The sequence below is a fragment of the Fringilla coelebs genome (assembly GCF_963513975.1).
Source record: "Fringilla coelebs genome assembly, chromosome: 13".
In the NCBI taxonomy this organism is placed as follows: domain Eukaryota; kingdom Metazoa; phylum Chordata; class Aves; order Passeriformes; family Fringillidae; genus Fringilla; species Fringilla coelebs.
Window position 1 is genome coordinate 15,770,107 of NC_140039.1, and position 144,179 is coordinate 15,914,285.

Sequence of the window (144,179 nt, forward strand, 5' to 3'; positions counted from 1 at the left end):
CTGCCCAGTGACCCTCAGGGGTGCACCCACATCACTTGGGGGTGCCTGGGTGGTGTCAGTGTATTCCTGCCTCAATATGGGTGCAAACTTCAGTGTCATTGTGGGGACAGCTGCCCAGCAGCTTTACATGAGAAAAAATACACCTCTCACTTAGCTGAAAAGACAAAATCCCTCAGGTGTTGCTGCAGTATGATCATCCACCTGTGAAAGATTTCAGGACAGATGCACGTCGGTCGGGGATTTGAGGTGCTCTTGGGGGCAGAACTGAGCCTTTGATGCAGGATTCAAGTCAGGACTCTTTTGTGTCTTACAATGAGTATGATTTTAGTGTTTTTACTGCAAAAACTCTCCAGCCGGGTTTCAGACACTTCTCCCCCTGGCATGCTGAAGCTGAAAGGCACACCAGGGTAACGATTTTGGATCTCCATGCTTGCACTTGGCATCTGTCATGTTCTGATGGTGAAACCTCCTCCTGGTACAGTAACCCCATTTGAGTATGGCACATCCCACTCAGTCCCTGTCCTGGGGATGGTTTATTATCCCAAACCATTTTGGGGGTTTTTGATCTATTTTGTTTTGTTTGTGCCCAGGGTGGCTGCTCTCCCTGCCCCAGCCCCCATCCTGCCTGGCTCTGGGGCTGTTGCAATAAATGGGAGCTGAGCTGGGGTTCCTGGAGGGAGTGGGGTGTGGGTGAGAGGCAGCCCTTCCTTTGAGCACATTCTGTTCCCCTGGACACAAACGGCCTCTGACCAGGGATCCTGCTGTTTCTGTGGGCTTTGCCTGCTTCTTTTTCGTGTTTTTTATTTCTTTTTTTTCCTTCAGCACTGTGACTGAGCTTGCCAGCTTGGCTGCTTTTGCTGCTGTGCTGTTGGGAAGCCCAGAGCCAGTGCGTGTCCTGCCAGGACTCTGGAACATCCTTGTTTGCCCACCGGGAGCTGCCCTCACCCTCTGCACAGCCTGGATCCAGGGATCAGCCAGGGAGAAATCCCAAGGACTCTCTCTCTGCCATGTCTGGGAGCTGGGGCTGGGCTGGGGCTGGGGGCGAGGTCCCGCAGTCTCATAGCGAGCACTCATTCAATTTTTTATTGTTAATAAACAGTTGGTTTTCTTCACTTTCACCCCCTGTTATCCATTTCTCTCATTGGCAGAAGAAAAGAGAGATTTTGAAGCCCTTTCTCCTTAGAGGAGAATGCTCATTCCAGGGCATTTCCTCCTGAAATTTGTTGTGAAACTGAGACAGTCCCTTCTGCCCCCTCCATGGATGTGCACAGGGCAGCAGTGAGCAGCAGCAGCAGAACAAAAGCTGAGAGGCACAAGAAATATTGTGCATTTTAAGGAACAGACTAATTGTAATCCAGAGGAATTGTTGAGGCAATTACACTGTTCAAAGTGCTTTCAGTGCCTCTTAATAATTTCTTCTGCATTATCCTCTTGCTCCCTTGGAGATGACCAGGACAGAAGTTGATTGCAACTGCTGCTTGTGAGAGTGCAGCGGTTCCTTGGGAGCCATTAGGGATACAGCATCTGCTGGAGTTGCCATGGAGATGCCAAGACTGATTGTAAGCCAGGTGAAGTGCTCCTCCTGCTGCTGGCTCATCCCTCCTGGGGGACACGGCCACACAGCCTGACACTGGGGTGGGAGGAACAGCAGCCTCAGCCTGGGCACTTGTGCTGCAGGGAGGGACCAAAGCCAGGTGCTGGTGGCTGGAGCAGGACCCACCACCAGAGTGGTGAAGCTGTTGGGAGCAATACAGACATGTTTGAGATGTACATTTGCAAAAGGAGATCGGCCAGAGGAGGGGTTTGCTACCCCAGATCTCTGTCCCAAATATGCTGGGTCCAGCCTTTTGCAGGTTCTCCCTGGTTGGTCTCACTGACCTGGGCAGGAGTTGCTCCAAGGGAGCTGTGGCTGTCACTGGGTGTTTATACCCAGAGGAGGAGGAGGAGGAAACTCCTTTTGGGGTTGTGTTGTAGCAGTGAGAAATCTGGTCTTTCAAAATCTGGCAAGCCCAGTGTAACTCAAAGTACAGTCTGAGCATAAATTAGCTGTGAACACATTTGTCTGTGGCAGAGGAAAGGTGGCTCTTTGGCAGCAGGTGGCTTGGCTTGCTTTTATGCAACAGATATTCTGTCTTCACTTAATAAACAGATAAAAGGGTGATGCAGTTGACATCAGGCTCATCTATTCTGAGATCTGGCATTTGGGAACATGGTTTCACTGCCTGGATTTGCCTGGAAGCTTGTACCATTTCACAGGCAGGAAGGTCCTTCACTGTTAATAAATTCTGACTGAGATTTAATTGCAAGATAAGCAGGTGCCCTCTATGCCTCAGCTTTTCACTGCAGCCACTGCCTGCATTTGTGGTTTGCCAAAAAAATCAGACTTGCACCCAGTACTGCCCTCTCCTTCCTATCTATCTATCTATCTATCTATCTATCTATCTATCTATCTATCTATCTATCTATCTATCTATCTATCTCTATCTTTCTCTCTCTCTCTCTCTCTATATATATATATAAAGTATATATATATATACACACACTTTATAAATATCCTGCCCTGACACAATGATCACGTCCTTTGAAAGTTAAAACAGCTCTTACATATTTCAGTCGTCAGAATGAAGGTCAAGAATCCTTTTTTCTTGTCTTCTTTTGAGAATGGTAATGGAAAGAAAATATTACTAGATATGAAAACAGGGTCAAAAAGTTGCAGATAAATGGGACAGAGCATCAAGTGAAGTGACAGGAGACCTAATTATGGGATTGAAGCTGTGGCATGAAATAGGTTAAAATCTCACAGGAATTTGTATCTTCTCCTTTCCTTTTTTTTTTTTTTTCCCCAGAGAACTTTAAATGCTCTTTTCTTTTCTCACCTGAGCCTTTTAGAAATCAGTATATTTTTAGCTCAAAGTTGGAGACAAGGACCAAATGGCCTTGGCATTAAACGTTTCAGTTTTCCAGAAACAGTTGGAAAGGTGTTCACATTTTCCTCCTGGTATTCAGGACTGGGTGACCGACCTTGGAAATGTGGGGGAAGTCGAGAAAAGCCATTGGGCTTTTTTCCTCCCATTTTAAATTGGAGTTTATAATCACCACCACCACACATCCAGCTGTACTTTATACCAGCTACTCACTTCATGTGCTTAATTTAGAAGGGCAAAATTCTGTGGCACCCAAATATTATGCCATGATTGCAGCTGTCAGTTCCTCCTTGCTGTGTGTGGGTGGGATGGGCCATGTGGACCTCTGGTGGGATGTGCTCCATGGCAGGGGAAGTGGAACTGGATCATCTTCGAGTCCTTTACAGCCCAAACCATTCTAAGATTCTGTGTTTGCAGAGTCATGTTTGCACACCCAGGAGGGACCGTCCACATTCATGCTCAAGTGCTTGCCCATCCAAAGGTTCAAACTTGCAGGTGCAAGTGGCATTTGATAGGAGAGCTAGAGAGATAGAGAGATAGAGAGATAAATAGAGAGATAGAGACATAGATAGATTAGATAGATAGATAGATAGATAGATAGATAGATAGATAGATAGATAGATAGATAGATAGACAGATAGATGGGTCAGCTAGCCACAAACCTCAGAAATTCAGGCTTCTGAAATACAGAGACACACAGACTGAAGGAGGAAATTAGCAGTCAGGTTAAGCTGAGAAAATGTCTCTTGTGCCTTGTGCTGTGAGAAGAATAAAAAGTGTGTGCTCTGCAGGTGGGCAGAGGCCTGGGAAGATGCTGGTGGGCAATCCATTTGCACAGTCCTGTGCTGGGAAAGTGATGGTAATGCATCAGGGAGAGGGAAATATTGCTTTGTGGGTATGTAGTGTCCCCCACTGCTCCCGAGGCTCCTCATTTCCCAAGGCTCTATGAATAAATAATGTAGTATGAGAACACAGGCAAGGTGTTTATCAGGGCTGTTCCATGGAAGCACATCTGGAGCTGATTTGGAACTGGCTGTTCTTCCTATAGGTTAATGTAGTGGCTTTTGGGAACATCACTTCTCTGGGAAAATGTGCATGCTGGTGGGGAGAGGGTATCATGCTGGTCCCAGAACATGCTTATCTTTAGGAAAGAGTACTGGGAAATCTTTCTTCACTTTGGTGAAATGATTACTGCCTTATCATTCAGAGCTCAAGGGATATATCCATGCTGTTATTAAAACATGTTATTTCTTCACAGTTCCTCATATAAATGGTGGAGGCTGTGATGTCTGTGTGTGTATGTGCAGGAGAGAGAGAGCCTTGTGCCTCTGTAAATGAAAATCCATCTGTTTTCTCTGCTGGAGGTGGATGCTCAGTGCCAGGCAGAGGCTGCTTGCTCAGGTGGTCACAGTGGTCAGTGGAAGGTGTAAAGCTGCAGGCACCAGGAGGGTGTACCTGTCTGAGGACAGAGATGTGGCTCCTCTGGCAACCTCCCAGATCCTAAAGCTGCCCAAAGAGGCAGCTCGGGGTACCTGGGAGGGTCCCTGTTCCTGCAGCAGAGCTCGTTACTGGCTCTGTGGGGAGAGAATGCAGATGGAAACAGGCCAGGGCCGTGCTGGGGTGGTTACACCACTGCTCCAGTCCCCAGAACAGGACCTTGGGCAGCCTCCTCCCACTGCCTGCTGGAGAAACACTGGCCCCAGGACAGACCCTCAAACCAGTTTCTTTATTCCCAGCAAACCCAGGGATTTGAACTCCACTTTGATGCCAGCAGGCAGGGAACCTGCTGATGGTGCTGGAGGAGATCCACATCCCAGTCCTCCCAGTCTCTACCCAGGTGTGGAGCTTTTTGTTGGGGGCTGCACTGAAGTCTTTCAGGCTTCAGCAACTTCCTCAATGACCAGTGAGTGGGTGAGTGGGGATTTATTGGGAGATGGGACCTTCTCTGCCAAGAGCAGAGTGAACCCCTCACAGAGACCCAGAGGAGCACTGGGAGCTCTCCACCTAGCAGGTTGTTAAAAAATAATTTCATGAGAAAGCAGAACTCCTGCTGGTAGAAAGGCTGTGTCACTTGCTAACCAGCCTTTTCCACTTCCAGCCAGCCCATGTCACAGGGAGGGTGCTCTGATTGTCTTGCCAAAGGATAGGCCCAGGCCACACCAAGAGGAAAGTGTTCCTGTAGGCAAAGTGCAAATTTCCCTCTCTGGACAGAGGATTTACCTCCTGGAGAGGACCCTATTCCGAAGCACTTGGTGCTTACAGCATTTCTGGAAGTGTTTCATCTTGGAGCCTCACTTGCTGCCTTCAAGCCTTGGCACAAACTCCTACTCAATTTTCTATTATTTTTGCCCATTCTTTAGCTCATTTCATTCCTCATCCCAGTTTTCTCCTGTACTATTATCCAATACTGCTCCCTGACCAATTATGGAGGTCTGGAATATTGCACTGAACTCTGATCTTAAAACTGTCACCTGTGGGGAAAAAAAAAGCATTACATCTAGAAATAAAATCAAAATTTAAATTTCATTGAAAGGAAAAATGAGGACTGAGCAATTTTCATTGTAATCTTCATGTCTTAAACCAATCTCAATATTCTAGCAATAATTTTGGGTTGTTTTGACCTGAAAGAATCAAAGTCTTTCTTTTCTGACAAGGCTGACAGATGCTTTGACTGATGACAGAAAAAATCAGGTCTTTTAGTCTAAGAAATGTTACAACATGATTTGCATACAAACAGCGACTGAGACAAGCTCTTGAAAATCTCTTGCACTTGCAAATCCTGGCGTTGGAGATGAATAAAAGGAATTTTATTCCCTGAGCCCAGCGGATGCTCAGCAATAACGACATTGTCATAAACATTGGTTTGAAACTCCAAATTATGAAAGTGAAACTGGGAGATTTTTGCCTTTTTCCCCCTAGAAAAGCTCTCCCCACCCTCTCCCAGCTGTTAACAATCCAGGAGCATTAAAGGCAGGGATCTCTGGGGCTGCAGTGAAACCCTGTGGGGAGCCAGGCTTGTTTGCTCCAGTTCTCTGTGCATCCCAAATCAACTTCTCCTCTTTGTATCTTTTGCCATAAACAATTATCTTCATAAATATGCAAAGATTTGCCTCCTCTGAGCAAAACCCTCAGCTGTCACAACTGGGCCAGGCTGTGAAGCCAGGCACACTTATTCCCAGCACTGAGAGTTCTAAAATGAACTGCTGGAAGGCCAAGTGTTGGGAGAGGAGGCTGCTCTAGTGCTCCTGCCCAGGGGCTGCCTTGCTGTGTCCCCTTCCCCTTTCACTTCCTCTTCTCCTTTGCCTTTCTGCTTTCCTCTTTCCCATTTATTTTTCCCTTTTGCCTTTCCCTTTCCCTTCAGGATGGCAGACACCACCAGTGCTGCCAGCTGAGCCATCTCCACCCCAGGTTGGGGCCACATCAACTCTTTTGGAGGTCTCATTGAGTTCCCCACACTCCAGTGCTGCTGTGCCAAGGCTTGGCCTTCTTGGCATATAAAAAATTGCCATTTCATCCATGTGTTACCCAAGGATGAAGTTTTAATTTAACTCCTCCATGGTGGGTGAGCAGAGGAGTGTAGAGCTGTAGGGCAGCATCGCATCTGTTGGACCAAAATCTTGAAAATTTTCATCTAAGCCACGAGGATTTCGCAGTGACTCTCCCTGGCTCCCCTTTGCTCCCCCGTGGTCACATTAACAGAGAGCAGTGTGAGATGCAAGTGTTTCGCTCAACATTTTAAAACTGTTTGCTACAGGAGTCTATGAATTTAGTAAAACTTCCTAAATATTCACAAACTGCTCAGCAGGCACATGATGAGGGATGGAGTGGATTGAGGAAGCAGGATTTACTATTTTGAAGAGTCATCACATAAATTATTCAGCAGCCCTAATGTGCCCAGCTGTGTTTACTGTCCTGGGCCAGGAGCTCCAGAGGCTGCTGCTCCCAACAACGAGCAATTTTGCTGCTTTGGTTTTTGGTGGGGAGTCAAGGTCAGACCTAAGGCAGGCAGATGGGGCAGGAGGATGGGGAGGGTGCTCATTGGAAGCATCTGACAGGAAAAATCTCCACTGGGCCAATATATGAATGGCCTTTCCAACAGGCACTCTGTGCACTGTGAATGAGCAGTGGTAATTACAGAATTGCAGCAGCTCCAGATGTTTTGTGTATGTTTCAGTGTTCATTTATTTGTTTTCTATGCCAAGTTACTTGGGATACCGAAAAATGTAAATAATGAATATGTGATGAGCAGCGAGAATGAATCCCTGCCCTGCCTCCCTCTTCCAATAAAGCTAATTAATCCAAGTACCAAAATAAAAACTGCTTGAGTCTGCTCCAGCATCAGCCATGAAAGCGTTCTCATGAGCAGATAATTGACAATTAAGGCCCAACTTACAGAAAAGAAGAAAAAACCCCAAGTTTTATAGAACTAAAGCTCTATAGCAGCAAAGATCTAAGGGAGAAAACAACTCTGATAGAAATTGCTGGCATGCAGTGCCAACAAAGCTGGCTCAAACCCTGAGCCACTGGTTTAAATCAGAGCTCCTTTGCCAGCCTCCTTCACCCCACATTTTAAGTTCTTTGTTGTTCAAAGCATGATTGTGGTGGAGGTTTGGAGATGGGGAAACTGAGGCAGGGGCACACACAGGGCTGGCAGCTGAAGGGATGCCTGTGTTTGGGGTGGGAGTGGATGCCTGGCTGGGTTTGTTGGAGAGCAGGGCATGTGCTGATGTGTTCATTGCCTGATGCACAGCCAGCCTGGCTCAGGGCTGGCTTTCTCCTGGCTGTTGTTTTGGGATCCCAGTCCAGAGGGCTGTGCTTTTGACTGCAGGAATTACATGGGATATATATACATGTAGATATATACTGTGATCTGATGTGTGCTCTTCAGAGTTTAATGCTTTATTTAGACTGAATTAACTTGCTTCACAGGGCTTTGTTTATCCATTTTAATAAATCTTCTCTTTCAGCTAAATCTTGCCTTAAGAGTTGATCATATCCAGAGCCTCTAAGAGCACAGCAGATATAAATATTTGCTTTTACAAGGGGAAAACTCTCCTGAGAACGCTTTAGCAACTGACTGGGTTTGCCTAGAACAAGGAAACTGGTAATTTGCTGAGTGCTTAATAAGAAGTGAAGCAGCAGAAAGGTGGAGCTGCCTTTGGTCCCTGACCTAAGGGCCAGTGTCCCATAGTGGGTAAAGCCTGTGACCTGGCTTCCTCTGCTCCTCCCTGCTGAGGATGAAGCCTGGCTGCAGGTGAAGCTGATGCTTTAACATATAGCACAACACTGGAGTCCATTGTTGATAGGCAGAGGCAGCAAATTCAAATCATTTGAACTTTTAAATTTTTCTTCCCTCCTCAGAGGTTCAGACAAACTTGTGGATGCTTTTGGAAAGGGGCCCCAGCTCTCCAGTGACTCCCCTTTGTACTCACACTGGACCTGAATTCCTAAATAGTTTTAAGGATCTAGGTTAAAAGTGTATTGCATAAAAAAAGAAAAGAAGGATAATCTTTAAAATAAAATTCTCTGGAATTGCTCTAAATTAATGAGCTTTTCTGGACATGGAGGATGGTCATCTAATAGGTGGTAGATAACCTTCAGGAGAACGAGGCCAGCCTAGATTTCAAGAATAGCACAATTGTATGTAAATGCAAGGAACTGGGAGCTTTTTTTTAGCCTGAAAGAGCAAAGTTCATCAGATACCAGGGCAGTTCAAAGCCCAGGAGCCCAGACCAGCTGAGAGCTGGGGAGGGGGCACAGCAGCAGTGCCAGGTGGGTGCTGCCAGCCCACTATTGCATAGACATGGATTTTTGGGGTGTTAAATTGTGAGGGTAAACATGTGTTTCTCAGGAGCAGCTGGTCTTTGCCAAACTGAGGTAATTTATTAACCCTCCACTGTCCCTCCCTTCATAAGCAATTGGGTTTCCAAAGCCACTGAGTGCTTTGGGCCATGCCAGTCACTTGGGCCATGCCAGTCACTTGGGCCATGCCAGTTACTTGGGCCTTTAGCAAACATGGGATTATCTGTGGATGATAATTTCCAGACAAGGTGCTGCTGAGTATTTCTAATTTTACACTTCTGATCTTTCTGCAGAGGCTTTGCTTGTCTCATTATGCTGTGTCTGCCAGGGTCAAGGCTATGTGGTTTTTGACTTCCTGAAAAACAAATCTTAGGTGTGCTAGAAGGTTCCCTGCACAGCTCTAGTGGTTTTTGGGCCATGTTGTCATGCTGGGTTGTTTCAGGTGTTGCAGGGACCTTAGGGAGCCCCCCCTGTCTGCTGGGGAGTGTGGATGTGAAGGATGCTGTGCTCCCACCATCACACGAGTCATGGCCAAGTATGCGACGCAAACCTTGGCTTTGCAATGGAGGTTAACACCAGCCCATCCCATGGGTGGGCTTTGCCAAGGACTTTCTGAAGAAAGGGGGGAAAAAAAGAGATATTGTACAGAAGAAACTTGTGGTAGCAACAGACCTTAGCAATCTAGATTTAATTATTTTTGTAAGCAACAATGACAGTGTGCCAGGCTGGCTCTGGCAGCACAGCTGTCTGGAGGAGCCCAGCAAAAAGCTTGCTGCTTGGCCCAAGCAGTGACACTGCAGGTGACCCCAGGGGAACTGGGAGCAGTGACACTCACCCCGAGCTTTAGGGGGTGTCACCTTCACCAGCTCTGGAGACGCAAAAGCAAACGTCAGCACATGGGCCCCGCTTCCACGGGCAGCAGGCACAGAGAGGGGAATCAGCAGGGCCAGATGGCAGTGGAGCAAGATTTTACAGACTTGTAGCTCCATCCCTCAAGCTCAGTGGGTTTGTCAGAAATGGTTAATCATACTCCAACTGGACTAAGCGGAAAAAACCCAACTTTTTTCTTTTTCAATCACGTGCCTCAAAGTGTACTGGACTTCTGGAGCCCATATGAAAAATCAAAATGGTTTGGAAGCTGCATTTGCATTTATTGCTGAAATTTGTACCAACTCTGACTTTCCTAGAAAATGTGATCTGCCACTTTTCTGTGGTGCTGGTGAAGGGTCCATCAGAGGGGAGCATCACCTGAGAGACTCTTTTCTCCCCTGTTTGTTGCCCATCTGTTCCAATTCCAGCACTGCATTAAAACTGGAGTGCATTGCAGGGATGCAGAGATGCTCTGCAGTGAGAACCAAATTTTGAAGAGTTGCTTCCAGCAGCAAAATCATTGTGTGAACAGAGGCACTGTGCCTGGGATTTTAGAAGAAAAACTGCATGTGCAGAGTGCTGCAATTCTGCTGCAAGGAGTCTCTAAACTTGTTTTGTACTAAACTTGTCTGGAGAGAGGCAGCAAGCAGGGAATGGCTGGGATTAGTTTTTTACCATTTGCTGAGCAATCCAAGCTCCTGCTGCACAAGAGCAGCTCAGCTGTACCAGAGCTGACAGTCATTTGTTGTGCTTTTAATCAGTGACAATGAATTGAACTGTACATATTAAATTCCAATTATAGAATAAGCAGGAGTTACAGTGTCATATTTGTTGCTTAAGCAATACCCCTATCCAGCTTAACAGGGCTGTTTTAGAAAACATGGAAAGATCTGTGAACTTCTAAGAAAAGGCTGTTATTTGTACATTTTAGGTTGACAGTCTCCCCCAGTATGCCAGAGGCCCAGCAGGGGTTTCAAGTGAGCTGTGCTGGCTTTTACCAGGTGAAGATTTCAAAAGCTGTGTGGATATGGCTCTTGGGAATATGTTTGAGTGGTGAACATGGTGGTGTCGGGTTTTCTTGCTCAATGATTTTAGAGTTTTTTCCCAACCTTAATGAATCTATGATGTGGCTTTTTTACCAACAAATAATGGGTCCAGGTGTGACAATACCAGGTCACCAACCCTGGGGAAGGTGTGTGGTGCAGGAGAAGCTCCAGCAGCTTTCCCTGCCCAACAAAACCATGCCAACGATGGAGCTGAGCTGGTTTTTGTGCTTTTATTTCAACACTAGCTCAGTAAAAATCAAGTTTTCTACTCATGATTAACGATCACTTCTTAAGAGCAAAAAATGTACACAAGACTCTTCCCTTTGGATGAATATTTCCATTTATTCCAACTGGAAAAAACATTTTTTAAATATATTTAAGTATCATTTCTTTTGCTTTCTTTTTAAAGGAATAATAATTATCACATTGTCCTTTACAAACAACAAAAAAATTCCTAGCAATAGTCTGTGGTATGGAGACATCCATCTTCTAGATTTTTCTGCATCTGCTGCTTTGAGTAGGCATGGGGGCGTCCCTGTGTGTGCCCAGGGCTGCCAGTGCCATCCCTGCAGTGGGATCCACATTCCCAGGGTGCAGGGAGGGGCTGGCCTCAAGGTGCAGGGACACCCTGAGGTGCCAGCAGCACATGGGGGAGGGCAATGCAGCTGGCTAAGCTCTCAGCCCTCCTGTGGCTCAAAGCCCAGCCTTCTCTTAACCCCCACCCAGGTGCTCTGGGTGCCAAGAGCCCCTTTTGCAAACCTGCTCCTTTGTGGGAAGCACTGGGACAACCTGGCCTCGGCGTGCAGCTGGGATGGCAGAACCCCAATGGATTAAAGCACACAGAGAACAAACTCACATCCACCAGAATACAACACAGCTGAGCCCTATGCAGGGGCCCTCTGCCACGGCCAGGGGCTGGGCTGAGCCCCCCAGGGGACGAGCCCTGGCCACAAACAGCCCCCGAGGGCAGAGGGCATCTTGCCAGGCAGGAGGGGCCCGAGGGGAGCAGTTTGCAGGTGTTCTTATATGTGGTAGGCAGGAGGCAATACTGAGACTTCCACTTGGTAATGAACAGCAGTTAACCCAGGAGACTAGAGCACCATAAGACAAGTCTATATTCAAAACAACGTCATGCTGACATCACACAATTGCACCATTTACACTTTATTTACTCCAAATAATAGTTCAATGTTTAGTAACTTCAGCGTTCTCTACAGAGGTGTGAAATTCCTTCTCCAGCTTTGGTAATTTACAATGTTGCAGACATTTGGTAGTTCTGGTCTTTCCTATTTAATAATAGTAATGATTAAAAAAAAGGCCCTTTTGCAGCTGTCAGGGGTTCCTGTATCTGACTGATGGAGTGTACCTGCAAATCATAGGCTTCAAAATGCCACTGAGGCTTGTCAAGATTTAATGAATCAAAAAGCATTCTGTTTATTGACCAGGATCAAAACAAATAAACAGAAAAAGAGGGTTAAAACAAAAAAAGCCCTGAAAACCAATGAAAACTCAGACTCTCACTGATAAACTTAAGTGATGATGAAATGGAAAGGGGGGTCCAAAGTATTGTTTGGTTAGCTCTGACTGAAAACAATTCTGAATGTGCATGCATTTTCCCAGTGACTCCTAAGATATAGAAATTCCTCTGATATTACAAAATACAAAAATATTTTCTCCAAACTCTCATTTACATCGCATTTACAACAATCATGGAAATAACTTAGGCTCCCACACTGTCCAAGAGACAAATCACCTACCAACATGGCTAATGGAAAACAAAAATGTGGTGGAAAGCAAAACCTACCAGCAAACTGATGCTGAGAGTCAACAGTGGCAACCAAAATGTACGGACAAACAGAGCTCAAGGGGGTGGCAGTATCTGGGAGAAGGAAGAGAAACTACTGGGTAAATATTACAGGCTAAAGTGAACTTTTAAAATTTTTATCTCCAAAGTAAGATGTGCAAAATATATTCACTGTGCCCAGGATTATGACTATTTATAGAAGCCGGTCTACAACCTTCTTAACAAATCCCTACTCTTCGGGCCTTTTTTTTTTTTGTTACAATAAAAGCACTTACATGATCTAAAACAGTGCAAGATCGTGAGTTAATTTACATTCTCCCAAGGTGCCTGGCAAGGATGCCATTAGGATATGATGCAGTTCTTGCTCTTCTGTCTTTTCCGGCTGTGCAACTGTCCCCTGGCCCCCACCGTGGAAGACTTGGGCATGCTGTACGAGCCGTACTTGTGCAGCAGCTCCTCGCTGGTCACGTACCGGAGGCGGGCAGGCTGCGGGATGGGCTCCCCGAGGAAATAGCCCTCGTTGTCGGACTCCGAAGAGGAGGAGCAGGTGGAGCACCAGTCGTACTCGGCAAAGTAGGGCCCCCATCTCTCGCCCAAGTGGTTCTGCAAGGCAAGATCCGACACCGTCCGCGGACAGTGGCCGTAGACATCCCTGCAAGGACCCTGCTCCATCGTCTCCCTGCAGCTCCTCTGGTGCACGAAGGGGTCGTAGTCGTCCCTGGCTCGGAGCGAGGGTCTCTCCTTGAGGCGGTAGCACTGCTCGCTGGCCAGGTGCAGGGCGTTGTCGGAGCGGGAGCGCCGGGAGCGCCGGGGCCGGTGCGGGCGGTAGTGCCGCTCGTCGTCGCGGAGCACGGTTCTGCGCCGCGTGCGCTCGCTCATGGGCGCGTGCCTGGGGATCTCCTGCGGGCCCAGCTGCCCCCCGGGCACCCCGCTGCCGTAGTCGAAGCTCTGGTGCATCCGCCCGTGCGACGGCCGCTCTTGGTAGCCGAGGGGGCTGGCGAGGTCGTGCAGGGTGGGCTCCATGTCCTGGTACTGCGGCACCGACAGCAGGCTGCGCACGGACTCGGCGCTGCGGAACTGCATGGAGGAGTTCAGCGTGCCCATGTTGCTCATCTTCTCCGAGACGTTCATGCCCGAGTCTTTGCTCAGGTCAGGCATGGAGAACCTGGAGAGGTGCTCCTGGCGCTTGGCTCCACCGTCTGCTGAGAGGCCTTTGCAGGAAAAGGTAAAGGGGAAAAAAAAAAAAAGAAGTTAAGAAAGAGAATTTTCTGTCATTTTCTGTCAGCGGAGATGCAGGGTGGAGGCTGGTTTTTGCCCGAGACTTTTGCTTTAAAAAGTAACTCCGTGGTATTGATCCTGTCCTGAAGAGCCCTTTTTAAGAGGAGGACTTTAATTTTTTTTAAAGAGCAGGCAGTTCCTCCCTTGGGGAAATCACACCAATTTAAGGTGTTTTGAGTTGGACTCCAAGCTGCTTTTCACGACTTCCTTTCCCATATGTCTGTACTGTCTGTGACTTGATAGGAATAACCAACGATGCCAGGGAGAAATCATGCATCAGAGGTAGGCTGAGGCCTCCTGCACACCGGGCTAACTAGGGTGCCATGATCCAGCACTCACACCTTCTGCAATGACAACACATTTTGGAGGACTAAACAATGTCAGTGGCAGATGAAAACGCGGCCACTGACTTAATTCAGGGTTGTCACTGTGCTACACCTCACAGGTCCCTTGAATGACACCCGTGGAGAGATCAAAGCTGCAGTTGGGTTTCCCAGGAAGCAAGGAAACGCCCAAGCACCAGAAGGTCTGCTGGAGCTCCCTGTGAGCAGCAGGACAGTGGGAGGGTCAGACTGTCCCTGCAGATATCCAGGGAGTTGTGCATGGGCAGGAGCCAGAAACATGAGCTCCACCTTGATGGGCTGCCCTGCTTGGGAAGGTGACCCATTAGCTCTCTCCAATGTGCCAACAAGCCCTGAGCTCAGGCAAGATGCTTTCCTTCAGCCCAGGAAGCCTTCACCTGGCAGAAGGGAAGAAGTGGGGTATCTGCTCAGCACCTGCCTGTTAACAAGAAACTCAATGCACCCCACGGTGCCCTAGTCCTTGACCTGTTTCATGGGTGTTTCCTGACTATTTTCTGAGTATCTCCCTGTTGGCTTGACAACTGGCAGCAGTCACTGGTTGCACTGCAAGCCGTGGACAAGCTGTTTCGCAAGTAATTTCAAAGAAAATCCGTTCCATCCCAAATCAAATGTGGAATGTTTGCTTTGGCATCCTTCTCCCCATCCCTTCTCCCACAACAACCCGGTGCAGACCAAACACTGTGCACCGTCAGCAGAATTTCCAACATGAGGCACAGCCTTTATGCAATCACCAACAATTTATGACTTTGTAAATTAATTATAAAAAATAACAACCCAGCCCACAATTCAAGAATAAAGCCTTTTTTTCCCTTAACAAAAGCTGTTTGCATTTCGTCAAGAGCTTGGCTCCTTTCGCATTAACTGCTGCTGCTAAACCTGAACAAGAACAAGGGTTGCTGTCACTATCCCCACTCATGAGCTGCTTTAGGGTTTCCTTGGGCTCAACAGATCTTGTAAAGATGGGCAGAGTTTTCCAGATCCTGCTTTTGGTGGCATCAGGGAAAGCTTTAGCCATTACTGGCCCTTACATGGTTTGGTTTTGCTCACTGAGTTCCAGCTTCTTTGCTTTTCTGTTGTTAATGAGGATGTTTTTGGAGTTTATGATTACAGAGGAAGGTAAAGTGAAGGATCTGTGAACGCCAGAGGAGGAGGGATAGGCTGGGTTAAAAACAAGGGAAAACCATGTTTTTTTTGAACAGGACACACTTTTCAAGTCAACTTAATGCTTTCTTTTTTCCTCCCTAAGTCACACTGACTTTGAGTGAGCAAGCCCAATCCCACCCACACTCCCGTTATGTTTCTCCTCCTCACTGGAGCTGCGATTTTCTTCCTGTGAACCCAGTGAAGATGTGACCCATCTGTCACATCAGGCACTGCTCCCCATGTCCCCTCCAGTGCCACTGTGGAGGAGCCCAGCAGCCCCTGGGGAGGGAAAAGCAACGTGGGAACATGCGCAAAGACTTCCTGAAAAGCCGGAGCAACAGCGGGACTGCCGGCAGAGCTGATCACAATGAGAATCATGGCTGTTGACAGCCCAATGTGGCCTTAATCACATCTGTCACACAATAGCTGACACCAAGGAAAATGAGCCCTCGGTGACATTTATGCAGCACTTCATTAAGGGAGGCGGTGCAGCTCCGCAGTAAGAGTGAGCAACAGCACTGCTGTGCAGAAATACAGCTCCAACACCACAGGATGCTTCTGTGCCATCAACACATTGATTTTGGCAGCATCATTAAAAAGGGGCTGACCTTGCCTCACTCACAGGGATGTGGCATGAGCTGGTGCTTTGCTCCCAGCACCAGCCATATCAGATGCTACCTGTGAGTCTCAGCTGCCCCTCACAGCCACCTCCCTCCTGTGGTCCTGCATCCAGCAAGAACAGGACGAGTGTCTGGGCACAGGCTCTGGAGACATGGCAAGAGTGAAACAGTACTTTTGAATTAAACAAGACGTATCTGCATCCTTCACATCACAGACAGGAACGATGTGGCCAAGATCAAGCAGGACAACCAGGACGGAAACCTGTTTCCTTTTATGTAGAGTAAAGCAAGCTGTGATAAGTGAGGTGCTCGGGCTTGGGAAGGGTAGAGCCAGAGCTTCACTGGTTAAGTTTGTGCAGGACAGGGGTCTGCAGCCCCTCACACACCTCCAGCAGACAACCATGAGTGCTTTAGTCTCTTCCCCTTACAAGGCAGCACAGGGCAGTGTGTTCAGACAAGGATCCTGTGACCACGTGAATGGCTCACGCTCAGAGTGCAAGCTTTAATCAGTCATGGGGATGTTTCTGGCTGATCATTCAGACAGCTTGATTATAATTAAGCACAAACATTCTGAGATCTTGATTTGCTGGGAAAATGCTGATTGTAAGAGGAATCCAGCACTGAACATGTCCATCACCGTTCCAGCACACAGAACTTGGGGTGTGATGAAGCCTGTGCTCAGGAGGCTCTGATGCAAAGCCAGTCCAACATCCAACAGCTTTATCTCTCCATATGACAGAGTGGAAAAGGCTCAATGCTGAGGGCAAAATGTGTCCTCCCAGGTAGACTGGGCAGGCTGCACATGCACAAGCCTTTTTTTGGGAGCCACGCTTGGAAGTGACCCAGCAAACCGTGCAGCTGGGAGAGGGAAACTTTATTTTACTTGCTCATGGTGACAGAGAAGGATTTATTCCACATCTCAGGAGCAAAGCTGTGCTTTTCCAGCTGAAGGCACTGAGAGCTCTGCGTGGCTCTTATAGTGCCCAGGTCCAGAATGCAGTCTACAATCCTTGCAGAACACAAAGGTGTCTCCAGGCTGAATATTACATTTATACCAAGCCATCATGAGCAGGGCTAGGCCCAGATTAGTCTTTCTAAGGTCTCAAAATGTCCCTCTCTATGGCTCTCTGTGGAGCCACAAGACCTCAGGAGGAATAGTGGGAACAAGCCAAAAGTGCTCCAGTCTGACTGCAGTGAGATCAGGAGATAGCAATAACCATTTGTCAAAAAAAATTTCATCTAGAAAACATGACCTGGGAATAAAGTTTTAAAGAGCAGAGGTTGTTTAGTCTAGAGGAGAGAAAGCTGAAGGGGATATAGTAACAACCTTCAAAGGCAGAAAAAATGCTTGCAAAGAGGAGGGAACACATTCTCCAGGTCTGCTGACTCCTGCAATGGAAGTTTTAGATTGGAGAAGAAAAAAACTCTTGCTGTGTAACCCCAGCAGAAGGTGACTGGGGCAGGCTCTGGCACTGGAGGGTTTCCCTGGCACCCAAAGGCAGTGAGTGACCAGGCACATGCAGGGTGTTTCCAGATTGCTGGTCCCACACTGCCCTGGATGGGGTGAATGTGGCACCAACCCATGTGTCCTGAGGTCATTTGCCATTCCAGAGCTACACCCATCCATGAGGCCCCACCTTCTTGAGTTGCCAGTATTTATGTGCAGCGGTTGCAGCTCCTGCTTAATGAAGTGTTTAATCTGGGAACACAGCTAATAATCCAAGAGAGCTGTAGTCTGGAAGAGCACATGAGATGAGACCCCACCAGGCAGCCCTGACTTTCTGCCAATGAAGAAATGTGAGATTCTGTTTCCCAAGGTCATCCAAGGGAGCAGGAGCCCTGCTCTGGCCCGTGGTGTGGGATGGCTGATACCACATCACCAAGACCATTCCAAGGGTGCAAACCCAGGTATAACATGCTGACACCACCCAAATCTACTTCTGCATGATGCTCTGAGACTCTGAGCACATCCACTGTTGGCTGCCCCAGAGGCTCATGCACTGGAAGAGATGCTATTGCTGCCTCCAGCACGGTGCTTTGTCGGTGGCCGTCCTGGAGCCAGACTGGTGCCAGCACCACAGCACACACAGACACAGCAGGTTTTTTTGCTGCTGCTCTCCACTGCATGGGGCTGCCAGGCTCAATATTTCACCCTGGAGCCATGGAAACGTGTGCTTTTCCAATGAGCACAAGGGAAAGCTGCAGCTCGGCTGTGGGTGCTTGATATAGAAGTGGAGCTAGGCTGCAGCACCAAGAAAACCAAGCAGGTTTCTGGGTAACATTCAGGCTCACAGAACACCCTGTACCATCCCCTCTGAAGTCTGTCCCCACCCCTCCTGAGAACCATGTTTATCCCATAAACACTGCCAATGGAATTAACACCCGAATAAGCAAAGCCACAGCACAAAGATACCCCTGGAGAACATCACCTCTACAACCTTGCCACAACAAAGCACTCGGAGTGCTGCAGTCCCACTGTGTGCTTTGCTAAATGGGGGCTGCAAGTTGCATTATGAATTATTAAAGCAGTCAGCAGATGACAGCAGAGAGGCCCCAGAGAGAGCGTGGGCTGGGTGTGAGGCTGGGAATGGAGCCCCCCATGAGGGGAAGCAGCTCCCAGCCCCCATTAAATCAAACTCCCCGTGAAGCTGCGCTAACACGGGGTGAGCCAGCATCCCAGTGCAGGAGAGCACCAACCCAGGAATGCAAAATATCCTGACACAGGATGTTGCAAACAACTAGGGCTTTGCTGACGCTTGCTTCTTGCCTTAACATTCATCACAGCAGACACACACATCTGTGCATCACAGCTCTCACCACAGAGCCCCACAGATGTACCTGCCAGCACCAAAACCCAGCACCCAGCCCCAACAGCCAGTGTTTAAATGCAGCTAGAGATGCACAGGAGGATACAGCACAGTGTCTCTTGTGTCCAGCCCCCTATTCCAGAGCCTTCTCTCTCACACAGCATCAGGCATCCTCACCATCCCTCACACAGGGTTTATTTCAAGGTCAATCTGTAGAACTAAAAAGAAATTTAAGAAGAAAACAGCCTGCACAGAGCTTTGTTTATAGCTCAGCCTCGTCTCACTTCTGAACGACCTCAGGGCATGAAGAAATAAAGCAGAACTTTCATGTAACTGGAAATCATGGAAAATAAACAATTTGGGGGAAGGCACAGCCCCCACCAAGTAGGTCACAGTCCCACCATCCTCCCATGGTATGTCCCCATGTGTGACCCATGGATGTCATTGGGTATTTCCCACTCAACCAGTCCTTTCCAGCTTGGTGGAAGAAGTCCCTTGCTGCTTGGAAAAGAGTTGGATTTTAACCTAGAAGCTCCCCTATAGCTCCTTTGCCAGCACTCCCATCTCCTGCATCCTCCCCAGCTGATGGCCAACAAGCCATGTTGGGGATGTTCCTTCCCCCAGTAACATCCTCCAGAGTCCATTTTGGTTGTCCCTCTGGTTTGCATTACCCACCTGCTCTGCACTGTCCTTCACTGAAGGGATGAAGACATGCAAGGGGGTGGCCCCCACAGCAGGCACACCAAACCTCCCAGTGTTGAGTGGCAAAAGGTAAGTGAGGAGGAAAAGAAATGTTCCTGACAGTTTTACAGTCATTTAGCATTGGGCCTTTGGGGCGGAAAACCTTTATCTTCACATCAGTTTTTGAAATTATCTGTTCTGGACTAGAAAATGTTATACCTGTGCCTCAAAATTGCAAGAATTCCCCCCAGGGATCTGATCTTCCAACTTGGAAGCAGTTTTGTGCTGGCTGTGTCTGGGAGAAAGGGAGTGATAAGAACATGGTGGAGAGCTGGGACCCTCTTTTTTTTCATAGAAAAACTCAGGAACAGCCAAATGTGTCACTTTGTGCATTGCATAACTCAGCTGGAGCACTTGGGGCAGCCGCCCTCTCCAGCCAAGGGGAGAGAGGAGCACATGGGGAGGGAGACCAGCATCCAGACCCCTCAGTGCCATCCCTGAGGGTGTTCAGGAGCTGCTCCCAAGTGCAGGAGAGGCTGGGTTAATGAATGTCTCTCCAGAAAATACAACCCTGGCCCTTAGTCAGGGCTTACCCTCACCTGCCCTGAAGCTTTTAGCTCCTCTGCAGGCAGAAGAAGAAAAGGGACTGGAGGCAGATGATGCTGTTCTGTCACTCTGCAGCTCAGACAGGCAGGGATCAGCCCTGTTCCCTCTGCTTTCTGGTTATATCACAGTTGTCTAGTCCTGGAAAAACAAACTATTTGGGGCCTTTGGGCATCACACAACCAACACATGATGACAAGCACAATGTGTGCCATACAAATGAAATCACATTCCATCCTGTAATAGCACCAGTTTAACATATTTTTAAACTGGATTTATGCTTGTGACAGATGTTCCCCTCACCCAAACTCATTTTCTAAAGAAATCCTTACAATTTGTTTCTCCTTTTGCATGCAGCAATGTCACCGTTCAACATGACTTCTACCTCCAAAAGGCTCCTGCTCTCTGTAAGCAGCACACAAAGGGACTGTTCCCAGAGAACAACATTTAGCCTGCAGGTACTTTCTCAAATGGGCTATTTGACCAGCTGTTGTTTTGTGGAAATAACTGCTTGGAATCAGCAGAGTTCGGCTCCTTATTTCCAATTCCACTGCCAGGCACACGCAGCAACTGCAAAACCTTTCTGGAGGGAACACAAACACAGGGAGTAGGGCTGATGGGCCAAGTATCTTTTGGGAAGTGATTAACCTCTGGTAGGATCAGGCTTCTCATCATGAGCAAACCTTCCTGGACAAATTCCATCTTAGCATTGTCCCAATTGCTTAATGCAGGAAGCTACAAGGCAACCATTGCCACAGGGTCCACTGGTTTTTGTTCTTGTTCCTGCCATTAAAAAACCCCAACAACCCAAAACCCCCAAAAGTAGACAAAGGAAGCACAATATAAAAGATAATATAAAAGAAAATCAGCAAAAATGAGCTCTCTCTTAGAAAACAGGCTGAGAAATACTGTTTCCTTTTTGCTTCTCCATCTAATGGCCATGTAGTGCAGAACACAGTCTCTAAGAAGCCGCAGCAGATTGGAGTCTGTTGTAGCCTTCAGCTGATGGCAGAATAGGGATTTTCAAATAGAAACATGGAATGGAAGGAGATGCCCTCCACCAGCGGGAGACACTGCCCTTTGCCACTGGATGTGCTTAAATCCCATCAGCACTTGTGGCAATGACACAAGCACAAACCAGAGGACAGCAGAGACACTCCCACCTAATTCCAACCCCAACACAGAGCACAAGCAGGGTCACAGCCACCTCTGCCACTCACATGTCTGCTGTTGCAGCTCTGCCCATGGTGACAGCAGAGCACTGTAACCCAGCACTGTAAGGGCACGTGCCCAGGATTAACGTGGTGTCTCACCTCTTTACTAACCCATGGGGAATTGGCTTTAAAGTGATTAAATAGAGCCTTTTGGTAAGGTAGAAACCTGGGGTCTTGCAGGAGATTGGGGTCATGTAGATCTTGACCCACACAATGGCTGACCCTGAAATATTACAGGGAGCAACATCTGCTCACGGCAGGCAGCCTTCCGGCCAAAGGACAGGGATTAGTGCTGCACAGCCCTGAGTTATCTGCATTGCTGACTGTCTCCAGCTAATTAGCAGTTAAGTCGTAGTAGAAACATCACAGCAAAATCCGCTGCCAGGGAGGTACCAGCTTTTCACATGTGCTCTCCAGGTCAGGGACTGTTTGCCCTTCAGCTCCCTATAAAAAACAGACTGTTTTCAGCGATGCCATAAAACCTTAGATGGATGCGGTGTTAATTATTTCAAAGTGAAAGGTGGAGCAACTCTGCAGCACTGGTAGCTCAAAGGGACTTTGTATGTGGATGCCTGGGAGGTTCTGGCAAAGGGTGGAGGACATGGGGTGAGCCAGACCCCAGGCTGTGGTTGGGGGAGCTCTGTGGGGAGCTCAATCAGCCACAGCAGACAGTGCAGGGATGGGAAAAGCCAGGCACGGGGGGCTGTGCCCTGACATCACTTGACCAAAAACCTGCTCTCTCACAGATCTCATCCAGGTCACCAAATCTCCCTGTCCTCAAAACACTGCCAATTAAATGGGATAATTGTGTCCTCCATAATTGCAGACATGGCCCTGGGGGAGCTGCCTGTTGCTGCTGCAGTGCCCCTAGCTCAGCTGAGCCAGCTCTCAGAGCAAGGAAAATTATTAGAACATTACACATTAATAAAAATATTATCACCTCACTCTGCAGAGAAACTATGAACACTCACTGCAAGCCCCATCATGCTGAGCATCTGCTCCAGAAGGCTGGAACACAGCAAGCCATTAAGGCAGTCACTGCCCCTGAGGAAACTCAGACTCTGGCTCTGTAGGGTAGATAGATGCCTTTGGGAGGTCTCTCTCCCAGCATTTTAAAAAGGGGATTCTAAAATGAAAGGCAGAATGATTTTCACTTTGATATGGAGGCCTTGCCATATTTTCTGTGTCTTGACCTATATCCCCAATAACATGTTACACTTCAGCTCCAAAGCATGCAACAACCTCTCCACTGCTCAGGGATTGCTCATCCAAGCTTGATGTTGCTCAAGACTCTTTGTACTGATGGGGTTTACACAACACAAGTTTTCAGGAACACAAAAGGCTTTGGAAATGTGGAGCTTTGCTTAGGAAAACCCTGTTTTGGAAAGCAATTCCCAATTCCCTCGCCATTTCACATCTACTTTTCCTCTGTGTATATCTGAGACTGTTTAAGCAAAACCCTTCCCAGCTCATTAGCTTCTCCTCTCCCCCCCTGTTTTTCCACTTGCTGGATAGGGAGATCCTGGCTGAAACAGAGATCATTTCACATCTTGGCATGGGGCTGGCAGCTTCCCTAAACAAACACACCAAACCCCAGATGAGGAGGCACGGGCATAGCAGAGCAAACCTGTCCATCCAGGCAGGGCAGAGCCCAGAACCGGGATTCAGGGGGCTCAGGGCTCTGTGGGCTTGGCAATCCTCACCACCCATTGCCAGCAACTGTGGGGGATCCTCAGGACCAGGCACAAACACCCCACAGGCCACTCCCTGCCAGCAACAAGGCAGAAGGGCTCCGTTTTGCAGGGGTTCAGATGCAGGACCTGCCCAAATCCAAGCAATGATTGGTTGGAACAAAGAAAAGCCAGGGGAGCTGCAAAGAAAAAGCAAGGCAGCTTCTCTGGTGAGCAAACCAGGCTCAGTATTCACTTTTCTGAGTAGTTCTGTGCTGAGGGACGTGGGAGCTGTGGTGGGCGAGCAAAGCAGAGCAGGCTGCAGGAGGACAGAGCCTGCCCAGCACCAGCTGCAGACCAGAGCCTGTGCACACACACACCCATCCCTGCAGCCACGAGTGAAACCCAAACATGTTTAGGGTGAGAGGACTGAGAAATATGACCCTGGGATGTGCTCATGAGAAACAAGCTCAGCCTGATGGGACAAACATCTTGCCTGGCTTTTCCCTGCAGTTTCTACCAAGGGGTTGGGGAAGAGGAATTAAAGAGCTGTGCATAGAGGGGGAGGAATTTCTTTTAACTAGTCACGTGCTTGAGGACTGCATAACATTCAAAAGGGGTTAACCGGGACTATTTCAAGGCATTCAAAAACAGTTTTAGCCTGCAAGGGCAGCTGACAGCAGTCCTTCAAGTGCTGAAAGCTGGAATCTGCCTCTGTGTTAGCCGTTGGCCTTGATTTTCCCGCCCTCTTCACAAAAGGGAGGATTAAAGAGTTTCAAAACATTTGTTTTGAGCTGCAGAGAAAGGCCAGCCATCTATAAAGCTCTGCATTTGGTAAACAAGCAAGCAAATGGAGAGGAACTGTCAGGCTTGCTGGGACCTGGCAGACAAGCCTGTGTCACTGAGCAGTGGTCCCCAGGCTTGGTTACCCTCATATTGGGAAGACACCAGAACACAAGGCATTCAATGGAGGGCGTGCTGGGGTGGTCTCAGGGTGGCAGGAGCAGGGGTGACATACCTGTAGCATTGGGGTGACATACCTGTAGCATTGGAGAGTGCCAGGGACTCCATGGAGCCCCGAGGAGTCTGCTCGGTGGGCGTCAGGTCCTCTGTGAACTTGAGGGCATTGATGGGGTGACGGGTGCGGCACTGTGACGCTGGCATCCCACCCTCCTCTTCCTCTTCATACTTGGGGACTTTGACACTTCCTCTGGTCTCTGGGAAGCTCTGGTTGGACATGTCACTGTAGCTCTCCTGCGAGCGGAGCCTCCCTGAGTAGTAGTCCTCTCTGCAGTCCTGGATGAAGCTGCCACCGTGGCTCTTCATGGCCAGTGAGGAGCTCCTCTTTTGGTTGCTGAAGTGTTTTGCCCATAAATCCGACTGCGAGCCTGGGACCTGGGTAGGGTTATAGGAGGTTCTTATGTTGCACTGGCTGAGAAGCTGCAAGGGGGTTTGAGACTGGCTTTGCTCCATTTTGCCCCCGTAGTGATAGAGCTCATCCCGGCTCCTCCACAAGTGGTCCCTGTTGAGGCTGGGTGTCTGGCTGGCCAGGCTCAGCAGGTCCATCTGCAGGGACAGCGGGTCCACGTCGGTGGAGAGGCGGTTGGAGGTGACCTGCAGCTGGTTGCAGGGGCTGCGCGCCCCCTCCTCGCCCTTCCCCTTGTTCTTGCCGATCTTGGCACTGCGCCGCGATTCCTTGGCTCGCGCGCTCTGGAAAGCCGAGTCGGAGGAGTCGGAGCCGTTGGGGTCATCACCGATGCTGCAGGCCCTGGAGCAGAAGATCTGCCCCTGCTTGGGCAGGAAGGGCCGTCCCAGCAGCGACTTCTTGCACTGGGCGCAGCAGAAGCAGGTCTCGGTGGCGTGCCAGTGCTGGCCGTCGTACGTCATCTGGCCCTGGTCAATACCTTGGGAGAAGATCACAGTGTCAGGGTCACCTACACTGGATGGGCTCTTGAGCAATCTGGTCTAGTGAAACGTGTCTCTGCTGATGGTGGGTGGCTGGAATGAGATGACCTTTAAGGTCCCTTCCAAGCCAAACTATCCTGTGACTCTGTGAACCCTACGAGTGACATGCACTCAGCCTCACTCTTGAAAGCCCTTTTTCAGGATTTTTCTGATGCAGGAAGTTAATCCCATTTTTAATTCCTCCCAATTCTAATTCCAGGCCTTTGCTTGGGAGTTACTCAGTATTGGGAAAGGCAGCAGAACCATGCCTCAAGCTATATTCTATTAAATGGGGATATTTCCGATCATAAAGCAAAGGAATGCAAGACGTTCTCCATAAAGTCCTTGAAGTAAAAGCAATATGCTGCTTGTTAAAAAAAAAAAAAAAAAAAGACTCCAGCTAAACCATAATGAGGAATTTGTTCTGCCTTGGGTAAGTATGTAACAGAGCAGATGACACCCCTGTCCCTTGCTGCTAACTGCGGTCCCATCCTAACTTTATTCTGGCTTCAAAAGAGCTGGCCCCAGGGGTCAAGCACACACCCTTGTCTTGTACCCAGCCACATTTCCTGGGTTGCTTCACCAGGCCCCCCTTGGGTTCAGTAAAGGAATTGACACAGACAGTCTGTCTCTCTCCAGCCAAATCCCAGGGAGCAACATCTGCACAGTGCTCTCAGTCAGAGCCGTGAGCAAAGCTCCAGAGGTTTCAGTTACAACATCTGCACGCTTGTTTAAGCTGCTGTTGCTGGCCAAAGCCCCTGCTGCCCCTGTTCCCTGAGGAACTGCCACTCACAGTGTGGGCTGGCTGGCACGGCAGGTCCTACACCACATGTGCACAGCACGTGCCTGTACACCCGCTGTGGGGCCAAGTGCTGCCAGGTAACTTATAAATGAACACTATGTTAATGGTCTGGTTTATTCCAAGCTAAATTAGGTTTAGTATAATCGGTTTTTTCCTCCTCTTATAGGGAGCAAAACGCTTTTATACAGTTGGGAGTGCTACACTTGTGGGCAAAAGAGAGACAAGTTGGTGGGTGGGATTTTATCAGCTCCTTTTCCACTGCCCAAAGCCATCTTGCAGAGGAAGGAATGCAGACTCCATACTCCATCCTCACCTACCCAACGCAAGCTTTATAAGGCTTCACCACGTGGTTACCTCTGATTTATGTAGCTTGTCAGCACAGTGCTCAGCTCACTACTATGAGAGACTTGCAGCAAAATGGTTGCTGTCCCTCCTCTGCTAGAAATGTGCAAATATGCACCAAACCAGACATTTTACCCTGAAAATGTGACAGTCAGCAGGCTTTAGCAGGCCAGCTGGAGTGAAGGACAGCAGATGGGGGAAGCACAAGAGAAGGGACCATGCAAGAAACATTATCAGCTGCTTCCTCACCTTTCTGCAGCTGAGCTTTTGGGAAGGATGTGCTGCAGGTCACAGTAGATGCATCCTCCAAGTGTTTCACTGAAAACCCTGTGTTTCCCCTCCCCGTGCCATCTGGCTGCTGCACAGCAGGAAAATGTTTGGTTTCTTTTCCTCTGCAGCATATGAAGTATTTGAACAGCTCACCTCCACGGACAAAGGAAGGACTGTCTGGTTGCTCACTGTGCTCAGCCAAGTGGCAAAGGGAGCTGGGGAGGGCAGCAAGGGGCTCCCCAGCCCACCCAGCTTGGGGACACCTAGCCCCTTGACTGAAGTGCATTTTAAATCACTGTTCTAGAAACACAAATTGACCCTGATGCATTATTTCTTTCTCTCTGAGAACATCTATCTGCAAGCTGATTGAAAAAGGCCCAGAAACAATAATGATGCCTAATGAACAAGTATCTTTTCTGACAGTAGCTCATCAAATCATGTGATCCTTTGCCAAGCTTGGATGGGAAAAACCTGAGTCAAAGAGGCAGGCTGTTTACAGGAAAATGAGATTTAAAGGGAAAAAAATGTGCCAGAGAAATTTTATTATGCCAGAGAAAGCTTTCGCTAGCTGCCATTGCTCCTGAAGTTGCCCTCTGATAACCTGACTACAAAAAGGGATAAACAGTGGTTTAACCAAACAAATCACCACATCACCTCCTTGTGGGATGAGAGAGAGGCATAAGCACATTTGGTTGTCCCAGCCATGCACAGTCCTGGGGATGCCATGGGACAGAGAAACAGCAAGCATTTCTCACGGCAGTTTGTGAAAATTTTTAGGGAGTTGTAAGGATGTGATAACTTGTTAAGTATAAACAATCTGCAGGTGGTATTTTTCTACTTCGTCTTTCTGTTCTTCTCAAGGATGGTGTATGAGGAAGACATTTTTGTTGGTTAGCCAATCAAATAGAATCTATCATATCACTCTATAAAAACCACGTGGTTCTCTTGAATAAAGCCTTCTTTGCACTTTCTACAATACTGCCTCCTGCCTGTTCCTGTGTTATTCTGTGTCATCCTGTGTTATTATGTGCAAAAGTGATGCAGTCCTGCCCACAGCCCCACGGTGCTCTTAATGCAAGAGCTGCTGTCGGCAGCGAGCGCCGCAGGCCGTGCCCTCCCGCACGTACCGATGTGCTGGGCGCAGGTGTCGCAGTACTCGGCGTACAGGGACTCGAAGCAGCTGCAGCAGTAGGGCCGCCCGTCCTTCATGATGTAGCGCTGCCCCCCCAGAACCGTCTCGCACTCGAAGCAGCAGAAATGCTTCATGTGCCAGTGCCGCCCCTCGGCCTCGGTGCACTCGTCGGCAAAGATGATCTGCAGGAGGAAACGCAAGCGTGGAGAGGAGCTGGTCAGAAAAGGGACCCGGGATGCAGACACCGACCTTTGTGTCTCCTGCCCTGCATGGCAGCTAGGCCCCTTTGTTGATGCACCCTCTAAATTTTACAGCTCACTCCTCCAGTCCTGCCGTAGTTTGGTTTGTGGCAGGGGCACCCATCATTTCTTAGGAAAATCCATTAAAATGCAAATTCCTCAGAAGTGTGTTAGTGCCCAGACTACAAAGTGTTAAGGCAGAACTGCAGTAATGTGCTCGTGAGCTCACCCATCAAACAGAGAGGTCGATCAGGGTAATAAACACACTTATATACAACCTATCGATCTGGTGGGCTTCCGAAGAACAGAACAGCTGCTTACTGGAACACATTTACTCATCTATGAAACAGGGACCTGACCCCAAAGGATGAGCAAAAACACAAGGAAAAGTGGCAGCTCTCTGGAGGAGAAAAATGGAGGTACCTTGGCCTCTCATCTTGCTGCTACCCCAGCCTGGGTGTCTATAAAAGTGAGTGCAGTCATTATACCAGTGGGGAAACTGAGGCACAGAGCGCTGTTAAGGATGAGCTGGAGAAGCAGCCATCTAAAATGTCTTCAGCAGATTGTTGTTTCTTCTTCTTATCCCCACCCTATCTCAACTCCCAAAGCCAAGGGAGCCAGCAGCCCCAGATCTGCTCCCTGGTTCTCTGCGCTGGCACAGGGTACACCAAAAGCTTTTCCCTTGCAGATCCTCCTACTCCTGAATTACTGTTTCTCACAATTAGTACTTGATGTTTTAGGAGAAGAAAAGTATGCTGAAAATTGAGCTGAATGAAAGAATTAAATGAGAATTTGCAGGGATAAAAAATACATGAAAAAAAAATTACCCAGCCTAAGCTACAAAGAAATAGAGCCAGTAGAATGGTTAGGGTTGTCTTTCACTGGTAATATTACAAATTTAATTGGATACATACATCAATGCTCTTTATATTTGAAGTGCATATAGCCTTGGATATTTACTATTACATGCTTACAAGGATGGGACGCGGTATTTTATAGTACATACGGTTTTCCACACTATGGTTTTCATAACTTTAAAAACCAGAACAATTTCCTTCACCAGCCTTTTAAACAGAGACTGACACTTGAGAAGGGCTCAGAGGCAACTCTGTATGGTTTTCTATCTCAGTTTTGTATTCTATTTGTTCAGCTTCCTATAGCCTGCTAATCGCCTCTCTCAAAACCTATTTCAGCTCGGTGTGTACTCAGACATGACTGACTTGTAAGAAATACAGCACTCATCCCACCAGGGGCTGCTTCTGGGGAAATGGAGGAGAAGGGAAGATCACCACACCCAGCTGGGCTAAAATCACAAAGAGAGGGGGCTGTGTTTCTACTGGAAACACTCATGGAAACCCCCCAGCTTCCTGTGTGTAGATGAGGCCCTAAGTCTTAACAGTCCTAGGCAGACTGCAACTAAGAATATTTGAAACCTCAGGAAAAGCTTGCTCGAACTCTTGGCAAAACCAAGACATCAGTTTCGTGTGTATGTCTCCATGAAAAAGTCAGAGATGGAGGGGAAATGTCACCCAACCCTCCTGTGCCACAGCAGTGGGCAGCAGCGCTCATGGCAGGCGCTGTCTCTTACCTCATCGCACGCGGCACAGCGGGGCTTGAGGCACTCGGCGTGGTGCCTGCCACAGTAGATCTTCCCATCCTGGTAGAAGTAGATCAGGTCGACCAGCAGCTCGTTGCAGACACTGCAGATGAAGCAGGGAGGGTGCCAGCACACACCGTGTCCTGCTCGTGAGGCGAAGACGGCCATGTCCCCTCCATTGATCTGGCCGCCGCACTGTCAGAAAAGCCAGGGTTTAATGGAGGAGTGTGGGTGACTCCACTGCTACCCATCACCAACAGGATCCTGCCCTGCATAATGCCAGGAGATAAACTGACAACTCCATGTCAGATATCCTGAAAGGTGCCCTGACACCCCAGCAGTCACACCTGGCAGGGCCACAGGCAGATGCTTGTTTCATGAGCGTCACTAAATCGTGTAATGGTGTGACTTGGAAAGAACCTGAAGATCAACTAGTTCCAATCCCCCTGCCATGGGCAGGGACACCTTCCACCACACCAGATTCCTCAAAACATCATCCAATCTGGCTTGAACACTTCCAGGGATGGAGTAGTCACAACATCCCTAGGCAACCTGTGCCAGTGCCTCAACACCCTCACAGGAAAGGATTTCTTTCTAATATCTAATCTAAACATGCCCTCTGTCAGTTTAAAGCCATTCCCTCTATCAATAGATGCTCTTGTGAAAAGTCCCTGTTCAGCTCTCATGTAGTCCCTTTAGGTACTAGAAAGGTTTTCAAAGCACCCCAGAACCTTCTCTTCTCCAGGGTGAACAGACCCAATTCTCTCAGCCTATCTTCAGAGGAGACGTGTTTCACTTGGTGATGCAGGTACCAATTTATCAGCCACTACTCACCTGCTCACAGATGGCTCCTGTCATGGTTACAGGGAATGGCCGAACATTGCCTCTCCCTAAATTTTCCCTCTTCCTCTGGTTGCTGAAGAGTTTGAGCTCCCTCTTCTCCTCCTCATCCAATGAGTTGCAATAGCGAACCTAAAAAACACCAGTGATGCTCAGTGCCTGGGGTGTCCTTGGCTTACCACCCAGTGAAGCACCATTCCATGGGCCCTGCACACCTCTGCCCTTGGCTGTGGGGAGGCTGGACAAACAATGGGCTTCAGATATCAGGGGTTTGGTCAGAATTTCAAGAGATTGAGATGAGAAAAAAGGGCAGAAGGGTTGTTGCTCTTTGGGTGCTCTATTTGTAGAAAAGTCTTAAAAGTTGGGTTCTCAGAGACCCACCCAGACCAGCAACTGGACTGATGGGTTTTCCTGTGTTCTCCATCAGTCTCCTGTGGCAGAGGTCTTCCTAATATTCCACTGGCATTTCTGGAGCACAGACCCTTTTCTCTGCACAAAAGACAGAGTTCCAGTGACTTGACTATTTTTCCAGCACAGGATCAAACCTGCTCATTTGCAAAACCTCTGCATTGCAAGGTCATAAGGAAATAAGTAAAATAAAAGGATACAAACAATGAATGATGCAATTTCCCTGAAGCTTATAAACTCTGAGGTTTTCCTGGCTATTTCCATCCTGCAGGCTTAGCTCTTGGCTGGTTGCATTTCAATGGGGAATACAACTGAAGAGCCAGGGAGGTCAAATGTAGCACCAGTGCCCAATCCACCCTCCGTTATTTGGGAGAGCAGGCTCATGGAGCTGAGCAGGGTTATTCACATGAGCAACCAGCTGTGCAAAACTGAGAATGAAGAGAAACTGGATGCAAAATCTGCCAATTTGCAGAAAATACACACAGACCTGCAAGCCCAACTTGCAAGAAAACAGGCTGCAGTAGCAGCATTTGTGTGTGTTTACTCTTATGTTTTTTGGCTGTCAGAGGCTGTGGGTTTCCAGCAGCTGCCAGGGAAGCAGGCAGGCAGGTTGGGACCCAAGGGTGTACAGGAAGAAGTCCCTTCTTTGTGCCTGGAGCTCCCCCCACACTGACAGTGCTGTGCCCATGGCACCCAGCCACACGCAGGCAAAGTTGTTAAAATCTGACTGAGATCAAACAAGTTACCTGCATGTACTTCCCCAGAGCGGCTTCTTCAAGAAAGTAGCATGAAAATAATTTTTTTTGTTTACACAGGGAAATTTTGTGGGTTACCAGAAGCCAGTGTTCTCACTGGTGAGATCAGGACGTCAAAGACCAGACCCTTTTTGCTGCTTCCCATCATTCCTGCGAGACGCAAGAAGGTTTATTTTGCTCTGACTGGTTTTGACTCAACCTGTGGCCATGCAGGCTCTCCCAGCTCATGAGGCTCAGCCCTGAAAGCCCCTCCTTAGCACACTCACTCCCACTCCAAGGTGAGTCGGAAGCAGCACCTGGGAAAAGGCTTTTGCAACTTTGGATCTATCTCTAGATAATCTCAACAGCATTCCAAGCCACTTTTAACGGAGCCTTGGCCTGCAAGGGCTGAGGAAATGCTTTTCTTTCAGACACCTGAAGGAAAAATTACTTTAAAGAATTTTAACTTTAGAAACAAACAACTCCCCACCTCCAACAATCAAAGCAGGAAGCAAATACAGCAACTTAACCAGCGACATGACTGAAATTCAAGTATGTCCCCCTGAAAAGCAAAAGGAGTTGAGAAAGGAAAGCCACGCTTCCCACAAGCAACCCCAGGAGGAGCGTCCACTCCCCACCCGCAGCCCTGCTGATGTCCAAGCACATTTTCTGGATACTGACCTCATTGTCATGTGGTGGCAGCTGGTGAAGAAGTTGCTTTATGCGAGATTTTTCTCCCGGGCTGTTGACATAGGGAACCTTGTCCTCGGGCAGGCAGCTGTAGTACTGGTGCACCTAGGGAACAAAAGAGAGGACTCCTGTCAGTGGGGTTCCCTGGCCGAGCCCATGCCCCTGTGCCCGGCCAGCAGCCACCCCCTGAGGCAGCAAGCACTGGGTCTTCCCCAAGATTCTGAGCAGGGAAACGCTGCCAGGAGCTGCTTTGGGTTTGTTTTCTTTTGTCCTCCAAGGCAGAGGGGTGGCAGCCCCCAGCGAGAGCCCCGTTACCGTTTGCTCTGTCAGCCTCCATAGCGTGAGCATTGCGCCGGCTGCGGGGATGTGTCGGCACCTGCCTCGGCAGGGAGGTTAAGAAGGCTGTGCCCCAGCAGTCTCCGTGTTGCCGGCTATCTCAGCCTCCACCTCCATCAAACCCCTCCGGGCTTTTTTCTGCAGCAATTTGTGGAAATAAACAGCAGATAAAATCTGTTGGAAGGCTTAGTTTTCTCTTTCGTCTCAGAGCGTGTAATTAAAATCAGCTATTAAAAAGGCTGAGGAACGGCGTGGCCGACGCTGGGAGCGCAGTGCAGCCCGGAGAGGAAGCACACCCTGAACCCCAGCATCTCTGCTCCGACTGCCACACCTGGAATGTGCACTCAAGGGCCGGGCCAGCACCGGGAGGGGACTCGCCGGCTGAGGATCCGCTGTGAAATGGCCACGGTGATGTTGAACAGCTTGGGAAGAACCAGGAGAAGGTAAAGGTAAGCTCAGCTGGGACTGGGATTTGCTGCAGCGCCAGATGTCTCTGGATGCTTGGGCAGAAGCAGAGGGCTGGCTGGCTTCTTTAAATCTGCTCCTGGCTGGAGAGATGCAGGCTGTTCTCCCAGTGCACACAGCTTTCTGCCTTTGCCACGGTGGGATTAGCCCCGAGATGCTCCCTCAGCTATCAGCAATTCATGTTGGAGTGGCTGCACTGTGGGCAGCTTTCACAGGGCTTTTCCCAAACAACATTTCCTTTGCACTGGTTTCTGATCAGCTTTTTCCCTCGCTGTATGCTTTGGACTTTGGCCTAGAAAGCACCACCTGGGCCAGCTCTCTCCAGAGAAGCCCCTTTTGCCTGCACAGCCCTACAGCATCTGCAAATGACAGGGTGCTGTGGGTCACTGGGAGGAATGGGGACACGGGCTGGTCACACAGGGCTGGCTGGCAGGGTAGCTCATCCATGGGCTCACAGGCTGATGGGGGTGGATTACACGCAGTTATCTTCTACAGGAAGAAATATCCTTTTATTCCAGAATAACGATCCAAACCCAGCTTTATTCAGGAATAATTGCTGTGCATTCATCTCACTCCCAGCTCTCATTCAGAACTACCTGAGAGCAAGAGCTGCTCTAGTGGTTTTCTCAATTTATGGTTCCTCCCAAACCGATGTCACCATCCACCCTTCCCCATTATCAGGTTTTCCAGAAAGGGAGATTTTAGCAGATTTCCACACGCAGGTCTGCAGTGCTGATGACAAGGGAACTGCTCATGTCGCAAAGCTGAGGAACATGCTGAGCATATGCCACTGCAAAACCCTAAATTTGTTTTGCTAAGGCACAGCAGAAACAGACCCACCAGCTATGGAAACTGTCAAAGAAAGAATGGCTGCGAAGTATTTTGTTATGTTAAAAAGAAAACAAACTACATACTTTGCATTTATAGAGCATCCTTCATCCAGGAACATCAAAGCACATTAAAAACACTAAAATTCTTATGACATGCTACACAAGGTAGCAAATATACACATTGCAAAGGACTAATTGCAGCATCATGATGTTAAATGAGCTTCCTAAGTTCATGCAGCAAGTCTGCAGCAGAGTTTGCAGTTAAAAATCCCACAGCAATGCCCCAGCTGCCACACCAGACCCTTTCCTGGGCACGCTGTGCATGCCCAGCCAGCACACACTCCTGTGGCTTCTGCTGCCAAATCCCCCATGTGCAGAGAGGCTGCTCACTGTGCCCTGAGCTCACATTGGTTAGCTTGTGTTTTGATTTCTTGCAATGAAGTTTTTCTGCCCACCCAGTCCTTGAAGTTGGTGGAGACCATAAATTACTTTTTTTTTGAAGAGCTGCCAAATTATTACAGCAACGAGCCCCAAGACGCTCACCCTGGGCAAGAACCAAGGATGGGAGCTCTTCCTTCAGCTGCCTGGGTGCTGCATTCCTGGAGCACAATCCAGCAGGATGTACGTGCCCAGCTTCGCTCCTGCTTCCGCTGGGAAGTTTTCCATTTACTCCCAGCAGGACTGCAGGAACTGGTTCCCATCACACCAGCAACATAGCTTGGCAGGGATGGGCAATTTGGTTTGAGAAGCAAAACAAAATAAATACAACAGGCTCCAACCTGTGTTCTGTTGCCTGAAATAACCTAAAAGGGTTTGCTTTGGATCTGCATCAGCCACAGGGACCTTCTAGAGGAGTGCTCATGGAGAGGATGGAGCAGAGGCAGCTGCCAATCCTTGTCCAGTACCTGTGGAACATCTCATGGGGAGAAAATCCTTATGCCTGCCAACAGCTTTCTGCAGCCACCAGCCCCTTCTGGGGAAACACTTGAACCAGAAGGATGCACAGATCCTTTCACCCAGGGCATCACTTCTATCCCAAGAGATCCATCCAGAGGGCAGATAAAGAGCAGAAGGACACTTCTTGCCCAGGCTGACATTAGGCCATGCCTGTGCATATAACACTCTCTCATCCATCACCTGTTCCCATGGCATGAACCCAGCTGCTTGGATGGGAGACCCAAAACTGGGAGGGACAGGGTCACAGGCTGCCAGTGTCCCTGCCTCTGTGCCCAGCTGGCTGCCAACAGCATTTCTGACCTGGCGTGGGAGCAGCTGGCAGCTGGACTGGCACAGACCTGCGTGATGCTCAAAAATAGAGAAGGAAAAGGGGATTCTTAGATCAACCTGACTTTTCAGGGAAAAAGCCTGCAGAAAGTGTTAACTTCCTGGGAAACCAAAACTGCTCAGTCTGCATTTTGCTTTTGTACAAAAGGTCACTGTTTTATGCTAAAGTAACTCCTCCTCCATCCAGCTCTGTGTTGCAGCATGCACAAGCCTCGTAGCTGGTGAGCCTTGCAGGGCCAGGGCCAGACCCCCACGTGCCTGCTGATGGCTCCTCACTGCCCTTACAGGCCCTGCAACAGGAGTTGCACCCAGATAAGGATAACAGTGTGGGCAATGACCCCAGAGAGATAACATTTCCTCTCTAAACCATGCAGTGTCTGTAACTGTTTTATTATTAAATACTTCTGCCATACAACCCAGCAGCTCTGCATCCTCCTATTTCCCCTCACATCAGATCTGCTCTGCTCTGCCCGTGGTTATCCCAACAAACATCATTAACACACAGGAGCCCCTTGTAGGGCTGGACTGGGTTTTATCCTCAGTTTTCCCACTTGTCTCACTTCACTCTGACTTCTGCTCACATCTGCATGAGAGAAATCCCAGAAGAGACTGGAAAACATCACTCTGAGTTAAAATAAAGCTTCACACAACATCCCAAGGACGCAGATGCCATGGGCATGGTCTGGCCATTGCACTGGACATGGGGACAGCTGTGAGTGCTAGGTGCCATGGGATACTGGTGGGCTGGGCAAGCTCCATCCTGCCCCAGAGAGGTCCCACTCAGACAGGCTCCATGCTACCAGAACCTGGCACAACAGATTGCCAAGGTCTCACCTTTATAAGGAAAATGTCCAAACATCAAGTTTTCCTAACAGAAACCTATATACATTTTGGAAATTAACAGCTGCTTGATGCTAAAAGAGAGGAGGGGAAGAGGGAGAGGTAGAAATTTAAAAAGTAACAAACCAGGAGAAAGGAAAGAACATAATGTAAAAACAGCGTAGGAAAAAGCCTTTAAACTGGAGCCAACTTTATTCAAAGGCACTGAAGAGAGTAATTACATTAGTTTACAAATGCCTTTGTGCTCTGTGGTCTTCTTAGGTTTGGAGTATGTTTCCAGTTTAACTTTGACAGTTTACAAACCTACCCTGGCCCTGCTAAATAATAAAGGCAGGACTACAGCTTGTTCTGATGGTCCCAGGGTGACCAAAGACAAAACCCACATGAGCATATCTGTGAGCAAAGCCTTACACCTCCTGGAAAGAAAAGTTTGCAAACATCCTGTAAATTCAAGCTATTGGTGAAGGATCTCTTTGATCAATGAATTAAAGGAGGTGGAGGGGAAATATCATATTTCTTACGCCACAAATTGCTGTTGGGAAGTAGCATTTGGCTGTACTCGCCCTGAGCACAACCCCCCTTCCTAAAGCACCCACCAAACCGGGCTGTTTGGGATGACTCTATGGCTGGGATGGACTACAAAGGAGCACACGGTGTCCTGGCACGGGTGCTGACTTGCTCAGCCCTCACAGTTCCAGCACAGCCAGCTGGGCAATCCTCCCTGGCGCTCCTGAAACCAAACCAACTGCAAAACCAACTGCAAAGCGTTTGCAAAGAGCCCTGTGAGGGCAGGACGTGCTGGCCTGTGCGCAGCAGGGTGCCTGAACATGGATGTCCCCAAGAAGGGGACCGTGGTGAGTCGGCCAGCACTCAGGCACAGTGCAGTAAAGCATCACACACAGTGGAGTCTGTTCAAAATACAGCATTCCCCAGTGTCCCCCCCATGTCCAGCACAGCAGCATTTCCCCTGGGAATGTGCCAGGGTACCACAGCCCTGGCAGCCCATTCCATGACAGCCAAGGATGTCCCGTGGCAGCACAGGGAGCTGGTGGCACATTGATGTGTGTGTGCTCAATTGTGGCCCCTTCTCCTGGCTCACTGCTGCGTGCAAACTCCCACGGGATTTGGCTGCTGAGGGAAGAAGGCAGCCAGTGGCTCTGACAAGCCTGTGCTGGCCTGGGCGAGCAGGGCTGCTCCTGTGGCTTGCCTGCTCCTCCCCAGTGCCAGCTTCTGAACAGCACACGTCAGGCTTTAATGATCCTTTACACTGAGCACTTAAAATTGACAGAGAAACAAACCCGATGCTTTTGTGTGTCTCTCATTCTGCTGGCCTCCCTTGGAAAAGCAAGGGCGAAAAAATCCCAAACAAACCACATGCAAATAACCTTCTCAATATGTCTGTGAAACATTGCAGGTGTCTGTACACGTTGACTCACACACGAGCTCCACAGATGACAGCACGTGTGAGCCTGGAAAACGGGTTCAGTGTGCTTTGGCCCAAGTCTGGCACGTCCTCCTTTTCCAAGGCCATCAGGATACAAAGCAGTGATTTATTTTTTTGAAGCAAAACAATCCTTACAGCAGGGCCAGATGCTCTGAAATGAAGAGTGGGAACTGCTGGCTGGTTCTGCCAAGCATGGGGATGCAGGCAGGCAGGCAGACACCCTGGAGGGATCCGGAGTGTCCCCTGAGAGCCCAGAGCCCCAGCTGGGAGCAGGCCTGTGTCACCCCCAAACTGTGAGTGCCCCTTACACAGCAGTGGGGGCAGATGCACCCCTGGCGCCGGGCAGTCCGGCATCCCGCAACGCTGCGCTTGCTCTTGGAAACCCGCCCCTAAGGCAGAGGGACAAAGGCAGGGAACAAAGGAAAAATCATTTTTCTAAGTGCTATTTGTTCTGGCACGCTCTGCGGCTTTCCGCACGCTCCTCTCCCACGGCAGCTGAGGCGTCGGAGCGCTGCTGCTCCCCAGTCAGAACGACATCCATCCCTGCCAAGCCTCTGGAGCAGCTCTCTCTGTAAGAGATCCCACGGAAGCGCTGCTTCCTGCTGCCATCAAAGAGGAACATTTGAATGAAGGCCCTATGTCTGCACGTTTTAGACTTGTGAAAGCCTCTGACATGGTTTTTCTTCTTTTTAAGCAGAAATTGAATTTGGATTAAAAAGAGCCAGATCAGTGCTTTCAACAGCATTGAGAGCGGTCCATGCTGCGAGGTCCATGCAGGGCTCAGGGTCCCCTGGAGCACCAGGAATGATAATGATCATCTGCTGCGCTGATCATCACTGATCATTCCCCTGGGTATCCCACATAACATGCTCTTGGATTTCTAAGGCATGGGGTAGCACCCTTGCATAACACTGCAAGCTGTAACTGCACACTGGAATAAAGCTCCAGGAGAAGTTTCTATTGGGTAGTCCAGGGTTTTTCAGTTTCCTTTTCCACTCCCTGCTCCTCCCCTGCCTCTCACCTCTGCTGACCTCCACACATATTCTTCACATTTCAGAATCGAGCAAACCACGTCAGGTAAGTGGTTTTGTCTCTGTGACCCACCAAGAGTAGCTGATTCCTTCCCTGGTAATATGATTGTTCAAGGATTAAGTAATTTTGACAGCTTCCATTGGCTCACTCTGATCAGGGCAACACCCCAGGATACAGAAATGGAGCAAATGTCCAGACACACGGTTTTGCCATGGGCTCTTTTGCAGCACGGGATGTACTCACACTTCATCCACTCTGTTCCAGGGCAAGGGAGCAGCTCCAGGACCTCCTGCCCCACTTCAGCTGCCCCCAAGTCATGCAGCACTGGCATCAGACGAAGAAAAAGCATTCCGTGTGCGGGACTGCTGCTCCATCCAGCAGCTGGGAAGCATTCGGCACAGTCCGATGCCTGGAGGCTGGATTAGACAGCTCCAGCCTTGAAATAGGAGCCACTAACTGCCGGGCTCTTTAGATACTGAGAGAGTTCACCGGGGAGGTGATGGACTTACCCTACCTCAAAGTGAAACTGGAGAGCTTTTCAAAACGTGCTGAAAGGCAGCTTTGGGGTAAAATACTCCAGCGTGCACATGTGTAAGCGGGCAGAATGAGAGGCAGCTGCAGCTCCTGGGAGCAGGGTACACCAGGAACAGCTTCTCCTCAGGGCCCTCACTTTCCATCCACGCTGCTCTGCTCTCAGGATCTACCAGCAAGGAAGAGCTCTTCATGGGCCTTTTGTCCTTCCTCTACCAGGTTGTAAATTAGCTTATCTGCTTCCCACTTCTGCACAGGTCTGGGGCACAGGGTCACTTTGGTCTGTTTTAGTCCTTCCTTGCCCCCTGCAAGCCTTCAGTCTCTTGAGGAGTGAAACAGTTTGCTGAACTCAGAAGGCTCAAGAAAGAACAAGATGGTACAATGACCGTGACACACTGCCACTAGTGAGACACATGTCCCCCAGGGATGCCTGGCCCAGATAATGTACTTTCTGCCTCACCAGAGTGGTGAAAATCTTTACGTAAGGCGTAAATGCATGTTCAGTGTAGGTTCATCTGTGTTCTCCTTTCCTCACTTTGTGACCTGAACAGCAACTGATGAAACTTGGAGGTTTTATAACTCAAGCCCTTGCAACAGGTCCTTCAAAATATCCAGAAGAGGGACTAACACGTATTCTAGCCCCTGGATAAATTCCCTGTGACAGCTACAAGTTTCACACCACTGCAAAGCTCTTGAGGTCCAAGCTCTAACGGCTGCCTTAGAGAAAAATGAGCCCCTGAACCTTCATGCTGCTAATTTTAGCTCAGATGAGATTTTCATAACTTTTTAAGGGACTCAACCAGAGCAACTGTGTTGACAACAAGAGGGAATTAAGTTCTTAAGCACAGGCAAGGTTCTCAGATGTTGGCATGCCAGAGCAATACAAAAAAGCCACAGCAAGGCTGAAGTAGAGCCCCATCTTTTGTTTAATTGGAAATTTCTGCCCATAACCAGCTGCTCCTAATACTGAGACACAATAAAGATAGAAATCCTAAAAAATCCCTTGTATTAAGAAATTCAAAGTGGCATGTTATAACCCCTTTGGATTTCTCCAAACCACAGGCCCAAGGAATTCAAGGCTGCACATTCACATGTATTTACACATGCCTTGCCTAAAAATGTGAAAAACACATCACGGAAGGACTTATTTTCAGGCATCTGCCCTCAAACTTATGTCAGTGCAAGGAGGATCAGCTGTCACACTGCCAGCCCCAGCAGACAAACTGGCTCCCAAAGATGTCTTTCTCTGTCTCTGCAGCCAGGCCCAGCCTGGGATTTTGCTTTGCTGAGGACACACTTCTAAAGGTGTTTGACCATTTCAAGACTTTGACACTTATTTCTTTATCCAACCATTGAACTACAGGCAGAAAAAAAGAGCATTTCACAAAGCCCACGTCCCTGCTTCTGTCATTCCCATCTGCATCCCTATCTTCCAGAAGGGAAGTCCCTCTTCTGCCATAAAACAACTTCTCATTGAATCCAATCCAAGTGGGATTAGACCCCACAGAAGCCTCCTGGCCATCCTGTGTAGCTGATTGCTACTACAAGAAACTCTGTTTCCTTATCATATTGTAATTTATGGAGCTCAGTCCTGGGTTTTTACCTGTCACTTTCCTGGCTGGCAGGTTGTTGCTGAGCCTTACACCTCTGATGATCTCAAACCTCTTCCAATTTCCTGCACAAATGCATTTGGAGACAGTTTAAGTCTATGTGCTTGGGCTAAAGTTGGAGCTTGGATAACTGCTCTCACCCCTCTAATGAACAGGGCAAAGAACAATCCTAATGAACAGTTTGCTAGGCTGGACAAACTAAGCTCTCGTAGGCTCCTCAATGAAATAACATTTCCAGTGTCCTTCCAGTTTATACCCCTCTTTCTTGAGCAGACGTCATACATTTTAGTCGGTTTACCAGAAAAATTTTTATCATACCTTATGCAGGGGTGCTATCAATTTTTAAATTACTATCCTAATAGTTATAAACACATTGAGAAATATATTGCATTTATGGCTTTTGAGTAAAGCCCTTTTTAACATTACACACTGTAAGACTTTTCAGTCTTACACACTGATGAGCCATAATATAAGGGATAACTTCCAGCTCCACTCCTCATTACAATGTGTGGATTAGTATCTGTGAACATTGGACCAATGCTTTCTTTGTCTCCACTGCTGGGCATTGAGTAACCAACATGATTTTCACTATGACATGTACCCCTGACCAGCTGAGGCCTGAGTTAGTGTCCAGAAGTACAGTGGGACCTTACAGATTTGAGTTGGCTCCCCTCTAGATGACAGTAATTTAAGCTTTGGATTGAAGGGACTCTTCAAATACTGAAATGACCTTTGGACACTGCCAAAAAACAATGTCATGTTTGCAGGCCAACTCCTCCCCACTGAAATCCTGTAAATTGCTGTGTTGAGTGAGGCATGAGAGCTGTCTCCCAAGAATAGTGAGGCAGGGAGGCTGTCGTCCAAGTAAAATAAGAAAATTGCATTAGTCTTTCAGGGGAACACTTACCTCCCCAGTTCATACACTGCACTGAGATTTTAATAAAGTAGAATATTGCGGAAAAAGTTGTTTCATTTAATCTGTTTCACATCCAAAAAAATGCAACAGTGAAACAGCAGGAGGCAGAGAAAAATTCCCTGCCTGTTAATGTGTATTTTCAGCCCAGCCTGACAGCAGCACCCTCAGCCAGAGCAGAGCCCACCAGCTGCTCCATGGCAGGCACCAGCCTTGCAGAGGCTCCACATCACGGGCACACACCTGACTCACTGACCAAAAAGCCACACATCTGCCTGCAGACTGACACGTCCCCAGTGAGCTGCTGCAGAGGCACCTCCTACCCCCATGGGAAGTAAATGGCCCCTCCTGCTCTGTGGGGCATCCCCAGCCATGGGACAACCATTCTGTGATTCCATGAAATTCAGGGTGCTGCTCCTCACCAGGGACAAACACCAGGCCTGCAGCGTGGCTCCTGCACAGCCCAGGGAAGTCACGCCTCGTTTCTGTCGTCTCAGTGGCTCATCTAACATGTGAAAAGTCATGACAGGGCTGGCAGATGAGCTCTGCTGGATGGATTTCAGGGCCTGTTTCTGGCTCTGCTTATGGCTGCTCTTTATCTCCATGGTGATTAGAGACAGGTCTGAAGTGGCAAATTTGCTGAAAGGCCCAGCGATGAGGAGTGTACAGAGAGAACAAGTGTTTGGACTGAGGAGCACCATGACCTCTGCAAGGAACAGATGCTGGAAGAACCTAAAATTACATTAACCTGAGTAATGCAGGAGATGTCAGCAGCAACTGGTAGAGCTAAAGGACTTCTCTTTTCCCCTGAACATCCCCAACTCCCTGATGCCACACTTAAAGAGCACCTAAGGGATCAAAAAAGCACACAGGTCTCCTGGAATATGTCACCTCCATGCTGAAAGTGGGTTCCAATCCCTGCCCATGCCATGATGAACTCACTAGAGACCATGTCTACCTGGTCAGGTGCCACCTGTCACTAAATACCTGTATTTCCACCCAAAGCTACAGGAACATGGGCCAGCTTGAGCTCCAGAAGCTGCTGACCCACCTGGTCAGAAACCAGCAATGAGAGTAGGTGGCACCAGCTTTTGTATGGTCCTCCAACAGGACCCCCCCAAAACTCATCAATTCATGTTGCCACAGCATGAAGGACCAGCAGAGCCACTTCAGAACCATCTGCATTTCTCCACACACCACGCCTTGTACCTCCTGTGAGACAAAAAGAGAGCCTCTGACATAAGGAAGGTGACAGAAAACAAGGCTGCTGCCTGATTTGCACGGCTGGATGGCACCAAATGAAACACATGGTGCTGTGGAGTTTCAAGTGAGCACTGAGGAAGGCTTATAAAGACAAGGAAAAAAGAAAAGAAACAAGCCACCAAACAACTGGATTTTCTCTAATCAGACAGATAATATTTACAGCCTACGGGTGGTGCCAAAATATTTCAGGAAATTCCTAAGCCTGTCTGAATAAAAGCACAGGAAAACACAGTACTTAAGGACAGCAACTACGGCAGTAAGAATGAAAGCTTTCCACCCCCTTCCAGCCTCCTTACAGTTTAAAATTATTGCCATATCATATCATACTGCAATTACCAAGGCTAAGCTCATTTTGCCATCTACACTGCAAATGAAGTTCTGACTTGAACACGTAAAGAACCAGCGTAAAAATCAAAGGAATCATGTAAACTGGAAGGAGCAGAATCAATGCACGCTCCACAGAGCACACTGAGGTCTAATCCGTCCCACTCAATCCTGCACCAAGAGACTTGAGCTTTATTTAAGCTATTCCTTCCAGCAAGGCATAAACATCATGCATGGAAAACCCAAACCACAAAGCTTTTGGCCCATTTTTCAGAGTTATCTACCAGCTTTGACTGTCTGCCCTGGACTTACCACAGAGAAGAGCAATCCAGGATGGCAGAACACAAGCACTGAGACCCTGGGAAACACTTGAGTCCCATAGCTTCTTTCCCAGTGAAACATTAGATATGTCTTTTCCCTTGCACAACCACAAGAAATCCCATCCTGGAGGTATTTTGTTTCCCCCCTCTCAATTACCAATTACATCCACAGATGCAGAAAACCACAGGTCCTGCAAGGACCACGTGTCTGTTTTGTTCCATTTGAGCATTCAGACCCTGCAAAGTCTCTCTAGTGCACCCAGAAACAACCACACACGACAAGTGCTTGCACCCCTAGAAGAAAAATCAGGTAAACTATTTCAAAAGAACATGCAAAACCAATTATTTTCTGGTAGCTGGCTGGTGTCATCATTACCTGCTCAGGCTTCAGGCCAGGGGGCACCCAGGCATACTCCTCCAAAGCACAGCCTGAGTCGTCGTCAGAAGTTGAATTCCTCTGGAAGTCAAACATGAGCTTCGTGACTGTCTTCTCCATCTCCAGAGGCATAACTGTTACAATGTGCTCTTCCTGGGAGCACTTACAGTGAAGGCAAATCTTCCTGTAAGGTGAGGAGAGAGAAAAAGAGATGCCCTGGTGAGCAGTGCTTTAAATGAAAAAGTGATTCCTGCCAGTCGAGACTAAGCTCAACCCTTTCTTATCCTCAGGCATCTTCTAACATAGGATTTGTCTCTCTTGTGAGGAGGAAATAAAAGTCCATATTTATGGTAAAAACACTTGGCAATACATCTGAGTCAGACTGCCCAGTGTTAGGGGATATGCAATTGCTTGTCCCTCTACTGCACCACACAGGCCATGCCTGGTGCGGGTTGACTTGCCAGCCAGAACTGCAGAGTCATTACTGAATTTAGGACAACTGAGCACTTTGCTAAAATGGGAAATGGTGGATTGACTGGGAAGCTGGAAATGACAAGTCTCTTTAGCATGCTGATAGCATAAATTTGCTTATTAAAGTAGCATAAAAATTGATTATAGTCTGAACATATAAAGCTAAATTAAATTAAGAGAGGCTACAAAACCCACAGTCACACTGCAATGGAATCTTAACCACCTGGCTCGGTGGCACATGCCACAGCTCAGCAGCACTGGGAGAAAAGCACAAGAACTGAAAGAACAGCCCACAGAGGTTGCAATTCAAAAGCCATTAGGTTAATTCACTGCAAGTATCTGCTGTTCTTAACATTTCTTTAAAGGGTCTGTTCCTGCAGCTTGTGGCCTGTTACAGATTTTCTTCACAGGCTTGAATCTGAACTTTTATCTGCAGGGCTGCCAGGACAGTACAGACTCATAGAATGGTTTGGGTTGAAAGGAACCTTCCAGGTCATTCAGTTCCAACATCCCCTGCCATGTTCCACTAGAACAGGTTGCTCAGGGCTCCATCCAGCCTGGCCTTGAACACTTCAAGGGATGGGACATCTTCAAGTTCTCCAAGCAATCTGTGCTAGGGCCTCACCCCTCTCACAGTAAGGAATGCCTTCCTAATATCCAATCTAAACTTACTCTGTCTCAGTTTAAATCCATTCCCCCTCGTCCTAACACTATATGCCCTTGTAGAAAGGGCATTCGGTGCCCTTCTCCAGCAATCCTGTAGGCTCCTCCAGGTACTGAAAGGATGATAAGGTCACCACAGAGCCTCCTCTTCTCCAGGCTGAACAATCCCAACCATCTCAGCCTTTCCTCACACGACAGGTGTTTCAACTCTCTAATCATCACACCCCTTCCCCGTGGTAACAGTGAAGGACAAACCTGGCTGAAAACGTCTCCTGACAAAGAAAAAGAGGTTAAAGGGAATGCTGATAAATTGGCTGCTATTTCTGAAAACTCAATGCTTTTCCACAGGCTGGGTCAATGATATCTATTTTAGAGCAACAACACACGATTCTGAATTAATTTGCACTAATGAAGCACCACTGACTTCTGAGGAATGAGATAAGGTTTCACTTGGGTAGCAGAAGGGAGACATCTCAGAAATAAGAAGGTACCACACAAAATTAAGGGAAAATGTGCAGTTGCTATTGCAGGTTTCTCTGCTCTGCAGTAAAGCAAAGAAATTCAGAGGGAAGCAACAGTTAAACCCAGGGGCTGGAATTTTTAAACACCTTTCCTTCTCTTTCACTGCTGTGTACAAGCCAGCTAAGCATAGCCGTGCTCGGATCCAGCTTCAAGTCTAAATTTCCATTTGGCCATTACAGCACAAAAAACGCACTCTAGCAAAAGTCAAGAGGCTCCGTTAAGTCAAGCCAGGGAGATTTGCCAGATTTTCCCATTTCCTGCCTTTCATCAGATCTAAACCACACAGCAACCCCCACACACTCCAGCGTCTGGTTTGCGTCCAGTCAGGGAGTCTCGGCATCACCTCTGGCTGTTTCCTTGAAAAATAACCAAGGTACCATTTCATGTGAATATTTTAATTAATCAGCTACTGTGGAAGGGTGTGGAAGGGGTACTCTGCCTCAGCAAAGTCGCTGCTATCACTGCTGTTTCCATCTCATTTCATGATACGATTAAAAGCAGCTTAATAGGAAACAAGGTTTTAAGAATAATTCATAGAGCCCCAGATTTGGCCCTAGAGTTAAGTTATTCTAAGGCAGTTCAGGACTTCACCAAATTTTGATTTTTGGGATATTGATCATGCGCTTCAAAGGGGGACAAGCCCAACAGTCCTGTGGGAGCATGAACATTATGATGGGGGAAAAGCCAGAGCACAGGCTTCCTCCTCCTTCCCACTCTAGATACATCCCCTGCAGGAGATGGGACATGGCAGGAGAGCATCAGACATCTTGGCTTTTAATAAATTAAATAAATCAGGACTTGTAATAACAGTGTCAAAGACTGAATAGGTGAGATGCATGATCAGTTAGATGCCAGAGATCACTCCCACCCTCCCAGCTCACACCACGTACAGCCAGGAGCCCGAGGACTGGGTCAGGAAGCTGGTTTACCCCACCCTCCCTCCTGCCCCATCCCAGGCAAGCAAGTACTGGCAGTGAATGGCTTCCCAAGTCAGAAAAGCAAAGGATGATAACAGCACAGGTACTCTGTCTACTCAGTAGTAATGCCCCCAAGCCAGGACAACTTTGTACCATTAAAACCCGACCACCTCCAGGCATGGGGTTTCTGGCACCTCCCTGGGCAAACTGTACAAAATTCAAGATCTTCTCTCTGAGATATCCTGCTCTTTCCCCCTCATTAAAAGCAGATGATTAACAGCTTTAATTACAATTTTCTTTACATTAGGATATGTTGTTTCATGGGAAAAATACCCAGTGTCCTAGGAGTGTCTTTCCACTTCTATGATCAGGTTTCCATGACTTCTTCACATAGGTCTCACTTACTCAACTTTATTTTATCATCTTCCGGCTCACTATAATTAAAAATAATTCCCCATAGCAAAAATTTAATATCAGAATGTACATTTCAAATGTGAGATGAAATTGAAAAAAGCATTTTCCCCTGCTGCACTCAGAGCAGAGCAGCACAAAGCGAGACAACGCATGTGCCAGCGCTTGCCTGTGCCTGCAGTGACCACAGTGACAATGTGGGTGCCACAGAGGTGAGCTGGTGGGTGTTGGAGAGGAGCAGGGCCACAGCAGGCAGCTCCTGCCAGCAGCAGCTCCTTAGTCCCTCCTGCAGGAAGTGCAGCACAGCCTGCAGATGCTCAGCACATCTGCGTGTCACACACCTTACCCTGGACAAGGAGCTGCAGCCTTGGGGTGGCACGTCCTCCAAAGAGAAATCCATGAGCTTGGCTCTGGCCACGCCTCACCACCACCAAAGCCTCAGCAACAACAACCTCTGCTGCCTGTGCAGCCTTGCACAACTTGAGAAGAGTGCAGGCAGCCAGGTTTTATTTAGCAAGAATAAATTAACACCAATCACTGCCTGGAAATCCCGTCTTCATTCATGAGCCTTTCCATCTTGCTCCCATCCCAGGTCTGCAAGCTTGTCTCAGGGAAGAATCAGAGATATCACCGGCACTGGGGAGGAAACAACGAAGCAAGGATGGCTGACAGCACGACTGGCTTTGAGCACAGAGGGTGAATAAAGGAGCTTTTAAGCAGCTGTAGCTTGTGGACAGGGAGGAAAGGCAAGCGGGAGCCAGCGGCAGGCAGGCTGCTGCGGGAGGCACGGGCTGGGGAGCATCGGCAGGGCTGCTCTGCACAGAGCTGTCCTGTGCTGGGGCCAGGACGGCGGGAAGCAAATGGGGAGAAAAAGAACATTTCCTGGTGTCAGATTTAGCTGGAAAGGAGCCTGCCTTGAATTGACTTCACATGGTACAAAGCAGCAACGTCTCAGAAACAGACTGAAAAATTTCTTCTCCTCAAGGCCAGCAAAGTTACAAGATGGATGTGTTTTATATTGCATTGGCTGTTTTTACATGGTGCTCCTGGCACAGTGGGCAAGTCCTCTCCTCAGAGGAGGCTCTAAGCCCACTTCCAGTCACATTCCTACCCACACACTGGTGCAGGAGGAAGGTGCAAATAGATCCACCACCCCACACCAGCCCTTTTCTCTCTATAGATGAAAACAGGCACACAAGGGGAATCTTAAGGAAACAGGAACCTGACACACCAAGCAGAGAACATGGCTTCAAAGTACCTCTTGCTTGGGATGCTGAAGTACACTCCCAGCTTTGGTCAACCTACGTGGATCTTGACACAATGCCAACTGACCTGTGAGGTCTCTGGGACGAGGCAGTCCCTTGTTGTACAACCCTGTTAGCAAAGCACAGCCTCTGCCATCTCTGGAGCCTCCTGCAGCCCTTTCATCTCAGCAATGGCGCCAACAAAAAGCTAAACCATGCTGAAAACACTAGTGCTGTGCAAGAGGCTCTGGAGAGAGCTGTGAGCGTGACCCCAGCTTTCTGAAGAGAGATGAGGTCTCCCTGCTGTGAAAAACCAGCAGACTCCAATTTGGGAAAGCATGAGCAGAGCTGAAAAGTCAGGGAAGAGAGATGGAGGGCAGTCACCGAGGCAAAGGGGGTCCTTGCCAATAGTGTGTAGCTCCAACAAAGGATCCAGGTAAGCTGGCCTATCCCAGGGAACAGCCTGTGTGTCTGGCTTTTGGGATGGGACTCCCTAGGATGCTGAAGGCAGCACACCCCTGCCTGTAGGAAAAGCTCCTGGCCACAGGGCTCTTCTCTTCCTGTTCAGTGGGTGAGCATGCAGAACATAACACAGCAAAGGGCGCCAAGGCAAAGCCTGCCCAGGCTGAGATCCACAAATATTCTGAGAAAGGGCAGAGCCCAACGCCTCCCAGCAACAGCAGGAACGAAGGCAGAGTTTAAAATTGTGGCAGAAATGTTAAAATTCCTCTTGGACAAAGAAGGAACTCGGTAAACAGCCTTTATCACCCACCAGCGGGTGCTTATCTCTGCTTCTCACTTGTTTCTTCTGGGATGGAAATAAATGGGCTGTATCAGGGAGCAGCTCCCTCTCCAGACAAAGCGAGCAGCCAGAATGCTATGGCCCTGCACGGCCATGGACGCCTCTGCTGTCCTCCCTAATACAGGATTTGCATGCATTTGTGCACACATTAACATGCAAGATTTGGAATCCCTCAAAAGGCAATTGTCTGCTCCGCTCAGATGGGGTGTGTAAATGCAGACAGACAATTCCCTTCTCACTTGGCTTAAGACACACATGGCAGCCTGATCTCTTTCCAGCATCCTGCCATCATTCTGACTGCAATAAGGCTTCTGGGTCATCGGTCAGTAAATCACAAAACCCCAAGACTTCTTGGAAAAGGGAGAGGAGGCTCAGGATTTGGGGCAGCTCCTATGACCCCTGAGTCTCTTAACGAGGGTGTCTTAACATCCCTGTTATCTCCTCCCCTCAACTGAGAGTTAATGAACCATCTTCCCATCCCAAGTGAGCTCCAGCTATACAGACATCTTTCTCCAGACCCCACAGGCAGGGCAAATATTTACCTAAATGGAAAAATTACCAGTCCTTCACTGCCATAGGGAGAGCCCAGCAGTTCTTCTCCAGCATGGGGAAACTGAGGCATGGAGCAACCACAAACAGCACCAAGCTGCGGCTTCCCCATGAACTTCCTAAACATCAGAGGAGCCCCAAGCTTTTGTGCTCAAAACAGAGTTCAGGTTGAAGTTCTGCCTCTTTCTCCAACTTCTCTAACACGGTATTTTGAACCAAATACTGTGTCCCAGCAGTCCCCATCCAGCTGCTGCCCATGGCCTCAGGGCCTGTGGATCTCATTGGCAAAGGGGCATTTCCCCAGATAAAACATTTCTTCAACTTCCCAGCTCTTCCAGTCACTGCAGCTGAAAAAAACCCAACCTATCAGTGGGAATGAACTGCAAAGGCTCTGTTGAAAAGGAAGCTTAGCAAAAGGTTTTAGCTGCCCACTGTGGTGCAGGAGGAGGTGAGTTTGACATGGGTACCTAAAACAGCAGGAATTCAAAGTCTGAGGACAAGGTGCCCTTGGTGGCCTGCAAGGACAGTCAAGGGATGCCAACATTCACTTGACACAACATGTTGTGGGAACAGCTGGCTTGATAGATCAACATCAGGTGGTAGCAACAGAGCTGGCAGAACAGTAATGCCAGGAAACCAAGGAAGAGAGAAATAATCCAGCAACCAAACTGGTTGCATCCTACAAATGCAAGTCTCCCAGATCCCAAAGGCCATAGGAAAAGCACGTGTAGCCACCCATCTGCATGAAGGTTACATTAGGTGGGGAAACACAAAGAGGAGGGAGGAGCTGCAAATCAGACTCTCCTCCATCTTCCCCATCCACATTCTTGTCTTCCCCCTCAATTTGCTCAAGGCAAGTCAACTTTCTTTACAGTGTTGTTTTATTTGTAGTTCCCCCTTGACCCTTGCAGTGCCCACAACAGCAGTTGTGAAGGTATCCAGGATGGCATTGAAGCTTTTATGACAAAGCCCATTTCCACTTCTGGAAAAATTCTCCTCTCTAGCTGATTTGTCCATGTTTGGCCTCAGGCTGGAGACTAATTTTAATTTTAAAACTCATCCTTTACCAATGCAAAAGCTATTCTTGCTTAATTAAGAAAAATAAGAATAAAAAAAGAACTATTCCCAGTACTGCAAACTGCAGCCAAATATGAGCAAAAACAGCCTTTGAGGATTTTCCATTTGTTCAGCTTCCATCATGAATCAGGACCATCCCTTTCCCAAGCAGGTAGAACATCTGCCCGTGGGTTCCACTGCCCTGTCCCCAAACCACTGCCTCCCTGAGGCACAGCCTGGGGCAGCCTCCACCCTGCTCCCAATCCTGCTGTGGTCTGAGGCACCACATGGCAGAGAACAACCAACAGCACACCAGAGGCAGACCAGGAAATTAGAACAAAACACAACACAAGGCACAAACCCCCCCAAATTCCTCATCTGATCTGTCTGGTGCCCTCTTAGGCAAACAAGTAGTCACAGAACCACAGACCAAAGCTGTGGCCAGACTTTTCAGCAACACCCCAGGATGAGAATGAAAACATGATCAATCTTTCCAGCCTGTGGCTAAACCACAGTGGGGGATCTGGGGTGCATCACAGGCCATTTGGGAGAGCCCAGTGCTCTGCAGTGAACACAGGTCCCTGCTTGGGCTCCAGCTTCTCCTTGTGAGCTGGGTAAGAGCAGCAGGGTGTTGAAACACCCTCTTGACCTGAGCCACAGTGCCAGGCTGCTCCCATGAGCCACAACCCCTGACACAAACTGTGAAAATTCTGACGCATAAAAATGAGATGGTTAAATTAAAGGATATTAATAACTCAGCAGCTCTCAGAAGAACCCTCAACTTGGATCTCTCAGGATATTTTGCAAAAGATTCAATAATTATTTTTTTTTCATAATAGAGGTTAGACAGAAGTGGGCAAAGTGCTACACCCATGTGAGCTGCAGATCAAGCAAAGGGGAGAGAGGGAAGAGACAAAGGAAGCTGCAGTGAGCCCCAGCCTGTTGCCCAGCCATGCTACCAGGAGAAAAGGCATCCAACAGGCTGCTCCCTCCCATCCAAGATGATGGAGGCAGTCTGCCAGCTCACAGGCTTACCGCTACTCTCAGCATATTTACATTAGGGTTGGCTTTTTTTCTCCCTTAAAGGTCCAGCTCTTAGCAGACAGAAACAGTAATAACCACATATTTTTCCTCAGTCATGGAGAAGAAATGCAAACCACTAGTTTACAAGTTGAAGAGAAGAACAGGCTCAGCAGCAGCAGTAATAACCCTGAAGCTGGTGGGCAAACAATGCTGAAGCCAAGCTCGTGACTACAAAAGGCAGAAGGTACAGGATGGGCAGATGCAGGGGCTGTGGACACCCATGAAGGTTTGGTGTCCCCCATGGCAGGACAACCCCAACCCCACGGATCCCAGAGACCAATGGGGGCTCAGGCTGATGGGGATGGGACAGGGAACACAGTGGAGGAACACGCACAGCAGGGTCCTGAGGAACTCCCACTGGGCTCCCCATGCAAGAGCCAATGTGGGTCTGTGTGACAAAGCCCTGCCCTACCCTGAGGGTTATCCTGTCGGATTTAAATGATAGCATTGGGTGGCTTTTCAGCCTAACAGGATGCAGAGCTGTCTCACAGGAGGTCCTTTCTGCTTTGCTCTTAACTGAAGATGAAAATTTCAGGCCTGGGGTTCTAGCACCCTGGATCCAAACACAGCTGTCCACTGAGAAACCCATCTCTGTTCAGCATGCAGATCTTCACTGTTTTTTCAAGTTTTAATAACTCTGGGCTCTCCACAGGCAGTATTTATCTTCCTGCCCCTCTCTTTCCCCCATCCCATTCCAGGCTCCAAGCCCATCACTCCAGACTAGCTAAGCTAAGTGAGTTCCCAGCGACCTGCCCCAGGGCTGTACATGCTATTTTAAGGGCCTTCACTTGTATTTGCAGCATGACAAGCAGAAACCACGGGAAGCAGTAAACATGCTGCAATCCAAGCATCTCGCAGGCCATACATCCTAAAGGAAAAAAACCTGGCTGATAGGCAAAGCACTCAGAAGCAGGATGAACTAGGCTGAAAATTGTCATTATTTCAGAAGTTAAGGCTCAGACAGTGTCCCCAGAGGCAGGCAATACTGACCTGCCTGTGAAAGCAAACACTGCCAGCCTGATCCGAGCCTGTGCTGGCTGAGCCCAGCCAGGCTGCCAGCAGCAAATGCACAAGGCTGGGTCATTCTGTTAAGCCGAGTCTGGCTGGCCGAAAACACACAACGGGAGAAGATTAAAATGCGAAGCAAAATATAATCTTGTTAGCTGCAGACAGTTTTACTTTACAAATCTTTATCACAGGCTCAAGCCAGCACCCTTATAAACACAATGCAGTGATGCGAAACATGTAAGTGCTCCCACAGCAGGCGAAATAATCGCCGAATGAAAATAAGTCAGATAAGTTACAAGATAAGAGAGCTAACACTGAAAGGATGACACTGCATCTGGTGCAAATAATTATTTTGGCATTATTCTGTCCAGCGCTAATCCTCAACTGCTCAAAAAGATTCAATCGCTGTTTAGCACCGCCAAGGAATCATGACTGGAAAACAAAGAATAACTGGATTAAAATCTTTCCACGGTCACAGGTCACGTCTGTGTCACATCTGCTTAAACTGTTCCTTCAAGGGGCAAGAAAAAAAGGAAATTGGACTTGAAAAGATTGCACTGAAAAACATAACCCCCAGGTTGTAGTTCTAGGTTGGTTTATAGTTTGCCATTCTGGCATGAACAACAAGGGCTTAGAAAGATTATTACTTTAAAACTTCCTATTCTCAGGAAGGCAAAACCACCAAAATAAACAACTGAACGGCAGCGTCCTCATTCACAGCCCCAGCCTCCACGCAGTCTGCTCAGAAAATGTGCAGAGAATCCAGGCTTCTAGGGGCTGCATTCACCAGAGCAAAACAATTAACACCGAGAAATGAAGATTTTTTAAACTCCTCTTAGAGCCAGCTGAGCCCTCCTGATTATTTTTAAAACGAGAACTCCATTACAATAGCATCAGCATTTCTCCCAGATGTCCTGCAGCTGCAGAAATACAATTTAACAATTAACCTTATACATCCATAAACACAGAGAACAGCAAAGGCTGGAAAAACAGCGCAGCCCCTCGCAGCTCACCACCAGCAGCACACTGAGCAAAGTTAGCACTGCGTGCATCCATGGAATGCTCCTCATTCCTCCTCCTCTTCTTCCCTTCTACTTCCTATCCCTTCTAAAAACCGACGACAAATTCGAAGTCGCTGGCCAAAGGCGGCTCCTTACCTGTTCCCGCTGGCGATGACAGCGCAGGAGGGAAGGATCTATGAGCTGCCCAGCTGTCCTAGCTGCGCCCGGTGCCTGCGGGCTGCTCGCAGGACCAGCCGGAGCCCCGCAGTGCCATAAAGCATCCCTCGCTCCGGCTCTGGGGCTCTGGGGAAGCCTTTCCGAGCAGGCACGCACCGAGCGCTCCCGAAGGAAACCTGCCCTGGAAAATCCTGCCTTTCCTGCCCCGCGTCTGCAGCTTTCGCCTCAATTGCCTGGCTTTGAAATCCGGCTCCGGAGGGTCCCTCCCTCTCTGCTCCCAATCCGAAGGGATCCGGCAGCTCCCCCCTCCAGCCTGCCTTTCAGTGAGTGACCCTCGGAGGTGGCGAGAGGATGTCCAATTTGCTCGCCGAGCGCAAGGCATTAACGAGGAGCGATGCAGCCCATGGAGAATAATTGGCGGCGCGGGAGCGGCGCGGGGCTCTGCTGTTGCATTGCTCTCCTCTCCTGCATGTTAATGAGCAATGATGTCAGCAAGCCAAAGTCACCGCATCCCACCCGGACCGCCGCCACGGCCCGGCCACCCGCCCCTTTATTTACATGGAAATCAGCCCGCTCTCCCAAATCAATACATCCTGCAGGCTGCTTGGGCAACGGGAGAGGGGAAAAAAAATCCTCCTCGCTCGCTTGCGTGTTTCTAAGAGTTGGCTGCGCACCAGCAGCCTAAATTGAACGGTGTGAAGACATTAATTATCCTTCCCTTCTTATTTGATGCTGACCGAACCTCAACTTGCTGTCAGACTTCAGGTACCGCTTCTTAGGTACGTAGGCTATTAACGCAATGATCCGCTGGCTCCGAGCAACGCATCGTTTTTCTCCTGGCTTTCAATGCCCTCTCAATTATCTTCTACACTAGTTTGATTCCCTACTGGCTTGTAGACGCAGCATGTTTGTGACCAGCAGGGCTAAATATTCTGGGGAATACAAGTTGTTAGCGTGGCATTTCGGTCACTGCATATTTTAATACACTTTCTCCCACGCGGCCAGGACAGATGAACGATTCACACCTTTTTATGTGTCTCAGGTGAGTACTGCGAGCTCCAGGAATACAGCACCTCAACGGGGATGCTAAGCCTCTTCCCCCTGTGCTTCCTTCCCCTTGGAATAGGAAACGCAGAGAAGGAGCTGTGCTGCCAAATCTCTTCTGCTGCTCTTTAATTCCGTTGTTTGGGAATTGGGTGGTCACAAATGAATAATTAGAGTCATCTGGAGGACAGCGTACTTCTCAGTTTTTAGCATTTGCAAAAAAGTGCGTGAAATTCAAAAAACTCGTTTCTGTGGACTCAAAAAACCCCCACAGAAAGCAAATAAAACTTTCCCAACACATCGCACTTCTTGTTGAGGAATACACCTGGTCCAGGTAGCTGGACTCGAAAACTGCAGATTGAGACGGAGATTGAAATGCACTTTAAACTGTGGGTGGGACCCCGAGACAAGAGGCCATGAACTGCCAACCTTTGGGATAACAGAGGACATGAGGGATGCCAGCCAGGTGAATGAGCACTGAGAGACATTGCAGGAACTGGGAATTGCCGACCTTTTGGATAAAAAAGAGTTGAAGACCAGTGATGCTAGGGAGGTGGATGGACAGGAAAAGGAGCGCAGAAAATGACTGGGGGGAAGGACTAGACTGGGAGAGGATAAAAGCCCAGGAGTTCCTTTCTTGGAGGGTTCTCAGAGGCACCAGCTTTGGCTAGGTCTGTGTTGCTGTTCTGGGAATAAAGGGCTTTATGGAACAGGACACCTGACACTCCTATGGGAAACCTGGGGCTGAACAGGTGAGGAAACCTGGTCTGGCTGTGAGTGGGGAAGCAAAGAGGGGCTCTAGGCTCACTGGAGCTGCTGCCAGGAAGGGACTTCAGTCCCAGAAGTCAAAGTCTCTGGCCTTGGGAGTGTGACTGCCAGAGAGTCTCGTGAATCGTCAGACTGGGAAGTTTCCTTAACATTCTGATTCATGCTCCTGACTTCTGATGCCTGACTCCAGCTTTCAGAGCCCTTGATTTTGGCAATATTAGCTATGTTTACAGAACACAGAAGGATGCAGAAACTACAGCTGTGAGTCTTTCTGCAGCCTCAAATGCCTTAAATTGTTATTATTAAGGCTCATAAATTAGGTTTAATTGCATGGAATTACACTCAAAATCTCAAGGATGAGATCTGCAGCTGGGACAAACCAGCCCAGCTCCAAGAGCCTCCCCAACTTACTCAGCCAAGTGGGACAAACCAAGATTATGCAGTGATCTGAACTCTTTTTTTTTTTCCATTTATATTAAGTCTGAGCAGCAAGTTTGAGAGTTGAGCACCAACTCTTAGTGCATCCAGCCAGATCAGACCTTCCTTTCACAGAGTGGGGGCTTCTGCTGGAGATGTCTGAAGTGCTGTGGATGATCTCCTTCAACTCCTCCAACTACAAAGAGCAATAGAACTTGTAGGAAAACTCTTCCTTGATCCTTTAGCTTCCTAAACTGGCCCATTTTGCCCCTTCCAGCCTGAATCAGCGCTGCAGGCAGGCTGTCAATCTTGTCTCTCTGTGGTTAATGTGCCATGGGCCCCAGATGATTTACTTTTCCTCTTACACTCAGAACATGTTAATTACAACACAAAAGGAATGAGACTAAACTGAATTGGGCAGACGCAAACAAAAAAGCCTGCTTATAAAATGATAATGTTGAGCAGAAATGGTGTAGAGCAGAAATTATGTGTGCTCCTTGGAAATGTATCCCTAAAAGCAGGCAGCAGTGACTTGGGGCTACAAACAGCAAAGGAACACGTCCTGCTCCACAGGGGACATCCTGTAGACACTCATTTTCACCCAAAACGAGTAAAAATGTCTGACTTTTTCAGCATTAACTTTCCAGGAGGAAAGGGCCTTTAGCTGCAAACACTTTGGAGCAAAGTCTATATTCGTGCTCCAAGGGTCTCCATCAGCCGGCCTCACCCTCAGGAAAGGCTGGCACAGCATGAGTGTCCAACCCCACACTTCTTGTACAACACCCTCTGTGCCACCACCTACAGCAGCTTCAATGACCCTGCACCAGCCTGACATGATCCCACACCAGGGCACGTGGCAATGTCATCCCCACACAACTAACCACCCTAAAGGTGAGTTCTGCTCGGCTTTCTTGGCCAACTGATCATTGGCACAAAGGGATCATACCAGGAACTGCAAACTTTTCAGTCTAAATTCATCCACAAAGATAAAATAGGTATGAGAATCACAAACTGAAGTAAAAGATCAGTAAAAGACCAATGTCTGTAACACTTCAGCTGCAGGGCTAGCTGTGAGCAGAAGAGCTTTGTGTCTCCAAACAGCGTCTCTGATTGTCATCGCTCCTGACAGACCTCTTGTTCCAATACTTGCAAATCTAAATATCCACAAAATCCAACGAACAGCCTCTTCTGAGACAAGAAATCAGATCAGAAGCTGTGTAACGTTTGGACACACAACTGTCTCAGGGAAATGGAAATGAGCCTTCCTGCTTTGAAAGCCGCCGGTTTGCTGGCAATTGCTCCATATTACCGTTACCTACTGTGAGGCTTGTGAAAAGGTCATGTGTTGGAATAACTCCAGAAGGCACACAAGATTTCTTGACGGATTCTGCACATTATGCAGGTGAAATGGGTGTTTCATTAGGCAGCAAGGAGAATACTGAGCTGGTGGGGCACATTATCAAAGGTTAGCTGAAGGACTTGAACCATTACAAGGATGGATGCTGACAACTGCCAGCAATGAAGCAAACCACCAGAAGTAAAAAGCTACTAAAGTATAGAAGGATCAAGAGCAGGAAGCCCCTGCTTCAGTGCAGAGGTGTGAGACAGACAGGTCTGCCTGTAAATGTAGCACCATCTTTCTTCCCTTTGTGGCTAGTTTTAATGACAAAGAGCCAAACCCAGTCAACTCTAAACTTTCTGCCATTTGCACAAACTCAGACTCATGGCTAATTTAACAAATCATTGCAAAGCCCATGTTTCATAAATGCTGTGTTTTATCACCTTGATGCATTGATTGTCTGTCAATCAATAGAGTTCCACGTGACAATGTTGATTCTCCTGATGACAATGGGCTGCACAGCAGTGCCACACACAGCAACAGCAGACTGGTGCCCTCAAGGTCACTGGGCTACTAACCTGATGAATGTCAGATCAAATGGCCTTTCTGAATTATTTAGTGAGCGTCCTCTGCTGCAGCATACCAGGGCACTGCACCACACTGTGCACAACAACTTGGGATGTCACAAGAGGCTTCAGACTCTGCCACCCCAAAATGCTGCCCACAGGGACACAGACTGTCCACTGTACATCACACACCACCAGCCTGTCCTGGACCAGGGGGCTTGCAGGTCCCCACCACCACGACCACTGAGCCCATCCTGGCTCACAGGCATAGTAATAGATTACTTTCCCATCGCTCTTTCTGACCACAGAAATGCAGAATTGGACACTACAGTGTTTTTTTCTTGCACTGTTCCCACACTCAGCCTGTAATTTGCAGAGCAATCCCCACTGGCAGAGGCAGCGCTCCCAGCCCAGCACCAGCACAGGATGAGCCCAGTGTGGTCCCTGGGCACAAGGCAGTGAAAAGCAGCTGAACAACAGGCTGGAGAGGGCACAGCTTTGCAAACACTGGATGGGAAAGGCAAGATGACTGCAAAAAGCTGCTAGTGACAGGGAAGGGAAATGACCCTCTGTGGCAGGGTACAGCCCCACTCTGCCCAGCCAAACACCTGGCTTCAGGAGACACACAAGCATGTGCCCAAGGTATGGGGAAAGGTCCTTGGAAAATCTGAGTCATGAAATACAGGTCAGGACTTCAAATGCAGATGAGCTATGTATTTTCTTTATTCTTTTTGAGCAAGGCTGCAAATGCCTGCTCATGGCTCTCAATGCTAGAAGCAGGGATGCCTTATCTCAGAAATGGGATAGACAGAGAGGCAGAGAGACCAACACCAGACACAGATCATTAATCCCCAAACTTGGCCTCCTCCACTTTTCCTCAGGGTTGCCATTTGTACCTTCCTGTGGCTGCTGCCTGAGACCAACCACAACAGACCCAGTCCTCCGGCTGTCACCACTGCTGCCTTCCACTCATTTTTGGCAGAGCCATGGGTAAGGATCTGAGCTGTCAGTCTGCAAGGAGGAATTCAGTCTTTAAAACACCATCAAGCCCAGCAGTAGCTAACGCAGAAGGGGAGGTACAGCCCATACACACTGCAGCTGATTCTGGAGACAATTTTCTGTGTTGCCTATCCACTCACCCAGAGAGACAGCCTGCACAGCCAGAGCTGGACAGTGAGGTGTGGCCATGAGCTCACGCTGTGCTGCCCATGTCCTCTGGCAGCACTTAACCACACAAATGCAGGGATGATCAGCACACTGTGCTGATGCTCCTGAGCATCACTGCCTGGTACCCCAATCCCCCCAATGACAGGGCACCCCAAAAGGATCCTCACCCACTGACTATCCCTACCCCAGCACTGCACACCCTGACACAGAGAGCACACCAACAACAGGGTTTCATCAATCACTATCTCTTCCTCTCTCTCTTTTTTTTTAATCACCTTAATGTAAGAAGCTTTAGAGAGCTTAACACAATAAGGCTTTCATAGCCTCCAGCTTCCACTCGGCACTAATATGTTTTTTTACTTTTATATGTTGAAATCAAATTTGTAACTGAATGTGAACAATCCAGATGCTCCTGTGGTATTCTCCACTTTGCTAGCCTGATAGGCTTCTCATCTGAAGACTTTAATTGTGTCCTTTAATGATGTCTACAAAAGCCTCATTAAAGCAGTCTATCGTAATTTAAGCTAAATAAACTCAACACAGCTATTTTTGTAATCATATCTTTTTCTTGGGGCCTTTCCACAGACGATAAAATGTTCACTGAAAATACGTTACAAAGGAAATGCATAAGTCTTCAGCTTATCTGGTGGTATGTTGTCCAAAGATCTAAACCTTTGATCAGCAACAAATTAATTTTCCATTTACACAAAATATAAGATGTATTTTCAGGATAACCAACTAACCCTGCAAGCCTGCACTGACATGTGCCTTGGCAGCAGCTCAGGACTCCCTCACTGCCGCCCTTCTCACTGCCTGACACTGTCAGGGTCGCTGTCACATCAGATGATTTTTATTTTATTTTTTGGCTTCAAACCTGTCTAACAGGGTGTTTCGGGTCAGTGGTTATGTACTGAGGATTTCTTGCCTTAAGTCACTGAGCTCTCCTCTACACTAGTCATGCACTGCCTGGCCCCACCACCAAAGCTGTGCATTTGTGCATTCTCCAGGACCAGGGGAATTGACCATCTCCATGCTCAGAGGCCAGTCTTGAGCCAGCCCAGTCCCAGACAAGGGACACAAGCCTGGTTTTCACCTCCTTAAACCACATTGTACACATCTCCCCTGGCTGCCAGCAGGATTTTGGTGCTTCCTTCACTTTGGCTGGCACCACATGAGTCCCTGCTTCCAATCAGGTCCTGCAGGGCTGCACAAACCTCTGTCCCCTAACGCCAGCAAAGCTCTGAGATGGCCATGCTTCTACTCCCACCCAGGAGACAAAGAGTTTGCTGCTTGCACCCAAACTGTGTTAAATGCACAGGGAGGTGGCAAATCCAGCACGTTTTTGGATCCAGTCAATTCTCTCATATGATGTCAGGGAGGGAATCATGCACGCTGGGTCATGAACAAGAAGGGGCTTTTCCAATGTCTTCAAGTCTTAAATTTCCCAGTGTATCTGCAAGCACAGGGAGATCAGACATGGTCAGGGGTGCATCTGGCTCCTCACCTCCCAAGAGAGCAGTGGGAAGAAAGGTGCCCAAATGGGTTTTTATCCCACACTTGAGAACAAGAAGTTGCCCTGGATGATACAAAACCAGCTAGTGCCAGGAGCTGGACTAGCATGTGCTGTTTCAGTGCACCCCAAATTCCACAAGACTACTACAATCAAGCCAACCCTGATTTAAAAATAACCCTCCAAAACACAGAAAATAATAAAATTCTGGAAAGTGGCATCTCTATTTAAGCTTGGGTGGTTTCTCAGCCCCAGCCCTCTTAGGATCATGGCCAGTGCCCTTTCTGAAATGTACAACCCTGTCTTAGGCAATGGCAAGGTTCCCAGCCTGGCTGTCCCACTGGTAGAAGCTGGATAGAGCTCCAGTATCCTCCAGACAGCCTGGCAACTGCACACACATGACAGGAGATGTTTGCTATTCTTCCCTTTGTTTTAATTAGTAATAACAACTTGTTATCGTGGCTTGACATTTGTTCATACTTAGGAATAAATTGCTTCCTTGAATGATATGCTGAGATTACAACAGGCTTTCTGTGTTTCTGTTGGTTTTAGTAGCTCATAACAAACCATGAAATTCATTACTCTTGCCACAAGCACCCACGAGATGTGCCAACCAGGGTGTGATTTATACACAGCTCAACTCATGGAAATTAAAAGGTTTTAATGTTGCCTGCAAGAAGTCCAGGGTTTGAAATTGTATACAGCTGAATTACAGAAAAAGAGAATGCCAGATGCAAGCTACTGCATTGTTTTATCTGCCTCAGGACTCAACATTAAAGTCAGAGTAAAAATAATTCACTAAATATTAATTAAGTGTGTAATTTGGACAGCCTTTTTAGTGATAAGCCTTCTGGCCTGCAAGTTACTTCATTCTCATCTGTTTTTAACTGCTTTGAAGCTATTAAAAGGACAATATTTAACAGCAAAACTTCTCTGCTACAATATAATTCGTCAAAGCATTCTCACTGAAAGGAATCACTAGAGAACAGCCTGTGCCTCAGCATCCTTAATGGGAATGGGCTGTCAGTCATACTCCAGTCCCATCTCTCCATGCCGTGTCAAGCCTTGTACATCAAACCCAATACACAAATCGCCAGCTCCATCAAGATCATTAGAGCTGCTCAGCCCGTCAGGGAAAGGTCAGCGCGTCACTGCCTGCTCCAAACACAGCATCAATCACAGCCCTCATCAAAGGCAGCCTTAGCAGCAGCTGGAAACCTGCATCCCTTCCTCCTGCAGCAGCCTGTCATCCCCTAAACCTCCTTCTCTTCTTGTACAACATGGCCAGGCTTTTATCTTATCATCATCTATAGGGAAATGAAACTATATAGTCTGCCCTGGGAACAGGGGGATCAGTGGGAATCAGCACCTGCAGGGAGGGATTAAGGCTGTATCAGGAAAGGGCTGGCCAGAAATGTGGCCACTGATTCCTAACCTGGCTCCCTCCTCCACAGGGACCCACAGTGTCCCCACTCCCCTGGATGGGTCCAGTGCAGGCAGTGTCACAAGATCATCCCTTCTCACTGTGCCAGACCACAGCCACACACCTGGAAATAGTCCTAGGGAAGGCTCACAGCCATCCTGTAAGATGCTGCTGTTTCCATCATAGCCACACTGAGACATGGCTTGCAGAGAGACCTCATCACGCTGCCAGGCTGCTGCTGGCCTTCCACAGCCTGAGCCTCAGCTGTGGGGCTTATGTGAGCCCACAAGGGCATCCTGCCCACAGCTCAAGCACCAGGAGGGGTGGAGAAACCCAACTGCTGGCAATTAATAGGGGACACCAGCACTATTGAATGCTATGGCTCCCACTAGCCACTGCTCCTTAAACATGATGAAACCACAGGCCATTTCTTCCTCTTTCTTCTCCTACCAAACTATGTCAAACATCCAGCATTATCTTCACAGGGCAAAGTGAAGATGTTTGCTAAACAGGAGCAGACTAAGCACATCAGCCTTTTAGAAGCACCTATTGCTGCTGGAGACTTAGTGATCCCCACTGTTTTGTGGCTCAGCCAGGTTCTTTAGAAGCTGAGATTCTTTGGGCTATTCTGCAAAGCCAGCACCTTTTGACAAGGCATAACCCCTCCCCAGGGAAATAAAAAACAGGTGGGCATCCAAGGAGTGGGGCTTTCTATCTGCTGAGTGTTTAACTTACAGTGTCTCCTTGCAACAAAACAACAGCACTTTGGGGTCAGCTCAGCAGCTGACTGAAGGCAGGGTTAGCCAGGCTCCTGCAGCAGAGGGTTGGAGCTATTTCTGGAAAATTGTGGATGGGTTAAAGCTGGAAACCTTCCTGTAGCATGCCCTGACTGGTAGTTAGCCTGGTTGCACTGGCACAGGGTAAAAAGAAAACAAAAAAAAAGTAGGAAGAAAGTTCTCTTCCCTCCATCCCAACCAAGCTGGCACGCTCCAGACCAGGGTGGCTCACCCAGCTGTGACTTTCAGAAATGTGGAGTTGCAGAGTAAGGGCAACACCTCCCCTTTCCATGGCCTTAATTCAAGGCAGGCAGCTCAACCCCCAGACCCCTTCTCTGTACAAACTGCGAGCACTCCCTTGTGTCAGTACGGAGGAGCTGAGGGGGAGCACTGTCAGGCTCTCTGGGGTAATGAGCACTTCAAACCTCTCTCAAAGGGAAGAGCAACCATGGATGGCCAATCTGACAGATGGGGGAAGGAGAAGGGGAGCTCAGATAACAGCGAGGCGATTGTAATTAGTGTAATAAGCAGCAATTGCAGCCCAACAGCTGCCTTGCCCTCCCCAAACGTCTGCTGCACGCAGCAGCACCAACCATGGCCAAGGATTTTGACACTTGCTGCACTCTGAACATCTCTGCTGTGAAAAAAGTTCTGACTTTGATAGTTTTCATTCCACACAAGACACAGAGCAGAGCACATATGTGCTTTTCCAGCCTCTCCACCTGAGTGAGCAGCACCGTGTGCTGACAGAAGGGACATGAAACTGGGTTTAGTTTTGATGTCAACTATGATTTTGCCTGTGACTTTGACCAAAATGTTGTTTCCTCTATGTTGAGGCAAACCTGCCATACTCAACTTTCTGAAGTGCCTGAAGCCCCAGAGATAAGCTGTTCTACACAAAATGGCAAAACATGACAAATACAATTTTAGGTCGGCATATACAACCATCCTCCACTGATGGGTATTTGTCTGATGTCCTTCCTTGGCATACGTTTAAGCTAAATTCTCTTGAAGCACAACAAAGATGGCAGTAAGCATATAGCCCAGAAAAAACTATGTTCTTCCACCAGTTTCAGGAGCTGGATCAACATCCACAATCAGCACAAGGGTTGCAAATCTGCTGATGTGACAAGCTACAGGACCTAAATTGCAAAAATATGCTGTGGCTTAGACTCAGACTAATTCTGAGTAATTTCTGATGCTCAAACTCCAGGAGGGAATGTTCTTCTCACTTCCTCTCTGCTATCCCTCGGTCCAGTGGGGGTGGTCAGGGGAAGCAGTCAGATCCTCAGACTATCTGCATATTTTGGCAGTAGTTAAGGATTCAGTTCCCAATGATTTTTAGTGGGTGTTAAGACATTCAGAAAGTATCTGCTGTGAAGATGTTTGGAGGTATGAGTTCTAAGCTCTTCAAGCAAGGGACTGTTTCCTGCAGTGCTTAAGAAAATGAGAGTATGAAGACAACAAATAAGGACAAGCTCAGAGGGCAGAAAATGTTTATGTTGAATAAATTTAACCCTTCATGAAAGGAAGAAGCCAAGGCTGGGTGGGAGAGTTCAGGAATGACTGCAGCCAGGAGGTTTGCTGACTGTTCCCTGAATGACCAGTAGGCAGTGAAAAGTCAGAGGCAAATTAATCAAAGCCATCTATGGGGGATGCCACAAGGCATCCTCTGAAAAACAGGACAAAGCAGAGGCTGAGGCCCAGTGAGAGCTCTGTGTGCTGCACACCTGGCACAAGCCACACCACTGTCCTGACTGCCATCGGGATCTCCTTTCTCATTCAAAGGACAGGGGAAAGGTATCAGGAAGCAAGAGCTTGGCCACACTCAGACCTTTCACTTGTTACTCTGCTGAACGGTTCCACTGAAAATCAATGGGGGTTTCAAGTATATAAATGGATCACAGAGAAATCCACATTGAATCCATTTGCTAATTAGTCAAGATTAGCATTTATTTTATCCAACAGGCATTCAGGTAAAGGAGGTAATTCTCTCTCTGTATGTCCCTTTTACACTTGATAAAAGTAGGACAAAGCTGTCTCTTGATGACAGTAATTCTAAAAGCAACTTTCTTCCCACAAGGGGAGGTGCCTGTGGGCATAGCCTGATCTGGGCATGTCACTTGCTGTGGCTGGACAGGGCCAGCATCATGGACCTTCAGTCCCTAATCCCAAATCTGGCAGACCTGCGCAACCACTGCAGCTTTTGACACAAGACTGAGGCCAGTCTTGGGCTCACAGTACTGGTCCAGAACAAAGCATCCTAAAATCTAACACAAGACCCTGTGTCATCACAAAGGAAAATTTAAATCATCAGGCTGCTACTGCTTCATACTTCCATTAACACTGTGGGAAATCTAATACACTTTGCTGTGATCCTGTATCTGAGGATGAAATGGCCAGCAAGTGAATGTATTTCAACCATTTAAATAGCTTCACTTAAAAAATATAAGAAACACTTTTGATTTATAGCACCAGAGTAATTTGATACCTTCTATGCTGTTAATGAAACAAGCATTAATAGCATTTTATCATCAGTTCTAATCTTCCTGGCATCATTTCATGCCCACAGAAAACTCACTCTGTAACTCAGTACCTACAGCTCGTGTTGGATGAGGCCCCTGGCCACAGCTGGTTTCCAGCACTCTGAGAACTCAATCTCTGCTAATCCCAGGCCTTTACATCAACTCAGAGCAATCTAAAAAGGAGACACATGAAGTCACTTAGGCTTATCTCTCTAATTGCCTGCCTGCAAACCAGGGGTTCAGTGTCAGCCACTTGCACTCTCAGAAGACACGGCAGCCAGAAAAATCCAACCTAAAATATTCACTGCAAGCATTTTGAGAACAGTAAATGAAACTACCAAAATCCTGCTCACTGCTGCAGCTCGAAATGCAATGCCAGCTATGAGGGACACATCTGGTAACAAAGGCAGTGTTCATGCCTTCCCTCTGCTGCAGCCCTTTCCAGGTCTGTGGCTGTGCGACACAGACTCCAATTCTCTCGGCAGCTTTCTTGAACTGCCCGGTGCCAACAGAGTGAAAATGTTAATGAATACTGTCCCATAAATACTTAATGCACATTTTCCTGTGAGTCCTGCTGTGATTAAATAGCCATCTCATTACTCAGTACCATCTTTCTTTATTTTTTATCTTTGCACGAAATACCAAGAGTTGGAACTATACCCATACAATCGAGCTGCTGGAAACAACACTGCATAAACCAACAGCAACAGGGCAAAATCCAAACACAGATTTCCAAGGAATGCAAAGAGAAATCGAACCCTGTTAAGAGCAAATATTTCCTCTCAGCTACCTCCTGCCAGGATCAGCAAAGGGGACAAGCCTGCAATGTATTTTCTTCTTGAGTCTAGCTTATTTGGTTTTACTGTCTTTTTCCATTGCATTGGAGGTCCTTGTGACAGTGGGGGTCCACTGCAGGTATCCTGTGGGTACCTGAATCCCTGAGTACACTCTGGGGCTGGCTCTGCTCTGACACCAACTCCTGAACAGCTGCAACAGGAAGTCTGCTGTTCTCCCTCATCTGCGGCTTGGAGGGTGTCCATGATTTGTCCAAGGTTACACAAGCAATCCAGGACAGACATGTAAGGGAACATGGATCACCCAGAGGCATTTCTGTATCAGTGACCATGCTGTCCAGGACACGGCTGACCACGAGATCCACCACGCCTGCTTGCACAACATCATGACAATCATTTAGGAATCACGACATAGAAATATTAGGATATTGTTTTCTGGACCACTAAAATTCCTGTGTTTGAGTCCTTCCCACCAACCCTCAGCTATTTCACAAACCAACCCAAAAGCTGCAATTCCCCTGGGATACCCAAGACCACAAGAGTAACACTGAGAGCCCAGAGTTAGCTGGGGTTGGCAGCACTGGGGCTGGGGGTTTGTGTGTGCTGCCAAATGTGACACATGGGATTTCCAGCACTGCCATCCAAGCAGGTTCCAGCTGGAGTGAGTGCTGGTGCTGGAGCCACATCTGTGCTGCTCCCTGTGGTTTTGCTTTGCAGGCCAATGCTCTGCCCTTCACACAGGCCATGGGAAACGTTTCCTCTGACAGAGGAAAGTCGTACAGTCCAAATTCATGCCAAATGGCTAAAAATGTAGAAGACTCAAAGGACTAAAGCTTGTTTACGTCAGAACTTTTGGTAATTCCTCCCAAATACATAATTTTTTGGCATAGATGCTTCCTTCAATGTGACTGAAGGGCAAGCATTTAGTTCCATTTTAGCTGGGAGAGTCCCAGCTCACCCCTCTGATTTAAATATGGAAGCAGGCTCATTACACAATATGTGTTTCAGCGAGTTCTGCACCAGGGAGAGTGTGAAGCTAAGGCTAACGAAGGGAATATCATTAAAGTAATAAACAGTACTAAAGCAGGAACAAATAGACTGGTCTGAAGCACGGGCTGCTGCCACACGTATCACAAGGAGTCTCCAAAGAGAAAGAGACTCCATTTGAGTCTCTTTGAGATGCAGGAAAAAGCACAGCAAAGGATGGTGTGTGGGGAATACTGGTGAGGAACTGGTGCCAGCTGGAAAGTTGCTTTTGAAGTGCTGTGTGGAGACAGTGTGCAGCCAACACAGTGCCATGTGCATGGGAAATGTAAAAGACCATTGGCGATTAAAAGGTGCTTTATCCCCTTCAAAACTGGTCCAGAGACACAACCCCAGCCTCAGTCAGCTAATACACACAAACAGGGCTTTCAAAGGACCTCTTCAGCTCATTTTGTTTGTCTGCATGACACAGATGCCAGGAATAAATGTACATCTACATCTCATTTCAAATTCTGCTGCCAGGAGAGTCAGCCCACAAGAAGCACCAACATCTCCTGGAGTCAGAACCACACATGCCGGCACATTTCCACTGCCACCCTTTAAAAGAGGAAAAAAAAAAATGTTTTCCCCCTTCTCTGGGTGAGCAAATAGAGTAATTTTAAGGTGTAAGTAGATGAAGTAGCTAATTAAGGAAATAACTGATAACTTAAATCAAGATCATTAGAGGAAGCAGCATGTTGCTGCCATTACTTAAATGGCAGCTGAGCTAAAACATGCTCACTCAACCTGAGACTTCAAAATCTACAGCCAGCCTGATCCACACAGGGAGAGCTTCCCCATGGCCCCACCACTGGGGCCAAAGCCACTGAGGAAAACACTCAAATCTCCTGATAATTTCCTACAGTCTGAACATTTAATCATCCCCAGCCACCACCATAAAAATCCCAAGTGAATGATTCACATGTTGAGAGAAATTTGCAATAAACAGCAGCAGCAGGGTCTTCGGCCCTAAGAAGCAGCCCCTGCCTGGTTCTGGCAGCAGGGAGAACAATCCCTCTGCAGAAATAAATTCAAATACGTTGGGCCATATGAATTTTGCTTCTGGCATCTTGTGCTGACTGTGCTCCTCAGCCAGCTGCTCCCAGGATGGACTCTGGGATTTCTCTACCCACCCCCAAGGGGTGTTTGCACACCAGTGCCACATCTCTCACTAATTATTCCACCAGTTGCACAGACAAAACATCTGCTGAAGGAGGGAAGGAATCCTAAAGTACACAAATAATTTGCACTGCCTAAACAAAGGCAAATAGAGGATGCTGTTAAACCCCCACACCCCTGCCTAGCAAACAGACCCAGGAGCTCTGCCCACAGGCTGCGGCTTCCTCTGCCTTCTCCAGCAGGAATGAATCCTTCTTTCCAACCAAAACCGCAGTTTGTTACTAACACAGCCTCCTTCTGTTTAATTCCTAAATTATCCTAAAGCAACCGAATTCAGCAAGTTGATTAAGTACTTAAAACACTTTGTTTCCTTCAAAAGAAGCTTTTGTTTTGCCTGAAAGAAAATTGGAGGTTTTCTCCTGAATTCATATTAACAAAGGCATAAGAAATCCAACATCCCAAAGTTAAAAAACCCCTTTATCCTGCATTAAACACAGCTGCCAAAGACCCAAAATCTGCATTCTGTCATTCCACACATATCCTTGCAACAGCTGAGAAGACACACAGCAGGTCTGGAAACTCAGAGCTGAAGATAAGCTGCAGCCTCCCGCAGGGTTTTACTCTTCATGGGTTTTAAAGAGAGTGAAAATGCAGAAGCAGCTCAGGGACTGGCGACAGAAGTCACGTCTGCATCAAGGAAAAGTTTTACTGTGTCCAGATATTCAGCCAAATATTAGCAAAGGATAGAGCACAGCCCTACTCCTGTGCCTGACCCCCGGCAGCCCCTGGGCTCTGCCTGCAAAGGGAACCGATGCTCGCAAAGGCAGGCAGGAATCAGAGCTGAAAGAGAAAACCATCTCCTAATGCAAACATTTATAGAGCATTAAAGCCTCTTATACTTTTAGATGCTGTAAACGGGGCGCGATTACTTACCCCGGCTAAAGAGGCACTCACAGGCTGGAAGAGCCCCATGGGACGGGGGAGGGCAGAGGCAAGGAGCGGCAGGACAGACCCTGGAGCATCCTCGGAGCTGGCGCTGCCTGTGCTCTGCCAGCCGCTGTGGTCATCTGGGGAGGGCAGAGCCCTGGCGGCTGCCCCGGCTGCCGGAGCGACGCCCACCGCAGCTTTAGCTTATTGGTGAAAATCCTAAACCCTGATCCAATCCTGTCCCTTTACCCAAATGTTCTCTGCAGAGGCAACATCCTTCCCAGTTTTGACTAGCGGTATGAAAGCAAAGTTACCTTGCCAATGTATAAATCACACAAAGAGAAGCAATAAAAAACCACCCACATGCTCAAATTTATTTCACCTCTTTCTCACAAAAAAAATTTCTTATTTAGTTACTAACAGCCATGTGAGCATTGAAGGAAGCTGGCAACTCAGCCTATATCACCAGATCTAAAATCAGTATGGTAAACATCAGGATGCCAATAAAAGCATTGTTTGTAAGAAAGCCTACCAGTGCTCCAGTCACATCTGGGGCAGGACTGTAACACGGAGAAGGTCTGCAGAAACCCTCAGCACGTGGGTCCTGAAGTTATACTGAATTTCACAAAGGTAACTGAATCATAAAGTGCTGCTGGTGAACAGCCTGGCCGGCCAAAACATATGGTTTGCCTTTTATTTTTCAGCTTGGTGCAGACATTGACTGCAGAGACACAACTTTCTCTGCTATACACACACCTAGAGGCTTGACCCTGATTGACACTCTGGCTGCACTGGTTCCGTGTTTCTGGTCTCAGAAAGCACAGGCTACAGGCAGCGATCTGGAAACCTGCATTCATCTGCAAACAACCGACAGGCAGGGATACGAGCCTCTCCTGCAACTGCACATCCCTGCACTCACTTACAGATGTGCAGTCCTGGAGCAGCTCCAGAGCGTGGGCTGGCATCTGGGTGACCTCTGAATGTGCTTACACAGCTCCTCCAAGCGAGGGGGGGCAGCGGTCTGCACTCCAGGTGTCCCAACAGACAGGCAGCAGAATCCAGATGTGGGCAAGCTGCCCCAGCCCTAGCACAGGCTGGGGATTCAATGAGGTCTATTCATGCAGGAGTGAGCAGGGCTTCCAGGAACACAGAGGAAGCATTTTGGAGGGGTATTCCCATTGCAAGTCCAATAAGCTTCTTTACATTCTAACCCTACCACCGTTGCAAGCTTTAAATATAGAAATAATCAAAATGTACGTTAAAAGAAGAACTTAGAACTTGGCAGTGTTAATCAAGAAACATTCCACTGGGGAGCGGGGCTGGAAGAGCACTGGCAGCCTCAGGGAGGGCTGAGCCTGGCTCTCCAGGAACAAAAGCAGCTTACAAACCAGGTTTGCCACGTGAGAGCCTAATTAGAGACCGAAGCCCACACAGCAAACAGACAGACTACAGAGGAAATTGGAGCCTAATTTACATGGAGAACGATTACTTACTGCAACCAATTAGTGTCAAGCTGACTGACAGACTACCCAAAATATATTCTCCCCACCCTCCCCTGCAAGTCTGAGTTTTCCCCACTGTGTCATTTAACCTGGGTTGTGTGGTAGGTGAGCAGTTGCACCTCAGCAAGTCTGAGTTTTCCCCACTGTGTCATTTAACCTGGGTTGTGTGGTAGGTGAGCAGTTGCACCTCAGCAAGTCTGAGTTTTCCCCACTGTGACATTTAACCTGGGTTGTGTGGTAGGTGAGCAGTAGCACCTCAGCACTAGACATGGGACAGCAAACAGGGACCTTCTGAGCTTCCCCATAAGAAACACAGAGTTAAAGCCACCCTTGTGCCACCTGGTGCCAGCCTCAGCTGAGCCAGAGACACTACCATCAGAGATCAGTGTAATGTACTTTTTCCTCTGGTCTTAAATCCTTGAATGACATCCAGAAGATCCCAAAATTAATTATTTTGGAAAGGTGCTCACCCTTCCCTGAGGATGTATTCTGTATGGGGGCTTGCACAACCTCACAGGCTCCCACACAGTAAAACTTTAGGTAAAGGCTGTGTCCACACAGAGAAACTCCTCCTTGGCTGGCACAGCATAGGGGTGCCCACAGTCCCATCAGTGCCTGTGCTGGGCAAGGACACCACCTTCATTCAGGGCATCTCTCTTCAGCTGCCCTGGAAGAGGACTACTTCTTCACGCTTCCCAAAGTACAAGCCTACTGCTAGTTCTGTATAAAACCTGCCACTCCTCCCTATCAATTAGTACCCAAACTGATAAGCAGACTTTAAAAACTCCTGAAGTGCACACATGAAACTAAGCAAATGCTATTTACCTTCCTTTTATTGTTACAAAAGAAACAACTCCTTCTATCATCATTTTCCCCTTCCCAGCACCATACTCATTATTAACAGGACTGACTAATTGCTGTCCTCTCTTCCACGCCCTGGCACGTGCATTTGGAATGCACAATGACAACAGCATTTCAATGCAACTTGCTGTGTTATTCTTCACAAATTCCTAAGTATGGTCTGTCTGAGCAGCCTATCTCACTGCCCATCAGAGAGCTCTTGTGTACACACACTCAGACACACAATGACCACATTCTGGATATTTGAGACCAGATAATCAGCCTTTCCTTTGAGAAACACAAATACAAAGCATATTTAACGACTTTATGAATCTTCTGCATGGATGAGATAAACATTTTTTTAATCTCTGCAGGCTGCATGGATATACGGCATTTTAAAAGCAGGTTATCCTAAAAAGAAAACTTGGAGAAAATGCTTGGTGAAGTTTATCTAGTAGCTGTTTGCTAATATCTGCAGGTAGTCAGGACCTCAGATGGGGAAAAACATCAGCAGGAATCCTTTGAATTTTTAGTTCACTTCACATCAATGCTGCTAAATCAACTTACACCACAGAAGTCCCATCAAGAGAGGTAATGCAGGATCATCCCACCTGCGTGTCCTTTGGATACAGACACCAGAAAGGCTGCAAATCCTGGCAGCTCTGGTCTCCCTCTTCGCTAAATTAAAAGTCTCTGTTACTTACCAAGTGGATGCAATGAAAATGCATGTGTGCTCATGCTCCTGAGAATTAGGCTGTTAATCTGGTGTTTGCGCTCCTGGAGTTATCTCCTCCACACCTCCCTTCTCCCCAGGGAATGGCCTTGCTGCCACTTTATCTGCAGCTCTAAGGACAACACATGCTGCTTCGTTTCTGAATTCTCCTCCAGTGCTATCCCTGAACCAAGCCCTGCAGAGAGGGGGGTTCCAGCAGCTGTAATTCCCATTAATTCCCCTTATGATTAACAGGTCAGCTCACTCCACCCTGATGACAGTGGGCTTTGGAAGTCTAACTCTATCAAAATTATCTATGCATAAAAGACAATCATTACAGGAAGAAACGCCTCACTGAGACTTTTATCAGCTGTGTGCTTGCTGCTCGCTGTTGTGCCACTAATTTAGAGAGGCACAGGCTTTAGAGAGAGTGGGGAAGGCTTCAGCCTCACTGCTCTGCAGTGGCTCCAGGCACAGGAACCTCTCTTCTGTGGTTTTGATGTTGATTATAAAGCTGTGGAGGCAATCACTCCTAGAGAGGGGCAAGGGCAGGTGGGAGTGCAGGGAAATTACAGAAACCTTCTTCTGAGTGCATCCCATTACGGCTGGTGGCAATTACACATGCTGATCAAGGAGGCGGGTTTCCCAGAACTGAAATTACCGGGCTCTGAAATTACCAGGAGGGAAGGGAAGGTGAGAGAAAGAAGGAAAAAAGGAAAAAAACCAGAAGCAGCAAAATAACCCTCAACAATGGCCACAGACATCCCCTGGCTGCCTGGAGTAGGGACAGGAGAGCCACCTCCTCTCTGCAGGCAACCCCTGCTGGTAGTCACTCAGGGGAGACCCACAGAGATAAAAGGCAGTAAGGCCAGCTGAAAAATGCTTGTAAAAATACTAATGGTCTCAGGTCCTTCTGAGCCACCTCAAGCACTGCTAAATCACTTTTACTTGCTTTCTGGTGGGTTTTGCTTAGGTTTATACTGATGCACTGCTGCACATCAAAACCCGTGCGGATCCTCCAGCCAACCCACAATGCACGCATCACTGCCAGGCTCTGCAGGTCGTTCTTCCTCTCATCTTTCCACTTTTTTCACTAGTTGCACAGGAATAAATGAAGAAAATAATTTAACAACATCTTCAATACACACTATTGGGAGTTAATGTAGTAATAAAAACCAGAAGGAAAAGGCAAGAATTTTCATTGCAACCACTGTGCAGCCTTGCAGTCCTGACCCTGGAACTCCTGACAATGTGTCACCACACATTATTAAGAAATATTCATATTAATCCCAACTGTAAAGCTCCACTTTCAGCCAATTAAACTGCCTGAGCAGCAGAGCTCTCCTGGAGACCTTTGTACTCTCCTTTATATATTTTTTTTTAATGTTCTCTTAGGGAAAGGAATGGTTTCTGCAGAGATGAGCCACCCAGCTCCTTCCAGCCCTGCCGTGTGTGTATAAAATGTTCTTGGCTGCTTTCAAACATTGCACATTAATCTGTGCTATGGAGCCTGTCTCCTTCAGTGTTCCATCATTTCTCTTTGAGACTGGTGAGACAGAGCTGTTCCACTTGGCATCACATACCCTCCCTGCCCCCTTCCCAGGGTTTGTTTTGTTTGTTAGCTTTGTAAGGTTTGGGGTTTTTTGGGTTTGGTTTTGGTTTTTTTTTTTGGCATTGCCACCATAGCTCACAAACCATCAACCCTGGCCCACCTGCACCTGAAGAATATATTGCTGTAGCAGCTCACAGATATATGAGACAGCCAGGGTGTTCAGGGAAGATTACGGTTTTAGCACTTCAAATTATGAAAAATACCAGCGCTCCCTTCCTGCAGCTTAGGACACATAACTTCTTTCTTCTCCCACTAGTTCTTTGCCTATGTCTTAACCTGGGGGGACAGAAACTGCTTCTTGAGTTAAGGGCTGCTGGAAACAAAGCCCAGACAGGTGTTTGAGTAGCGATGACTGGGATTTGTTTCTGAGCAATGTGAGTCCCACTGTCCCACCTTAACAAGCCCTTGCACTAATAAATCAGAGCATCTCCTACACACAAAGGGCTATGTGATACAAAGCCAAGTATTTTTACTAACCCCACTCCTGGGACATGGATTTTCATGCCTGCCTGCCCAAAATTTCCCCACATGAGGATGCCTGTTGCTCAGGTTATGTCAGCCAGGCACCTCACTGGCTGCTTGCATGTGTGACCACTACCACAGCCAAAGTACCTTCTCAACTACATATGTGCCACCAAACTGGCAAATGACATTTATTAAATACAAAATGTTCTGCAGTGCAGCCAATAGGGTTCCCCCCAGAGGAAGCTTCAGCTGCAGCCTTGTCTGCTGGGAAGTGCAACCTTGGCTGTGCCCACTCAGAAGAGATGCGCTCATTGTGGGCCCGTGTGGTTCCTTGCCATGAGTTATGAAGGACAATTCCCCTCTTCACCCTCCTCTCATCACCTTGGTATTGCACTCCATGGAAACAGCCAGAGCCTGAGGAACGGAGAGGAGCCGAGCTCCTGCTGAGCTCCTGCTCTCAGGAGCTGAGAGAAGGAGCACAGACCTCCTTCATGCCCAGTGCCAACTGCTTGACCACACCTGGGTACAGCACAAAAGAGATGAGTGCCTCTTCCATAGATGGGGCTTCCCAGGAGGGCAAAGGGATGTGAAGGATAAAAGCTGCCTAAGGATGCATAAGCATCCTAAACCCTGCCAGTTGCTGGTAATCCAGCAGCCGCAGGCATCTGCAGCACATCTCGTGTTTTGGAAGCTGCAGTGGGAACACCATGCACTTTCCCTTTTTTCCAAGCATCCCTAAATCCTTGGCTCCCAGCATTTCTGCAGTGATTAAACACACAGCTCTCAACATTGAAACCCCATAAAAACAAAAATTCATATGAGGAGTGTCCCCATAAACCAGCCAATACCTGCCAGCAGCTGTAATCTTGATGCCATCAGATCTGCACAATAAATGAGTTCATTTTACTGGGGTAGGGTTTTTCTACAAAATAGAAATCAAAATTGGCTTGTGAAGATGAACGATGCCTGTGAAATTTTTTTGCTGCACTTGATTAAATACACACAACAAACCCATTTTTTCCCTCCTTGAACAATAAACTCAATAGTCTAAAATTAAGCCCAGCAGAGTAAGATCCTGTATAGATTTCAACAGATACTATCATTTTTTTCGAAAACCTGACTGTAATGTATACACATTGAAAAATCACTTGAGTACCTCTGGCACCAAACATAAACACAGGGAAAGCTAAAAATCATGTTGTGTTTTTATCTTGATACATCCTGCACCGCAAAGTACAGCCCTGGTTTGCCATTTCATGATAAACCAACCCTTTGCTTTTGATCACTTTAGTGTGCAACTATGGATATGAATGTACATTTGTACCACGAAAAGAAAAGGGGAAGAAAAAGTCCAATCACAGAAGCACACCAACCTGAACCACATGCTTCCCAACCAAAGGGTATTTGTAGATACCAGAATTACCATTTCCCTTCAAGAACAACTGATCCTTTTAATGAAAATATAAGAAGCCCTAGAGAAATTCTGGTTGATCGTTATTAAATGCACAGACCTCATGCATATTTTTTTTCCAGGAAAATGACTGAAGCTTGGCTTTAGCATAATCCTGAAGATTATTTACATCTTCTGTATTTTTTTTTCCACTGCTGCTGAATAATCAAGGCTCCTTAGGAAACCACTGCCAGAGAAACAGAAGTATTTTTTTCCCCTTCCATTCCTCTCTCTTTTACCTGCTTTTATACATTCTTTCTTGCACAGGAGCAGTGAGGAGCTGTTGGAGGTTAGGATTTTTCCTTTTTTTTTTTCTTTCTCTGAGGGAATTTTGTCCCATTTGTTGCCTAAGAGATGATTTTGACTGGTAACTTAAGAGAGAAAAGATGTGGTTGGGAGGGGGAAGAGGGAAGGGTGCAACTGGCTACTCTTTTTGCTGGGGGGGTTCTCTGGGGAAAGGCAGAGACACCTCGAGATTTTGGCAAGCAGACATGACAAAAATCCCTGGGAGCAGCTAGGAAGGGGCAGTGTGCACACAGTCTCAGTCTCCCTCCTCAGTCCCCAGCTTCCAGACGTTTGATGAAGGGGAGCTCAGGTTGCCTTTCAAACATTTTTTTCTCAGCAGAAAAACCTAAGAGAGGAAAAAATTGTGGCTTCTCAGAAGGGAATGGAAGGAGCTGTCTCTCCTCTTCGGAGGAAAGGGCTCCAAAACACTGCAAGTTTTCTGAATATTGGGATGCTTTAGGGAAGGAATTTTACAGGGATGCTTCAGGACAAGCACTTTACTTTCTGCCTCAGCATTCTTTATTATTTCCCATCACACAACCTCCCTTCCTCTACTCTATCCACTCAAAGGGCTGTGCACAGGGAATGAAAACAATTAAATACTCCTAAACATGCAGGGCTGCAAGTGGCACGGTAATGAGGTCATTATGCACCTAAACATGCCTTCTAAAAATAAATTACATCCAGGTATAGAGATCTCTTAGCTGCACTGTTCCCAGGGAATTATCTTATTGCAAAATCTCTAACAGCCTGGTTTGGTTTGGTTATTTCAAAGCAAACCTGACCTCATCAGGACAATAACAAGGGCTTGGCTGATGCGCAGCATCACAGATTTTGGCTCCTCTCTGGTCAAGGGGAAGCCAAGAGAGCCAAAGCTCTGCAGGGCAGAGTCTGTGTCAGAGCCGGGGGTCCCCTCTCAGCCCACCAGGGCACAGCCAGGCTGAGGAAGCTCTGCTCCACAACCAGGTGCCATCACAGGTCAGGACCAACACCTCATCCTGCTTGTGTGACATGCTTCCTGTCACAATGTGGGGACAGACACTGCCAAGGTCTTGCCCAGAAACGATCCCATCTGGCGAGCAGACTTGGTTAGAATTACACAGCAGCCCTGGCTGCAGGAGGCTCATTTGTAGTAATTAGAAGAATGATATGGGCACATGGGAGGACATCAAAGGACACTGGTAGCTTCAATGGCACAGGTCTCTTTTTTAGTGGTCATGAGGCAAAAACTCCCCTGTGCCCTTGAGCTTCTCTTAATAAACCAAAATTGTACAGAATTCTTTTTTTTGGCGGGGTAACCAGACAAGTCACGTCAAAACCCACTCCAGGGGAAAATTAAAGGTCAACATTTTTATTTTAACATGTGCAATTCATAGAATCATTTAGGTTGGAAAAGACCTCTAAGATCATCAAGTCCACCCATTAACTAGTACTAGCACATCCACCACTGAACCCTATTCTGAAGTGCCACAAGAGACCTGTGCATGTGTATGCACAGACACACACATTCCCTGCTCCAGTGCACAGCCATATGGGCTGCTTTGCTTCCCCAGTCTCCCAAACTGAATACAAACAAGGCTTCATGTATATTGGAATCTGTAGGAAGCTTAACATTTACTTGGCTTTTATGTAAACACTTACGTGAATTACACAAGTTTCAGCCAAGAGTCTCAGCACCCCGCTGTGCCGAGCCAGATAATTCATTACAATTAAAAGCAGAGAGGGAGGCAATCAGGCTCAGCCCACACTGGGTGGGGATGGATTTGCTCTCCCAAATGGTTTCCAATTTGTCCTCCAGGAAGCCCCACTGGCATCTGCTTGGGAATGCTGCTCCTGCACCCCAGGGCCAGGCTGTGTGAGCAGGGACCTGGGACATGGAGGTGTCCCAGACACCAAGGGAGGATGTTTTGGGCTGTGCATGCGTATGCACCACCCGAGTAAGGCAGCACCTGCTGAAACCCACCTTGCAGGCAGGTGAGCACTGCCCTGGGTACCCAAACAGAGCATCACACCCTGACAAAAATACTTCAATAATAACAACACTGATGATGATGATAATGATGATAATATTAATAATAATGATAATAATGATAATAATAATAAACAAAAAGGCATATGGATGTTGTTGGGGGTAGGGTTTAATGCAGAGTTAACTGTTTGACTCGTGGTCTTAGAAGTCTTTTCCAACCTTAAGGATTTTATAATAAAAGAACATCCCTGCCATAAGCACATGCATCACCCCAAACTGCAAGGCAGCATCTGTTCCCCAGATCTGCCTTTCTCACTCAGCATCCATAATATGCTAAGATATTAAAACTATCCCATGGAAAGTGCTGTGGCTTACAGTGCTGAAGACAAGTGGTATCATTTGGTATTTCTCCTCTTGTTATTACAGTGAATTTTCACCACAGCTCTGAAAATAATCCAATTATTGCCTACCACTGGTAAGGTCACTGTTGCTTTGAACAGAGATTTGGGTAATACTCTGATTACTCTTAAGCAAATATTGCTGAGACTTGGGCAGAAATTTCAGAGAGATTGAAAATCCATTTAACTGGAAACCACAGATGGGAAAATATTCACATTCTAGTGGATATAAACAACAAAAAGAAGGTATCGTTTCTCTGTCTTATTAAAAAATATTGGTTTATCTGAAATCAACAGCACAGATATATTCAGCTATTAAACAATATATGATTTCTCATATCATATAACCTTCAAAATACAGCAATCATTGAGTCTTTATTGAATGTTCCCATATGGGCTTCCAAAGGTATCGAACTACTTAAGTGTAATATATGGAAAACAGCAAAAGGTTTGTATCACTTGTGGGAATAAAAGAGCTCCTGAAGAAAAGCAGATATCAAAGATCAATCTGTAATAAGGAAAGGAAGTTAACATTCCTTACAGTGGTCTTGGAGATAATTTTGCTGCATGGAGCCAACGAGATAACAGCAAAATCATATGCAGTACAAATGGTGCCAAAAATGTTGTCTATTATAATTCATTTGGTGCAATTAATCATAGGTTCTTTAATGTCAGACCATTTCCAGGTAATGGCAAAAAAAAGGGGGAAAAATACCCAACTCTTTTTGTTATTTTTCCTTAAGAAGGAATTAATCATATTGTCACTGGAAGATGCTTTTTCTGACATTGCTTTACTTGAACTGGCCAACTGATTAAAAACAAAACACAGCAAGGACTTGCTGTCCTTCTGATAAAAGAGTGGAGAAATGCTGAGATTAACCCCCGGGTGTCCTGATAGCTAGGAATGACCCAGCTCAGCAATAACACCAGAAAACCCAAACAAGCATCCCTGGACAGGGGGAAGGAAGAAAAATTCCAGCAGCTCCGGGGGTGGCCAGGGCTGCCTGACCCATGGATGGCTTCTCCTCCTCTCTTCCCTGAAACCACATTGTTTGCTGGGGAGTTTCCTCTCAACACCCCTACAACACATCTTCATCCCACATCAGGGATCTGCGCTGGGGTCTGGGCTGAACTCCTGCTCAGCCCTGGTGGGTTTGGCACAGTGACACTCCTATAACTCTTTCAGAGCTGCATCTTTTTATTCCCTCCACACTCTTCCAGCCTCACGAGGTTTCCAGCACCGCAGGCGGATTACGCCAGGGAGGGATGTCACAGTGCTGTGGCAGGAGTGAGACAGCCAGTGACATGGCCCTGGGGACACAGAGGGGTGAGCAGGCACAGCGCTGCACTGTCTCTCTCCTAGGAAACCTGCCCCGCCTGCCTCACACGCACCAAAATCCCAAGGGGATAGTGAACAGTGGAAATCACATCAAGAAAACCTATTTAAAGTGATACCCCACTGTCATGCAGCACAGGAAAAATGTGTGCCTCAGCTTTCCAGATGACTCTATTCCCTCCAGAGCTGCCTGTGAGCAAGCTGCCTGCCCAGCACCAATGAATGATATGGCAGCGCTATCACAAAGCCTAACCCTGCCTTTGTCCTGCCAGTCTTTGCCTCCTGCCTGCCCATCTTGGACCAATAAGGGGACAAAGAAGGCCTGGAGAGGAGAGAACCACTGCAGGATAGCCACTGCCTAGTAAAGATACCAGGGGAGCAGGATGCTCAGGGAATGAGGATGCCCAGGGGATGAGCGAGATCCCAGACACGGCTAATTCCCCTCTGATGGCTAATGAGTACAGTGGGGCTCCCTCTCATCTCCCAGCACAAGCTTCTCCTCTCTCCCCCCAGAGCCAGGAGGCAGTGAGGGGCTGCACTGGGATTCAGACATGTTTTCAGCAGGAGGCAATGCTCTCATCCACATTAACATCTTTTCTATTTTGAACCTCAGTCCCGGTGCTTTTCTCCCAGTTGCTTCTAAATGCTTTCCTCATCAATGCCCACACCCACTCCGCAGCACAGACACCTGCAGGTTTTTAATTGCTCCTGGATTGCCTTGATTAGATGCTTTTGGGGACCTTTGACTTTTCTCTCAAGAGGTATCCAAGAGACAGGCACAAACTCACAGTGCCAACCCAGAGTGCTGGGCTCTGTTTTCTCTTGTACATACACAGCAGCCAGGGCTTGGGTCTGCTCACACCATCCCTGGGCATCTACAGTGCTATGAAATCAGCATGCAAAGGGTATAAAATACTGTCTAGCAGCAACTACACTTCCATCAGGCTAAGGACTAACACCTCATGGCTCTTTTCTACAAAAACCAAAGTATGTTGTCAACTAATCCCCTTTCCTACATAGTAACTATATCTGGTTTTTATTTGCAGCTCTTTCTCTGAAAACTTGTTTCTTCAGAGAAAATGCAGCAGCCTGAAAAACTGAAAACTGACTATTTAAGAAATAAATTGTATTGGTGCCTTAGGAAGAACATGGGCTATTTTTAGCATATTAGACCATTATGTTAAATATTAGCAAACAGAGGAAGAAAAAACCACATGATTTTGTGCTTCTTGTTAATGGCACTAATCCCTAGCACACAGGAAAGCCCATGGGACAGGATTCTTAAACCATTCTGTGAGCTGCAGAATAATCTCCAGGTTAAAAGTGCATTAAGACAATTATAATCAAAAACATCTCTGTCAAGGGTGGATCTCAAATCCCTGTTGAGGGACAGGTTTAACTTCTAAGCAAGTGAACACAACCAAACCACACCATTGTTTTGCTGCTAGTGGCTGGATTAAGTTATCCTGGCCACCTCGCTGGGGCTGGCACTGGCACAGGGACCCAGGATCTGCTGCTGCAGGATGCAGGCACTTTGGGAGCCTGGCATACCAAGGGAGCCCAGCATGCCAAAATGCTCAGGCTCCTCACAGCATCCCCCTTCCAAAAAGTAGTCTGGGTGAGACAGGCTGAGACCTAAGAAATGATGGGCAGGTCTGAGATAAGTGAACAGATGCAGCATCAGAGGAGAGGCAGGGCGAAATGCAGAGCCAGGTAGCAAGCACTGCCTGTGACTATGCTGGCACAGTCCAGCCTCGATGCTGCCAGGGTTCCCAAGGAAAAAATAAAAAAATAATAAATATAAAACCCCTTAAACTCAGCTGGCAGACCGCTTTTACAGACATTTGCACAGACACTGGAGGAATAGCCAAACTATAGTTGTGTTTAATATTCTAAGCTTACAAAAGGCACCTGATAATGCTGAGTAGAGCACTTCCCAAATAAACTTTACAGTCAGGAGGACCAAGAGAGGTCACACTCCAACCTGCTTTTAAGCTGTCTAAATGTGAGGAGCCTGGGGAGGCTGCAAGCAGGAAAACAAAACAGTAAGGGTAGATTTAATGCAGAAACCTGAGCTGGCTCATTAGTGTGGAAGCAGCTGTCAAAGAGCTCAGCTCTGCACCAAAACACCTACCTGGCCAACTGAGCCCAGCTATTTAACCCAGAGAGAATGAGACTTCACTGGTTGTACTGTGCCACCATGCAGACCAAGGCAGCTGAAACAGCCAGCAAACACCACGTGGGGTGGGATTTCAGAAACAGTCCAATAACCAGTTGCACAGAGCAAATGCACATTGAAATAATGTCACTCGCAATATCAAGGCTCTCATCAGGGACAATGTCATGAATCACTGCTGAAGCCAAATTTAAAAGGATATTGATGCCTAGGCATCCCATTTGGTGCTCATATAACATATGGCACATGTGAATTTTATAGCTTTTGTATTAATCTGCCCAGAATGCCATCACTTTGTGAGATTTCATGAAATATTAAAATTAATGAGGATAATTTATTTTACAACTCTCGGCAAAGGCCCTGGGAATGATGAGAAACTCTCCATTAAATTCACTCAGGTTTGTGACTCGCAGCCCTAATATCTGGCATCTGTCTGCCAAGTGAGAGCAAGACACGATATTCTTCAAGCTGGTTATTTGATGGATTGGCCTGAATTTATTTATTAATGTTTCTACAATCAATTATCACTGCAGGAAACAGAGAGGGAGGGATGATAGACTAAGCATCTTTATCAAGCCACGTGAAATCTACAGAGACATTCAACACAATTCTCTAGCCACTGCAGGAAAGTGTCAAGCATGTTTATTGATAGCCCAACTGTGCACTGCACAGTCAGCTTTCAAAAACCCAACAGAAGACTATGATGTATAAGGACAATATAGGAAAAGGCTGAATTTTCATGTCTTGTGATGAATACAACAGTGCTAGAGTCATTTCTAAAAGGACTCTGTCCACCTGTGTGCAAAACAGTATTTGAGATATCAGCAGGTGGCAAAATGCACGTGCACAAAAGCACAAACCAGGCAGTGACAGCATTGGAAAGCAGCTGGGGCCAAGATTTTCCCTGCTATAATGATTACTGTGGAAAAGAGTGGTTTCTGCAATGTGTATCTCAGAGATTCAAAGCCAAGAGTTGCTGGGAACTTTGAACAACCACAGAATTCAATAGTAAATGTCTGATGAATGGTTAACACCTTGCAAATCTTTCAAAGAGCAGGGAATGGTATCGAACTGGTAGCCTGCTGCAAAACTAAGTGCGCACAAGATACAAAGTCAATGTTTCAGCCAACTAATAATGAGAAAAGAAGGGTTCATGCAAGGTCCCTCAGTCCAACCACCTGCCCCAAGGGGTAGGGGAATCGATTGTGTGAGTAATCGTGTGCGTCTTGGACCTTGGCTACGTCTGTGCACGCAGGAAGAGGCAGCGGAAGAAATCAAGTGCAGCAGGATATTGTTGTGTGTAACAGCCTCGGCTGTGCTCGTGTCTGAAAAAACAGTTAGCAATCGCTGTACCTTAAACAGATCACGCACCAACTCCTGCAAAGTTTATTATTCTCTTATTTCCTATTGCAAATTGGTTGATTGAAATTCTCCAAGCTTCGCAAGCAAACAAATCATCCTAATAAACATAAACTGAAGGGAATGGGTGGAGGTACATCTGCTTAAATGAGCGCACAACTGGTAGTTACTGAATAGACAGCTATGAAAACTTGAGTCTGTGTCTGTAGAGATGTTTCCTATTAAAAAACATCTTGTTAATACCAAATACTCTTGGACTACTTCTCCACAATGTAAAATATCATGTGCAAAATTACATTCTACTTCCAAGACGCCATACACATGAACAGCAGAAAAACAATATTATGAAAAAGGAATTTCACAGTTCATGTTATCATGCCAAAATAGCTGCACTGCAACAAAACACACCAACCACACCATCCACAAAAGAGCCAATATCTGCCCAACAGCAGCCCACAGTCAGAATCACAACTGATAAGGATGATGATGATGAAGATAAATGAAGTTGGACCAACAACAACTGGCTCTGAATTACACTTTGATTCTATATTTCCATCTCCCAAGACACACATGCTCACTATATTGAGAACATATGGTGACATGGTGACACGTGGATTTGAATCTATTTCAAAGGTATGTGGAGTCATATAAGCAGAGCAGGAACGTGTGCTTGCTCCAGCCAAGATACTCATTTATTCTTCATATGCATTTATGTGTGGGAATGGGCTCATCAGCAAGGCTGCTTGGTTCACCCATAATTAACATCTGGATGCCAAAGAGAATGAAAGCTGACACAAGATCCAAGTATTCCAAAACTCTGCAAACTCTCTGGATATTTGAAAACTCAAGAAATATCTTGACCTGAAAAGGAGACTTTCCATTCCCAGTTTAAGCATGTGCTAAATTGTACAGACACGTTGGTTGCGGGTGTTGACCCCGTGTCTCAGCTGATGAGGGATGACCTTGCAAGATGGAGTGATCACACAGTAATGCAGAAATAAGAAGAGATTTTGCTTTAAGAGCTGTTTTCTGGAAATGATCAAGTGGAATCACAGAATCACAACATTAACTAGGTTGGAAAAGACCTCTGAGATCACCAAGTCCAACCTATGACCTAACCTAACACTCCCTCATCAACTCAACCATCCAGTCTTTTTTTAAACCCATCCAGGGATGGTGACTCCAGCACCTCCTTGGGCAGACAATTCCATTGCCCAACGACTCTTTCAGTGCCGACATCTAACCTAAACTTCCCCTTCCAGCCTGTCCAGGTCCCTTTGCAGAGCCCTCCTACCCTCCAACAGATTGACACAGGCTTCTGCAAATGGCATCTGCAAATTTACTGATGGTGGACTGAATCCCCTCGTCCAGATCATCAATGAAGATATTTATCAGGACTGGCCCAAAAACAGATCCCTGGAAATGATCCCATTAAATTAAGGGAGACTGGTGAGTAAAAAGCAGGGAGGGGAGAAAAAGCAATACAAAAGAGCTTCCATGCACCACCAAAACATGAGAAGGATGCAGATGGCCATACCTTACTCCCACAAGGGGGTTTGCTGGAGAAACATCCCCTGAGAGTTACCTCAAGTCCCTGTTCATCACACCCCACACTGGGGCCCTGTTCTCTTCTCAGGGCAATCACAGCGCTCAACTGGCTGGGATGCAAAACTTTGACTGGAACCAAAGAATCTTGGATTGGCTCTACAATTTTGTTTCTGGAAACCTCAGAGTAGCTCTGTCCTTTCCTGTAAGGCAGCTCCATGCTGCTTATGTATAGTTTCACTGAGTCTCCTTGCTTCTAAAGGTCCATCAGCTATAACTAGGATCAGGAAATGGACAAATACACTTGAAAGAAGTCCTTAAAATACTTCTAATGGGCCTTTAAACATTCACTGTTGTGCTTTACTGGAGGACACCACATGCCCTCTGTGTCCTGTGATCTCTACCAAAGAAAGTAATCCTGGTTCTTCTAGGCTTTAACCCACAGCAAATCAATATGGATCACCTCATTTTACCTGTCCCTAGAAATAGGGAGGCATTCCTCCAGGCCACTACCTTCTCCTCAACTAAACCCCTCTGTGAAATCCCTTGGCAGACTGGCCAGCCCAGGGCTTTTTTTATTTTTTACAGCTGTTTTCAGAGGACATGGGCAGAATTTAGATGCTGACTGACCTAACATCAAACCCTCTGCAGTACTAGGGCTTGCAAATTCCTGCAATGCACCAGCAAGGTGGGGTTATAACTGTGATATAACTGACTCAGGAGCAGATATGAACTCTGCTCATCCCTTGGTGAGGTGAGAGGCTGAGGCTGGTGGACAGTTTGCTTTCAAGTAGCTGTCAGAGATGGAGGTGAAGTCATCAGGAAGCAGAGGCACTGTGGTTTCTGTGAGGTGAGGATGTGCAACCCCCTACAAATCCTCAGCCACGCTTTTATGCCAGCCAATTAGGGATAGACTCCTTTCACCATAAACATGCTTCTTGTTTGCAAACAAAACTAATGCCACAGCAGAATTTGCTTACAGAACATCAACACGAGTCTGAGATATATTTTCTCCCCCTACAAAGAGAAGATTAAGCATACTACTTCTGGCAACTCACATTTCAATTAATAAGAGTACTATCTTATTAAAGACCTAATTATCAACTATCAAAATTCAAAGTTTCCTACAAGAGGGGTTCAATCCAATGAGGAAAACAAAGCCTCACTTGCTCTTATTGGAAGGATAGTCCATCTTTACCTTCCCAGATGCTCTGGGCATTTGGCATCACAACCACAAGACAGCGAGTCAGTAGACATATTATATATATTACATATGTTATGTATCAGTACTTTGGGTCTCCAAAGGCATAGGACTACAGACCACTCATCAACAGCAAAGCTTATGTGTGTTATTATCCACGGAGTTCATGCTTCCAATCTGCCTAGTGTAACTGTCTTGGGTGATTTAAATAAGAACTGAAAATCTTCCTACAAGACTGAAGCAGCACCATCGAATTTGTAAATACCTTGGGCTCCACAGAAGGATGTTAATGCTAATACAGGGAATCCAATGCAAATGAAAAATGAAAAAAAAACCTCATTACAGGCTTTCTTGTAATGACAGTGCTCAAATATAACCACAACAGTCTGCTTTTGATTAGAGCAAGCCATTTAGTGCCGCCGTTATTATTTGTTGTTTCTATGGTTCTTTGGGTGCACATCACTCCTCCCAGACAAGCACAGAGAGAGGCTCAAAAGCTTCTGAGATAACAAATCCTGCTGGATTTCAGCAAGGTCAAGCCCATGCACACTTCTGCCCTCTTCCTGGTTCCAATAGGGCCTTCCATATGGACTTGACTTCTCTTTCCTCCTTTTTGGAGGAGTGGAGCTCTCTTACACATTGAGCTGCACTATGAAGTTTCCATGTTCTCCTATCCATCAGCAGAAAAAGTTCTCCCTTTCATTACACCTGAAAAAAAGTAATTCCCACCTTAAGGAGAATTGTTTGGGGTTCATTTAAAGCTGTGTAGTGCCATGGATGCCAAAAAAAGGGCCCCAGGGGAGCACCTCAGATTAAGCACATGATCCCCAGCCAGTTGCCTCCAAGGTACGTCCACATGGCCAGCACTCAGTGATGTTGCAGCCATCACAGAAGTACCCTTCCTTCAGACCTCTCATCTGAGGCTTATTTTTATTTTTTTTTTAAGAAAAAACCCAGCAAAACAAAAAACCTCCAGCAATGTGTTGGGTCACAGGATTGGAAAATGAGAGTCCAACTTTAATTAGGCTGTGGTGGTTAACAGCCCTGTAAATCTGTATTTTCACTCTGCATGTCCAGATTTGTGACCTGGGCTCCCTGGCACGTGCCTTCGTTTGGCTGCAGGAGGTGACACCAGGCACACAAAAGCAGCTCCACAGCCACAGGGTCAGTTTGTGCAGCATTAATGAGGCAATATAGATGATAAGAAATACATCCAGTGCCTGGATATACGGAATGCCCGGGGGAACTGGGCTCATATTAAACAACAAAATAGTGATCTGTTGTGTAGGGATGCAAGTCTGAAAGAATGGTTTCCAGATGGGACCACACCACTGGCAGAGAGAGACTGAAAAAACCTCTCTTTTTAAATAAAACAGAATAAAAAGAATAGTAGCTACACATACAGTATATCTATAGCACACATATATCTTGCTTGCATTTTTCCAAGAAGCGTTTATGACAGCTCTCCTGTAATGTGTGCCTCTTTTGTACCCAGATTTATCTTTTAAGCATAAGGTATTTTATTGATGCAAAATGGGGCCTTCTACTTTAGAAAAAAATTTGAATGAGAATGGCCACACCTGGCTTTTGTCCCCCCCACCCCAAATTCTCCCAGCTGTGGATGGCTGGGATGGACTATGAGGCTGGAGCTCAGACAACAAGAAAAACAAAGGTAAAGTTGTTTTAATTTTTATAATACTTCCATGTGCAGTACATAAACCCCTATTCAGGGGAAAGAAACTCATTGTGGAGCTGGAGGGAGAGATAACCAGAGTACAGAGATCTCAATAAATATGTCAAACTGCCAGAACTGTCAGATTTGGCTCTTTTCTATTTCAAAGGCACCAAACAAACACTTGGAATTAATAAAATATCATTTAGAAAGGCCACATAATAACAAGGCTGGTAATAAATTACATTAGGAAAGCATCCCAGTACAAACTCGTGTGTTAGGGCCACAGATCCTGGGAGTATAATACTGTTCTCCACTCATCATTATTAAAAAACTTGCTTTGTTGCCATCAACATGTTCTCAAAGCTGTTGAAAATTTTCCTGCTTCTCAGTGATTTTAAAGAAATCTTCAGTATAGGTTGAAATTCCCACCTGAAGCTGCTTGGGTTGCTGCGGGGCAGGTCACCACGTGCCCGCTCCTTCTGTCTGCCCGGATGCTGGACCAGAGGAGGAGGGGAACTAGGACACTGAATCCTGACAATATTTTACCTATTGTTACACACTTTGATTTCTACTCTACTTCTCACATCTGTTTGCCAAATCCAGCTATTTGCTTATCCATTTCATTTTAACATTATTTTCCTCTTTGACATAAACAGTTATCAGTGGAGAGCTACTCTACACCAGATGAGGGCTGTGAGCAATATTCCACCCTCTTACTTATGTAAATCCTGTTTATTAATGACAGACACAGAGTGCAACACCTGAACCAAGGCCTGTGAAACTCTGCACCCACACTTTGGCAGAAAAATCTGCAAAATGTGGGAAGGTTTCATGGGGTGTAAATCAGAGGGACCCCAGCTTGCTCCAAGGAGCTGTTGGAGCTCTGAGCACCTTGTGTGCCAGGGAAGGCTCTTGATGCACCATGAGCCAGCCCTAAATGCAAACCCATTTTCTGCAAGTCCCAAGAGGTTCTAAAAAGGCACATTTTTCTGAGGGGAAGTGTCCACTGTGGCAAGGTCAGGATAGCTTTTTGCTTTGTTGCCACCATTTTACCCCACAGCTGGAGGGAACCCTGCCAGAGGAATCAAGTGAAATGGTAGTTATAATATTATGGCAAGAGATTTGCACCACAGATCAGGAGCTGATGTGATGAAAACCAATATTCCCCAGTAAAATGGTATTCCCTGAATGACTGACCAGGCAACTCAAATGAGTTTAGTACAAAAAAAAAGAAAAAAAATCTACAGGTCAAATAATTTAAAATCCTGTATAACTCTTGTTTACTTCACTAATGACAACAAAATCTCTCACTTTTCATCTGCATTACTTCAGCTGTTTATCAGAATTTCAATAAAGATTCTTTTTATTATTCTGTTTACTCCAATTTTCTATTTAGAGATTTCAAACTTCAGCTTTGAACACTGGCTCCACTCTGCTGCTTTTCATCTTGCACCAGCAGACTTGCAGCTGACTGAAATAAGGCTCTGTCCCTGGGCAGAGCCTAGGGCAAGGTGCAACTCCCTGGATAAACACCCTGTGAGCCACTTCATTACTGAGGCTGGGTGCAAGCTAATTAATTGACTTTATCTGTTCTTCTGTGCTGTATTTATTCAAGGCAGCCCCCCCAGAAAGGCTGGCTGCCTTGCAGTTACAGCATTCAGATGTTATAAGTTCATGAGCCAGAATCAGTAAACATGATGCAATTATAAAAATAAGTTGGTGTGGAAAATCAATTTAAAGGGTCCTCGAGAGAAAAAGCACTCTGAGATAAAATGCCTCATAAAAATGCACATAACAGCACCCTGGCTGCGGCACAACCAACAATCCAGGACTGCATTTTATTTCATACTGGGGGAGTTACACCCCACGACAGATATCTGATTCTGCCTCTCTCATCCAGGGATGGATTCAAGGTCCACAGCCCTGGATCTGCTCCCCCTTCCCAGGCTTTGACTGGACCACACCAAGCACTCAGCCATTTGGCAGACTGACAGGGTGGGTTTTCTCCTGTTGTACGTCTTACTGCTTCCCAGGGTTTCTTCTGATTTTACTGTCGTGTTAATTCTCCTGAAATCCTGTGATAATCACCCTTAATCCAGCTGCCAGGATCCCAGCATTTGTTACCTTGCATTTAGTCCAAGGAAGGTGTGAAGGTGTTTTATACAACCAAGTCACAGAGAGATGAACTTCTAATTGCAGAACTGTTTCTACTTGCAAACCAATTTCCATAAGGAAGATGAGAAAGCCTTTGCACCACCCTGCACTTTCACAAGGTCAGCACATTCTATTGGCTCTCCTGGCAGCTCACAAAACCACTGTCCACCAGCTTCACTGCCTGCCTGCAGGACTGGACAAGAGAGGACGAGTCTGTTTACCAGTGGATTCTTCCTGCTTCAGAGGTCTCAAGAAATTCAAGTGGTTAAAACTCTGATCTCATCAGAGGGCTCTGGTGAATCATGGCCTCTCACAGTCTGAGGTCATCAACATGTGTTCTCAGCTGCAAGACCATCTCTTCAGGACACTCTGCCCTACATTTCCAACAGCTGGTGCATGGGCAGGAGGAAGGGCACATACACACCTTGGGAAAAAAGCCCAGCTGCAAAGCAGGCACTATGCAAACATGTGCCCACCATGCTTGTCATCATCTCAAGGAGAGAACAAGTTTATAGAATCGCAGAATTGTTTAGGTCAGAAAAGACTTTGAAGATCATCAAGTCCAGCCATTAACCCAGTACTGCCAAGCCCACCACTAAACCATGTCCCTGAGTACCTCTTCTACTCTGCTTTTAAATACCTTCAGAGATGATGACTCAACCACTTCCCTGGGCAGCCTGTTCAGCTTGACAATCCTTTCAGTGAACAATTATTTCCTAATATCCAATCTAAACTCTCCTGGTGCAGCTTGAGGCCCATTTCCTCTTGATTGCTGCCTGGGAGAAGAGGCTGATCCTCACTTGTCTACATCCTTTCAGGGAATTGTAGAGTGAGCCTCTCTGAGCCCCCTTTTCTCCAGGCTGAGCCCCCCCAGCTCACTCACCACTCCTCACAAGCCCTTAGGAGTGTTCCTCCCTTTAATTTCTACCAGCAAGTTCTGAGAGAGTCCTGTGAGCACTGTGAGGAGCCTCACCTTGTTGAAGCCAGGATTACACCTTCTTCACCCTCAGCTCAACAACAGCAGGAAGAGCTGTCAGGGTGTACAGAGACACTGACACAGTGACTGCCTGATCACCACTACAGCCACATAGGCTGGATTGATGTGTGATGCCCTGAGGGGTCCTGGGGCAGGTGTTGCAGAAGAGCACAAGTGTTTGGATCTCCTGGCAGAGAACCATCCCAGTGCCCCTTTCTGGGCTCCAAGCAATGAGACAAACTGTCTGAGCATTTGGGGAGAGTGCTCCTGTGCCAACCTGTGCCAGATGCCATGGCAACTGGTGCACTGAGCTAATGCTGTCTGGCCACAGTTACACCACCTCATTAGAAAGTCTCTGCTTGGCATTGCCCTCTCTCCCTGCTCAGGGAAGAGAGCACTTCAGCCATTGCACTGCAGGGCCCTTCCAGCAAAAATGACAGCTCCCCATCGAGGTGATGGAGCTGGAGCTGGCAGACTCTCCCCTGCTCTTCCACAAAAAACTCCATTCTACGGGGCAAACAGAGGTGGGTGAGCTGGGGAGGTGATGCTATCCCTTGTATCCAGCATGGCCCCTTCCCTTTGCCTCTCCCCACACGGTGTTTAAGGCAGCTCAGCAAAGCATCCCTGACTTGGGGCTGGCTCCCACCCACCGGTATCCACACAGGACCCTGCTTGGCTGGACTGGCCAGAACCATTTCTGTGGTCTCTGTGTGTGGTCCCTGATCAAGCACCATCTGTCTTGAGTTTAGCACAACAACACTGCAGCCCCACCAATTAAAACAGGCTGCAGAGTTAAATCCTGAATAAATGCAAAGTTAACTAAATGATCAGCAGTGAAGATAAATAGCACAGGGATGGGTCCGGCATTGAGGTGGGAGCCAGAGGGGCTGGGACACCACAGAAGGTGATGGCACAGACTCCAAACTAACCCCAGGTAGAGCCAGTCCCCATCCTGATCCTTAGACTGCTGACCGTGACACCAGGACACCGCTCACTTTCTTTAATGCAGACTTAACTGTTCATTTTCTGCTGCATGGCACCTCACTACTACGGTGCCAGGTGAAAATGCAATTATTATCCAGCCTGCCCCCATTCCAATCATTCCATGTCATACTGGAGAACAGGGTGGGATGCTCCCACTGCCTGCATCCATCCCACCCTGCACGTGACAGCCTCTTTGGGGCACCAAGCCCTGCAGGTTCTGCCTGCTGTCCCAGTACTGTATCTACCAAGGAATTTAGTAGATGCAGGAGCTCCAAGAAGGAGCAGCTCTGCACTATGCCCCTGGGGATGCCCAGCTTCATCCACGCCATGGGCACCCTTGCAATAGCACATTCTACCAATACCACTGGAGAGGTCCTGCTGGCTCCAGTGGGAAGAGAACCATTTCTTAACCTAGAGGATGCAGGTGGAAGCTACTCAGCGGGGATAGTTTAGATAAGCATCATATAAAATAGCTGAATCCCAGTTCCTGTGCAGAAATGTATCTGCTTGTATTTACCACCCACATACTATTTTATTAAGACATAATCTCAAACAAGAATTGTTGCCATTGCTGAAGTTTATTTTAACATATGGCCAACTGAGCCTAAGAAAAACATGTAAAATACATTTTAATGTGCTATTCTTGCCTAATAGTTTTTATAATTTTTTTAAGTGCAATATATATTTATACATTCCAAACATTTGGGGAGGTGTACATTAAAAAATTATATCAGTCACAAGTTGACTGTTAAATGAAAAAAGTACTGTGGTTCCTTTGTGTTAGTCCAAATTCACTAGCAATGCATTAATTTTCAATAGGTAAAAGGTAATTTGTGGCTTCATAAATTCACTTCAAGACATGGTAATTCTTACCTGGTCACAGCTGTCAGACATTGATAGGCTATACCATGGTGATGGGTTTTTAAAACCAGAGATGGATGTCTTGTGAAAATCCTGATGTATTTAAAAGGCTGAAAAATTCTTTCAGTCCAGAAAAGCCCAGCTGAAGTCCTGGCTGGGGTCAGCTGCTTTCTCTACAATTCAACAAGGCACTGAAACACACACCTAATACTAAGTACAGGAGTCAGTTCTGCTGCCTTTGATAAACAACTTTAAGCACACAATTTACCACATAATCACGGATATCAGGACCCCATTAACTGAAAATCATTGGTTGAATGAGCATCCTTGGGGTTTCCAGCTCCCTCATCCCATTTGCACAGGTATGGTGCAGGCACCCATCCCACTCCTGCAAACAGGGAATGCTGCTTGCCTCCCCACTCCCAAATTATTCCTCCAGGCCTTAAAAGAGTGTCTGGCAGTGCTGATCATCCCCACAAAAGTGAAGTGCAGTAACACATCAAACCACCCTTGGGCTGCCCTGGATAGAAAGCACTCCCTCTCTCCAGCTTGTTCAGACACTCTGTCCCATGGAGGAGGCATCCTGACGAGAGACCAGGATGTGCCACCCAGCCAGAGGGATGCTGGAGCCTCAGAGGGTGCAGCCCATGGAGAGAGACCACAGGGCAGCCCAGGCTTCCCCAGCAAAGCCCCTGAGCTGCTGTAACCCACCAACACATTCCCACATTGGTTTCTCATCCACATGATGCACACCCAACCAAGGGTGACAACCACTGAAGCACAGAATCATTTAGGTTGGAGAAGACCCTTAAGATCATCAACTCCAAGCCTAAATTTAAGACAATGAGCCTTGCTCCTTCCATGATGCCATATAACCAGAACATGCCAGCCATTCCCGGGTGGAAGACAGGCTCCCAACTCAACAGTGACCACACCCAGGGCTGGAAAAAGTCCTTGTCAAAACCATAGATGAAGTTACAGCTAAACACCTCTTCATCAGTCCCCGCTTCTCATGCTTGAAGGGACATGTATTTATCCTCACATGAAAGCCCACTCTACAGAATTTAATTGGATACATTCTAAAATATCAGCTTTGTTTCTTCACCAATAAACCAGAAAGCTGCTCTCACATGTTTATTTGAAATAGGGATTTAGCAAGTATTAAACGCTCCCCTCTTAGCCACGGTTCCAGGCCAGGATTTAAATATCTGTGTTACAAGACGAATTCTAGCCTTAAACCACAGTAAGCACATTCTAAAAATGGAATAAAATAATAAATTCCATGTGCAAATCTCTGCCCTCCTGGTAACCTTCCTGACCCAAATACAGCCAGTGCTCTGACCGGCATGGGATGGTCCCTTTGCTGTATGCTTCAAGTAAAGGAAGCCAGAAAGCCAAGGCAGAAAACACTCCCTAATTTTTGCAGTTTTCAGCTATTACCCTCAAAGGACAGAGGGTTGGGGAGGATGAACTCTGAGACCACTTGCAAAGGCCACTTTGCACACACGCAGCATTCTTTATTCAGCATTTACATATAAACTCGCATCCTGTTTTGCTGTAAACCATAATACTACTTCACTGCTGTCTGAAAAATGCAAATTCCAGCAGATCTGGCAAAACACTTTAGCCACTGCTTAGCTTCCAGTCCAGCAGTTGCTCAATGGGGCTATTCATAAGCCCTGCACAGACTTTAATCCTTTCTGCACCAAGCGGTGCTGAGCTCTTTGCCTGGCTGCAATCTGGAGTTCCCGGCAGGAGATATTTTCACTTCTGCCCTCTGGCTTTATCTCCTCCCTGTGCTACACATGATGCAACAGCCAAAAAACCAAACAGCCCAAACCAAACAAAAAAAACCAAACAAAAAATCCCCCAAAATCAAACCAAACCCAACCCAACCCCACCTCCCTCAAGAAAATCATAGAGAATGCAATGACTTTGATTTGTTTTCAGTGCTGGCCTGAAGGCAGCCATGGTTCAGCACAAGCAGTGGGCAGCAAAGGATGGTATATTGCTGATCACAGCCTGGCTCACTACTACAGACACAGCAGAACTGTCAAACTGTCATTTTCTACATTTCTAGGACACCACTCACACAGAAAACATTCAAGATTAACCTTACATTAGGTATGGTGTTATCATTTTATGAAACACATTTTGAATTCCTATTTTTTAAAGAGAAAAAGGAGAATCATATAGCATTTTACATCCAGTGAATCAAACTCCTTATAATTAGGACTGCTGGTTTCCTAGGTAACAAGGATCCAACTCTTTTATGTGAAGTAAAAATAAAGAATAGCTCCATCCAGCTACCGTAGTGGTGTGGGGACTTTATGCCAGTGACTGGATGGTGCTGCAGACGTGGTGGAGCTTGGAGCGCCCAGGGCAGTTCTGCTCTGCTGCAAGTGCCACCACACTGGAGGAGGGACACACAGCAGAATAACGTCTCCAATCCAGCCAAATCATGGACATTGACAAGGTGTAGACAAGGATTTCTCCAGTCTTCCCACTGGTGCCTGTGCCCCTTTGGCCCAGGACTCCTCTGCTGCCACCACCCCTCTTTCTGCAAGAACAGCATCACCCACACCCCTCCCCAAGGGCTACAGCCTCCTCTGTGATGACTTCACCTCTAATAATAACTTCCAGAGCCCCATGGACTCCAGAGGAAAATAAACTCCAGTTACTTTTCCCTTTTACACTCCTCTTATTTTAGGAATTTGATGTGGGTGTAAAAGAAAAAAGACACACCTATCATAGCTGGAAAAAAGTGCTGTGGGTATGATGTGACTCTGGCAAGCACAGAAGTGAATCACAGGAGGATCTGCACTGACTTTCTAAAGCAGTAATTTGCCTGGACCAGGCTTCTGTAACAGATGTTGCCATTTATATATGTAATTTAGTATTGCTTTTTCAAATATATAAAAGGAAAATGTGTGTGAGCGTGTCTGTGTGTTAGTGTGTGTGTAACTGTGTGTGTGAGTGTAACTGAGTGTGCAAGAGTGTGTGAGAGTGTGGCACAGTCACTACAGCACTTTTGCACCAAGGCCTGGGCACCTGGAGAGCTCACATGTCCCAAAGCCCACCAGTCACTTGTATAAAATGGTTATTTTCTGGATGGTTTCTTGCTCTTCCCCTGCTTCTGGCAACCCAGAGCCAGAGCCTGTTCTGAGAGCAGCTGAAAGGACATGGCCAAAGGGACAGCCCCTCTCACAGCTGGCCTTTGTACACCCCATGTAATGTTCCTGGCCTAGGAAGTTCCTGGCCTCCCTCTGTAACCAAAGTCTGGAAGATCATTTTCAATCAAGCACCAAGGACTTCTGCACCCCTCAATATTTTGTATTCCACTGCAGATGTCAGGTCAGAGTCATTCATGCAGTCAAAAAACCTGGTTACATTCACAAATCATCTAAGCATATGAGCTACCAGGATGTCTTTTGAACAAAACAAACCCAATTATTTGCACAACACTGGTCAGGGGGTTGTTCACTTCTGCAGAAGAATGCCTGTGATGTTTAAATGCTTTCCAAGAAAACCCTTATCCTTTTTTTGCTTACATCCAACAACAAAGCTTCTTCCTTATCTATTAGGAATCTTTATTACAGATAAACTGATGAGAGAATGAGATAGGCTGAGTAAATTTGCAACTGCTGCTATACTATGAGCCAACAGGGGAAAAGATACAATTTGCTTGAGTTTCCAAGTACTGCTTTGAGAAGAAACGTGGCCATCAGTGCAGCTCTAGCGCTGACAAGGACCTGTGGGCAGCCTGGGAAGGTCTTTCCCTCCCCCTCCTCTGCTTCCCCACCTGGATGGTGTGACCTTGCAGAAGGAAGTCACCTGGGTCAGAGCACCCTTGCAAGGTGATCCCCCATGTAGGGGCACCAAGCCATAGCAAGTGATGCCGTGATGCCACCGGTCCATGTGGGCTCAAAGGAAGAAGGTAACTTATGGAACAAAAAGGCACCCAGGGATAACTAATACCTGGAAATCACTGTGGCTTAGAAAGTCCTCAAAGTGCAAATACTTTGGGTGTGTGAACATGTGCAAGATGCTGTCACACTGCTCCCTCCCCAGCACTGTCACAGACACTCCCAATTACCTGACTCACCCCCTCCTCTCCACTCTCAGGTTGTGCTCACCTCTGCATTCCAAGAGCCAGAGTGTCTTGTAAACTGCCAATCTAATGTCTGCTTGTCTGTTTTTTTAGTTGAAAACATAGAAGTCACTCATTTTTGCTTCCAGACACTTTTCAGACCTGTTTTCCCATTTCTCCCACACATGCTTCGGCCAGTTATAAGCACTAAGAAAGTTTTACCAAGGAGGTTTTCAGCCCAAGTCTAATGTTAAATAAAGCTCAGATTCATGGGACACTCTACACAAACCCAGCAGAGACATAATGTGGCATAAGGCATTTGCAGAATTCACTTTGGAAATCCACAGAGGTGCTTAAAAAGACATCTACCCTGATCAAAGTGATTTATATTTTTCATGAGTGAGCAATTTGCTTACTAGGAAAAAGACAAATTTAATTTTTAATTTGATCCCCATCAAAACAATATTTTCTTGTTGCTATGACAGCAGAAAGGAAAACCTCTTCCTTTGGCAAGAGCCAGCTAACAGCACTGCTGCACATCCCCCAGCAGCAGCCCAGGGAAGGAACACAGCCATGTGCATCATTTTTGGCTCTTGGTGGCTTTGATTTGATGAGATTTTTAAAAAGGACGTTTTGAAGCCAGGAAGTAGAAAATGTCTTTGGAGAGACTGAGGGGAAAGAGATACAAAACACGGGAGCCTCGTAATGCCTGTGGGACCGTGGACTCTCCAAAGCCCTGTGGATCATCCCAGGGACCCTCTGGGTTTCACACCAGGCTCCTCAGACCAGCTGCCCTGCACCATAACCCAAACTGCACCTCTAATCCAAGATGCACAATGCTGGGAGGGGAGAAAAAAAGACATCTGCTGACCATCAGCAGATATGGCAAGAGGCCAACAACAATAACAGAAAGGACTTAAATACATAACCGTTCTTTTCTTTCCACTCCTCCATGGCTACCATCCTTGCAGTACTGAAGAAGTGCCCTGATGAATAAATATCTTCTTTGCCTTAGCAACAGTTAGCAACAGAGTCATGGATTTTTTGCCTTGCTCAAAAGAAACACATCTCAAACTACCATAGATGATTTAAACAGCAATAAATATAGGACGTGGGTGTAATCAAAAATCGCTGAAATGCAGATCACACTTTTTAGCCTGGGTTATTTTAAAGCACGAGCTTAAAAACTGCCAATGATCTGTAGAAAGAGCAAGGAGAGGGCTAAAGAGGAAAGGAAAATCACAGCAAGATTTGAGGAGGACAGAGATACACTGTCCATTCCTCCTGAGCAAAGCCAAGGCCAGGAACAGCAATGAAACCTGAGGTTTGCCTTCAGCCTTGAGTACAATTTGAGTTTCTGCAGCAGATTCCACTTTTAACAAACTGCAAAGGTCACATATAGTAAAAAATCTGTTAAATCCATAACCTCAGTGCACAGCAAACGTATTCTTTTCACGGCTCTATTCCTTTAACAGTTCATTTAAGATGTCTGCCTTGCATTTTTCCATTTGGTGTTGGGAAAATGTTTTCTTTCACCTGGCATAGAGCCCAATTCAACAGAAAAAGAAAGCCTGTCCTGCTTCCATGGGGCCCTGCAGTATAAGACATGGGACTGATTTTACCTTTACCCAGGGTACTTTCAGCTCTGTCACCAGTATTTTGGCCCCTTCCCTTTAGTCCAGGCTCTTTTCTTCCTGGTCATTTAGAGATGAGTTAATCCTTTGCTGGTTCCTTGCTGCTACCTACCATCAAGGGCAATTCCCTACCACCACCTCTGCTCTTCCAAGGGTTGTCATCACCACCTCCACCACAATCCATGAGAGCCAACTCCCTGCAGCCCTTTCCATCCCACAGTCTCAAGCGCTGGTCCCAATTTGCACAGCTCTACTGCCACTAGCAAAGTGTCACAAGACATGGGTATAGATGGGGTTTTGGTTACACCTCCATGGTCTTTCTCCACCAAGAGAAATATTCCTGATTTCCATACAAATCACAACAGGAATCACAGCTGGACCACAGAACACAGCCTGGTTTCTACCCAAAACCAAACAATGCCAAATATCACTAACTGCAAACCAAAACCATGGCATGGTCCTGCTGATAGGGCACTGCTAAAGGGTAGCCTCAGGGTGCAGGAGTTCCATGGGAAAGAGCAGATCTTTGGGATACCCGGCTCCCACGGATACAGAGGGAATGGCAACTGGAGCCAGACAGTTCCAACGTGTCCTGATTTTATTTCTCTAGAGAGAAATAAAATATGTCACAGGTAAAAAAATATCTCAGAGAGATAACAGCCTTTGGTTCCTGCTGAGTTTTTCAGGATAAAAATTGGTTGATTCTTTTTTCTTTTTTTGATTTCAGACTGAAGCTAGAGATGGCAGAAGGCATCTCTGCAGCCAAGTAAGCCCAGCTCCCCAGCTGACACTGCAATGCCACATCCCCTTCTTCATCCTGTTCTATGAATGAAAACCTGTTAGGTGCTTTTATCTAATTACTTATTGACTTCAGAGAAGCAGCCCCCTACTCAGTGATGAACTGAGGAATGATTCCCATGCCACACTCCATCAGGACACCAAGCTGTAACACACGTCACAGGGCTGTACCGTATGGATTTGTAGCTGAAATGACTCAGTAGAATGATGCCAGCTGAGAATTGGGCTGCTACGTGGCTTTCTATTGTACACAGATGTCTAAATCCCTAAGCCTGAAGTAAAATAATTTATAAGCTTCAGGTAAAAAAGATCTACTCCCAAATCCTCATCACTTTTCAATCCTGGTCTCTAACATATTATACTCTATCTGCATTTAATGTGCCCTTAAGGTGGGGATTAGGCAGACATTTGATTACATCTTTTATGTTTATGGCAATTCATTTCCAAACCTTTACAAACTTTAATTAAATGCTACATTTTTACCGCCTCATCTGAATTGAGAGAGAGCAGCAGAGAAAAATCTGTTCTCAAACAGAATTTACATTTCTAAAGCACCTTTTTCTGCGCAAGCACCTTAGGGCCACTGCATAAAATCATCCTGAGCTGCCTTAAGATGTATCAGTGCAGACATCAAAGCAGCTCTAATACCCAGCCTCACGCAGACCTGCACACAGCTGAGATCACTGTGTTTCCAAGCACGAAATAAAACAGCTCCTGCCAAAACCAACCATCAATCCCCTCAAGAGGTGGCCGTGGGGAAAGTGAGAGCAGCAGCCAAGCTCCAGCAGTAAAACCCAACTTTTGCCTTTGAGAAGGCTCACAGGAAGGGGCCTGGTAGCCAAAAGCATGGCAACCTCATTCAGTCCCACAGCCCCTTTTTTTGAGCATCTCTGTCCACAAGAGGAGACACTGTTGTGTTTCTGTAAAGCTGAAAGGGAGCTCAGCATTCCCAGTGAGGTGATCTCAGCAAAGCCTGTTCTCCAGAACTGGAAAAGAACAAATCATCTCCAAAGGTAATCCTCCCTTGACTGTAAAGACTTCCAGTGACTGGGAAATGTAATGCCATTCCCTTAAAATTTGGACTCTTCTCTTAGGCTGCAGATGGGGTCACCCCACCCCTAGCCCAGTGAAAGCCACACACTTGCATGCATCGTCTCATTTTGCAGAGGGACACAACCCAAAATTTGTGTCTGCTCAGCGTTTTGGACAAAAGACATTGGTTTTGAAGCCAAATTTTAATTACAGGTTGGAAATTGGGAATTTGCAGGTTGGAAATTGGGAATTTATCCTATTTTAAAGTCTGGGTGCAGCAGAAACCATTCTCAGAAGCTGCCAGATCAAAAAGACAGGGGATCTTGTAAGACTGGTTGAGCTCTGAATCTTTGCTCTTTGGGGCCAAGACAGAAGAAATGTTATCAAATTTTTATCAGTTAAGAAACTCAAGCCTGGCTTGAACACCATCACATCACTGCAGTCCATTGGAATAAATTCAAACTACGTAAGAATACTAAAAAAGGTTTAGTTGAAAATCTCACAGATTGGCTAGCATCAAGATCGAAGCTGCAGACACAGAAAACAATGAATCAATAGCAAGAACCTTGTTTTCTGCATTCCTGCAGCTCTCTGCCCATCCTTTCAATGCCACATCCAGTGATGCTGTGCCTCACTTGCTATGTGAGATGTACCTCACTCCCCATCCTACAGCATTCAGGGTTGCATGGCGAGATGAGATCTCTGCAGCTACGGATGGTGCCACCCAAGCTGGCAGGGTACCCCAGCTCCCTGTGCCACAGCCAGCTTCAAACCCTTTAAACAGCTTGGGGAAGATGGGATTTAAATCACTGATTGCCCTTGCGTGTGCCCCCTGTGCTGGGCTGAAATTTCACTCCTTGGATTACCATCGTTGGAAGCACCACGTGTGCACAGAGCGTCCCACTCTGCAAACTCACTCATTGCTCACTTCCAAACAGCTTCACTTTTCCTGGATCACACAAAGGCATTTCCCAGCAATAACCATGGTCAGGCCAAATTTTGGCCTTCCAGCTGCTGTTGTTGCCATCAAAGAGCATTAAGAAGATGTAAAGCTGTGTTTCACTTTGCCTAAAAAAAATCCCACAAAGGGGCAGACAAATTTTATTCAAGGACTGTTATCACAGGTCTCACACTGATGACCACTTTCTTGGTCCCTGGGAAATTCATGACACGACTTCCCCGAGGTCAGGATTTCACTCCAAACTTGGAAGAGTTCAGGTCAAAAGGAAAGTTTCAGCAGTTGCTGTGTGTGCTCCAAGGAGCGGCTGGAGCAGGGAGCCAGTGTTTAACAGCACTTGCAGCCCTGCAAAATTTTACAAGACACAACCCTCACATTAGAGGATCCATTTCTTTCTTCATAAAATATATTGGGCCTTTCCACAAACTCCTTTTATTGGTCCATTTGGCTACTCACTCCTTTTATGAACTACTCAAGCTCCTGGATCATCTGGAAAAGCCGAGGGAGATGGTGGAGCTGAACCACAACGATGTGCTAGCCATGGCTAACAAACCTCTCTGCTACCAGGGCTCGGGCACTGTGTGCCAGCACACAGGGCAGCTGGATTCCATCCCCTGAAAGGAAGCATGCAGCATCTTTTTAACCCATTTCTTCTCACTGCCTACAAGATTTTGGAGTCCCAAAGTGGAGATAAATCCCCCAAACCCAGGTGCCTTTATGCCTTTCACTTCAGACCAAAATGTACTTGGCAGCAAACAAGCAGTTAAGACTGGGGTTTTTTTTTAACCAGCCTCCTACATCTCTTCCATGGGGGCCCTTTAATTGATCTAGTTAGAGAGCAAGCTTGCATGGAGGTCCACATGCTAACATAACAACATATTTTAATTGTGTATTTAAATAGTTTCATTTCTATTGACACTGGCTAAGGTGAGTCATAAGGCTTGCTGGTCTCCAGCACAAGGCTGGACAATTCACGAGTGCAGCTTTTCAAGCTCTGCATTGCCACATCTCTGTTAACAACAACAAAACATTTCACAACCACTGTTGCCCAAGGAAACAAGTACCTGATGCACTCTGTGTGCTAAGTCCAGTGCTTTGTGGCATGGTCAGCACTGACAAAAGACCAGCAAACCCTTACAAGAAAGGAAAAGCCAAGCAGCACGAGCAGATACGTGCCTGGCTCTACACATGTGCCCCCGCCCAAAAACCTGTAGCCAGAAGGGCAGAACCAGGGTCCTGTGCTCCAGGCTGTGGTGTTACAACTTGCTTTTGGTCCCAAATCCTAGAGCTGCAACAGTTCATTCCCAGCAGCGTGCTCCCAGTACTCCCAGCCCACCAGCAGAGGCAGAAGCATCTAACTGGTGGTGGCAGCACCATACTGCTCTCACAGCCTCAAAACCACCAGGAACCAATCCAGAAACCACCATAATGGGATCAAACACCCCATCCCAGAGCCCAGCTCCAGTGACACCTCCAGAAAAGTAATTATCCAGGCACAATGATATAACAGCATCTTTATCCCAGTGAGAAGGTGCTTTGCAGCACGTGGGCCAGCTTGTATCCTTGAAATTACTCACATATGTCATGTCTGAGCTGTACCAAGCCCTTGTGAAATAACCAGCCAAGGGCAAACGCTACTTGTGACAATCCCACGGAGAGGCTGTTTTAAGCCATGTAACAAGGAGCTCTGCTGCCCTCCCAAATAGCAGGAGCTACTTTAAAAAAACCCCTTACTGTTGTAATCTTGGATTACTCCCTACCACCCAAATCCATTTCATCATAATTAGCACCCATTATTATAAAGCCCCTCTGGCATTTCCATATTTCTCTGATCATTATACTCCACCGATTCTCTACAGCAAAATCCACCCAGCTGTGTATTTTGCATAAACTGGTTATCTTGAACCACATGCCCTCTCATTCTTGTTACCAGGCCCATATTTTATACAACAGCGTTGACACTTCCAGACTCTTGCAGGAGCCCTGCTTTGAGAGATTTAGATTAAGCCCAACGCAAGCAGCTCACTGGGGGAGACAGGAGGAAATCTGAATTCCTCTTGAATTAATTACTAAAATCTGAAAATTCAGCATGGCATCATATGGTTTTACCATGAAACACATCACCCAAAGCATGGCACAAAATCCAACTGCCCAGAATACTTCAACAGCAATACAATGCAGCCAAAAGCTAATCAAGGACTTGGCTTTGGAGTTCTTCATTCCCTCTTAGGAGAAAAACACAAGGTGCACTAAGAGTTAAATTACAAACACACCTTGGCAGTACCTGAACAATTAGCTAAAGGGAATGAAAAAAGTCCATTTTTGTTGGAAGAAAAAAAAATCTTATTATAGAAGATGAGATGGCACTAATCTCTGTGATCATCTCTGGACCATGAAGCACACACCTCTGTACCTCCATGATGGGGTCCCTCCTCTAGTAAGCAAGTTAATCTTCCAGTTAACAACACCCCAGCCAGCATCCAGCCCCTTCCACAACATCCCTGGGGCTAGAGCTGCTTCCTGCTTCAGGCACAAACCTCAGTATTTTAAATTTCCTTACACACATAACTCCTACAGTAAGGATAAAAACAATCTCAAGGATTTTCACAAGAGCCTCAAACTCCACAAGCTTTGGTGCTGCTGGGAATGAGACCTCAGCACTGCAAACTCCAGCAGAAAACCCCCAAGCCCCCAGATCTGCTGCTTTTATAGACAGAAGGACTCTTAATTCTGCCCCCTCCAATATTATCCATCTTTCAAGATCTTTCCTTTGCTCGGGCAGTTCCCAGCATCCCAGGCTGTCACCAGACTCTGTGCCTTCAAGAAGATGAAGATTGCAACCCTTCACTAGCCAGGGCCTCTTCATTTTCTCCTCTCAGCACACTTCAGTCCCCTCTGAAGCTCAGCATAACAGCAGGCAGAGCATTAATCAACACAACATGTGCTTCACCTAACTTCAGCAACCACAACGAATATTTAAGTTTCACATTATGTGCTGGGATTATTTTTACATATACGCCACCCTGTGTCTTTTTATATACACACTCACACCCCTGTATAAGCAAACACACACAGAGTATTTCATTTCTGCAAACTATAATTTAAGCACAAGGATTTTTTTCCCCTTCGGGCAGCTGGAGCAGCAACTGAGTAGTGCAGCAGCGATGCCGAGTGCCCTCTGCTGTACATGAGACAAATGCTTCTTTGTTTAAAAATATTCTTTAAATACTTATAACTTTTCTTAGGAAAATATTTATTAACATTGCATTTCATCATTTTGAGCACAACACGCAATAATGATGCCACCTGATTTCTCCTGTCAGACTAAAAGATTCCTGTCTCTTCCAAGCTACCTCAGCAGAAAGTAAATAAGTCTGGGCTGGAACTGCACAGGGTCCAATGTGAAAATGTTTTATTTATACACCTGAAAATGACAAAGGGAGATCAGAACAAACAATATAGCTTTATTATTCAGGCATTTATCAGATAGCCTTCACACTTCAGCAGATCACACATCTATTAGAGGTACAAGATGAAACTGTCACGTGGCAATGTGAAATCATTTTTCTATTGTAAAGCAGTATTGTTCCTGCTACTGGAAGGAAAGATAATATTAAAACATATTCAAATATATGTATTTCAAACTGCTACACCTTGTAATAAATTATGCACTTGATATTAAAAATCCAAGCTATGCTGCACAAACCTGACTTTAGAATATTAACTTTTATTGTCTTCTCACATCCCAGTTCTTCTCATATCTGACATTTAAAGGGGCTGCACTTTAGACATGTGGCCTTTACGGCACCAAATGCAGGTAATATGACCCAGCCACAGCAATGTGATGAGCGCTCCCACTGTTTGACAGGTGAGAACAGAAAGGGAATCAGCCTTGTTCCCATCCTGCTGCTACTTCTTCAAATGTGTAATTTCAAGCAAAAGTCTGACTTTGATAGAGTTGGGGTTTTGCAAAAACAGGGATTAAATTATCTGCTAAGAGTCAGGGCAAGACAGGGGACACAGAGCCCAGCAGCATCTCTGCACAGGGCTCCATCTCCACCCAAGGCAGATGGGTCAAAGAGCAGCCAGGTCCTTCTCCACAGAGCAAACGCTGCCATGACAAGCACCTGACAGCCTGGAGAGGTCAGAGCAGCACTGTCTGCTACACGAGCACCAAAATCCCAGTTACTGGCACCACGAGGTATTTTCTCCCTCTCTGTGTCACGCTCCCGCAGAAGGAGACATCTTTTTTTAACCTGTCTCTGTGCAATACCTTGGCACTGCAAGCAGGGCCCATCTGCTCTGCAGAGCTCCGTGAGGACACCTCCACACTGCCCTTGGAGGGTGGGAGGAGGACAGGGGTCCAAGCACCCTTGGGCGCTGGCTTGAGATGCCCAAGCCCCCAGGTGCTTCCACACAGCCAGTCTGTCTCTGGCAGGTCAAAGAGCTGGTTGTCATTGGCACAATCACACCAGAACAACTGGTTCCTCATCCCTTCCAGTGACTCACTGCAAAACCTCTCAATTTCCAGCATTTGTATTCACTTCACAGCTTGGATTTCCTAGAGGAGGCACTACCTAGGAAAACAAGCCTCCTCTTACGCCCTCCTGTAAATGTGTCCACATGAAGCTGATCAAAAATATTCCAGATTATTTTTTTAAACAGAATCTTTTACCAGCTTTTTTTTTCTGCCAACAAAATGCTGTGGTTTTTTATAACTTCTCATCTTGCTCTTCTAAGAGCATTCAGGGATTCTTGTCCTAGATTCCCTGTCTTGGTTGAAGGCCAAGCATCACTAGCTGAGCCAGAGGGAATATAAAAGTATCTTTCTAAGACGCTATAGAAAAGAAGAAGAATTGGACCCTGGGAGACAATTCGCTTTTATACCTTGGGTATTTAAGGATCAAATGCACATTTGTGAGCTGACACCAGGTAAAGAGGTGGCTTTGAGACTTTATGGCATCTAAAGAAGCCTCTCAAGGCATCTTTTTACCAACTAGAGCAAAAGAGAAATTGAGGAGCAGTGGCACAACCCCTAGTGTGGCTGCCAAGCCCCTGGGGACAGCAGGGCTCACGGGCCACTCCTGGTGACACCAGGGGCACTTGCAACCACTGCTCTGCTTGCAAAGCAAACAGATGAAGGCAGGGAAACAGGAACCACCCAAGCCATGCTGAGGAGGTTTCCTATGGTTACTGCTGCCATGGAAATATGTTTTTTTGTTGGCTTGATCTAAATAATCTCTGGTTCCTTGGCTGCAGTATGCTTCCTGCAAGGTTGGGTTGGATCCCTAGACCTTCACCTTGCCGCTGGAATGCCAACGCACTGAGCAGTGGCCACCTTCCAGATGGTCCAGGAGCATCTCAAACCTGAACTGCGTGAGCTCTCCTTTGGACTCTCTGAAGTCTGTGACTTGGTTTAAAAGAGAAGAAGAGGAAAGAAAGTGGAGGGAGGGGAAAAGACATCCTCTACTAATTGCTCACAGCTGTGTCCGAGCAGCTCCCACTTCAGCTGCCAGGAGCTGCAGGCTTGTGCTCTCCCCAACAGACTCCAGAGCAACAGAAACCCCTCAGAGGGAGAGGGACTCTCCATCCATCCACAGAGCTCTGCATAGGGATTTCAATAATTACACTTACACACTCCCCTTATCAGCAAGAGCAGCCATTATGTTTTTTATCACCACAGCAGCAGCATCCACACAAGGGCAATGGATAGGGGCTGAAATGTTTGCTGCAATGGCTGAGTACAAAGTGTCTCGCTCCACAATGAGAATAATAATTGTCACACTGAGCTCTCCAAGTGATAAGCCCTGGTATCAGGGTCCTGTGAAGAGCGGAGCCACACGAGGGAAGAAACAGCCTCTCCAGCAGCAGAGAGGCGCACCCTGAATTTTCTGTACACCTCTTGACCCAAGCACTGGGGAACTGAGAAAGGTTCTGGCCATTGGGACTGCACTGATGCATGTCTGGGGTCTGCAAGCATGAGAAAAATGTTCTTTACAGCCATGCTCATGAGGTTTACCCTGAAATTAGTTTTCCTCACATCAGACAATTCTGCTAATGTTACAAATTCCTTCAACATTAGATAGTGACCACAGAGATGCTACAAGCACAGGAAGGGTCCGGCTTTCCACCACCACGGCTGGGAGATTATTCTTTGGAGAAAAAAGCAAATAGCCAAATGAGCACCACAAATTGCAAAGCCAGCTGCCAAAGGTCTCAGCTGATACCATCGGCCATCCTTAAACTCGGTGATAGACTTACGAGCCAGACAATGAAAACGCAATTCATTATTTGAAGAGTGACTCACTGGTGTAATAAGGATGGATTACTGGGGGGGGGGGGGGGGGGGGGGGGATGAGGGGGGGAGAATGTCTTTGAAAAAGTCTAAAAGACTGAAGATTGACTTTTTAAAGGCAAACAGAAAAAGAACAAAACCAAAGAAAAACTCTTGAAAACACTGAACAGACTCTCCACAGCCGAGAGCAACAAAGAGGAGGGCAGCGCCCCGTGGGCGTCAGCCAAAGAGCTGCGCCCGGCCCCTCCAGCGGGGACGCCGGCTTCCAGCCTTTATCCCACCAAAGCGCTGGCTGGCAGCTTTTTCTTTCACCCCACACCACGCCGGTGACAAAGGCCTGTTGCAAACCCTCTAATAACGCAGTAAGAGTTTTCCTGCCGGCCCAACACAGGCCACACGCAGCACAGCACGGCCGGGCTCCAGCGGGACGCATCCCCAGGGCAGCGTGGATCTGAGCGGCCGGCCAGGAGCACCGGCAGGACAGCCTGGGAACGGGGTACGGGTGGCGACAGCTCAGCTTTGCATGTCATAGGACCAGTGCAACTCTTCATCTCCCACCTCCTCCCTTTCACCAGCTCAGCAGAGGCTTCAACAAGCGATTTAACCCATTTCCCTAGGCTTGGGTGGATGCACAGGGAGCTCCGGACCTTACACATCCAGCAGCACCGCGCTGTAAAATCATCCACCATGTCCCACTAAATCACAGCCTACACTGCTCCCAAATCCATGACCACAGCCTCCAGCACCAACAGCTGTCTGCTTCTAGGAGATCCCAGCACAAGGCATCCATCCTCCTTCCAGGTTTTGTGGGTCTCCCCCGGGCAATCCACCTCGAAGGGCTCCATGAGGGAACTGTGCTTTGCCAGTGTCCGGCAGCACAGCCCCGTGGCGGAGGCACCAGGAAAGTACTCACCAGCCAAATCCTGCCTTTGGGATGGCAAACCCCACTGGCTCATAACAGGCAGGTAAACTTCTACTCTTTGCATACCAAGAAGCAGTTGTAGCCATTTCCCAAAAAAACCAAAAACAAACAAACAACAAAACAAATCCCGACCAAACTTTAAAATTATTTGTTTATAAAATACCTCACAAACTCAGAATTCAGTGTGTCTGCTCTACAGACAGCTATCCACTTAAGTGTAATTCACAATCACACCAGATACAGAATAAACCCCACAAAATCAGCCCAAATCCCGCAACAGCTTATAAGTGTTTTTTTCACACCATTTATAAAAATAGAATTGCACATGGCCACTTCAACACAGACAGAAAATCTACCCACACTGCCCGTTCCCTAGGAGAAATTCTGCTTTTCTGGCTTTTGCCAGCAGCTCAGTGGCAATGGAGCCAGGCAGAGCAGCCCCAGTTAGAGCAGCTGCAGAGCAGGGCTCTGTGCTCAGCTGAAATTCAATCAACAAGTGTCCAAACTCCTTTTGAGTTCTTGCAATACAATCCTGAGTGGCTTGTAAAGGACTTCAAACAGGCTCCCTGGGCTTGCCCGGAAACAAATACATACCTCACCTGCTCTTTTGTACATTGCATACAAAAAATTAAAGAATTTATTTTAGGCTTTTTGCCAGGGACAGCACTGCCTCTGACACTGTAATGCTCTGGTTATGTGGATACTGTGTCTCCCAGCCAACACAAACAGGATCCCTTATCAGTCTTGGCTGTCTTAAGTGCTGTTTCAAGTGCTGTTTCAGCAGCAGGGCACAAAGAAATGGAGTCCACAAGTCAGAAAAAATTGCTGGGAGTTCCTCAGATGTAACTGTGAATTCAACATTTAGGAAAAGAATTGTCCCAGGGCAGGGCAAAGCTGATACCTACACCACAACCACACAAACCCCCATGCCAGTGGCCTGGATGCCCCCTGGTAGAGCTACTGTTGGAACAGTGGGAGCAGCATGAGCCATCACTCATCACCCCTGCTCTCCCTACTACCATGGGGGTGAAAAGCCCCCCCAAAAAAGTAGACCTGATTTTCCAAACACTTACACAAGTGTTTAATCTCGCAGGTCTAAGAAAATAGGACAGCTGAAGTCATTGATGCCAAGCCAAGAGCACAGTGCAGGATCCCTGAGCTGAGCTCCAGTGCACACAGCCACCAACACCAAACCACCTTGGGCACAGGGGCTGAAGGGCACTGACTGCCACTGAAGAACCTGGCAGGGAATGGCTTCTCTTTTCTGAACCTGTGACTAAATAAGCACACAAAAAAGAAATTAAAAACAAGCTAATGATACCAACCGCTTTGTGAAAGGCTTTAAAATCAGGAAACAAAACCAGCCTTTGATTATTTTTTTTGCACCCCCTCTGCCAGGGTGACAGTATCTCTGGGAAGCAGGTAACTCCTGCCCACCCCTAGGGACAGGAACAGGTCCCCTAGGGACAGCAGCAGCCCTTAGCCCTCTGCAGTCCCTTGGGGACTCGCGTCAGGAGTGTTGTGATGGATCTGCAGTGGGCTAGACCTGCACTGGCTGAATTTTGCCCATTTCAGCAGGTTCCCAACTGCAAAATGATGAATTTTCTAAAACCTTCCAGGCTAGTACAATTCACCATGGCAGTGATAGGAACATCAGACTATTCCAAGATAAGGGATTGCTATTCTCACATCTCCAAATCCTTTCCAATAAATATGCAAGGAAGTGCGGAATATCTGAATCTTTAAGGAGAGAGTCACAAAGCCTGTTATTCATGCCAGGGAAAGGCTGGGAGTGTATGTGTGCAAGAGACATAACCTATGAGAAATGCTGAAAACATATGGAAGCAATAATCTGTACTTTTTTTTTTTTTTGGAAGTAGAAACAAATGCTTCAGAATTCGGTGTTATTCGTTCATGTGCTGTGTTACAAATATTATTGTTTCTGCTCTCTGGATGAGGAACTAGGCAGCAAACTGGAGACCCAAAAGCACCCAGGGATGTATGTACAGGAGCGTACTGGGGTGTACCTCCCATGGGCAGGATCAGAGCCCTAGGATTGCAGCCAAAGGCTGCAAACACCCAGAATTTCTCACTGCTCATGCACAGCAATCTCCAGAGCACTGGGAACTAAACAAACACACCAACAAAACAAAACAAACATCCACTGCCACGAGAAACTCCCTGCCTACAGTCAACAAGGCAGAGAAGGGAGCTGCAAAGCAACTTGTGCATCATCACCCAACAACATCAAACATCACAGGGCTTCTGGTCCACCACCTCATTTTGGGTCACTGTCTCATGACTGTCTCCTCGCCCATAGGTTTCTGTTATCCAGCGGTCAATCACAACCCTTTGGGCTGATCACCTGGGATCTCCAGGCAGCTCTCTCCTGAGAAGATGAGAAGTTTGTCTTTGCAGATGCTTGCTGATCCAACAAGGCCAGATGAGATCAGACTTCAGCAGGACTGACTGCAGTAGATTACAGCAAGATGCTCAGTTATGGAAATAAATAAACAAATACTCAAAACAACCATATGCAGCAAAATTTGTTAATATGGAATATTACTGAATATTACATCAGGTCACTTAAATTTGCCCTGAAAGGCAAGGGCCAGGCACTGTGTGCTGTACAAACACACAGCACTGATATTAAGAGCACAATGTGTGACAGCAATGCATGAAGAGAACAGATCTCTTCCTCAGCAAAATGTGATTCCAAGGGACAAAGATTGTGTGACGTATGCAAGGAAAAAGATGCTCCAAGAAAAGATGTAAGACATAATCTCACACTGAAACTAAAACCCTGGCAAACCAGTCTTTGTCTTCATGTCATGTTTATTACTGCTTTTCAAATTCTTCTGCAAACCAGAAGAATAACTATGGCAACAAAGACTTCTCCAAAGGTTTTCAGACTCTATTTTTAAAATTGTCTTCTCTGTCACAGCATCCAAATTCCTTCCCTCAGAAACCAGCCGTATGCCACTGCCTCTGCAGGCTTTGCAAACCAGGTGGCACATCCTCCCTTCCTCACACCAAAGCTCAAACACCATCCTGAGACCTGGGTGTCCTGCTTCTATCTTTTTAGTTGGTGGGTTTGGAGAAGGCAGGGAGCAGGGAACAGCAAGGTCTGCTGAACTGCAAGAGCATTTTGGCTTTCTCTAGGAGCAAATAAACCATGGCTCCGTGTGTTAAACACATGCCAATCTTTCAACACGAAGGATCCGCTATTTTAACTGAGGCACTAAGGCTGTAATTTTACTTCACCCAGAGTAAATCTGAAATTAGTTCTTCACCGTAAGCTTAACAGCAGCAAAAGCGAACCATTTGTCACCTTTAAGGTTTGCATATTCACACTAATTGCACCGGGACTAGGTTATAAATTCCCTTCCCTGCTTCTGGACCACCTCCCTGGAAGGCTTTTCTCTGCAAGACATTATGCAAAAGACACTGCTAATGGCTATTCATTCACCAAACTCCAGTGACAGCTTTATTTAATGCCAAAGCTTGTTAACAAGCTGAATGGCATACAGTTTAATGTAATGCAGATCTGATTAGAAAACAGCAACCGGGCTCCTAAGGAGTTCAATTTTTATTGAATTTGATTTCCCTTTTTCCACACAAAGCCACCTTTATTAATGAGGATTTGGTTACCTACACACCATTTCCATTTTCTAGACTGGAGCCCACACAAATGAACTCAGTCCTTTGGCACTTTGCTGACAACACACCACAGCAGAAAGTGATGAGACAAGAGGAAGGAGTCGTTTTTCTGCTCAGACCATGAGAATTCAGGGTTTTACTGGTTATAGTTTGATAGCTGTCTTCATAGACTTTGCCCCCAAACCTTCTCAGAAAAACCACTTACTTTTTCCTCTTTGAGGCCAAATGATTTAAAACTATAAATTGAATTTCTGCCTCACAATGAGAGGCAGAGATCTGTGGCGTGCAGAAGAGAGCTCTTTGAGGGAGCAAGATGTAGGCTCCAGTTGGACCGAGGTGTTTTCAATTCCTTGCTTCCACCACATTAGCATTAAATATACTGAAACTGCTACAGGATAATTCACCCACTACCTTGAATGTGGGATTATAATTTCAGAGCAGAATTACGAAGATTCTAAAACAAACTTCAAAAACCAGGGACGTTATTTAATTATTTACAATCCCCTTTAATCTTCTTTTTGCACATCACCTGCAGTAGAGAGACCAGGCTTATTCTGAAAACAGTTCTGCAGAATATAATTTATTTTCAAGAGGTTTCCCTGTCTCAGGAAGCATGCCTGTGCTTTCAGGAATGATAAATTCAGCAAATGCTCAGAGCCATCTCTGAGGAAAGTGGCTGTTAAAACAACATAGGAACACAGGAATCTTTATCCTCCAACAAAGCAATCTGCTTGCTTGAGGGAGTGCCTGCACAGATCACACCTAAAATCACAGGTAAATTGAAAATACACAGTCCAGCATAATTGGGTATAGACAATCCCTGCCACAGCAATGGCTTCAGTGCCTGCAAGTTTATAAATTCTGTCTCCCTAAAGCGTTATCACCACTCTGCATCTTTGAAGCAAAAACACCCCATTTATATTTATCAGCAAAACTCTGCTGTCAAAGGATTATAAAAAGTCTTACAAATCTCTACAGGTCAATTGATCTGATTTATACCCCTAATGTGAGGATCTCCTTGCAAATCCTTGTTATATTTCAGTCTCATTCTGCACGTTCAGGTGAGCAGCCCTACCAATCAGTGACTGCAACATCTCCTGCACAGAGGGCACAGGTTCCTCAGCATGTTTTCAACCTACAAACGACTGGGAATAATTTATCTGTTCGCCTATTCCTGGCATTAATAGACCACTGGCTAGTGAAAAATGAACGAATTTCCTCTCTATTGTGTTCTGGCAAATAGACTGCTTTATTTGGTTTAATTGCGTAATTACTCTTACATCAAGGCAATTAAATGGGAATGTCTGCAGGAGGGCTCTCAGCTATTCGAGTCCTGGTGTAAGGAAACTTGGTGTAAGGTCTAAACTGCTCAGTGGGATGCAAACCTGGAGCACAAAGGCTGCAATGCCTCTGGGGGCTGACCCCACCCATACCCAAAGGATCCCTATCCTTCTCCTGCGCCAGGGGAGAGCACTTCTTTCCTGAGAGAAAGCTGCTAGAAAAATCCACACAGTTGTAGCAAAAATCTTCTCCCATGTCTGGGGATCCTCAGCAAAGGAGATGGTTATGGGTAGTCCTGGCAGGCTGGAGGCTCCTGCACATGGGGCTTGACAGGATCTGGCCTAGAGGTACTGTGTGCCAATGCAGAGGGCACAATCTGAAAAGAGCTGCAACATCCCTCTCATCTGACACACCCCAGGCAGCTGTGTGCCCCTTCTGCTGGGCCATTTGGCCTCTGGTGGGATCCTATCAAAATTCACTTAATTCTTCAAAAGCTACTGTACACTTGTACTCTCTGACATAATGAAACGTGACGCACAGCACCTCAGAAGTCCTTGAAGCAGGGGAGAAATACCGTAGTGACCATGGCTTTTCTTCTTATCCTGCATTTGAAAGTTCTCCTTGGCACTTTTAAGTATTACAAAGAGGCTCTGCAGGGACACGAGGAAATCCAGGACAGCCTGAGGACCATGGCGAGCCCCACCTGCTGCTGTGCATCCCTCAGGGCAGACCTCAGCCTATGGAACCCGTCCCACCACACCCTGGGGCAAATGCCAAAGGGAACAATGATTTGCAAGGCTAAACATTAAGATATAACTCAACAGGCATATATCAGTCCCCATCCTTGCTCTGAATCCAAGCTTTAATCTGGTGAGACACAGCTCTGAGAAGTAGGGCAGAGGCTGGGAGGAACGCCAAGCACAGCAGATGCTGGAGAAAAGGGTATACCCTGAAAAATAAGGTTAAAAGGTCGTCAAGGGCTCCCTGGCCTACTAAGACTGTGTAGAGCTCCCAGGGCCCACAGCCCAGATTTAATATCACCAAGTCCCAGATCGCACATCAGCAGGAACTCATTTCGAGGCAGCAGAACATGGGGAGGGGAGAAGGGGCTGACCCAGGAGAAGGCCAGGGCTTGCTGCGCTTAGCAGGCACCGGCACTGTCAGGTTTGTAAAGAGACAGAAATACCATCTTTGTAAAGACAACAGAAAAACCCAGAAGTACTGTTTTTGCCGGAGTTTCAGGCAGCGGTTTGGTGCAGACCGCAAGAACCCCTTCAGCCCCATTTTTCCCTTCCCACCCCACCCCACCCAAGTTGTCCCTGACAGGTGAGGGCAACTTCAGCCCCCGGCATGACCCGGAGCAGCAGGACGAGCTCCTGACCGCACTGGGGAAGCTGCGAGTCGGTAATTGCCAAACCAGTTACCCCAGTGCCGCATCTGGATCCTGCTGCGCCCCGCACCGGCGGCGGCCACGGGCATACCTGAGTGGGGGTGGCCCACCCGTGTCCCCAGAACCCCCAGCGTGGGTGGGGAGCGCGCTTCGGACTAACACAAGCCCTCCCAAAACAGCCACACCTGCACTCCGGATGCGCACGGAACTGGGAGGGCGCCGCAAAGCCCCGCGAAGGGAGAGCCGCGATCGGATCCAGCGTGGGGCGGGACGGCGGCGATGGGCCGGGGGAAAAACGGGGCGCTCGCCGGGCCTTACCTCCACTTGTGCAGGGCGAAGCCCGGGCACTGGTCCCCGCAGGTGTTGCAGGGCTGGCCCCGCTCCGGCTCCCCCGACGCCGTCAGCTGCAAGGAACAGCAGAGTCAGCGCCGGCTGCGGGACGAGGGCGACGGGAACAGGCACCCGGGGGATAGGAAAGGGGCACGTCCGGGGGAGAGGCACCCGCACGGCTGGGAGAGGGCAGGGGAAGGGCTCGAGCGGGGACGCACCCCAAGCAAGCGGCACATGGGGGCGGCGGGGACCCGCCGGGCGCCGGGGAGCAGCCGGAGCGGGCGGCGGGACAGAGCCACAGGTGGGAGCGGAGCGGGGAACGAGGGGCGAGGGACCCCCCGGCACTCACCGAGCGGCTGGAGAGCCGCTTGCGGGAGCCGCGGCCGAACATGGCAGCGCTCCCGGCGCGGAGCCCGGCGCAGCCCAGCCCGAGTGCGCGGCAGCAGCGGCCGCCCCGTCCGGGCCCGTCCCGCCCCCCCGGCGGCCGCCCCTCGGCCGCGCTCCCGCCCCTCACCCGCCCCTCAGCCCGGCAGGCACCGCCCCGGCACAGACCGGCTCCCCCGCCCCGCTGCCGTGGATCCCCTCGGGGTTAACCGCGCTCCCCGGGCCCTTCGCGGCCCTGGCTGCTCTCGGGAGCACCGTGCTCGGCCGGGTGTGCAGTGGGCAGCGCGATGTCCTCGTTGGGCTCCAGAGCTGGGTGGCGATAAAGAAGCTGAGCTCCCCCAGGGCAGAGCTGGGGCTCTTCAGGCGCACGCTGAGGTTACCTGCGCTGTGACGGGGGTTTTACTGGCGCAGGCACGGAGCGATCATCCCGGGTTCCTGCCGGGCGTCTGATCCCCTCCTCAAGGAAGACACGTTTAGCCGACAAACACGAGCAGGGTGCAGGAAAAACACTGTCAAATATGTTTGCGGCCTGAGATGCTGTAATAGGACACAAAGCACCTGTTACTGCCCCGGAGCTCACGGTGCTCCTGGAGCTACATGTGGGCCAGGAGGGCTGGGAGCCTGGGATCTGTGGGGCTGGGAGCTGTCATCCTGGGATCCATAGGGCTAGGAACCTTGATCCTGGGATCCATGGGGCTGGGAACCTTGATCCTGGGATCCATGGGGCTGGGAGCTGTGATCCTGGGATCTGTGAGGCCAGCGGGGCTGCGATCCTGGGATCCATAGGGCTGCGAGCTGTGATCTTGGATCTATGGGGCTGGGAGCCTGAGATTCATGGGGCTGGGGGCCATGATCCTGGGATTCGTGGGGCTGGGGACCGTAGGGTTCCCCATGCATCATCCCACTCTTGTCATACATACAGTGCACTAAAAGCAATGCCCACCCCGTGCCCCTGGGGTTTGCAATCAAACAGCACATCTGGCGCAAGGCAGAGCAAAATGAACGGTGGGGAGAGGAGGAGCAGCAAACGCTTGACAGAGCACAGGGCTCTTCAGAAAATCTTCCCCAGTGGGGCTGGAGCGGCTTCGGCATTAGCATTTCACAGCTTCACCCAGGGTTGTGGTTGTTTGCAGATCCTGTCAGCTCCTTCCCCTCCTTCTCTGCCTCTTTGTTCCCTTGCCTTGCTGCCTCACAGCTGGTTAAAATGGTAACCCTTTGATAATTTCTTTCTTCCATTTAATCAGGTCTCATTTTTGTCAATTCTTCTCTTGTATCTTCTTCCCTGGGAGGCTGAAATGAGCCTGGGAGCTGTGTGGCTCAGGTGGCCTTTTGAAGAGTCTCAGACAAAAAGTTTCAGGGAGATTTTCACTCTTTCCTGCCATAAATACTGTGCTTCCTTAAAAAAAACAAAAAAACAATCCAAAAAACCAAACAAACAAAACCCCAAACAAAACAAAGAAACCCAGCCTAAGGAAAAAAAACCCTCCAAATGGAGAATTTTATCATGGAGAAAATTTCCTTTTCTATAGGCTTTCTTCATGGCACTGAGAAAATATTGAATGCTCCCTGCTCTGTTTTTCTGTGGTTGCTATTTTTACCTTTCCAAAACCCTCCAAGCTTCCCTCTATTGCTCCCTTCTGCTAAATTTCCTCATCATTTTCCTTCTTGGTTTCTCTCCCAGTTTCCAACTCATACAGTGGTGCACGAATACATTATGAACTCTCAAGGGAAGAGGCGATCTCTCCAAGTATACATTTCATCACACAGTGGGCAACTGGTTGCAGACTGGGGTTTGACCTCATATTGAAACATCTCAGCCTCCAGCCTGTATCCAGTGTCTAATACGTTATCAGTGTGCTGAGTTACTGTTAGCTCTGCAGGAGGACAATGGGATTTCAAGGAGTGGGTGTCATGCAAGAGAGGGCCTGAAAATCTCCAGCACTTTGGGTGTCTTGCATAAGGCTCAGAATATTTAAAACTCCAATTAAAACTGCTGAAATAAAAGCAGTATTGGATACAGGACTTATACAAGATTCAACGTGCTGTGGGAAATGCTTTAAAGGTGACCTGCAAATCCTCTTTAATTGCTCTGCTGTTGCAAGAGATGCTGGGCGCCCTCAATAACAGGGCTGGCGAGGACATCTGCTATGAGTTTAAAACAGCAAATGTAAGTCAAAGTTGGAGGATAAATTCCTTGGAGGTGTGGCTGTACTGAATCACAGCTCCAGTCTTCTGATGAAGATGCAAGTCCTAAATTGCTACCTAAAACAGGGCTGGCTGGTCCATGAAGCTACCAAACTTCCCTGTCACCCTGCATGCTTGTGTCCTCCAGGCTCATGCCAGCAGATACTGCAGGCACGGGGGGTGACACAAGAAAAAGGCAGGGGAGGTTCAGAGCATCAAGGCTTGCATCAGTGTGTTCAGAGGAGGGAAGATAAGGGCTCTGCCTGGGAGTGCAGAAAATTCAGATAAGAGGGGTGAGGGGGGCTCACTGCTTCTGCTCTGCTGTGCCTGCAGAGGGATCTGGGGAAATCAGGTCCATGCAGAGCCATGAAAATGTTCAGGTAGCACAGACCCCAGTGAAGTCAGGTCCTTAGGGACTCCTGCTCACCTAAATATCTCATGGAAACAGCAATTTCTCTCTGGTCTGAGATATCCAGGGTAAATGAAGGGCCATTCAGGAGGAACCCATCCACTCTTAGGGATACTCAGATGCTCCCTTTCTATAAGGAAACAGCCAGGCCAGAACATCATCTCTGGGATGTATTTGGGAAAGGGAGGGGATACATTATCTCATTGGCCTGAATGCTCCTCTTCTCTTTCCTCCCCCAGAAAAGCTGCCAAGAGTAAAGATCTCTCAGGAAATAAACTCCCACTCCCTTGTTCTCACCATGTGCAAAGGGGATGATGCACCATCCTGGCATGGCTGGGTAGGCAGGGGACAGCAACACAGCTCCAAACCTACCTGTGCTGCCACAAGAGCTACTTTCAAAAGGGTATTTTGCATTATTATTTTTATAGACATGGAGATCTTCCTCTTGAGTGGAGGCAGACTCAGCTTGGAGGTGGGGGGTGTCAGATACTGCTGTCAAATAGGCTCAGAAACAGACACACATGTATAATACATGCTAGACAGCTTGGCTGACAAATTATTGTTTCTGCTGTCACTTAAATTGTTCCATACGTGATCTTCCCCTCCCATTTCTGTTTCAATCAAACCTGCCTAGGGATGACTCTCCTTCCAGCCCTTCTAATGACTAAACCAGTTTAAAACCCAGTTTGCTCCATTCATGCACTGTGTGTTGGACCCATTTTCCTTTTGAAGTTGTGGACGGCCAAGGGGAGGGAAATGACAGGGATGCTCTTTGCTTCCTGCTCCCTTTTGTACCTGATACGACAGAAATAATTATGATGAAAATTAAAGAACTCAGGGAAAGGTATAATACAGCTCCTGTGTTAGCTTTTGGTCACAAGGTAGGTGGAACAGGGACTGGTATGGGATAGATCTGTGCAGAAGAGCAGCTCGGAATGCAGGGCAGAGCTGTCATTAGGGCTCTGTTCTCCTGGTGAGCTCCATCCCATGTGGGACACCAGCACGTGCAATAGCAGCAGTGATTGTGCCAGTGGCTGCCAGTGGGCAGTCCTTACCACCTGGGAAGAGGAGCTGCAGGTCCACAGCAGTAGCTGTAACCAGGGGATGGGAAATATGGGGATAACTTGTGCCACCAAAGACCATGGAAAGTCTGCATCCAGCTCTGGTCCAGCAATTCTGGATGGGAGTTAGCTGGCAGACAAAACAGTTTTGTGTGTGAAGCCAGGAAAATTTGCTAGTCTTTCCAGGAAAGTGCCCCTGGCTTTTCTATCCTACAAACTGTGCCTCATGTCAGGAAATCACGTCCAAAATACTCACATGCAGGAAGCTCTCAGCATCCCTCATCAGCTCTGACACCCCTGTGCCTCTTACAGTCCAGCCCTGACCATCATCATCAAGGCAGGGGTAGCACCAACAAGAGAGCAGTGGAGTAAGACAGAAAGCAGCTCTCATTTTTATGCTGGACCCATCCATTTCTTCCCTCTGTGATGTCAAGGTGAATTTGGCTGTTGCATACCAAGTCAGTCCCCTCATGGTTCCTCCTGCCAGCAGCCTGTGCAGGTGAATTACAGCTCAACGTGAATCCTGTCTCCATCTAGTACCCTGAAGGTTATAAATGTCTGACTGTTATTAGGAAGTTATTGTCTGAAGCCTTTCAAACAGCAAAAGGAGGGCTTAAAAATACCTCTAAGTGCAACAGCTGCTGAAGGAGTGTGATGGGGACTACACATCTAATTTGCTGCATCTTTCCTCCACCAAGCCTTTTTCTTCCTAGGTAAATGTGCCCCCATGAGGGTCTTTTAGGAGTTCCCAGTGTTTCCGCTCATTCCAGCTCCAAGATTTGCAATTACTGCAGGCAGAAAAGGCTGTGCACAAACCCCAGTTTGAGGTGGGGAGATGGAATTTCAATCTGTGCTGTGCATAACAGGAACCCAGGCCGGGATGAATCATGCTGTGTTACTTCAGTTTTAAATTTTTTTTGCGCTGCGTAGGATTTTCTGGGGCATATTCCATCAGGCACGTAATGGTCAGATTCACTCTGAACGTTTATTACACTGATACTTTGAAGTACACACACTTCAAATGTCACAAATGGCAACAAAGTGGGCTTAGCAACTTAACAAACCCTTCTACAAGTTCTGTAGATCATAGATTTTCTCAGTGCTCTTTATCACAGCCATTTGACTACTACTTTTTTTGTTAGATTTCTCTGTTCTGAGGTATTTTGATTAAAACGGTACTGAGTAATTGCACCTTTTTTCTTTCATCAGTACACTCATTTGTAAATATCCCAGGAATTTTTTTTGTGTCCTCCCACCCAGGAATGCAAATGGCCATTATGTGCTCCCCAAGGTATCTCCAAATAACCCTTCTCCTTTTAACCTTAGGATTTTATTGTGTTAGTTGCTAAGTAACTGAGTAAGATTTATAGCCATCTATTGTTAATTTTGAAGGCGGTCTTCAATTTCCCTGTAAATAGCATTTGGGAGTTGGAGTCCACACCAATAAAAACTTGGAGCCCAGTCCCACTCTGTGGAGAGGAGCACCTGCTATGAAATGCAGAGCCAAGTGGATACATAAAACTTACCCTCTCAAAAAGGGACCTGCCCCTCTCAGGCTGGGCATTGCTGAGGTGCTGGAGGGACCCTGGCCTCTGATGCCAGCATGGCAGAGTGTCACAGGCCCCCTTCCCTCCCTCCTGCTCCTTTCCAACCCCTCTCCTCATCCTTCAGGCTGTTGCTCTCTGAAATGAAATGCCAGTGCTTCAGCTTTTCCCAGGTCTGTATTTCTCTGCTGTCAAGCTCAGGAACCCCTCAGCACAGCTCCCCCAGCCTCTCTGACAAAGGGGTGGGAGATGGCCCCGGTCCCTGTGGTTGCTTAATGCCGTTCAATTTGAGGCTAAACAAAGCAATCAGGTGGGACTCTGCCAATTTGCACACAACATCCTAGTGCTATAGCAACAAGTAACTTTCTACTATCCCCCCTCACTCCCTGGAGCTCTCTTTGGCGGAGCAGAATTATCTGCTTTATGCTGTAAATTCACACTTCTGCCATGCTACTTTGACTTTTCAGGACCATTTATGAAGATAAGGGAAAACAAACCAATTTAGGGTAACTGGCAGAGAGGCAGGTGTCAGGAGGCACGGCAGGAGGTGAGCTGGCAGGAGTGAAGCCATCCTGCCCTTCCCTTGCCACAGCACTGGAAGTGTCACAGATGTCCAGCAATCCCTCACATTAATCATTCATTTGCCACCCTGCAGGTGGAAAGGTCCTTTGACTCATGTTTTTAAAGCTGTTTTATTGTCTCTTTTGATTGGGAGAAAAAGAAAAGTCTTTTACTTACCATTTTACAGGGTTGAAGCCTGCTAATAAATAGGGTAGAGAAATGCCTAGCAAAACCAGGCTGCTGGTGGTAGCTCAGATCATGAGAAATTAGGTAGCTGGTCAAAGGGAAAAATCAGAAAACTGTCTGTGGCCCTGAGAGGCCAGAAATTGTTTCTTTTCTAGACACCAATGCTATCAGGTTTTACACTGGTGCTATTTTTGCCTGCTGGAGCCACCAGTTCTTTAGCCAAGGCAAACAGCCCAGGACAAACCTGCTGTCAAAAGCTTCTGGTTCTCCCAGGTTAAATGCTGCCATACATTTGAGTTCTTGAAAGCCCCAAGCCATTGGGAATGATCAGATGGGAAAATGCCATTAGTGAAATCTGAGTGCCAGTCGTACCTGGAAGGCTTCACATGCCACTTGCACAACGTGGAGGAAAGCTGAAGAGGAGGACACACTCAGGTTATCTTGGGCAACAGCCTCTCTGGGGCAGGCAGGCAGCTCTCAGGGGTTATTCCAGGTGAGCTCTGCCCCAGCACAGGGCACACCCACTGCATTTTTCCACACAGAGCAGGATGAAGCTGTCGGTGTTGACAAGAGCTGTTGAAATGTCTTGAGGACAACTCACTTCAAGCAATTCAGTCAGCAGAATTTAGAAATATCTCTAAAAAGTGGATCTGAAGGGTATCACCTCTCCATTTGCCCTACCTGAATGGAGCAGCAGCTCAGGTGAGAGTCAGCAGAGTGATCTGCAGGGGTTTCCTTAGATCACCTGTACCACTGATCTGGGTTTACTGTCCCCCTGAGACGTGGATTTGAGGAGACATGACATGCTATGGGATACTCTAGGAGGAGAACAGTGAAGGAGAGACAGCAAAATGTTTCGGCAGCTGAGCCCCAGCACAGGTAAGAAGGAAGGCCATTGCCTCGTGCTTCTACAGACAAGGCTCAGACTCACTGTGCTGCTCCTGTGCTGCCAAGAAACAAACCTCCATGGCTGCTGCTGCCCTACATCTCCTTTCAGCAGCTCGTGGTTTGAAATTCTAGGTCTCAGGTGTTTGCCAGTTCAGCTGTGCTGCATTTCCTGAAGCAGGGAAAGGCTGTCACCAGTGTGTACCTGCTTCTTCTAAGCTCTGGCAAGGCATCAGCCTCAGTGGGAAGTGCAGAGCTGCATGCTCCCACCACTACAGACGTGCATCCTGCTCCAAAGGGCTACTCACACCTGGGACCAAGCTGAGAAATTTCATCTGGGAAGTCCAAGCCATGCATGAGGCCACAGCTCCAGCCTCTGGCAGCATCTGGTACCTGCTTGCATCCTCTGCTGCGGGCGGCCTCGCTCCCACCTGCCGGAGGGGGGGCTTGGAGGCACCACCTGTATTTACTGCTACTTGTATTTGCCAGTAACAGCAACTAAACTGGACATGTCTGTTCTTGCCAGCGAGTTTGCAGGGAACCATTCCCATTTCCCTGCTGCCGGCAGCAGGAGCAATGAGAGCGTTTCACAGTCAATGCTCCTTTCTGTGTGGGGCTGAGGAAGGCAGGCAGCGAGCTGTGAATAGCTTCAAAGAGGAAGGTCAGAGGATGGATTAGAAAAGGACAATGCAGAAAAGACCTGATTAATTTAATTGCTCATCTGAAATGTAGGCGCAGACTAAAGAAGGATGAAGAAATTATAAGCATATGAATGGAGCCAAGTAATGATTTTAAGAGAGAATATCAGAGCCCTGCCTCCCCCTGCACCCTCTGCCCCACATACAAAGGGTTTTGTATTCAGAGATTACTCCAGACTTCTGGCTCTTCTCCTTATACTGTCTCTTCAGAAATGGAGAGAGACACTGACTACCAACACATGTTTAATTAGCTGCAGCTTGATCTTGTTGCTGGCGGCTCAGACTGATCATTAGAGCCAGGCATGTGCCAAAATCTGTGAGGAGATGTAATGTGGAAACCATTCTGCTCCCAGAAGAACTGAGGTTTTCCTGGTGGAAATAGATTGATGGGCACGGCCTCAGCCTCTGCATTTCATATCCTGCCTTGAAGGACCTGGATTAGTGTCACAAAGGAGAAATGCATTTCTACCTCCCCTTGCTTAAAACGGTACCTACATCAGATCTTCTTGTACTTACAGTCAACAGATCACATCTCCAAACACTTCAGAACCAATATTTATAACTAGAGAGGGGCAGAAGTAATTTTATGGAAAATTTCACAGGTTGTTTTGTTTTGTTTTTCAATTGGAATAAACAAACAAAAGAAACCTCCCCAGGAAATATAGTATAAAAGGCATTTGGGTTAGGTCAAAATACTATGCTTTTTTTTTTTTCTTCTGAAATCTGTGCCTTATATTTGCTAATGTTAAATAGCAGGAAAATTAAGCCAACTTTGAAGTGGAAACTCAGACTCTTCTGTGAAGGCTGAAAATAACTTCTTAGCATTCTTCATCTCGCTATTGCAAAGAGAGGTCAGAAACTTGTCAGCTAAATCTGCTTCTGGAAAGCTACAATTCCAATTGCCTGGATCACTTCACAGGCGAAAATACTTGGAAAATGTTGGCGTGAGAGTGACAGGCACCACTTTCGGTCATCAGCTTCCTCCTCCTGCTCAATGCAAGCCGGAGCTGCCTCCAGGAATCTGTTCTGCAGAGGGACTCATCCCCTCCCACAATTTGACCAACACTACAAAGGGTTGTGAGTGCTGGATGAACTGAAACACTCTCTTACAACGACCTGGTTGAAAAAGCTCTCCGTTTGAAGAGTTCAGGTGATGGGAGAACTTAAGGCATGGGCTGAGCCACTTCAGCTGTTAATGACGCCTGGGTTGGGTTGAATTCCTGTTCCTTTGCCTGGTAATGGGAGGTGTCTCACCTCAGTGCTCTTCCCCTGACAGAATGCTTTCTTCTGAGTCAGCCCTCAATCATCTGTTTGAGGAATTGTGTTGGAAAGACTCAACAGAACAGGCTTCTCCTGCACTCTTCAGTTTTCAAAGCGTGGCTATGGGGAAAGGAAGGAAAGGAATAAAATGTTCTGATTTAGGATTAATTCCTTGAGACATGCCTTTCCAGCAGCCTTCAACAAAATGTGTTTTATTTTTCTGTAGAAGAAAAATGCCCATCATTGGGGCAGAAGGCCAAAGTGATCAAGCAATCACCTCTGTCTCTGAAGGTGCACAAAGAGACTGAAGAAGAGTGCTGCAATTGTCATAGAACCTCAGCACTAAGCACACAGAACCTAAGTACTGCAAGTGTTAAAATGACCTTTCATTATACAGGGCTGGAAGGTTAAATATGATTCAGGGTCTGTGTATTAATTCCACAGCAGCTCACATTTAAAATCTTTGTAATAATTTATTAAGGATAAATGATAGAAAAGACATTTTTATGAGACTGGTAATTTAAAATAAGAATTGGGCTTTTGAAACACTGCATGTTCTGATTTCTGCATCTGACAGTGTTTCAGACAGCACAAGGGAGGAATCCTCTCTCCTTTGAAAAAATAAAAGCTGGAAAAGGCTGGACCTGCCAGCACTAAGAGATCTGCAGCATTTTCTGAGACAAAGCATGAGAAATATATAAGGGAAGACAGAAATTGCAACTTCACTCTTACCTGCAGTATCTGGGGCAGCAGTGATGTAACACCGGTTGCCCTTCAACACTTGATTGTCATCCTGGGAGGCAGTCCCTACATTTGCTTCCTTTTAAACCAAATTTCTCCTGCCTGAATTTTCTTGTATATTTGATACTATCTTTTCCAATTTAGAAAAGTTGATTTTTGTTTTTTGCATATTTCTTTCCATAACACTAGAAGTGGTGTTGACCAGGCCCATTATCCCAGCTTATCCTTTAAAAACATTTACAAAAGGAACTGCTTGTTTCCCTTATATGCCATGTCAAAGGATGTCCCTGGTCATAGAAGGCAGCACCAGCCAGTTACCAGACATGTCTGAGCAATGCATGGGACATCTCTGAGATGTGCTTATGCATATTATGCACCTTGGACCTGTCCTCTCTGGACAGAAATTTGGGAGCATCAGCCGCTCCAACCAGCAGGATATGAGTGGGTGGTCATGGCCATTCTCCAAGGAGGCCCCTGGTCCACACACTCCAACACAGGTTTGGGGCAGGGCTCCATAAAAATAACATTCTTCACATCCCTCATTCCTTTTGCATGGGACAATCAAACCCACACCTTGGAAATAAACACCAGCACAGAAAAAAATGTTTACCATTAAATGTATTATTCCCTTGTGTACAAAGTATTTTGCCTCTATTGTAGGACACAGGTATTGAAATATGATGGCAAATGCAGCAAGACCATACAGACATGTCATACAGGTATTCTCATTTCCTTTTGAGTATAAGCAGAAAGAAAGGAAACATTGTACAGGAAAGTGCTTGCAAAAAAATACCCCAGTTTGTAGAAAAATAATGGCATTGATATACAAAACCCAGAGTTCTTTCCTGAACAAGAAATGTGTATTGTCTCTGATCCTCGAAATCTGCTCTATTTAATGATGAGCATTAAGGAATGTCAGGATCGGTGCTCTGCCATTTTTTCCCTTATAGTTTATTTTGTATTTTTTTAGGTTCTGCTAGCTCTGTTAATAGCTGCCCTGAAACTATATGGTAGAAATGAATTTGTACAGGTCAAAATAGTATTTCTTTTTATAAATAGCCATTCACTTCATTTCACTTCACTTACAGTGGTAAAGCACCACAATTTCTTTCTGAAGTTCATAGTGCAATTTTCCCTTTTCCCCTACAGAATTTGTACATTAGCAATTATCATTAGAAAATCACTATTCCATTATTACTCCTTTCCCCTTTCCCTTTTTTCTCTTTCTCTTTCCCTTTTTCCTCTTTCCTTCACCAGTTCTCCAGCTCTGGGCTGTACCACAGCCCTGCTTGCCTGTGAGGTGTCTCCCAGCTGACAGGAATGTGTCAATCCCTGATTGTCAGGTTTCACTCCAAAGGCTGAACACAGCCTGGCACACACAGGTTATTAATCCAGGCATTGGATCATTTATCACCATTGATCCAACTCTTTTGTAACACACTGATTACACATCCTTTGGGGAGCTCTGTAAAAGACTCATACAAGATCCCAAGGTTGTGTTTCGTAACTGCTTGCATCCAAAATGGAAAGAGTTATCTGGAGTAGCAGATAAGCCTCTTTGGTTTTCCAAACTGCTGGTAATTTTGTGCTGAAAAGCTTCCTTTCCTTGTACTTTGTGCTCCTGGCTGCCTTGACATAAAAGGTGAAAGGGCAGCACCTTCCTATCACTAAGTTGTGGAGAAAGAGATAAGGGAGACAGTCATAGACTACAACAGTAACCTGATCACATCACCCCCGTTCAGTGTGCTACGAAGCTCTGTGAAAGCGTGGCATGCCACAGGCAGAGGGCTATGTACAGGCAGGAGCCACCACACCTAAGGGACATGGCTCCTCAGTTTGATTAAAAAAAAGCCAACAGCAAATGTCTGGCTGTACACGGGAATGAGGAGAGGCAAGGAGCACAGATGCCTTGCCAGGAAGATCCAAAGCAACGCGGGAGTAGGCGTAAAGCAGCTTGCTTTTGAAGGGGGGGCAGAATCATCTGTAGGTACAGAGTGATCTTGCTGAAAGGAGGCAGTGAAGCCTCCCTTTGCAGATGGTCTGGGAGTGAGTAGGAAGCTGGGGAAATGCTGCAAGTGCCTGCAGGGGAGTACCCTGGCCAAGAGAAGGGGTGGCTTGGCTGGGCGTGCTGTCCCCATCCCTGGGCGTGCTGTCCCCATCCATGAGTGTGCTGTCCCCACAGTCCTCACCAGCCCCATGGGGAGGGAACACCACAGGGATGCTTTTGTCTGCACGCTAGGATTTTGTAACAAAGTCTGTAAGAAACTACATCTCTTCTGAGAACACAGCCCAGGGAAACATATGGCCTGATCAGCCTGTCTGGGATGAGTTAATACCCCGCTTCCAGATGGAGTCAGGAAGCACAGTGGCACATGCAATTAGGAGACAAAGATACATTTTTTTTTAAAAAGTGAGTTCACTTCAGAACCCTAAAAAAAAGGGGCTTGAGCTGAAGATCCATCTGCAGGAATTTTCCTAAACCTGAAACCTGGGGTAGATCTTGATTGATTTGAATTGCCTGACAATTTTTCTGCTTTATCCCCTTCTTCAATGATAAAGGCACTGGATTAACTAAAACTACAGAGCATTAATAAATATCATGTTAGCACCAGACCAGTGCTTTCAGCACTGGCCACAGAGGTCATGTGAAATTAAAAACATACCTAGAAGATAAAGATTGCTAATGCAACTAGCACAGTATTCATTGTCATGTTTTCCTTGAGTGCTATCAGCCTAATCCCTAAAAATAAAAATTTAAGCACATCTTGTCTAATTTCCTTGCATAAAGACAGATTGAAATGCCAAAAATACCCCTATGCAGATTGTGTAGCACCGTGGAGGGCCAAAGCAGCCCATAACTGAAGGAAAATTACTGACTGAAAGTAAACAACTGAATACAGTGACAATTAAGTATCACTTGTCATAATGCTACATATAATGTAGAGTATGCAAAATGCAGTGGTTTGACTGCAGGATTTAACAATAAAAAATAAAAATAGTAAAAGCAGCCTTAATATAATGATTTTACGTACAAAAATATTAAATCAAAATAAATAATCCCAAACATAAATATTATACTGTACATTAGGAATATGCAATCTATATACACATATACACAGATATAAAAGTGGAAGGCAGAGGTATTGCATCACTATCCTTCATCCATCTCTCATCTCCCTTGGCTGCTCCCAGAGAACCTGGAAAACACAGAAAAGGTGCACATTTAGAGTCACCCTGGCCTCTGGAACATGTCACTAGAGAAAGTGGCACAAGAGCAGAGAAAAGGTGGGTGCCAGTAGGGTGGGGAGGTGTTTCCAGGTGACAGTGCTGTATCCACAAGGGTCACTGGGGAAGCAGGGGATCCCACCAGGATGCTGTGTGGGGTGGGTGGCTGTCGCCAATGCACTCCATGTCTTCTTGCAAGCATGGCCTGATCTGCTCCTTCAGGGCATTTTGGGGGAGATTCTCCTTCATGCAGAAGGAGCTGAGAACTCACCACTGCTATAACACCTGAATGTCGAGGCCTGTTCCAGATGATGGAGTGCACTTCCCACAGTAACCACCACATCTTCCTACTACTTTGGTACCATCCTGCAGGCAAAATCAGAAATAACAGCTCAGTAAGAGCTCAGAAATCCCATGCTGTAGAAAGGCCAGATTTGGGTTACTCAAGCCACATTTTTTAGGGTGTATAAGAAAACAAATGATGCCAAAATCAATCTATGAAATCACTGCTGTATTCAAATATACACAAAGGTAATTCTCTTTAGTGCTAGCAGGTCAGATGGTGGACACAAATAGGAAAGGGTAGTTTTGATTTATTAAATTGAAAGCTGCCCAAGGAGAAGGCCATTTGGAGGCTATCTCAAGGATATCTGCTTTCTCCAGTTTGCCCCACAGTGAATAACAGGAATGAGTAGAAAACTTGGCTTATGCAAGAAGAAAACCACTCTGGGTCAGTAACAACTGCCCAGCTCTGCCTGAACATGGGAAGGGCACGGAAAGGGTATTTGCAGGCAATACCAGGAAACATCCACTTGGAAGGGAAAGTCCTGGAGTGGCTCCAGAGACAAGAGAGGAGGAAAAGTGACAGGGTGAGGTGATGTCACATGCTGAGGTGCCAACCCTCCTCCCCTTCCCACAGCTAGTAGGGGTAAGTATGGTGTGGTCCTGAGGTTGACCTGGTCTCCAGGGGAGCCTAGAAAGCAGGGTGCAACTCTGGGCTTGAGTCAGGAGATTAATGCCTCCATCTGGCCTTCCTTATCTCACCTCTGCAGAGTCTTTCTCCTCTTGGACATTAGAATGGACAGACAGTCCTTGAGGGGAATTCAACCCTCAATTACCAGAAAATTGGACTTAAGCACACAACAAGCTTGCACAAAGCACTTATTTTTAAACGAGCTCCACCCTGCCCTTGACATTATTGATCTGTAACTGCAGCAGGCTGCTATCATCTCTTCTCACTACACGGTTCTTTCTTCTGCTCCTGCAGGCAATTACACCCTTGGAACAGCACTTGACAGATGCCACCAGGTGATGGAGGATTTTTGAGCACCCCTGTTCCTTAAAGTTGTTTTAATTTTGCCAGCCATGATGTTTTCTGCAACCCCAAAGTTGACTTCTCTCCTTTTAGAAGGGGAGGATAGAAAAGTACCTGTCTGAACTGACATACAGGGCTGGTCCTCTTCCACCTGTAGTGTGGTCAGATCTGTAGCATGAATTCTATCAAGAGCATCAGCACAGAGGAGATTAATGCTCCCCAGAGCCAGGGGGGAGACTGAAAGCAGTACAAGAGAGGATATTTTGCCAGTTGATGTTTGTTAAATGATGGTGACCTCCTTTGGAGAATTTTAACAGGGGCAATTGGGATGACTCACATGAAATAACAGCCAAAAAAGCAATCCTGGGTTTCTACCATTTCAGATTATGACACAGAAGCAACATAGTGAAGGCACACAGTGACTGCAGGAGGTGTTAACAGGCAGGCAAATTAAGCAGTAAAAGTACAAATTTGGCTGTGATTGTGAAGGGCTGCCTGGCTTACCCTGAGGCTCCAGCCAGGCAGTGACAGGGGATGGTGCCTCTGCAACACTCTGGTGACCTGAGACTTTCCCAAGGAGATAAACCCAGACCAGACCAGCAGGAAGGTCTACATCCTCCATGCTTTCTCAGCCATGTGTTGGGAACAATTCCTACTCAGGGCACTTTCTGGCACCAGACCCTACCTGCAGGTCCAGCTCTGCTCTGCAGCCCTGACCCTGTCCTGCTGCCCTGCCTTGTGATGCACACTCCAAGCTGGACATCTCAGGCAACTGATTAAGGATCTGTCTGCCCCACAGCACTCAGCACTTTCAGCTTCACAGTTAATCAGGCTCACTAATTAATTGCAATAACTCAGATCAAGCTAAACCCGCGAGGGCCTCGCCCCACTACAATTACGTACAACACTTTAATGCCAGATGATCATTTTTTGTTACTCTCTATTGGAAGATGTTGCCTTGAATGACAATGTGGTGATCAGAAACTTCTGATGAGCAGGTATGGCCACAATTAAAGTTACAACTTACTGGGGATTTCTGAATTTCCGACACCGCGTAATTCCCTTGCGAGAGCCACTTGGCTGTTCCCATCAGGGACAGGCCTGTCCCGTACAGGTCTATGCTGAATCGACCCTAAAAAACAACAAGAGCCTGGTTATCCCAAAATGCCATGCTCCAGACTCCCAGCATGCCACGCTGTCACTTTTCTAACAGCATCTTGACAGCAGCGTTTTCCTCATTTTCCATTGCTCTGACCACGATCATTGTACAAATCACAGCATGGCTCACATTAGGAATTTCTTCTCCTTGGTGGCTGCAGAGAAGGAGGGGTCTCAGATTGCTTTTGAACTGCCCTTTTCCCCCAGGTTTTCACTTCTTTACCCTGGTTTTGCACTGCTTCTTCTCTGCCGGCTGAGGGCATTGTTGGCTTTCCCATGGCAAACTGCAGAGCCTGACTGCTCCAGCAGCTATGGGAAGGAATTTCTGGGATGTGCTGCAGCTGCTCTCACTGCTCCCTCCTCAACTGGAGAGGGCACACTTGTCCTTGTTTTCCTGATTTCCCACTGGTTTTTTTCCCCTCCAGACTAGTGAAATAAAAACTACTTCATTTCTTTAAAAGAAATGAAATTAATTCCACTTAATTCCACCCTTGCTCGAAATGAAAAAGACGGATGGAAAATTAAGGACTGTGCCAGCATCCAACACTCAGCCCCCCAGCCCTCCCCTCACCCCTATGGCAGACTCCAGTCCTGCCAATTTCTGGAGCCATGGAGGCATCCTTTGGACACATCCCCAGGCTGACCCACAGCCCAGCATGGCTGTGCAGTACCAGATGGCTGTTAGCTTTGCTCCTTGCACTTGCTGCCTTGGGAATGCTGATTTTCTGTGAGGAGCAAACTGTCTGGGTCAGGTGGATGGATATTAACATTTATGAGCATTCCTGTGGTAAGGAGTCAATCCCCAAACTGCTGAGCTGTGCAGGAAAGTGTCAGCTCTGAAAGCAGGGAGAGAAGGAGATGGAGAGGTTTGCCCTCTGCTGCCTGCTGCTGTGACTCCCTGTTCATGCCCTTTGCCAGTAATGCCCACCCAATACCTTGGACTATCCAAACAGATCACTTACCATCCCCAGCCCCACAAAAAGTAGGTGTGCTGGGAACATGCAGCAAGCCAGCCCTAACACAGTGTTATTTGTCTCCTACAGACTTTTGAAAAGCATCTACTCCCTGCTGCTCTCTCTGCCCAGCATTTCCACCAAGTCCTCTCATGGACTGATCCCCCTGTCTTCAACCTAGTCCTCCTCCCACAGCCTCTTTCTTCCCTTTCTCCTTTACTGGGGCCTTAGGGAATGTCTCTTAGGCAGCCACTGGCCTGATAACATGGAAAATGGAAACTACTTTCTTCCCATTCACAAAGGGAACTTTCTCCATCACTTTCTCCCTCTTCACAAAGGGAAAAGTTTCAGATCGCTGAGATAAGAACGTGCCACTCACTGAAGCTGGGCTGCTTCGATCAGCAGTAATTAATAGAGGGCCTGAACATAACAAATGGCACCAATTCCTGTTAAATGCTCTTGTCAAATACCTGCGGGCATTTGGCAGCGCTGTAGCAGTCCCCAGCAGTGGCATAAGGAACAGGTCGTCCATCATGTGTCTGTGCAAACTGTAAATCCGTTGCTGTGAAGAAGAGTTGGTGAATAACATGGAAAGGAAGATGCAGGGAGAGAGACAAAATAAATATAAACATACTCTTTGCTAATGTTTAAATTCATCAAAGCTGGCTTCCTACATTAATGTAGGAAGTCAAGATTCTATATTTTTATGATATTAAGATTACTATATTTTTTAATATTAAATATCCTGATTCATCCCACATGTGATTCCCAGCACATGGGCACTGAATTTAACAGGACACTTACACTCAGTATTTACAGCTCAGTTTAAATCTGTTGGTGATTGAGGAACAAGGTATAAATAACAACAAAACTCAGACCCTTAACTTGGGGTTTATTTCGCTATCAAAAAATTCCCCACTTTCAAAAAGGCCACAGCACCTTCTAAGTCTCTCTTTTAAACAAAAGCAAACAACATCTCTGCTCTCCTGGCTGCCCCAGCCCAGGGGTCGGGTTTTCAAAGGGAATTGGAGTATTTTGCTCTGGAGGGATCTGAAGTAACTGAGACTCATTTAGATGGGGATGTGAGATAGCTCCTGCCTGACAGAGGTAGGTGCCCAGCTCCTTTTGAAATTCAAAGGGAGCTGGTATCAAATTCCCAGAGGGTGGTTCCTTTGAGATCTTTACCTAGAAGCTTTTACAGATTATTAGTTGCTTTTTACAGATTGATAGACTGGGAGGTCTTGAAAATTAAGTGATAAAACCCACTTATCAGATAAGGAGTCGTTTTACAGGGAAGGATTTTGATTTGCTAAAAAACCACTTAGCTATTTACTGAATGAACTCCCAACAATATGTTGTATTTTTAAAACACTTGCTGAAAACTGATAGCAGTGGAGTCAGGGGACTGAAACCATAACCCCATGGAATGCTACAGAGTCTCTGGTGGTGGGATGGGCTCCCAGCTCACAGGAATGACAAAAGAGAGTGTGTTACTCTTTTTGCACAGCTATATTCTCTTTCTCCATTGCAAATCCAAGTCCCCAGCCCTCAACACAAATTATTTCCCTGTGGTCTGGCTCTTCTGAGAGACTTCTCTGCCCTGGCCACTGGGAATAGCATCCCCACCCCAGTGGAGACCCAGGCCCTGGGATCTCCTGACACCTCTGAGTAAAGTGGAGGGGGGTGGGGGAGTGGGGTAGCTCCTCCCTGGTCAGGCTTTGTGTCTGAGTCCATTCTGAAAAGAGGGGACCAAATGAAATAAAATAAAATCCTTCACAAAATGCACTGGGCTGCTGGGAGCATGCAAATACTCATTCTGCAGAGCAGATACAACAGGAATTGCCTTAGTATTTTCCTGTTTTACAGGGAAACATGAGCATCTCTGATGCACTCAGTTTCCCAGTGTAAAGCAGCAAACAGGTGACCAAGCCTAAAAGCAGTTTTTAACAGGAATAATGCTCAAGAATATTGCTCACTAGAGTACTACTGCTTGCTTGTAGTTACAGCTATATTTGTGTAAAATAAACATTTTTTTTTAATGGCAAGGCCCTGTTTTTACTCACTTATTATTTGCATAGTGTTCAGGTCCAGCCTTACTTTGCTGAAGGTGGAAAACCCAGCTGCTGTGTAATCTTTCCTACACTGGCAGTCTTCTCGTCTGCTCCCGTTATACGGACACTCGGTCGGGTTATGCAATCTAAATCAAAAGAAAACCCTTTCTACTCATGACCAGGAAATATTGCCATGGAAAACAAAAACACTGTGAGGTTCATGATCACAGGATTTCTTACCTGTATCCATACACCTCTGAGAAATTCTCTGCATCCCCGTTTACAAGGGTCACATACTCCTTCGGGCTATCAGTCTGCATCCCAGAGCAATACACCTAAGAGAGAGAAGCCAGAATTGTGTCATGTGCAAAGGCATCACTGAGACAACCAAAAGCAGAAAATCCAAGAGTGGAAGTGAAGACCACAGGCAGGGTCCTCTTGAACCTTCAGAAAAACCATGAAGTATCATTCTGTTGCTGAAATGCACCTTTAATGTCTTTCCTTTGACTTGCAGGAAATATTCACCATCTTCAGTGACACCTTCAAGATTTTTAACATCTTTGCAACTCCTTGGCAAGTCACCTGAAACAAAACAGAAATATTTGTAGTCACTATACATCAAAATTTATTTTGGAACACTCTGAGGCTTCCAAAGCATCAAAACATCTTTTTCATTTTTAACAGCTTTCCCTGAAGTGTCTTAGTGCTTACTTGGATGGCTCCCAATGCTTGGAAATACTGCAGATCTCCAGGAGTTTGAGGGGAAAAGATGCTGAAGCCATGAGAAAGGCAAAAGAAGGTGTAAATCTGCAGACTTACAGTCATGGACATTGTGACATGTCCTCCTCTCTTCAGGTTTCAGGTCCACATGGCACAAGCTGCTGACTTGGTCGTCGTTGGTCAAACACTGCACTGAGCGGTGCATGACCCCAACTCCGCAGGTGACAGAGCACTGTGGGACACAAGACAGAGATTCCTGCTTTATCTCAAGGGTTTATGGGCTCCAGAAGAAAGAACAGAGACAGATGGATTCCCTTGTATCAAGAGACAGCAGCAAAGACTTCAATCCTGTGAAGTGTTCAAGCACAGGCTTAATTTTAATCAAATGAGTAGTCCCTTCGGTAATTAATCCCTTCCTTATTATCATTGATTACTTCAAGACTACCATACTTTGCTCAGTGTTTGCACACTTTGCTGGATGAGGCAGTTGGTTAAAGAGAACCATGTGTTCAAGTGAAATTGCTTATTTTTCATATTAGGAAGATTGCTGTTTTCCATGCAAATTGCACCAAAAAAAAAATGGACCCTCAAAATCTTCTCTCCCCTCACCTGCTGGGAAAATGGCTACATCTGTGCAAACACTGGGTCATCCTCAAACCATCCAGTCTAAGGGCAATCCTAAGGCTGAAATTGAACAAATTGCTGGAGGTACCAAGCAGCAGAGCATCCAGCTACTGAGTGTGGGCTGTGGGAGGTGGGAGCACCTTGCTCCTCCATCCACCACTTGTTCTTTCAAGTACTTGAGAAATGAAAATCAGCTCTTTCTACAGCTACCAGGTTAGGCTGTAAAGAAAATGAAGCTGCTCATCCATTTAGAAATTATTATTCTAAAGGAATACACCATGAAGAAGATGGTCTTCAACGGCTCATGGTATTCACAGCTTGAACATTTGCTCTTTATCAAGTCCAGTTCCATAAAATTTAGCTGAAATGCTGAATGGGACTCTCTGTCCATCAAAGGTGATGGCATTTTACATTAAATCCCTTTCAAAATCACAGCTGACAAGGGTCATGGCACTTGGTGGTCACTGGGACATTCAGCAGCCCAAAGTGAGGAGAAAGGTCTTGCTCCCTGAAATGAGTGCTCATTGCAGTGAAGTTGGATTAATGAGTTGGGCATTTTACACTTAAATTCTGAGGGAAAATACCAATTAATTGAGGCTGAGCTCTTTGCTATAACTGCTCTGTGCTGACTCACAGGGAGGATCTGAAGCTTCCTATGGGGCAGGAGGAACTAAGGTTTCAAATGGCTTTGCCAGTTACCGTGACAACTTCTACTACGTTTTACTTGGCTTGACACTCATCACCTTGTAAAGGTTTGACAAATTCCTACAAATGCCTGAGCTGGGTTAATAAATCAAGTTTATGGGAGAAACATCACATTTCAAAGAATGTCAGAAGCCCTAAGAAGTGAAATGTTATCACCTTAACTAAAATTTGATCTTGTAGTTCAGGTCCCAGAAGAGGCTCCACACAAATAACTTTAGCAGAAAGGCCAGGTTCTTTCCCCTGACCTGTCCCAGCATTTGTAAGGAGGGGGAGGAAAAAACAAGAAAAAAATCGTTTTAAAGCTTGAATGACCAGTGTTTCAGCCTAATGCTGGCTCCCAAGTCTTCCTCAAACGTGTGGCCAAGCGGGATCAACTGCAGTTGCTAGGGACCACCAATCCTTCTAGCACAAGGCTTTCAAACCCTTGTTTTCTGCAATGACCCCACTCTCAGACTAAGCACTCAGCATGGCTATCAACACGGCCCCAAATGTTGGCTACACCCCAATTTTCATGAATGACTCTACTTGTAGCTGCTGGGATTCCCCTATATGAAGGGGAAGTATGAAGCCCTACACATACAAGGGCTACAGTCTGAAGTATGGAGCCCTACACACACCAGGCCTGCTGCTGCACCAGAGTATTCCATGCATTAATTTAAGCATCTCTAAAACACTCCCCTGCCAAACCTTCACTCTGTGTCTAAAAAAATAACCCCAGGTCGTTCCAGCCTTTTTGGCCAAAAAAAGAAGTTTGCCCGACTTACGCTTCCCCAGTTTCCGACGCGCCAGGAGGCGGAGATGGGGCACTCTCCGAGGTAGCAGGGCTGGATGTTGGGGGGCTGTGTGCCAGGACAGTTGACCATGTTCTGGTAGCCATACTCGTAGTGGTCCTTCCCGGTGTAGATCTCACTGCAGGACACGAGGCGCTGCCTGTATCCCTTCCCGCACGTGACGGAGCACTGCGGGCACAGCAAGGACCGGTGAGCACCACGTGCTTCAGGAGGGCTGCCCAAAATGGGAGGGGAGGAAACCAGGCCTGACGGCTTCTAACACAGGAAACTCATTCAAGGGATCACTGGTATCTATTTAAGCCAGTCATGAATAGTGTAAGTGGCTACTACAAGCCTGACACTATCTTTGAGCACCCAGTTCCTCTTTGGGCTGCTCCAGGATCTACAGCTGCTCCAGGACTCCCTGCTCCACGCTGGCTCCTGGCCACGTGTTATTTCTTCCCAAGCACAAAGAAAGGAGCAGAAGATCCATGGGAATTCAGACATGGGATACAGAGAGAATAGAAAGTGCTCAAAGTTGACCCTGAATTGCAGGTACTTGTCAGCAACTAGAAGAAGAGAACCAGAAGAACCAGCAACCAGAAGAATGAGAAATTCTTCTTTGTAATTAGAGGATAAACAGCACTTCTGCCTTCCTCAAAGGGCTGAGTGGGACCTGGGAGAGCCAAACTCTGTAACTCTCTTCACCTCTCTGTCTTCATGGGCCTGAGTGCTCCCAGGTGGTCTCCAATGCATTGGGGGTGGGTAGAGGCAAGGAGCAGCCAGAGCTCCAGCCTGACAGGCACCTCAATATTTCTCTTAAGAAACCACTCAGCAGACCAGGCTGCTCTGAGATATTCTCATGTCTCCACATTTCTCCCTCCTTGCACTATCTCAGGTGGCTTGGCTCTCCTTCCCCTCAGTCCTGCCATGTTTTCTTTTTTTCCCTTTTCTTGTTCTTTCTCTTTAATCAGTGCTGTGTCAGCAGCTGCCTTGTCATTTCCCTCTGCTGTTTCTCCAACTGGAAAGTAATCCTTCACTGGCTGCAGAAGGAAACAGGCTGAGATTAGCCCGTGTCCTCCCGCATGCGGCGCCCGCTGCAAGGAAAACTCATCTATTTTCCCTGCCTCCCAGCTGTGAGGGTGAATGTCCTGCCTTCCCTCCCTCTGGGTCCTTGCCCCTGCAAAGACAGCACTGAGGAAGGATGTGCCCCCATGGTCACCTCCAGGCTTGCCTCTCCCCATGATGCACATCTGGACCCTCACACAACTCACAGGGCCCCAGAGCCCCCAGGGAGTAGATGGGAATAAAACCAATTAATTAAATAAATGAAATAAACCAGCAGAAAACCAAAGAGGGTGCCTGCTGAATGCACTGTGCTTTGGAAGAAAATTGCCTCCAGATAATATTAGCTAGGACCCTGAGCAAGCTGCTTTTAGTCTTTAATATCCTGGTTGTCTCCCACAGCACAGCTCCTTTCTATCCAACAGGGAGACTGCACATCGAAATAAACCGAAAAATAAGAATTAAAACCCAGAGCGCTGCCTCGCCACTGTTGACTGATTTGGGTTGCAATTCCTCAGCAGGGGCAGTGTGAGGAGGAGGAGAGGGATGCAGGGATGGGGATGGGCCTCACCTCTGACCACTCTCCCGTGATCCAGATGTACTCGCAGGGCGGCAGCGCGCAGCTCTGCACCTCGGGCGGGCGCTTGCTGGCCTCGCAGTGGCCGCTGCTCTGCAGCTGCTCCTTCTCATCCACGCAGAACACCTCGCGGAACCGCGACGCCTCCCCGCACGTCTTCGTGCACTGTGTGCAACAAACAACAGTTCAGGCAGCCCTGAGGGACTCCAGGGAATGAGCCCACACCCAGAGCGAGCCCTCCTCCCAGTAACCCCTGTAAGCTGGCACTGGTATCACCTGGGGGATTATTTTCCACCAGGACCCTGCTGTGCCACATGCTGCTGCCTGTGCAAACTGCTCCTGACCTCTGGAGGTACTGACCCACATCCCCAGGAGAGGAGAAACCAAGGAAGCAGGTACTGGGATGGGGCAGACGTGGGGTCCAGCTGTGGTAGGATCAAAATATGCAGGATAGGGCCAAGCCCCGTTATTTCAGCCCCTAGTGAATACAGCTGTTTGGAGAATGACAACTCAACCATCCCCCTTGCAAAATTCACACTGCTGCACCGCTGGCTGTGGCTGGTGTGGGGGGTGCTCCTTCCCCAGCTCTCTGCTTTGGCATGGGGCACACATAATCATGCAATCATCATAGAGTAGTTTGGGTGAAAAAGACCTTAGAGATCATCTCATTCCAACCCCCTGCCAAGGGCAGGGACACCTTCCATTAGAGCAGGTTGCTCAGAGCTTCACCCAGCCTGGCCTTGAACACAACTCTACAACCACTGCAGTGGAGGCAGCCCTGCAGGTTTATTCTCTTTTAAACACTGCCCTGCCTGATATTAAGAGCAACCCATGCCAGACAAGTACAACTGCTCCCCAGGTCCTTCTGGAGATTTCAAGGACTCAGTTCTTTCTCTCCTTGTCACAGAAAAACGAGCCTGACTGTGAGGCTGTGTTCCTGGGAGCGAGGCTGTCCTTGGAGAGTATCTTAGAAAAACACATAAAACAAAATAAATCAGTGTAAGAGCAGCTGCCTAGATAAAACCCTATTTTCTTTTAGTTATTGCCTGTAATGGACTTCTAACACTTTCAACTAACTGGATTAACGAGGAGAAAAATGCATGAAAATAATCATTCTATAGAACATGTAGGAAATGTCTTCCCCTTAAGGAAAAGGATAAAACATCCAATCAGACTATCCCTATCTGTACAGAAACACCACTTGAAGTTACCTAGGCTTGGAACACTGTGCCAGTTTAATCTAGTTAGAGTCTTACCCTCCAAACATAATTTCCAGCCTCCCTGAAGCAACTCCTGTTCTCCTGGCTGGCCAACAATTAGGAAGATATTAGTGGGTTCAGCTAATTGCAAAATGCAGGCACTGTCATGGCCCTGTTACTGTAATTGGCTGTCAGAACCAGGATTGTAAGTTATTTGAGAATATTGAAAAATCAGAACAGTCTGTGGCAGCAGCAGCAAACCAGGAGAGCAGCAGTGAGTACAACATCATGTTGGGTGTAAATATTTAAAACTGGGGCAAAGTGGAAAGGGATGGGGAAGGAGAGGCAGCTCCACAAAACAGCATTTATTCCAAAGGAATAACTGAGGAGCTCTTAGGCAACAGTCAACATTGCAAAATCTGCAGTCTGCCAGAAGACCCCAAGGGCTTTGTGTGCTTTCAACCTTATTTACTCTCTTGCTTTGAGTCCTTGGAGTGGAAGCTCCTTCTAGGTCTGTGCTGAAACATGGCAATCCTACAGGGGTTGGAGGAATTTGCTGGAGTGTGATTTCCCCAGAAAGCAAACAAAGTGAGCTATATTTGCCCATCTCTGATTATCTCCCTATTACATAAGTAAAAACTGAAAGGGGGTCGTTGTGTGTGAATATGGCACCACTACAGCTCCATCATCAGGGAGCTTCCCTGACAGCTCTCCAGGCACCTTTTGGGGCAGCCTGAGCACCAACCTTCCTGCTCAGTGGGAGTGGGGTCACAGGATGCTCAAAGCTTCCCTCCTCTCTGCTTGGGCATTTTCCAGCCCAGCAAGGGGTCAACAATAAAGAGTGAATTGTTCCATGGTCCCTCACAGCCAAAGGAGGCACCTTGAAAGGAGGGGGAGGAACCAAGCCCAATTTTGTCTCATCTCCTTAAGGTATATTACAGACTAAATTTGCAAAGTACATTGGCTCATGCTTCACTTTAAGAGGGTGAACCATGTCTGTGCCATCAAGGCATCTTCTAACAGTGGCAGTGAAGAGCTATCACATCAAAAGCCCATCCTTGTTTAAAATCATTACTTGCTGATGAAAGACTGACACTCCCAAGCACAGGCCAGCCTGGTATGGATTTGTCTGCAAATAACAGTTGTGTGGCCAAATAAACCTGAGCCAGCTCTCTGCATTTTGTCATCATCAGAAACTGAAAGTTTGGTTATTTGTATTTTTAAGGGTAACTGGCAATTTAAATAATCCCACTGAAATATTAAATGAGGCTCAAAGACAGTGATACCATCATAAACTAAGTCAAAGAGAAACACTGCAGAGTTCCAATCAGCCACCCCAAAGTTATAAAACATTATTCATGTAGAAAGCAGAGAGTTCAGCTAGCATGGAAAGGCTATTTTTCCTTTTAATGCAGTGACAGATTTTTCATGAATTCTCATGTTCAAGACTGATTTAAATCTCATGGAAAACAGTGGGGCCAGGCTATAACAGCTATTGATAGCAAAATCTGAAAACAGGTCAGGCATTTGACAATATTTGTCTCTTTTGCCTCATCTCCCAAATTCTGAACTATTTTCCTGGCAGATCAAATTAAGGATAATTTCAAGCACTTCTGAAACTGCTTTAGAAGAGCAATAATAATAATTAAAAGAACCCCAAAGGCATTGCTTTGCAAAAGCATTGATTTTTTTCTTCTTTTTTTAAAATAACAATCTAACGCAGAGATGAAATGTACCCCCCCTGCCATGAATGCTTGAAACATGCCTTGGGTAACTCTGCAATTCAAATCAGGCAAGGATGGCACAATTTCTCCCCAAAAGACAAATGTCAAAGATTCAGAAGCTGCATGGCAGCTTTCAGAGCCGTGCATTGTCCTTCCACAGAGGCTCATATTAAAGAAAAAAAAAACTTACTTTCTCCCAATTTTCTCTTTTTCTTTGTGACTCTAGTCTGAGTTTTATTTTGACATTAGCAAGGCTCTTTCTATTGACTTTCTTCTCCCTGGTGAGGGCACTGAGAACAGGTGATTAATGGTGATACACCAACAGAGCAGTAAATGGTTTCCAGTAAGTTTCATATTCCTTCTCATTGTCAAGACCAACACTTTTTCTTCTAAACAACACAAGTACAACAACAAAAAGGAACAATTAAAAAACCCCAAACCCTCTTGAGAGATTCCCTTTAAAGATAAGAAATCAAGAACAAGACAGCACTGAGATGTTATTTATATCCTGCCTTCCATGTCCATTAGGGTTCATTGCTGCTCCCTGCTCAGAGAATACCAATGCAATCTGTGCCTCCTCATGGACACTGCCTATGGCTGGGGGGGAGGTTCTATTCTCTTTTTTTCACTGTGTGCACCAGAACAAAGTAAGAAGTGCTTGGAAGAAATGCTTGGAATCAGCCCAAGGGGCAAGCTCACATTGCTCCTGCATTTTCCTGTTCATGGTTACTTATGAATACTTATGAGGGTGAGGAAACCTCCAGTCCATCCTCTTAGTAAAGCTCCCTTGGGGAAAAAAACAAATTTCCACAATATGTTCCAACTTTGCCCAGTGCAATGGGGAGTTCTGGGAAACTTCAGAAAACATCAGTATTTGTATCCTATCAGGGGCTCCGAGGGGTGGGGGCAGGCGCCTCTCCAAACTGTTTTGAGAAGTTGCAAAAATAAGGGAGAGACGGTAAAACTTTGTTAAAAGTTGGACTTGATGATTTTGGAAGTCTTTTCCAACTTAATGATTCTAAGATTCTATGAAAGGATGGGGCAGAAGCTGTTTCTTTCCAGGGCTGATTACAGCCCTAGGTAAGGACTGGCACTACGTGCTGTTTGGTGACCTCTTTGCTGCCTTTAAATTTATTAGCTGAAGAAGTTAATGGGCTCTGTAAAACTAAAACTAAACCTGCAATGAAGCTGCTGGAGCCCCCTCAGCTGTTCCTACATTTCCTTTTCAGATGTTTCCATGTGGTATCACTGTGTGACCCGCCTGGCTTTGCCTCCTGCTGCTTCCCACCACATTTCCCTCTGTACTGGGAAGCAGCTGGGAAAGGGCACAGCCCCCTCTGGCCTCCTGCACTCGTGGCTGGGTTACACAGGATTATAAACCCAATTTCCCAGCACTGCTGAAATTGGGGAAATGAAGATAAACTTGTGTGTCCTGTTCCCGTCAGGCTGAGGTACCACATGCAGGGGCTAAAAATGGAAAAAAAACAGAATGAAAAGAATAATCTTGGTGTCTGGTCTGAACTGCCTCTGCCAAAAACTTCTGTGCATCTGAAGGCTGACACAGCACCCTCTTGGCAGTGCATGGGGGGGCTCCTCCTGCTCAGAATCCACTCGTCCTCCTACCTCCCACCAGCCCTGAGGCCACTCATGCCCACACTGCAGGAGAGTTGGAGTCACTCCCTAACTGGAGCAGCAGCTTTATCCCCAGTTTCAGTCTCGGGAGCTGTTTTTGATGGGAACTGATCCTGGTCACACAGAAAAGCATCCTCTCCCCCAGAAGACTTGATCTCAGCACTGCTCATGGTTTGATAAAAGAGCACAGACTGGGAGTGAAAGGATAGGGATGTCAGATGGAGCCGGGGTAATGGGGCAGGAAGGAGGGATTTACCACTGCTCCCTAACTCCTCCAGGCACTGGGCTCAGGCTGGAGCAGCACAGCAGGGCTCTGTCTCCTGGAAGAGACCCAAATCCTACCCAAGACCTGCTCAGTATTTGCATAGGTGCCAGCCAAACACAGGCCAGCATAAGCAATAAATTAACCCTACAGAGGCATTTCTCTGCTCCCTCTTTCAGCCAGCAGGCATGAACCTTCCCTCTACCTCTTTTGGTTTTTTTTCTTTTTTTGCAACCCCAGGTTGCAACCCGGACACCCTGACCCTCCAGCAGTGCTCCCAGCATCACGGCATCGAGCATCACAGCACGCCTGAGAGCACAGAGCTGTGAGCTGGGGGAAGGAAGGGAAGGGAAAGGGGAAAGGGGAAAGAGGAAAGGGGAAAGGGGAAAGGGGAAAGGGGAAAGGGGAAAGGGGAAAGGGGAAGGGGGAAGGGGAAGGGGGAAGGGGAAGGGGAAGGGGAAGGGGAAGGGGAAGGGAAAGGGAAAGGGAAAGGGAAAGGGAAAGGGAAAGGGAAAGGGAAAGGGAAAGGGAAAGGGAAAGGGAAAGGGAAAGGGAAAGGGAAAGGGAAAGGAAGGGAAGAAGGAAGGAAGGAAGGAAAGGAGGGAGGGAGGAAGGAAAGGAGGAAGGAAAGGAGGAAGGAAAGGAGGAAGGAAAGGAGGAAGGAAAGGAGGAAGGAAAGGAGGAAGGAAAGGAGGGAGGAAGGAAGGATGGAAGGGAGGGAGGGAGGAAGGAAGGAATGGAGGGAGGAAGGAAGGAATGGAGAGAGGAAGGAAGGAAGGGGGGTCCCCGCCGTTCTTACCGCCTGCCATTCCCCGGCCGCCCAGCGGTGCGTGGGGCACGGGGGGAGGTGACAGTCCCTCTGCGGAGGTGGCCGGCCGGCCGGGTCACACTCGGGCTCCTGGGCCGCCTTGGGGCCGCTGCCGTGGCACTGCACGGAGCGGCGCTGGACGCCGCGGCCGCAGGACACGGAGCACTGCAGAGAGGGACACAAGGTGAGTGCAGCTCCATCACAGCCACCGCGCCGAGTGCAGGGGGTCGCTCTCTGCTCTGGGCTCCGCGGCATCGGTAGCGATGATGAAAGATTCTCTTTTGTAATAAGATTCTCTTTGATAATATATACTAATGATGTTTCTGGCAAAAAAACTAACATTTCTGGGATTTGAAAAAAAGGTAGCGATGCTCTATCAAACTTCCAAGTGAGGCTTTTCATTGTGCAAGGGAAAACTGGGAATCTGAAGCCAGTGTGAATATTTGTCATTGGCTTCAGTGGGGTCCGGACTTCCTGGACAGGATTTTTAATGAAAAATCTGTTTTTATTGCAAAATAGCATCTCTGCTAAACCACCCCGACGTGCCAGAGGCGGCCAGGCTCTGAGATTTGCTCTGAGTATTGTTTCTCAGGCACCGGTTCAAAAAAGTAATAGTTCAAAATACATCAAATGGCACAAACAGAGTGGGCTTTAATGAAAAGCAAACTTGGATTCTATAGAAGAAAGTGTGTAGCTGCAGAGAGGGAAAGGTGTGATACAGCTGGGATTTCTTTCAGCATGCATCTAAACATGCACATACACCAAGGCAGGGAATACAGTTAGTTTTTAAAAACAAATGTCTTTTTGAAATGAACTGCATTTCACATTTCCTTCATTACACTGTGGGCACATTTCTCCCAACTTCAAGGCACAGCAACAAATGCCTGAATTTTTCT

At 47.1% G+C, this 144,179-nt stretch overlaps 2 protein-coding genes across 7 annotated transcripts in view; both read right to left on the minus strand.

Moving 5' to 3' along the window:
• Positions 1–12,507: 12,507 nt before the first annotated feature.
• On the minus strand, positions 12,508–114,973 carry PRICKLE2 (prickle planar cell polarity protein 2; the record flags this gene model as incomplete). Its single annotated transcript, XM_084214484.1, has 9 exons — positions 12,508–13,657; positions 23,865–24,728; positions 27,310–27,496; positions 29,142–29,345; positions 29,985–30,122; positions 31,814–31,927; positions 43,391–43,574; positions 114,571–114,656; positions 114,932–114,973. 9 exons carry the CDS (start codon positions 114,971–114,973, stop codon positions 12,789–12,791), a joined length of 2,688 nt encoding a protein of 895 aa, XP_084070610.1. The 3' UTR covers positions 12,508–12,788.
• A 10,155-nt stretch (positions 114,974–125,128) lies between these two features.
• The window catches only part of ADAMTS9 (ADAM metallopeptidase with thrombospondin type 1 motif 9), a 65,329-nt gene continuing 46,278 nt past the window's right edge, over positions 125,129–144,179 (minus strand). For 5 of the 6 annotated variants that reach the window (XM_084214596.1, XM_084214597.1, XM_084214599.1 and 2 more), the window contains 11 exons: positions 143,275–143,448; positions 137,653–137,823; positions 136,011–136,205; positions 134,017–134,149; positions 133,685–133,779; positions 133,438–133,532; positions 133,210–133,343; positions 131,617–131,708; positions 130,063–130,167; positions 127,992–128,086; positions 125,129–127,692 (listed from right to left, as the gene is read on the minus strand). In XM_084214596.1, the coding sequence (XP_084070722.1) occupies positions 127,997–128,086; positions 130,063–130,167; positions 131,617–131,708; positions 133,210–133,343; positions 133,438–133,532; positions 133,685–133,779; positions 134,017–134,149; positions 136,011–136,205; positions 137,653–137,823; positions 143,275–143,448 (1,284 nt within the window). In that variant the 3' untranslated portion in view covers positions 125,129–127,692; positions 127,992–127,996. Of the gene's footprint in view, positions 127,693–127,991; positions 128,087–130,062; positions 130,168–131,616; positions 131,709–133,209; positions 133,344–133,437; positions 133,533–133,684; positions 133,780–134,016; positions 134,150–136,010; positions 136,206–137,652; positions 137,824–143,274; positions 143,449–144,179 lie in introns of those variants that run through there. The other variant, XR_014616490.1, reaches the window with a different exon arrangement.